General features: G+C 38.7%; 2 protein-coding genes across 2 annotated transcripts; both read right to left on the reverse strand.

Moving 5' to 3' along the window:
• Positions 1-66,967: 66,967 nt before the first annotated feature.
• On the reverse strand, positions 66,968-68,157 carry LOC110693941 (uncharacterized mitochondrial protein AtMg00860-like). The gene is made up of 2 exons (XM_021871123.1): positions 68,073-68,157; positions 66,968-67,263 (listed from the first exon to the last, which is right to left on the reverse strand). The coding sequence occupies exons 1-2, from the start codon at positions 68,155-68,157 to the stop codon at positions 66,968-66,970; spliced, it is 381 nt and encodes a 126-aa protein (XP_021726815.1).
• Positions 68,158-68,196: 39 nt separating this feature from the next.
• Positions 68,197-69,291, reverse strand: LOC110693942. The gene is made up of 2 exons (XM_021871124.1): positions 68,494-69,291; positions 68,197-68,373 (listed from the first exon to the last, which is right to left on the reverse strand). The coding sequence occupies exons 1-2, from the start codon at positions 69,289-69,291 to the stop codon at positions 68,197-68,199; spliced, it is 975 nt and encodes a 324-aa protein (XP_021726816.1).
• Positions 69,292-144,179: the final 74,888 nt, after the last annotated feature.

Genomic DNA, 144,179 nt, shown 5'->3' on the forward strand with positions numbered 1-144,179 from the left:
GGTTTCTCTTCGAACTTATAACTTCGTCGTTACCTTTCAACCAAATCCGCTCAAATCTTTTGTAAGTTAAAGCTCTTCATCTCTAATTTACTGATCTATGTAATTTTGCTCAAACTAATTAGAAGAATTTATGTGTCATATTCGCGGTTTATTTGAAAAAATTCGGGAATGTCCTCGCTTTCTGGGATGTACTTGCATTTATATTTTTGATTATAAGACTTTGCATGCTCATCTCTTTCTTTAAAGTTGACATAAGGCTTAGTGTTGCTTGACTCATTGACTTGACATGACTTAAGGTATAAACTTGACTTAATGATGAGTCACTTCGTGTGACTCGTGTGTGCATAGACTTGACTCAATGTAATAACATGACATGGCTCAATATGTACATGACTCGTGTGTGCATTGTAATGTGATCGTGCGACTCGAAAATGTAAAAAAGCAAAAAATTTCCGTCATTTTTGTTGAGGGTACCGACTTTCTCCAGAAAAAGAAAGACGCAAAAAAAGAAAGAAGTGAAGTTTTTTTAAAGTGCACGTTGAATGAGCTTAATCTTTTAACGTTATCTCTCATAGTACAAGGATTGTAACATCTTAGACTATCCTAGTTGACTTGATAATGAAAGTATTTAGGTGAAGGGATAAATCTAGGGGGAAAAAGGTGCATATGCTAGACTTAATGGGAAGGGATAAATAATGGAATTAGAAAAAAGGAGGTCAAGAAATCTTGTCGTTGAAGCTCGCCTCTTGTCTTATGTCATTTGCTTTATCATCACTCGCTCTTCTTGCTAGAAGGAGGTATGGGAAGCTTGTTATTATCGATCAAATGTTGGATAGCCTCTTTTAGCTTCCAAAAACTCTCAGTAGTATGACCACTGCCTTGATGGTATTTGCAATGTGCATCTGGATTCCAACTAGGCAATCTCTTTTCAGGTGCGGGACCTTGAATAGGTCCAATGGGAGTAATGAGTCCCTTAGTATGGAATCGATTGAAGGAAGTATCGTAGCTCATCCCAATGGGGGTGAAGTCTTTCCTTAGTTGCTTCTTAGACCCTTGGTTATCCATGGATAAAACTTCAGTGAGATCAAAGGTACTAACATTGTTACTAGAATGGGCATTTTCAGAAGAAGAAGGATTGTCGTTCTTCTTTCCTTTCCAGCCACTGTGGTTACTATAGTTAGTAGCTTTTTGCTTTGCGAGTTCATATTCCATCTCGATGCCTATGTCATAGACGGCCTTGAAAGTATTCAAGTGATGTTGTTATTTTAAGTGCTTTGAATACTTTTCTTGTAAATTTTTGATGAACATCCTCACAGATTCTTTTTCAGTAAGGACTTTGATCATGTTAGCGGAAGTTTCCCTCCACTTGTTGAAGAAGAAGGTGAACCTTTCGTTTCCTTTTTGTTTTAGCATCTCAAGTTGCCTATGATTGGTTTCAATTTGAATATTACACTTATATCTATCAATGAAAGCATTTTTTATTCCATCCCGGGTAGAGGTCTTCTCTTTATTAAGGGAGAAGAACCAATGTTGACAAATGGTTTTAAGAGATAGCGAGAATAAAGAGTGAAAAATATTCTTATTAATCCCTTAAATGTTCATTACAGTTTCAAAGGACCTTAAATGAAAGTAAGGATTGTCAGTTTGTTTAAACTTAGGGATGTCATTGGCATTGAACTTCTACGGAAGAAGCTCCTTGTCCACTGAGACCCCTTGTGAACTAATGCCCTAGAACCTGTAATCATTGGATATCTTACTCAAGCTCTCTTGCATGAGCTCCATTTGTTGTTGCTTCACAGGGTCAGTAATTTGGAGGGTTAAGGTCTTTAGCAACTCGATAACACCAGCCATTTGCTTCTTGAGTTCCTTGACTTCTTCTTGACTTGCCATTTTCTTCTTAGCTTTTCTTTTCCGACTCACTGGTTTATCAAAAAGTTAAACATGAATGAATGAAGGGATAAGTTTTGTTTTATTATTTATTTTGACTCAAGCTCTATTCAACATGGAAGAGAATGGGAATAGATTGGACCCCCCACTCAAATGACGGTGAAAAAGAAAATGTAAAGAATACCATTGGTTGAAAGGACTAAAAAAAAAACGTTGAACCTAAGACATGGTCATGGTGACATATACAAAGTGTGTTCTAAGACTAGTGGGTGTAGGTGACATGTTAAGACTCGCGTCATGACCATGTGGCTAGACTATGTGACTAGACTAAAACAAAGACTAAGTTAAGACTGCATGTATATGCATTAAACTGGACAGGCTGTGGTATATTAGTCATAAATTTTTATCTGTGACTTTGATTGGAACGAAACCAACGCCAAATTAAAGATAAAACTCGGCGCTACATATCCATAGGATGTACGACTCGTAGCTCTTCCTAGAACTCCGGATATGACAAAAACAAGTTAGCAATTGTGCAGTATACGGGAATAAAAATCCGGGTTGACTTAAAGAAACTATGACTCGGTTATGGACATATTTATTAGATCAAATTAATTAATCAATTAATTAAGCAAAGCCCTTTAGACATTGGTTAGTTTATTAAGACTCATTTACAAACACAAGTCAAACCAAATGGTTAGTTTATTAAGACTTATTTACAAACACAAGTCAAACCAAATGGTTAGTTTAGTCACATAATAGGTATGCACAAGTAGTCAAGTAGTCACAACATGATGCAATGAGTTTGCAACCTAACCATGGCTCTAGTTCTCTAAAGTTTGGGATATGGGTTAGTCAAAGAGGGTCCATGGTTGTGAGTCTAGATGCACCGCGCGGAAGCCTTACCTTTGGAAGGGTTGGCGCGAGTGGATGGGACCTCGCGAGTTAAACTCGCTTCCATGGTTTGGTGAATTCAACATTCTCGGATGTACCCTTTGTTGCTCAAAGCGTTCAATCAGGTAGATGGAGCATGAATTCTCAGAGGGTTATGTCCATATTTAGAACACATAAGGGTTTCAGAAAAGTGAGAAAAACTCAATCAGGAAGTAGAACCGAGCCAATAGTGCTATAACTGGTCGTAAAAAGAACTCATATTTCTGGTTCGATATTGCAAGAACGCAGCGCCAAGCAACAGGGACTGTTGCCGCGATATAACCCTGTCGCCTGGAGACAGAATTGTCGCTCGATGATAGAACCATATCTTCGGCGAAAGGCTCTATTTTCTAGACGCCAGTTCCTACATGCCTCAGTAGTTTCTGTATTCTTAAATTTTTCCAGTTTTTCGCGGCATTATTTCGATTCTAGTTGTGAAAGATATTTCTCAAATTTCCTACGTGTGAAAATCCTATGTTTTTGACTCATTACGGATGGTCTTTCCAATGAGAACCTTTTTTATGCATATTACAATAATGTTAATTAAAATTACGCACATGAAATACTTAGAAATTTTCGAGTCTCATCCACTCATTCTAAATCATTGCCGAAATAAATTTCAGGAATTAAAATAGAAATCCTCCCTAGCGGATTCGCCAAAAACTGTAGAGAATATTTCAAGCATTACCCCAAACTTGAACCCCACTGTGATCATACACTTAAGCATGGTGGCGTCCAAAGGAAAGGAAGCTAGAGCAAAAGAGTCGCCTACAAGTTTTAGGAGCTTGTAAACCGTTCACTGGGTGAAGGTTACACCCCTTAGCGATCCAGGAGATCGTTAACTTCAATAGGTATGGAACCAAGACTGGAAGTTCGGGGATGAAGATACAAATCCAACCTAAAAGAGATTGAACCTGCCCTAATTGTAGGCCTCTACTTTATTCTTCTCGTATGCATTTGCGCTTTCTGACTAACATGAATCAATAGATTAACCCTAAACCTATTTATATATATTGGTAGAATATTTAATGCACAAATAAAACTATTATTGGCGATCACTTTAATCATAATCAAATTAACCCAAAACAAGTTTATTAATTATCTTATTAAGCGTGATTACAAGTACAAATTCCCTTTAAACATGCATAAAAGGCCTGATCAAGCAATAAAAATAAATATATCAAGCAACATCAATCATAATAACAATAATTATAATAATAATCATAATTATAATCAATAATCATGTTAAAGCATAATAGCAAGATCCTAGGCATGATACTAACAAGCTTAATAACAAACCCTAGCATGTCACTAAACATCAAAGGCTATTTATAATGAAAATCAGCCGGATAGGATAAAAAAGAATTAGAGTTTCAAAAAGAATAAAACACGACGCTGTCGCCAAACATGCCATTGTCACCAAACGACAAAGCCTGTTGCCAAGCGACAAACGTGTCGCCGCGACGCCAGGCCTGTCGCCAGGCGACAGCCTGTAGTGCGGCGTTGTAGATAGTTTTTCCACGCGTTTTCTTATTTTGATAAAATTTAAGCGCACGAAGGGTAAAACTATTATTTCCTTAAAAACACTTCTTTTATTCTAAATTAAAACTCTTAAAACTTAAATATCAATGCTAATCACATTAGGATTCAAAAGAACCTTCTAGAAGATTCTAGAAGATTATAATCAATCCTAATTGGATTAGGAATGATAAATCATAATAGGCCCTCCTCTAGATCATTGGGCTGTATATAAAAATCAAACCGGGCCAAGTTTAGTAATTTAGCCATAACTTCCTCATTGGGCTTATAATATATCGTTGGAAAGCTCTTTCGAACCCAATCAAAATACACCATTATTGGACCCTTGCCATGGACCAAACTAAACTAGATTGGCTATTTTCATAAAATAGGTTTTAAAAAACAGAGAGAAAGAAAAGAATTAAAAACTAACCGCAACACTAGACTTTCCATAATTTCACTTCATTCGATTATGATTCGACGTGAAAGGCACTCATCACTGGGTTTAGTTTGGGGAGACACAAATGGTTGTCTACAGCACGGTTTGAGAGTATTATTGGTTGATTATAGGATAAAGCATGTTAAGGTAGTTGGTTAGAACTAGTGGGACCATGAAACCGGATTCCACTTGTTTGTGGCATGTTGGTAGTTGCTTCCTATAGTTAATTTGACACCAATAGTGAGTTTTTGCTACATCCATGTGAAGTTCATTATTTTTCAAGCCTTCAACATATATTTGCATGAGCGGCATGGATCCTTGACTATTGCGGACATAATCTAGAATCTTGAGTTATAATTCTCAAACTCGAGACCGAGCCATTTAGGGAGGACAAAGGCATCTTTCTGGGGTGGTAATTTTTCTTTTCTAGGTTAATTTTCCTCCTTTTATGTTCAATGGGTTTACATTTGCCTTCTTGCTAACCATTTGAGCCTTTTCCTTTCTTTTCAAGCAACATCTTTAGAATTGTGAGCCTTTCGTTTCTTTTTGTTCCATTTTTGGTTTTTGTGAAGCAATTGATCATTATTGTTGGAGTTTGTGGTGGAGGAGTTTGGATATTTGGTTCTCTTGAAAGCAAGTTTGTGTTGTGGTTTTTGTGTAAAATAATGGCAAATGAATAAATGAAAAAAAAAAAGCCGTCAAAAGTCAAAAGAGGCAAGGACATAATAAATGCAGAATTGAAAAAAGCCATCCAAAGTTATAATAGGCGTGGACATTTTCTTTGAATATATGACAAAAAACAAAGTGAAAATGAGAAAATTGAAAAATATTCTGATGTGATTCTTTTCCCCTTTTCAAGCATTGAGAACAATGCTTCCTTTAAGCTTGGGGGAGAAGTGTTTATGCTTTTTGTATATATGCTTGTGGTTATAGCTTTGAATAAGCTTGGGGGAGTTAGTTTGTTTTTGTTTGGCGATTGCTTGTTTATGAGGAGAAGGTTTGATCACCCTTTGCTTTACTAATTAGGAATACCGCCAAATTCTAAATTTTAAGCCTATCCTCACCCTTTTTGCCCTTACGTTAAAACCATTGGGAAAGACCTTTCAACCTAGAGGTTGAGTCATATGGCGAGGGAGGGCATTATGAATTAAAGCCTAAGGAGAGGGGATGCAATGTCAAGACGTCGAGTAGCCTAAAAATTATTTCTTTTTCCGGTTCCTTTGTGGAACTTTTGAGATGCTCACTGGGGGAAGATACGAGACTAGTAGCGAGAACGCGGTAAGACCGTTTGGGATGAAAGTGGATTGCATTTCTCTAGTTCCTATGCTAAGCATATTTATGTTTCAATCAACCTCGGGTATCTTGAAACATGCACTCCCTTACTTGTTTATAAAGATTTGCATTCATTTGTGCTTGTGCATTTGGAAATGTCGTCTCATGAACAAGTGTTTGCTCTTCTTTTCTTTTGATTTTGTTTTTTTGGTAAATAAGAAAGATTTTATTACCAAAAGGAAAAGTTACAACTAACAAGAGCTAAGTTATAACAAGAACCAAACCCCACAAGACCTGAAAAACAGGCCAAACCAACCACCAAAAAGTTCAAGCTCAATCTCCTGCCACCTTCTAGGAAGGGTTCAGGAGAAAGAGACAAGAACAACCTGAGCTGAAGCTTCCAGCCACCTTCTAGGAAGGGTTCTGGAAACCAAGCCCAGGAACACAAAAACAAACACAGAGCAGGACAAACTTGCAAACAAAACACACCAACCCTACAAACTGTATAATAGATAAAAACCCCCACCTAGACTCAGCTGCAAAAGCAACAGGACTAGCCAAAAAGAGGTAATACATCAACAGAATACAAACCAGAATAGCAAACTGGACTCAAGACTGGAAACACCTAGCTAAGCACCAAAAAAGACAAAACTGCCCAAGAAACAGAATTACAGGATCAGCAAATTCCTATCAGAACCAGAGCATCTACAGGCAACAACAAATAATATGTCTCTGATCACAGCTTCACCAGATTTGCAATTTCCTGTAAAAATCAAGGAGTTTCTCTATAACCAAATATGATACACAGATTCAGCAAAACACATTCCCAACAGTTTGTTTTTAGCTCTATCCTTCTTGCAGATTTTAGAAACCCACATAACTTCAGCATCAAAACTTGAAATAGACCTGTTGCACTCAAAAATAGCCAAAATTCTTTCCCAAATGACCTTTGTAAAACTGCATTCAAAGAATAGATGCTCAATTGACTCAGGATGAAAATTACACAGGAAACAACTAGGATCACAGTGCATATTCCATGGACTCGGTCTATCTTTTGTGAGTAATCTGTTCCTAGCAGCAAGCCAGAGAATGAATAAGATCTTAGGGGTGGCGAAATTATTGCAAAAGAATCTTCTCCATGGGACTTTGGGAGCTTGAGTCATAACCTTCAAATAAATATTCTTAATCTTGATTTTACCACCTTGTTTGACAGTATCCCAACCACCAATATTATCAATAACAATTTTACATTTCAAAATTCTACTAAGCACCCAAGAACATCTCTTGGGAGCAGGTTTATTCCACCAAGGTTTATCTTTGAAATAGTAAGTATGAACCCATTTCACCCATAAATTATAAGCTTTATGAGCAAGATCTCAGAGAAGTCTGGAGATAGCAGCAATATTCCACTCAGAAAGAGAAAAAAGGTTCCAGCCACCACTAACTTTTGGGAGACAAACTTGAGACCAAGAGACAAGGGGTTTCTTTGAGGGATTAGCTTTCCAGTCCAAATGAAAGCTCTAAATCTAGCTTCAATTTCTCTTAGGATCTTTTTAGGGAGAATGAATATTTGAGCCCAACAAGTTTGTATGCCAAACAGAACACTCTTGACTTATTGGAGCCTACCAGCATAGGAGAGGTTCCTAGCAGACCAACCATTAATCCTAACAGTCACTTAATCAACAAGGGGCTTGCATTGAGCAATGGACAACTTTTTAGAAGAAAGAGGAACCCCTAAGTACTTAAATGGGATAGTACCAGGAGTAACTCCAATCAAATCTCTCAGCTCATCCTACTTAGAATCAAGAAGCCCACCAAAATACACCTCACTTTTATCTAAGTTAGCTGATAAACCAGAGGCTTCAGAAAACTTAGAGAAAGCCTGAAAAAGCAAAGAAACAGACTGCGTATCTACTTTAGAGAGCATCAACAAATCATCAGCAAACATAAGATGGGTCAACCCTATCTTCTGACACCTAGGGTGATAGTTAAAATCAGGATTCAGCTGAAGCTCAGAAAGACATCTGGAGAGATACTCCATTCCAATGGCAAAGAGAAAGGGAGACATGGGATCACCTTGCCTAAGACCCTTCTTTGCAGGGAATGGATTAGAAGGGACACCATTTATAAAAATAGAGAAGGAGACAGAAGACAAACAAGCCATAATCCAGGCAATAAATTGGTTAGGAAAACCAATCTCAGACATAACAGTCTTTAGAAAGCCCCATTCAACAGGGTCATAAGCTTTTTTCAGATTAATGTTTAACATGCACCTAGGAGAAAGGAACTTATGCCCATATCCTTTAATAAGATCAGTGGCTAATAAGATATTGTCACCAATATGCTTCCCTGGGATAAACCCAGCTTGAGAGCCATCAATCACCTCATAAATCACATTTGCAAGCCTTGAAGTAATGATCTTAGAAATAAGCTTATAAAGAACAGAACAGCAAGCAATTGGCCTAAAATCTTTAACAAGGGAAGGATTCTGAACCTTAGGAACTAAGGTTACAGTTGTGTAGTTCCATTGTCTCAACATAACACCAGTATTGAAAAACTCCATAACACCAGCATAAACATCATTTTTCACAACATCCCAAGTTTTCTTGAAGAAGTGAAAGTTAAACCCATCAATTCCAGGAGCTTTGGAGCTATCAATATCTTTCAGGGCTAAGTCAATTTCCTCAATGGAAATAGGAGCAATAAGAGACTGCTGAGAATCACTAGAAAGCTGAGCACCTCTTCTCACAGTGCTAAGATCAACCCCAGGGAGAGAATCAACATTGGAACTAAGAAGTGCTTTATAAAAACCAGTGATTTCTTCTTCAATAGCAGCAGAGGTTTTCAGTAAAGTGCCATCACTAGTAAAAAGAGTATCAATCCTATTCCTGCCTTGTCTTTGTATCATAACAACAAAAAAATATTTGTTGTTACTATCACCAAGCTGAAGCCAATCCACTCTGGATTTCTGCCTGTAAATACTTTCCTGAACATTAATCCAGTATTTAATAGTTTGAATAGCTTCTAACTCCTTGGAGTGCAAATCAACATTGTTAACATCATTTATAATCTACTACTGAATATCAGTTAGAGCATTTTGAGTAGCTTCAACCTTCTTAGAAACATTACCAAATTTCTAAATGTTCATAGACTTAAGAGCAGTCTTAACTTGTTTAAGTTTAGACCAAACCTTATGCACTACATTACCAGGAACAGAACATTGCCAAGAAGACTCCATAATATCTAGAAAACTTTCATGATCAGCAAGACTGTTAAGGAACCTAAAAGGTCTCCCTTTGCCAGGCTGAGAATGAAAGATATCAAAGATAATAGGATTGTGATCAGAGAGAGAGTGGGGGCAGGTAAATAGCTTCAACATGCCCATAAATATCCATCTAGTCTTGATTAACAATGCCTCTATCAATTCTGGAATAAGTCCTAGGACCATTATGAGCTTTGTTACACCAAGAAAAGAAGGAACCCTTACTCTTAATTTCAGTCAAAGCCAAATCATCAATAAAGCTCTGAAAATCCCTGGTTTCATGATCAGTAACCAGAGCCCCATTAATTCTATCAACAAAAGATAGAATAGAGTTAAAATCACCAGCACATAACCAAGCTCCAGAGATACCAGTCAACTGCCTAAGACCAGCCCACAGAGGAAGCCTATCCTGAACAGTATGTAACCCATACACAAAAGTAATGAAAATACGAGTTTGCAGATCTTTTGTGGTGATCAAACAATGAAATAACTGCTCTTGTGAAGAAAGAACAGTTAGATTGAAAAGATCAGCTTTCCAACCTATCCAAATCCTACCCCTTAGAGAATTAGCATAGTTAGCAAACCAAGTCCAAGAAACCCCAAATTTCCTCTGAATCTTGACAAAACTATGTTGTTTTACTTTAGTTTCAATAAGGCAAAGAACATCACACTTCTGATCAGAAAGTAGCTTTCTAACAGCAGCCACCTTCCCAGGGTCGTTAAGACCCCTAATGTTCCATGAGAGAACTATCATGACCCTAGAAAGGGATTCCCATCACCCCCGTTAGGTTCATTAGCATTAGCTGCAATTTCAACACCATCAGTATCCAAAGTTAAAGGTTGATAAACATTAGAACTAGAGACATGGAAATTGATCTGTCTGTTGGCTTTTTTCTTGGATTTCTTGCCAGGAATTTGCCAATCATCATTGCTCTGAGTCTGAGGGGGTGGTGTAACTTCCTTAACAGGAGCGAGAACCTTAGTAACCTCAGCAGTCACCTTTGTAATCTTCTTAGGAACCCAGACTTTCTTAGCCTGAGTTTGAGTGGTCTTTGGATCACCTGTTTGCTTCTTTTTAATAGGTTGAGGATTGAAACAGTCATGCCCAACCTTATCACATATCTTACAAAAAGGAGGTGTCCACTCATAATGCACTGTGATCTCAATCAATTCACCAGCAGGACTCTCAACCCACACAGATCTAGGTAGAGCCTTAGTAACATCAATTTCAACAAGAAGCCTAGCAAACGACACCCTTAGCTGCCTAGAGGTACACTCATTAGCACAGACTAGAACACCAAGTAGGCTACCAATTCTGCTTAGGGTTTCAGCTCCCCAGCAGTTCAGTGGAAAATTAGGAAGCTTAATCCATAGAGGGACAGTTCTCAATATTTCAGCATGGAAATCAAATTTGTCAGATCATGCTTTAACAATGGCTGGCTTACCAAAGAACATGTGAGGACCATAACATAGAATAGCATTCTTATCATCATTAGATTTCAGATTCATTATAAAATAACACTCATCATGCCAAAATATGTCTGGTTTAGCAATGTTACTCCAATTAACAGCAATAAACTTATGAACTGCAGAAACAGTGGGAGAGTAACCAACAACATAAAAGATAAGAGCATTACCCCATTTTTTGGTGCCCTCACAAATATTAGCAGAGCTAAGCTTAACAATCGATTTTCCATCTCTGATTTCAGGGGCAATGAAAGACAGAGAGGTCCCTTTTGCATTGAGCTTCCCTTTGAATAAATCCTTCAACTTCAGCAGGAGCTTCAGGAACTTGATTCGAGCCACCAGCAACCCCAGAAGCTTCAGGAATAGCAGTAGAAGGAACTATCGGGGTCTGATTTTGCGTAGAAATCAATGGAACATTAACCGCAGAAACCCTAGTTACTATTCCATTGGTTCCAGCTTGAGATTGAGCAATCGAACTTCTATAAGACATTTCAAGCATTCTTACCTCACCTCTGGATATCATTCCACCAGATGGATTCACTAGATGTGGAGGAGGAGTGACCAGTTCATCTTCTTCAGCAATCGGTTCAGTTGAAGTGATTCCAGATTTTCTCAGATTATCCAGAGCCTTATCAAGAGGAGCATGATTAGTGTTTTGCGGGAGTGGAGTTGAAGATTTCTTCTTTCGATCCATGATGAAGAAGAAGCTAGATGAAGATCCCGACCTAGCAAGCTCAAATCACCATGGAAATCGCCTAGAGAGCCTTTTCTTTTGATTTCCTTCTCATGCTTTGCCTTTTTTGTATTATTATGAGAGTTACAGGTTAATCTCTTAGGAAACCTTTACGAGAGCATCACTCGTCCTCTAGGGCAATCTTGGGGTTTAAATGGCTTGTCTTTAGTTGCTAAAATTGATTGTGATTCCTACGAAAGTGAGTTAGTGTATATTCCCATCCTCTCTAGTTTTTTTGTTTCTTTCTTTACGTGAATAATGTCATCATTTTTCCTTTGGGTTGGATTTTGTTTTGCTCGAGGACGAGCAAAAGTTTAACTTGGGGAAATTTGATGAGGGTCATTTATGGCACACAAAAGAATGAGATTCAAGTCCTTTTTCTATATTTTCTTTCTATATTTTCATATAATTTTCTTAGTTTTCCTTGGTTTTCCATTTTAATAACTCATTTTGGGTTCTGATTAGTTTTTATTAATTTTTCATGATTTTAGTCCTTAATTCATAGTTTTAGTTTTATTTCTTTGATTTGTTTTATTTTTACTTTATTTATTTCCATTTTATTTATTTTATTTTATTTGTCTCTTATTTCTCCCTCATATTCGGTTGTTCGAGTAGGTGATTGTAAGCACAAGACTCGATTCAAATTGACATATTCGGAGTTCCGATATTCAGGCTTGATGTCAAAATCACTCCTTTAATTGCAATCACCACCAACAACAACAACTACTACCACTCAACAAGCTACACCACCACATCACCAATTCAACCCATTAGCCATGATTGTCGCGGATGCGGGTCTTCAAGCCGTTGGCGCGGGTTTTGTTGCACCAAAACACCAAAATCGACCAGGAACTCTCCACGGTCTTGCCACGGGCTCACCGCAGACGCGGCCCCAAACCCGCGGGAGCGGGCTCCAAAACCGCGGGCGCGGCCGTCGTGCCCCGCTCCACCGCAGCTCCCCTGTTCACGCACTTCCCCTTTTCCCGCAACATAAATCAGTCCCTGCTCTGCCACCAAAGCCACCTTTTCACCTGCAATCACCACCAATATCCCGCAAAATCAGCCACCAGTAGAAGCCGCACCCAGCCACCACAACTCACCAAATATTGCGCAACACTAGCCACAATAACCACCACCTTCGCACCACCTTCCAACCGCACCTTCAACCCGCAACAACTCGCCTCTAGTTTGCAGCCCCGTATTTAACTCCTAGCAGCCCCATTCGACCTCCAAGTGAGATGCGCAGCTGGTTTTGAATTGTCATCTTTGATTTTGATGAAGTGTGTTGATCGAATTATGATAATGCTGATTTGCGGTGTTGATGTGCGAAGTAGGGGATAATTCCCAAATTGATATTAGAGAATTCGAAGTCCACTGACTTCATTATTTTTGGGATTCTCTTTTAATTTTCTTTTATTTTTTTCTGTTTTAGCTTTTTTATTTCTGTTTACTTTTCTTTTCTTATTTTACTTTTCTTTTACTTTTATTTATATTTCATTTCTTTTTCTTTTATTTTCTTTTCTCTTTTATAATTTCTTTTAACCTTGTAATTATAAATACCCACTTTTGGGTTAGAGAGAGAAACAAAATTTTAGAATTAGAATTAGAATTAGACCACATATTTTTAGCTAAGTTGAGAGCTTCTCTCTCTAGATCTAGGGTTAGTTTTAGGAGTAGATTTTAGAAAGAGAAAGTGAGGAATTTCAATGGTTATTTGAGAGGTTGAAGATTCAAGATGACAATTGTATTGAAGATCTCTATTATCAATCAAAGAAAATTTGTCACTCTATCTCCTCTTTATTGCTTTTCAATTTCATGTTTGTTTGAATTTATTTTGATGTTTGATGCTTGATTAGTGTCGTTGTTCTCCATACTTTGTGAATTCTTGATTTCTTTAGTTGATTGATAGATGATGATATTTGAGTAGTTGTTAGCTAGGAATTGGGTGAAACTTGTACAATTGATTAATTGTGATTAGTTTGGGAATTGTGTTGATTGATTGTTGAGATTAAAGTGATTAGTGAAGGTTTGCATGTGTGTAATTCGATTAGGCCTTGAGAATTATGTTAGATTGCGTTGTAATTGCTAATGACATGAATAATTGATTTAGTAATTGCAATTATCGATTGGTTTTGATTGTGATTTTCTTAGTTTGTTATTCATAGTGAACCCTAGCTTAACAATTAGGAGATAGCTCTTTGATTCCAATTGATTGCTATTGTCATTAGTCTTCACAACCGTTGATTGGCATGATCTTTCCAAGTTGTTGCAATTACATGATTACTTGTTGATCCACCTTCATCTTCGACCTAGCTTAGGCGCATAATTGAAAGTGCTTGAACATTACCGTTCCTTTGGTTTCGACCCTTGACTTGCCTCTATAATCGTATTTAGGTTTGTTAAGTGTTATAAATTTAGTTTGACCGAGGGAATATTAGATAAAGACCTAGTTTTCCCCTCATCAATGGTCAAAAAAAGGAATGTCCAACAGAGAACGCCTAAAACCCTAAGATACTAGTGTTACAGTCAGACATTTGGGGCAAACACAGAGGCTTTATTGCCACATTTAAAGGCCTTTATGCCATAATCAATAGAGGCTTGACGCTAGATTCAAAGGCCTTGACGCTAGATTCAAAAGAGGCCTTGATGCCAGACTCTCTAGTGGCCTTAACGCAGAAATCCCTTAGTGAAAAAGAAAGCTTGTAAAAACTTAGACACCTTTTCACTTTGGCAGATTTTTCAAAACTTCTTATCAAAGTATAATTTCGTCTATTTTTGCTCTACCACATGAATGAAAACAAGAGTTTAAGTTACTTTGCATAAATATCACAGTCAAGTTTTTACTAACAAAGTGAAACAGGAAACGAAGAACGCAAATTGTGCAAATTACAAACGGCCATAAACAAGGTGTCTAAAAAGAAGCATAAGTTCATGGCTTAAAAAAGCAACATTCAAGCAAAACATCAAAAGAAAAAGACATAAGCAGTCAAGCATCTCGAATAGCTTCATCAGCATTCTGAACTAGAGCATCAGCATCGCCTAGTGCGTCGGACGCGTTCTTGACGTCAACTGGCCTCGACTCAGCTGTAGACCTGCCTTCTTCAGCGTCCCCTTCAGTTTCAGACTCAATGTCAGTTGTAGTGCCTTAGGAGTGAAGGAAGACGTCAATCTCTTTCTAGGAATCTTCCTTTGTCAAACGATCAGCTAGAATGCGGTTTAACACCTTAGCGTGACTCGTTAACTACTCCAAGCACTTGGAGTTTTTGGCATCCTCTTGGGCATCGACCAGCTGCGCCTCCATTTCAGACACGTTCTTGGTCAGGTCACCCAGACTCTTGTTCAATTCCTCAACGCTTTTGTTTAGACTTGCAATATCACTTTTTTGTCCTCAAGAACCTTCTATGCAGCGTCCAATGAGCGCTTAGCCTTGACTAACTCCTCATTTCTAGCATGAGCCTCCCCTCTAGCAGTAGTGAGCGCAAACTTGACATTGCGCAACTCCTTTTCATTTGAAATAAAATGGCTCTTAATGGCCAATAGATCTTGAAAAGCCAACAAGAAGAAGTATAAAGTAAGAAAATAAACACAAAGTACCCAACATTTTTCGGTAGAAAACAAAGAGAAAAAAAAAAAAAAGCAATGTCCTTACATTCAGTTGCAGATTGATGACTTTCCCCACTATCTCAAGGGGCTTAAATTGACTTAAACGTTATGATGAATGATGAGTTTCATTTATGACACTCATCTAGCTTCTTTTAGGATGATTTTTAATTACTTTTGCATCTATTTTATTTCCTTTTCTCTAGTTTTACATGTATTTTCTTCATTTTGCATTTTCTTCTTTACTTGTTTGCTGTTCTTTTATTTTATGAAGTTGGTGATGTTTGATAAACTCATTCTCATTCTCTCGGGGTATACAAGGCTAAAGATGCATCTCAATTCCCCTCTTGAAGCTCTAAATCAAAGGAGTGCAAGAGTCAAGTCTTCAAGGTCGCGGTCTCATGTCGTGTGGACATTAAAAGACAGTGTTGAACCCACCGTAAGGGATTTATGAAACTAATTCACCAACATGGATCATGTAGAGCTCACGGGGGCATATTCAAGCACACCCAAGGCATTTTCCTTTTTCCTAGGGCGCAGCCGCGCGTGATGGAGGAGCGGCCGCGCAGGTTGATGGCTCGGCCGCGCATCTCTCCTTTCCCTTTTTCCGTACCTATTTTGTTGCGGCCGCGCGTCTCTCCTTCCCCTATATCCATACCAATTTTTTTACTAAGGCACATCTCTCCTGCCCCTATTTTCATACCTATTTTGTTGCGGCCGCACTTAGGGGTGAGAGGCCGCGCCTGTTGAGGTCACTTTTGGACGTCTACGAAATTCTCCTTAGTTTTACTATATATAGATTTCCTTCAAATTTAGATAGAGAATCATCTTATAATTACATTAGAGTTAGAATTTGATTAGAATTCTAGAGAGAGAATCTCTTAATTTTGTGATATAGTACTTAGATTTTAGAGAGAGAAACTTGGTGTTTGATGATTGTGATATTGAAATCTTCATTCCCCTTTGATATTGATCAATGTTATGTAATAATTCTTTCCTTTTCAATGCAATTTTATGTTTGATTTTGATATATTGTTGAATTTCTATTGTTTACCTTGATTTGATTGTTGTTATTTGGATTACAATGTTGATGATGAGACTGATGATTACTTTTGTTATGATTTTCAATTTTATCATGAGTAGTGAGTGGTTCCTTTGCTGGGGATGTGGTGAAGCATGTATTAGTGATAATTTATAGGTAATTTGGTGTTTTTAATTAATTTTTAGATGTGATTAAATTGGTTGATGAAATTTGTGCACGTGTTTGATTTTAAGAAGGGTAGCTAACCTTGATGATCATTCTAGATTTCATAATAATATTCAAAGACACGAACAATTGATTTGAATGTTATTATTATCGATTGATCCTGATTTGCTATTTTCCCTTAAAGAAATTTGTAGAGACATTTAACTTGGCCCTAGGAAATAGCTTCTTGAGTGATGTTGATTGCAAATATCGTTTTCCCTCGCATTGCTTAATTGATCTAATTCCCGTCAAATTATCAAGTTTATCATTTGTGCACGTGGTCCTAAATTACATAGCGTTTTGATAATTGATTTTCATTTGTTAATTGTTTTGATTTCTATAGCATAGACCAACCCATCGTTTTAAGATTTGGGAATAGCTGAGCTTAGACCTTAACAATACAACCTTCCTTTAGATTTGACCTGGACGTACACTTATACCTAGGGTTGGGTTTGGTTTCACAAATTTTGTTTTGACCAGGAAATCTAGTTACCAACAAATGATGATTGGCATACACTACTAAAAATTAAGGTTTTTGCGACCGCCTCTAACGGACGCAAAAAATAGCAAAAACGGTCGCAATTCATTTTTGCGACCGTCAACGGTCGTAAAGGGGTGGTCGTTATTTCCTTGGTTGCAAAAAAAACAAAATTATTACGACCGTTTGACGGTCGTAGATTTATTGCGACCGTTTTTAATATTTTCAACGACCGCAAGGAAAACGGTCGCAAAAATTAAAATTTACGACCGTTTTTAAAAGCAGTCGTAATTTTAAGAACAACGGCTAAAGGCGGTCCCTATAAAGTTTAATAAAACAAAAAAAAAATGTAAAAAACCAACCCACATCCTGTACCCCGCAACCAGTTATCCCACCACCCAAACCAAATGTACCCAATGCTACTACCCACCACCATCAGTCCATCACTTCCCACCCAAACCACCACCACCACCCTAAAAAACACGGACCCACCATCGTCGCCCACCCAAACAGCTACCACCGCCACTTCACCTCAACTCGAAACACCCTCAACACACAACCAATTGCCTCTCACCCGAAACACCCTCAACCCACAACCACCAACTGCCTCTCACCCGAAACCACCTTTACCCACCAAACACTTTATCTGACCCAAAACCACCCTTACCCAGTACCCACCACCACCGGCAATAAAATTATCAAAAATTGAAAAAAAAAACCACAAAATCAGAAATAAAACAATCAAAATACAGAAAATTACCCATAAATTCGAAATTGAACAATTATACAAAATACAAAAGATTACCCATAAATTCGAAATGAAATAATAATGAAATTTTTTCAAAATTTATAAACAAAAATTACAATATAACATTTATACATAATCAGAAATAATTAGAAACAATAAAACTAGATCTACAATCTAACTAATTTAAATATCATATCTAGAAAACCTTGACTTGTTTTAGGTTCGTTCTTGTGATGGTGGAGGTCGTGACGGTGGCTCGAGTGTGCAGTCGTGACGAGCAGCCAGAGGTGATAGCAAACGTCGGCATCAACACCAAGCAAATTTATCAACTTCTGATTCTTCAATTCTTAGGAAAGAGATGGAGGATGAGGAAAGAGAAAGGAAGTAGAGGAAAGAGAAAGAAGAGAGGAAAGAAATCACAGATTTAGAGGAGAGAGGAAAGAAAATGGAAGAGAGGAGAGGAAAGAGAAAGAGGAGCGGTGTGAGAAATACAGAGTAGTAAATTAGGGTTGGGTGAGATGGTGTCATTTTATACCTGATTTTTTTTTATAAAAAAATAAGCTTTTTGCGACCGTCTTTGACGGTCGCAGATTATGATATTTACGACCGTCTCTATGACGGTCGCAGATTATGACATTTACGACCGTCACTGTGACAATCGCAGATTATGACATTTACGACCGTCTCTATGACGGTCGCAGATTATGAATTTTACGACCGTCTTTGACGGTCGGAGATTATGACATTTACGACCGTCTCTTTGACGGTCGCAGATTATGACATTTACGACCGTCTTTGACGGTCGCAAACGATTTATTTTAATTTAGAATTATTTTTAATTGTTCAAATGTCCTAGCGACCGTCTAAAAGGCTAAAAACGGTCACAAAACTGTCGCAAATTTGTGACCGTTGTCAAAGTAGTCGTAATATTGCAACCGCATTAAAAACGGTCGCAATATTCATATTTTGCGACCGTTTTTTTGACGGCCGTAAAAAAACGGTCGCAATTTAGCCGATTTTTAGTAGTGATATATGCCACGATTAAGAGTTCATTCTAACGAGTTTTTTCTATACTTGTAGCTTGTTTGTACCCCTTTTATTATCATTAGGTCTCCTTTCTTTTGTTCGTCATCTTTCCTATTTTTACCTCCTTTGTGTATTTTCTAGTTTGGCTTTCTTGTTTGTGTTTTGTAGGAACCATGGTGTTGTAAGAAGGAAGCTTTGAACCAAGTAATCAATGTTGCGCGTGAGCTGAAGAGGTCGCGCATTGACAATGCGCGGACGCTCGTAATTGTGAGAAGGCGTGCATAAGGAGGAATTCAAGGAGCTAAGCAGGCTATGTTGTGCGACTGCTGCGCGGCCACCTATAGGGAATATTTCAAGCCATCCCACACTTGAGCTCCACTGTGATCATACACTTAAGCATAGTGGTGTCTAAAGGGAAGGAAGCTAGAGTAACAGAGGCACCAACAAGTTTTAGGAACTTACAAACCGTTCACAGGGTGAAGGTTACACCCCTTAATGATCAAGAGATCGTTAACTCTTATAGGTATGGAACCATGACTGGAAGTTCGGGGATGAAGGTACAAATCCAAGCTAAAAGAGATTCAACTTGCTCTAAAAATAATCAGTGCCAGACGACGAAGGTCAGTGCCTGGTAACGAATCTGTCGTCTCGCGCTGGTTTAAAAATTAATGCGCTTTTACCTGCGTAATTAACTTTCAAACTGGTTGTAGGTACTTATGCGTCCAAGTAGTTTTAAAATCAGATTAAATATATTTTATTCAAAATAAAACACCTTTTAAGATATTATTATCAATCATAATTTTATTAGAATGAAAAAGAACCTTCTAGATATTCCAAGAAATATCAATCCTAATCACTTTAAGAATGATAATTAATAGGCCCTCATCTAGATCATTGGGCCACATTTGAGCCTAATTTAATTTAATCCACAACTTTCTCATTATTCATCGGAATCGGGCTTTTAATATATCATTGGAAAGCAGTTTTTGATCCCAATCCAACTACACTATTATTGGACCCTTATCATGGACCAAACCAAATTAGACTAGCTATTTTTCATAAATAAGGAAAGAAAAAAAAAATTTTGAAATAGAAAGCGAAATATTTTAATAAAAATATCCTCATCATTAGACATTCCACACTTTCACTTTGTTCGATAATCAAATGACGTGAAAGGTATTCATCACTGAGTGTGGTTTTGGGAAGATACATTTGGGTGTCTACACTACCGCACAAGCACGAATCACATACCATGCAGGCACGAAAAACTGTCGGAACCCGCGCAACGAAACTCAAGAAATAGAGCCAAACCAGAGAGTTTTGTGCGCCTGTTGTGCGACCTCTGCGCGAGCGCGCGACCTCCTGTGCGGTTGCACAGACTTGTAGTGCGGGCGTGCACCCATATGCTTCTTTTCTCCGTACCAAAAAAAATTTACGGGCGCGCATTATCCTGAGAGGGCGCGCATTATACCTGCGCCAGCGCGGGGAACTCGTGTGCGGGCGCGCATCGCTAGGTTTCATATTTTTCTCCGCCTTGTTGCCTAATTTCTTTCTTTTTAGAAGCACATATATATAGTCCGTACTCTCTTTGAGGGGGTAATTAGATTAGCTTAGTTTTAATCATCTAATTTTCCGCTTAATCTAGAGAGAGAAACACCATTAGTTTTGGCATTTGTTGAGCTTGGAGTTTAAGGAAGAAGCTTAATCAACCTCTTTGTAGAGTTTCAACTTCAATGAATGAGCATTTCCTTACACTTTTCTCTTTACTTTTCTATATGATTTTGTGTTAAATTTCTTTTATTTTTTTAATTACTCATTAATCATGCTTTTGCTTGTTAATATCATGATTAACTTGATGATTGCCATTGATAGTGAGTAGTTACTTAGCCAAGGGTACGGGGTTGATGTAGTTAGAGTTTGTTCATGATTATAGTGTTTGGATTTAAGTTGATGGTGATTTAAGTCTTTACATGCTTGATTGTTATTTGATCTTTTTGCAAAGTGCATGTTTTTAGTTGATTGAAGGTGAATCTTTGCTACATAAAACAGAAGTTGATTTAGCTATGTTCATTTCTATTGATTATTACTTGATTTTACCTCCCAATATATGGTTCTAATGTGAAGGCATAGAGGCTATGTTAGGAGAAGACAATTAACTCCTGAAGGTGGCTAGATTGGACTTTTTATATCGATATTCATGCATGTTTATATCATTATCGATTTGTTTCTATGCTATTTCATGTTCAAGTGAATCCTGCATGTACTCATTCCCCTTGGTGCTTTACATATATTGTCTTTAATTCAATTTTCTCTTCGTTTAAACTCTTAGATGATTCCACTCTTTGTTCCGAGATAGCTTACTTGATTAGTAGTGATTACGGTGTTTGACTTCTCCCTGCAGTTCAACCCTTTGCTTACCTTATACTTGTATTAGGTTTGTTTAGGTTTTATAAATTGTATTTGATTAAGGGATAGGAAATTTGACGACGTGTTTATTCCCTTATCAATGACCTAGGTTTATCCGCCGTGAAAAATGGCGTCATTGCCGGGGAATAGTTTGGTGATTGCTATTTTTTATTGAGTCTATTCCATTTTATTTGAAAAATACAAAAATATTTTATCTCTTTTAGGCTACATTTGTCGCCGTGCGATTGATATTTTGTTCTGAGTTTTTTTTTGCGTAGGGCACGAAATTGAAATTTGGTACCATTTGATCCGAAAATTGAGAGGACTTTAACAAGGATAAGGGTTGCCAATCGTTCTTGAAGTTTAAGTCCTCCAAGAGAGGAAATCCATCATGAAGAAGAAGATTAACGAGAAAGCATGGGCGCTATTCCGAGAGTATCATTGAAGGAGTTGGGAAATATGGGAGCTTATAGGTTTGAAAGAGGAATTGCTCCTCTTATGACACAGGCAAATGATTTTGAGATAACACAGGTGATGATTACTTTGATAGAGAGGTATTGCAACCATCTTAAAGAATTTGAGAAGTATTACAACATAATCAAGGTGAACGGGGTTTCTAAAGAGTTTATTCGACTTAAGCTTTTTCCTTTCTCTCTTATTGGACGTGCCTTAGTGTGGTTAGACAAGGAGATGAAGCCAAAATCTTTAAGAACATGGGATGAAGTGACTAAGGAGTTTCTATCTCGTTTTTATCCACAAAAGAAGACGACCGAAGCAAGAGCTCTCATTTAAATCTTCAAGCAAAATCCGAATGAAAGTCTTCATGAAGCATGGGATTGGAAAGGTATAAGGATTACCGATGAGAGTTCCCAAACCATGGGATTCCTACCTATCAAATCATCTAAATCTTCTATGGAGGTTTAAGCCCCCAAGGCAAGTCTTGCTTGATTTCCAGTGCCGGAGGCCCTGTGTAGGACTTAATTGAAGATGTGGTGAGATATCGCATGGATTGGAAAGAAGGTGATAGAGAGTCAGTCGACAATTAAAAGCGGTTCAACGGTTTATTCAATCGACCATCACAATGCCATCAATAATTTGTTCTCACAAATCTTAAACTTGGGAAAGGAGATGACCTCAATAAAGGCAAAGCTTGAGAGTGCTTCTTCATAATCACCAATTCTACCCTCCTACAATAAGGGGAAAGGTACATCTTCTAACTCTACTCCTTCTTCAACTTCGAGTAATATGCGAAATGGATGTGTGTTTTGTGATGTATGTGGGTCATATGACCATGATTTTTCTAATTTTCCACATGCATTTGAGAATTGTGATAATGTTGATAATAATGATTGTGAGCAAGTAAATTTTCTTTCAAATAACAACAATGGACAAAGATATGATAGACCAAGATACTTTGGGAATAGAATGTTCACCAACAAGGGAATTTTTATTATTATAACAATGGTGGTTATAAAAACCAAGGAAATAAAAATTTTCTAGGAAACTATAATAATCAAAACCAGGGCCAAGGGTATGGAAACCAAAGCCAAGGTCAAGGTAATGGTAACCAATACCAAAATAATGGTCAAAATTAAAAACTGGGGTAATTGGAGCAACTAGAATTGAGGGAATTTCGAAAACAAAAACAAAAGGGGACCCCCACCCAAATTTGCTCCAAGAACTCAAGGTAATGGTGATAATTCCTATGCTCAACCTTCATCTTCTAGAACTACCTTGGAAGAGATCATCGAGAACCAAACTAAAATTTTAAACACTTTTATGTCAGTAAGTGATAAAAATTTTAATGAGATGATGACACACAACAAGATGCTTGAAACTCAAATCACTCAGTAGGATAATACCTTGAAAGAGAGTGTTGATACTAGACCTTCTTCTTTACCCTCACAAGGAGTTGAACCTAAGAATCCTGTGTATTCTATCACCATAAGGAGTGGGAAAGTGCATGAAACGAGAGTTTCTAGGAAAAGTGAGGAAGATAAGAAGATGAGTGATTCAAGTGAGGAAAAAGGGATCAATGTGTCAAAAAAGGCGAGTAAAGAAGCCCAAGAGAAAGAGAAAAGTGACAAAAAAGTTCAAGAGGAGGTGATCAAGCCAAAATTTCCATATCCCCAAAATTTTTTAAGAAACAAAATTAATGAACAATTTTAGAATTTCTTAATATGCTTAGGGAAGTTCATCTTTCAATCCCACTTACTGAAGCCATGACTCAAAGCTCAAGATATTCTACGTTCCTTAAGGAAATCTTGAGTGGCCAGAGAGAGTGAAATGAGATTTATTCGGTAGAGGTTGGGAAATGTTATAGCGCTTTGATTCATAGTGATTTACCCAAGAAAATGAAAAATCCGAGTAACTTCTCTATCCCTTGCAAAATTAATAGAAAATTGTTCCAAAATACTCTATGTGATCTTAGTGGTATTGTGAGTATCATGTCTTATTCGGTCTTTAGGAACCTTAAGCTAGGCGATCTTCTTTAAACCAATATGACTTTGCAATTGGTCGATCGATCTATTAAGTTTCCTAAGGGAGGAGTTGAGGATGTTCCCCTCAAGATAGGAGAGTTTACAATTCCGGTTGATTTTATTGTTCTTGAGATAGCGAAAGATGATAAAATACCTATCATTTTAGGGAAAAATTTCTTAGCTACTTTGGGAGATTTGATAGATGTAAAAGGAGGTCTTATTACTTTGAGAGTTGGTAACAATAAGGCTAGTTTTGAGCTTAAACCGATGCATGAATTTTTGTCTCTTGTGAATGGAATTATGTGCATGATTTCTTCTTCTACTAACAAAGTTCTTGAGGTTTGTGTTGATGTGCCTTTGATTGTTGAACACAAGAAGATTAGTGAAGAAAACAAGGAGCCTTCAAAGCTCGTGGATGGGGAGGTGATTGATATTCCTCCATGGTCTGAGCTCTACCCTAAAGAAGATGAGGTTGACTCCAAGGGTATTGATGGTAAGAAGTCTTCCACTAGAAGGAGTAAGAAGACAAAGAAGGAAAAGAGAGATTTTGTGAAGAAGGAGGCAAAGTTGAAGTAAAATAAGCTTGTTTCGCAAGTATCAACAAATGAGAGTACATCAAGCAAAGGTGTGAAGTTGCTAAGGAATGAGAAAGAGTTTTTCCCCTTTAACACTTTGAAAAAAGTGGTGTTCTTTGACCCTCCATGATTTGGAGGAAGGGTCAAGCTAAAGACCTTAAGCAAGCGCTTCCCGGGAGGCAACCCGATTTTCTAACTTTTTCTTTTGTATCTATTTTTCTTAGTTTTCTTTCAATTTGTTTTCTTTTTTCACTCGTTTTGCATTTGGATTTATAGGTTGAATTCTTGGAAATTCGACTACCTTAACGAGCATGAGCATAATGGGAAGGTGTTTCATGGTATTTGGTGAAAGTATGCTCGATATTATTGAATTTTAAGTTGAACGGGTAAGGTAAGTTAGGTTAAGTTGTACTAAAATGTGAAGCAAATTTGTGCTTGGTGGGTTCACTATGGCGCTTTCATTAATTTGGGATGTTGAACCCATCGAAAAGGGGTTTAGAAACTGATGTGTTTAGTGGGTTCAATAATCTCGGGATGATAAAGATCATTAGGCTCACGTATGAACGCACCAAGCACAAGAAGCAAGCAAGATGATGGAGGAGCAGGAAGGGCGCGGGCACGCACCCCTGCTGCGCGGTCACGCGACAGCCTTGCCGAGCCTACTTCTTTTTCTTTCTGTTTTCTTTTTCTCATTTCTACCCAAACCCATACTCGTCTGCACCCTTTCTCACTCTAAACACGAAACCCTAACCCCCTAACAATAAAAAATCATCCCTCAAATCATCAAAAAATCTCACAAATTCAACAATTTCCTACTCAAAATTCATCATTTTCATCAAAAAATTATACTACCTTCCTCAATTTCTTCTTCTCCAATCTATCTCCTTCATCAAAGAGCAAATTGGGTTTTTTAGTGCGGTGGATTTTGGTGCCTAATTCTTGATCATTCTTGCTTTTATTATGGTATAATCATATTCTTGACCTCTATTTTCCATTTTTTTATCAAGTTGTAGCAAGAATTTGATGATTGTGAATAGTAGTAGTATCATTTTTGTTAAATATGTTGATTGATTGATTACTTGGGTTGATTATATGTGTTGTTGTTGCTTAATTATGCCTTACATTGTGCTATTGTTGACTGTGTAGCTCATTTGTGCAATTTGCTTGCAATTTGTGGAAGGTTGATTTTTGGTAGTATTGGTAGTAAGTGGTGATTGGTATATTTGGTTGGTTGAACCAAGTCTTGTGGTAGAGTTAAGTTTGTGCTGATTTGTGGAGTTGTGATTGTGAATTTGGTGAAACAAAAATGTGTAAGATCATGAAAGCCCTCACTTCCAAAGAGAGAAAGACAAACATAACCATTGAAGAACCTTCTCCATCAAAAACACCCTCTTCCCAAACACAAAATGAAGAGCCTCTTCCTCTACCAAAACCCGATTTGCCAATCCAAACCATAAGCCGCTTTGGGCTAATTTCAAGAAAATAGCCATAAAGCCCTCACGACATTACCATCAATCAAGCATGATCAAATTAGGCATTGATGATGACTTATGGGTTCTATTCGAAACCTTCAGGTTGGGTAGCTTTGTCAACAAGCGCTACCGTACCTACCTTGAACTAACTAGGGAGTTTTTGGTCTCTTTGACTACTACTTCTATTGGTATCAAGGACTTCCAAATCACCTTCCAGCTTTTTAATGTTGAGCATGTCATGTCCTTGGCCGAGTTCAATGTCGCCCTTGACTTCAACTCGGGGGCCGATATTCTCTTCTCCAAGCAAGACTACTTGGATAAGTATTCTCAAAATGCTTGTTGGCAAGCAATCTCGGGGAAGAATGAGTTATGTGCTCGCTATTCCCTTGCAAGCGACATTTTCCAGCCACATCTACAAGTGCTTCATCGGTTGTTGGGGTACTCGATGTTCCCTAAGCAAGATTTGGGCAAGATATCGCAAGATGAATTGCGAGTTGTATGAATGGAAACCAGGGAAGAGTTATGTGGGAGGTTGAACTTTGGGCACATATTTTTGAGGAATTTTTTGGACATGAGAGACAGTAGGTCGGGAGACATCCCTTATGGTAGCATGATCACTAGGTTGGCTACTAGCCTTGGGTATGGGAGGTATCTTCTTTCTTGCACTCCGGTAGGGGATCTCAACACCCTTTACCTCAACATCGTTCAACTCAAACAAGTATAATTCATAGCAAAGAGCGATGATGAGGAGGTGTTTGCTTGGCTTATGAGGAATTCTCATCGGTGCTATCTTCCGAACCCCTCCTTGACCTCCCTTCACTTGCATGCCCCAAATGTATGGTTTGTTCCCGAGAGAAACCGCATCCAAAATGAGGATGAAGATATGGAAGATGTGCTCAATGAAGAGAAACCCATTCAAATAAATCTACAACTACAACAACAAAAACAATAACAACACAACAACTAGAGAAACAAGTTCCTCAACCTCAACCTCGACAACATAAATTCGCTAACCACGACATGGAGGCTTTGAGTGCTCAAATGGCGGGCATGCAAGTCCGAATGGAGGGGATGTATGACCAATATTTCAAGGCCAACTAAATGAGAGGCATCACCGAAATGCAACATGGTATGTTTCTCCAACAACAACAACTATATGATGCAAATATTAACTATGGGAAGATCACTCCCCCGGCTAACTACCCATACTTTCCTCCTCAACTCGGTCCCGTACATTCTTGGGGAGATTATGGGAGGGCTACCTACCCATATTGGCAAGGAAAAGGGTCCGACACCGAGACTAGGTCATTTCCGGATGAGCACGGTAGCTATGATTACCATGTGCCCAGTGGGAACGACTATCGGGGTGATCCTAATTACCCCTATGTCAATCCCACCCATCCATTGCCTCTAGAGTTTCCCTTGAAATATATCCCTTGTCCCCATGGTAATAAGATAATTCTTGATGATGTATGATTGCTTGTCTTGATTCATACTTGATGTTGTTGAGTGTTGTAGTTGTTTCCATGATCATATCATGTTATTTTGATTGAATATTTTTAGTTGATTAGTTTTTGATGATGATGGGTTTTCCATGATGTGTTGGTGGTTTTTGCTCCCATAAATCTAAATCCCAAAACCCAAAATCCTTGAATCCAAATCCCTCTAATCCAAATGATTTTTTCTTAGGTGTTAGTTGTTTCTATTATTTAAGTGTATAATTGATTTAGTTAGTTAGTTTGGTTTGTTTTGATTTGATTTTGTAGATTAGTTTATTTTTGTTTCTATGTTTTTCGTTTTTGGTTTTGTTTTCTTATTTTGTTTTAAAGTTAATAATTGTTTTCTTTGTATATTGCTCATTTTCTCTTTTTCATTCTCACTCAGTTTTGCAAATTCTTGCTATGCTTTTTGGAGCTTCACGGAGGTGGTACTTTCTTTACCACACTTTTCTTTGCTTAGCTTGGATTCCCAGTGAGATCTTTCTTAATTCCCTTTTTTTTATTTTCTTTCATTTTTTGCATAGAATAGGATTAGTTTAGAAATAGTTGAACGGTTCGAGGATGTTTGCTTTGTAACACCAAGGGTGTTTGCGGTCATTGACGATGTTGTCGAATGACCACTTGTTTGTCGATTAGGATTTATATGACATGCATGCATCTTTGCACTTTTCTTTCTTTTTTTCCTTTCTTTTCCTTTTCTTCTATTTTCTGTTTTTCTTTTTCATTTCATTCTTTTCATAAATGCAAAAATCCAAAAATATGATTTTAAGGCTTTCTCTTAGTTTTCTTTTCATGCAATGCTTTTGTTACGGACATAATATCATCCAATCTTTTGCTTTTGAATGAATAGTTTCCTATGTGGTATGGGTATTCACAGTTTGAGAGTATCTTTGGTTGACTTTAGGATAGAGTATGCTAAGGTAGTGTGTTTAGAACTTTTGGGACTTTAAGCCGGATTCTAATTGTTTTTGAAATTTTCACATTGCTCCCTTTTTGGTGAATTCGAAACTAATAGTCAGTTTTTTCTACAACCATGTGAGGTTTCATCATTTTCAAGGCTTCTACATATTTTACATGAGCGGCACATGAATCCTTGACTATTGTATGATTTATCTAGAATTTGACTCTTTTCTCCCGAGATTGCGACCGAGCCATTTAGGTAGGACAAAGGCATCTTTTCGAGGTTGTGTTTTTTATTTTTCTAGGATAGTTTTATATTTCTTTATCTTTTCTAGAGGTTTCTTCTCAGCAGGTTTCTTATGTGGAACCTTGAAGTCAATAAGTTTGACGTCAAGGAGCACGCCGTCAGTAGCAAGAGTAACAAAAGCAGCAGGCGTCAGTTCTCTTTTCTTCTTAGCTTTGCCCTCTCTACCATCTCCTCCGTGGACATGGAGCTAACTCTAGTTTAAGAAGAATGAGCCGCATTTGAGAAAAACCAAGGCGTCAGAAAATCAGAGAAGGCAAAGAAATAAAAAAACACTAAATAAGTAAGGCGTCACCTGAAGTCATGTTAAGAGTGTCATTAATAATGCTCACGTCCTCCACTCAATCAGAGTCAAACCGTACTGAGTTCTCGACAACAGTGCAAGGGAACGTCCTATCCTATAAATGAAACTTCAAGAAAGCCTTCACCTTTTCATCACGTTTGTTCCCATAAACAACGGTGTCAACTTTGATCACTGTAAAAGGAATCACATAAGAAAGGTGTCAAACCACAAACGCTTAAGACAACACAAAGAAGACGAAAAGTACCTCCACTGCGCCATCCCGTCCTTAACCATTTGGTGTTTTCTCCCAGAGTTTCTGTAACACCTCCGATTTGCTGAGTAACCATCAATAAGAATTAAAGGAAAAATAAATGACCAATGAATAAAATTGCGGAAGCATACACTTAAATCAGAGGTATTACCGCCACACTCAACAACTTGTCAAGTGTTAAGGTTTACAAAATCCTAATAATTACTGTATAGGATAGCTCCCGCTGAACTATCGCCCAGCCCCCAGGGTGCGCACTCACTGCCGAGAAAGCAATTAAAGGAGGGCTCAGTAGCCCGGCAGAGTCAGCCCGCAGGGCTGACCTGGCTGAACTCTCCACGAAGGAGATGGTACGCCTATAAATAGAGGGTAAAGTACAGCGGAAAAGGGGTGAGACACTCAAGTCATTATACTTTCTACATCTTTCTAAGTACACTTTCTCTCTCTAAACACTCTCTAACTTAAGCTTCGGAGGGGGGTTCCTCGAGCCACCCCCTAGGGCAGTTTACGTGTGCTACCTGGTGTAGGTAGTTGACGGGACCCACTTCACCCAACAGAACCCTTGGATCCACACCCGGAACAATTGGCGCTAGAAGGAGGGGTAGGATCATCTAACCTGAGGTTCAACAACTGAGCTAGGGACTAGTTAACTAACCACCATGGCCGGAGAAGAAACTGTACGGACACCCATGTCTAAAACTAATGAGACCAGCCAAACACCATAAAAAACACCCCCAGTAACCATCGATCCAAAAGGATCCACCGGAAACCCTAAATCGACCATCTCGTAGAAATCCAACCCCATCGGATAGACATCATCTGCTGCTAAAGCGGCATTGAAACCAGTAGATCCGGTGGGATCTAGTTCCATTTTCAAATACGGGATGCCGTTAAAAGGCGCGAACAATGAGCTCATTGTTTCAGCACCTGTAACCTAGAAACTGCAGCCCGTAAATCTGCCAGCCATTCTGCAGAACCTCTTTAAGTGCAGTAAAGAGCAGCTGGCTGCAATGACGGCGGTCCTCACCAATATGGGTAAGGGGGAAAGTCCGTCACCGACAGTGGCAGCTGCGGAGCTCGTAGCAAAAAAGCGGTGTCCTCGACTTTCACCCCTGAGCAGAAAGAGCTCATTGAAGAAGGTATTGGAGCTGGAAGCTCGTAACCTGAATCGAGAATGGAGCGTGGAGGAAATAACCCCTGCTCGAATCAGCCTAGAGAAGCGGGTCCCCAGCAGCAGGTCACCAGCCTCAGAGCGGGAACCTAGCCTAGAGAGAGACAAATGAGTGCGAATCTAGGTTGTTCTAGATGATTCCCCATTTTGCCGGGAGATTCTGGAGGAACCAATGGAGAAAGTACAGATGCCAAGCTGCAGATACAATGGAACCACAACACCTAAAAGCCACATATCAGCTTTTGAGAATCATATGGTACTTTACACTATTACAGACTCAGTCTGGTATAAGGCTTTCCCGCCGACCCTAGAGGGGCTTGCAGCGGAGTGGTATGGAGTCATTCCCAAATGTTCGATATACTCGTACCACCAGTTATTTCATGGAGCATTTCATAACCCAGGTAGACCGAACCAAGATGACAACCGAGCTGATGTCGTTGGTTCAAGGGAAAGATGAGCCCTTGAGAGAGTTCATCACCAGATTCAACAAGGAGGCAACAACCATCCTAAATATGAGCCAGGAGGTAATGCTACTAGCAATGCTGAGTGGCTTACTACCAGGATCACCGTTCAGAGCGTATATGGGGCGTAAGAGCCTCAAAACACTTGCTGAAGCGTTTGGCAAAGCGCACGAGTTCATCAAAGAAGACGAGAATTACAGAGCAATGCTGGGTAGGAAAGCACCTGGTGACTCAGTTAAGCGGGCAGAGGTCACCCGGGCAGAGAACACACCCAGGGTGGACCAGCCGAGCAGGCTGAGCAAAACCGCAGAGAAGCGGACAAGGCAGTGGGACTAAGAAGGTCAGACCCAAATAGAGGGCCAAGGCTTGGGAGGTTTGACAAATATACCCCATTAACCCATTCTAGGTCTCATATATTCAGCGTGAATCAAGCTGATGACAAGTGGCAGAGACCTCCGAGGATGGTTAACAGGAATCGTGATACCAGCAAGTGGTGTGACTTCCATAGGGACCATGGTCACACCACTGAAGAATGCACACACTTGAAGGACAACATAAAAGACTTAGTCAGGAGAGGGTACTTGAATCAGTTTAAGCAGCGCGATGACCCTCCCAGAAGGAGGGATGAGGATAGAGCAGGCCGCCCTGACCGCAGAGGAGGTCATAGGGGCCCAGCCGGAGACAGAGACATAGAAGGCAAGCCAAAAGGCAGGGTGTATGTGATCAGCGGGGGTCCAGTACATGGGGGAACAGTTAACAGAGCGCGAGCTGACCTGCGGGCGATGATACATCAAATAAATGACAATCATAAACGTAGATGGCGACCTCTTCCCCCGCAGCCGCGAGCGATGTTTGACGAGTATGACCAGAAGGGCATAATTTACCCTCATGATGACCCGCTGGTGGTGACAATGAGAATCGCAAACTGCGAGGTAGATAGAATATTGATACACGGAGGCAGCTCAGCCAACATCATATACATCAGTGCGTTCAATGAGCTGAAGTTGGACAGAAAAGTTCTGAAGAGGGTGAGCTACGAAGTTACCGGGTTTAATGGGTCAGGGCTTACCCCAGAAGGCATAATCGAACTCTCAGTCCGAGTAGGGGAAAGATCAAGAAGGCGTGATGTCCAGGCAGAGTTCCTCGTGATAAACTCCCCTTCACCCGATAATGTGATCATGGGAAGACCGCTCATCCACAAGATAGGCGGGGTGGTATCCACCTATCACCTTGCCATGGCCTACACAACTAATGAGGGATGGTCAGCAAAGCTCAGGGGAAGTCAGAAGACAGCCCAGCAATGTTACATAACTTTCCTAAAGCAGCCCGTAAAAACCAGACAACAGCCTGGTTCTGAGAGAAGGCCCACTGAGCAACCTGAGAGGAAGTCGAGGAAAAGAAAGCGTGAAGAGTATCATAGGGAAAAGGATAAACTGAAGTTAGCAATGGAAAACTTCAAGCCTGTAAAAGAAGAAATGGCCAGGCCACTTCATAGTGGGGAGCATGTCACAGTCGAGCTCACAGAAGGTGACCCCTCGTGGACGGTGAAAATTGGGAAAGACATTGATCCAGGAGTAGGGGTACACCTCATAGAGCTGCTGAGGAAGAACAAAGAAATTTTTTTCATTTTCCGCAAATGAGATGCCCGAAATTGACCCAGCAATCATGGTACACAGGTTGAATGTAAAGGAGGATATTTAGCCAGTTAGGTAGAAAAACCGAAGCTTCTCCACGGAGAAAAACTAAGCAATCCAGGTTGAGGTGGAGAAGATCCCGGAGGCAGGATTCATTGAACCTTGTGACTACCCAGAGTGGTTAGCCAACGTGGTCATGGTAAAGAAAGAAAATGGCCAGTGGAGAATGTGTGTTGATTTCACAGATCTTAAAAAGACCTGCCCGAAATACTGTTACCCGCTGCCACGGATAGATCAGCTGTTAGACTCAACTAGCGGGCACGCCCTGCGAAGCTTCATGGACGCCTTCTCAGGGTACCATCAGATCAGCCTGCATGAGCCTAACAGGGAGAAAATTGCATTCATCACTAAAGGGGGAGTGTATAATTACATAGCTATGCCCTTCGGGCTGAAGAATGCTGGGGCAACTTTTCAAAAGGCAATGGATACAGTATTCCTTCATCAGAAGGGTAGAAATGTTGAAGTATACGTTGACGACTCAATTGTTAAGATCAGCGTCACGTAGCATGGACATATCATGGATTTGGAGGAAACATTTGCCACCCTGAACAAGTATAAAATCAAACTCAACCCGAAGAAATGTGTCTTTGGAGTAAGCTTGGGCAAGTTCTTGTGTTTTCTGATCAGCAAGAGAGGGATAAATGCCAATCCAAAAAAGGTCGAAGCAGTCCTCAGCCTGCCTGAGCCTAAGTGCATCAAGGATATCATGCGATTAACAGGAAGAATGGCCGCGCTGACCAGGTTCATCAGCAAGTCAGCGGATAAGGCCTTGCCGTTCTATCAGCTATTGAAGGGGAACAAAGAATTTAAGTGGGGGGCTAAAGAGAAAGAAGCCTTTGAGGGTATTAAGGAGCATCTGACTAAGCTCCCAACAATGATCAGCCCGGAGCTGAGGGAAAAGCTGAAGCTGTACATCTCTGCGTCAATACAGACAATCGCAACTGTTTTGCTGGTAAAAAGACAGAAGCAACAAAGGCCAATATACTTCGTGAGCCACGTGCTGACCGAGGCATAGAAAAGGTACCCATTGGTAGAGAAGCTAGCATTCGCAGTGGTCACAGCAGCAAGGAAACTAAAGCCATAATTAGACGCGCATGTAATAGACGTCCTCACAAACCACCCGCTGGATAAAGCATTACAAAAAATGGATGCATCAGGCAGACTCTTAAAATGGCAATTGAGCTTTCTGAGTACGAATTCGAGGTCAAACCTAGAGCAGCCATCAAGGCACAAGCTTTAGCAGATTTCATAGTGGAAGCTTCCTAAGAGGAGAAAGAAGATGATATTGGGGTCTGGAAGGTGGAAGTGGATGGGTCCTTAGCCCACACGGGGAGTGGAGCAGGAGTCATAATGACATCTCCAGAAGGAAACGTATTTGAGTATGCCATAAAGTTCAACTTCAAAGCATCGAATAACGAAGCTGAGTACGAAGCGGCGCTGGCAGGCCTGCGTATGAGCCTCGTAGCCGGAGCCCGCAAAGTACACCTGCAAACTGATTCTTAGCTCGTTGCAAGCCAGCTGCAGGGGGCGTATGAGATAAGGGAAGCCACCATGCTGAAGTACGTAACAAGGTAAAGGAACTAGCAGCCTAGCTAGTCCACTTCCAGATAGACTTGGTCCCCATAGCAGGAAACTCTCAGGCCGACACCTTGTCCAAGTTAGCCAACTCCACCTTACAAAGCCTCACAAGGACAATGATGGTTGAAGTGCTAGAAGAAAGCAACATTGCCGAAAAAGAGCAGGTAAACTGCATTGGAAGGCGGAGAGACTGGTTCTCAGACATCTTAGCATACAAAGTCAACGGCTCACTGCCCGATGATGAAGTATAGGCTAAGAAGGTGAAGAAAGATGCCAACTGGTATGTAGTGATGAACAGGGAACTCAACAAAAAAGGCTTCTCAAAACCACTGCTGAGGTGTATTCTAGAGTGGGAGCATGAGGGCATTATGGAAGAAGCCCACTCCGGAATATGCGCCAACCACATTGGTGGAAAAGCATTGGGAGTAGAGGTCCTCAAAAGGGGGGCATATTGGCCAACTCTCACACAAGACACACTAGCATATGTGAAAAAATGCGGCAAGTGTCAAAAGTATTCACCAGTCATAAATCAGCCAGCAAACGATCTAACTCCAATCCTCAGCCCGATCCCGTTTGCTCAGTGGGGAATGGACATATTGGGACCTTTCACCACTAGGTCAGCGGGCAGGAAGTATCTCATTGTGGCGATATATTACTTTACAAAGTGGATATAAGCCGAACCCACTAAGTACATAAAGGCAGCCCAAGTCAGGACATTCATATGGAAAAACATCATCACAAGATTCGGGGTGCCACATTGCATAGTCATTGATCATAGGTGTCAATTTGGTTGTGACACAATAAAGGACTACCTGGGGGACATGGGCACCAAGTATGCAAGTGCCTCAGTCTACCACCCATAGAGCAGAAGCAACTGGAGGTCTTGTGGGCAAACAGGACCACTAAGAAGCTGGAGGAGTACAAAGGCCTGTGGGCAGACCTAGTCCCAGAGGTCTTGTGGGCAAACAAGACCACTAAGAAGGAGTAAACCGATAAGAGCCCCTTCATCCTGGCCTACGGGGCTGACGCAGTTGTCCTAGTGAAAGTACAAATCCCTAGCCTGAGGATACAACACTATGAGCAGCAAGGAAATGAAAAGCGTATGTTGGAAGAGCTAGACTTCCTGCCAGAAGTAAGGCTGAAAGCAGCTCTCAAGTTAGCAGCCCAGAAGAGTAGGATTTCAAAAGCTTTCAACAAGAGGGTCAAGCATAGGGAGCTCCTGCCCGGAGACTTGGTCCTTAGAAGGACAGCAGATGTGGGAAAAGGAAATCAGCATGGAAAGCTATCAGCAAACTAGGAAGGCCCTTTTATCATTCACGAGCAAGTTGGACCAGGAACGTTTCACCTTGCAGATCAAGAAGGTCAGGTCTTGAGAAACAGTTTCAATGATGATGTGTTAAAGAAGTATTTTGTTTAAACAGTCTGAAAAAACAAACATAGTTGTTTCAAGTATGATAAAATTTTATTCAGTCCATGTTGTTAATTAAGGCATTTGAGCCATTTTTATTAAATGAAATACAAGCCTCTACGTGAGGAGTATGTTGCGTAAATTTGTTTAATATTTTATTCCCAAGCATCATATGCTACCATGCAGAAGTCAAATAAAGACAATGACAAAGTGTTAGAGGAGAGATGCACTCTAGCGCAAAGTGGCAAAGTAAACACATCCCTCCCTAAAACCTCACCTCACCTGCTCACAGAAAACAAGGCACCACCTCGGGGACGCCTGAGGGGGAAGCCTGGCACGTTTAGCTTGAGCAGGAGAGAAAAGGGGAAAAGAAGAAGATGAGCTATGTGGGCAACACTAAGGCTCTCTTAGTCCCACTTAGCCCATCTCTTTGAGGGGGAGAGGAAAGAAGAAGACAACCAGACAATAAGCCCTTACGAAAAGAAGTAAGTAGGAACAAAATGAAAAAGTCGCATCATAAACAAGCCGAACGACATAAATAAGTCACAGCAAAACAAGCTGAATGACAACTCACAAAATGACAAGTCGCAGCATAAGTAAGCTGAACGACACGAATAAGTCACAGCTAAACAAGCTGAATGACATAAAAGGAATAGGCAAAAAGCTGATCGACACAAATAAGTCTCAGCATGGGTAGATTAAACAATGCGCAATCGAATAAACCAGCTAGCACACAGGCAAAACCTCTGGTCAGAGCCAAGTAGAGTGTGCAATGCATAAGAACTTAAAGCAAATAGAGCAGGAAGGATAAAATGCGACAAAGTTCCTGCTAAAGTACAACAGAGTACAAAGAAGCAGGAAAGCGCTAAGCAGCTAAATCAAGAAGACAGGGAGGCCCAACTTACGAGGCCCCACCAAATGCAATAATGATGCTACAGCGCTAAAAGATCTGGATACTGCTAAGAAATGCATAGTTCCATGCAAATGTGTAAACAATAAAATAAACAGCAGGCAAAGCAGCAGAAGAAGATCATAAAGAGCATATATTATAAAGCTGAACCCCTGCCCTTTAGGGCAGAGTAAACATTCAGCAAGTCAGTCGCGGGACAAATAAAGCCGAGCCCTCGTCCACCAGGACAAGGAAACACTCAGAAAGTAAAGTTAGGAGAACACAAATTCAAGTTAAGTTGGTCAGACCCAGCAACAAAAGACAAAGTATTCAGGAATTACACACAGAAACATAATCTTTGGCAGCTATAAACCCCAAAGATAGTAACAAAAACTACCAAGTTACAACAGATCTGGGTGACGGAAACTTAGAGGAACCACTAGAGTAGGAGGGTGACAGCCGCCATAACCTTTATTGATCACCAGTCAAGGACTCCACTCCAATAGCTGCAGCAACGTCAGGGCAGAGAGACACCTCCAAGTTCAGCACAGCCTGGTTGGGAATCTTGCAGCCAGCAGCACGAGGATGATCAGCAGGGAGGTAAAACAAACCAGTTTCACCTGCAGCTTCAACCTTAGCCAAAAAGCGTTGAAGCGAGCCTGCTGATCCTCACCTTCACCATATAAGCTGCTAACGCACCGAGCCACATCTTCCCATCCACCATCATAGCGATCAGCCAACAGCTTAGCAAAAGTAGGAGATAGAGCAAAATATCTGAGAGCCTCTTTCCTAGCAGCTTCCAGCTCAACAGTATGAGCAGCCCGCAGATCTGCCATTTCCGCCTTCAACGTCTTCACCCTGGCCTGAGAGGCCCCCAACTGTTCCTCGCAGCTCTTCAACTTGGTCTAAGTGAGCTGAAATTATCCCAACTGCAGCTGCAGGGCGTCCGCCCTCTCCCTTAGCGGAGTCACCTCACTAGCCATGGCATCCCTCCCAGCCTGAGCTCGCTGGACCTCCAAATTCCTCTGAGAGAGAATTATGCCCTGATTCTGATACTCCTTCTCCACTGACAGCAGAGCGTTGGAAAAATCTCCCACATACATAACAAGTTGCAAGAAAAGCAAAGGAAGAAAAGGGTGAGCCAAAGCGGGAGTTAACAAAAGATATTAACAAAAAATAAAAGTAAAATAGAACAGTTGCAACAAAATAAGCAGAGAAGTAAAGAAAGGCTGAAACGAGAAAAAGAAAGACCGAAAGCAGAAACTAACCTTCTGCAGGTCATGGCAGGCCGTAGCAGCTAGGAGGCTGACTGAGCTACGCGTAGAATCCGCAGGAAGACGAACCCCTGAGTCAAACGGTACCCTAAGGTACCACCCTTCTGAGGGTCATCCACAAACAAAGATTTTTCATCCCTCACATTTATTAAGGGCCGAAAGGGAGCGTTCTTAGCTCCAACATGACAGAGTATTGGGCGGAGATGAACATCAATAGGAACCTCATCAAACTCAATAGCCCCACTGGGGCGGAAAGTCCCTCCATCAGAGAGTGAGGTCGTAGACAAAGGATTCTCAAAGGCATCACTCAAGAACTAGTGAACACAGCGGTTAAGTTCACTAGAATTCTGAGTGTCTTCCCCACCAGCGTTCCCACCTGGAAGACCAGTGTTGGCAGATGTGGAAGAAAGAGGGTCTGGACCATAAGAAGTACGAGCCTTTTTCGCTTCTGGCTCATCTAGAGCAGGGGTAGAAGACATCGAATCGTCCTCCAAATCAATCACTGGACGATCTTGCAGGTGAGAACCGCCTGCTCGGGAGAGCCAACCCCGTGAAGCGCTTCGGAGCCGCCCTCTCAGCCCGTAGGGACGCGGCGGAATTCTTGAAATCTCCATGATAAACTCATCAGGAAGCTGAACATCAGTGGCTGCAGCAGAAGGAGCAGTAGTGTCCTTCGCAGCGGTAGTATCATCAACAGAACTGTCAGCAAAGTCATCGGCAGTAGCCTTTGGGTTCATCAAAAGCTTGATCACGTTGCCTTTTGGCAACAGAGGTCTGTGGTGCCACCCGGCCGGAAGCCGCGACAGACTGCTTCTTACGAGAAGCAGTAGGCGCCACTAACGCCTCAGTATCTGAGGCCACCTTTCGAGGAGCAGGGAGAGTCTCACGCCTACTCCCCACAGTAGAAGACGAAGGCTCAAGCTCAGCACGGCTTGACCTAGCGCGCTCACCAATAGCTGTTGTGCCAGCAACAGCCCCAGCTTAGTAGGAGCCAGGCGCACCTCACCCTTTACAGAGCCAGCAAACACCTCCAGCGTATCAAAAAACTGAGGGATTCTCAAGAGTTGCGGTCAAAGGGTCCTTCCAATTATCAGCCAGCCCGAGCATACGTTTGTCCAACTTGTCATATCTTGAAAAACAAAACGGCAGAAAAGTCAAATAAGACGAGGAAGGAAAAGAAAAGGCCGAAAGCTGAAAAACTTACTAGACTCATGCGTACGGCACAAGCGCATGGCTGAAAGCTGTTCATTGCCCACAATGTAGATGGAGTTGGGCAGCCAGACCTTGGGAAACTTGGAGTCACCAGTCCCCGCTCCCTACAGAGCCTCAAAAGCTTATGTCTCACGGTTTGGCTCAGAGGGGGAAACTGTGACCCCGACCATCTTGGTACGAATCTTTCTAAAGTTGCACAGGGCAGCAAAGTTGGAAGACACCCTCACCTAGAAGAACTTGCTAGTCCAGTCCCTGAAACGTCCAAGTTTTGGGTAGGACAAGACCCTACTCTCCTTGGGAGCAACATAGTACCACCCCGACTCAGTCCTAGAAGCAGATCTCTTCAGGCTCATGAGAGACTTGAACAAGTGCAGGGACTCAGGATACCTTCGAAACCTTAGAAACCACAATAGGCAAATCAGGATGTGAAGGGAAGCAGGGTGCACCAGAGATATACAGATATTGAAAGCACGAAGCAACTTCTCTAAGGTGGGGTCCAAAGGAAACCTCAAACCCAAATCTAGCTGCGAGGCAAACACAACAATATGACCTGCAGGAGGAGCAGATAACTTCGCACCATCAACGGGGAGAACCAACTTGTAACCCTCCCCAACACCATAGAACTTCTGCCCAACAGCAGCTAGACCCAACCTTTCAGCATCCTTGCGCCAACTGGACTCCAACACACAGTTCTTAGGCCCATAACATTTGTCGTCCAGAAAAAATTCAGTTTTGCCCTCCTCTACGGGCTCCACAACATAAGTTGGCTGACAATCGTAATATGAGCGGTCACCAGGAGACTCAGCCATCCTGCTTGATTGAACTCCTGGGGAAGGAGATGGTGATGGAGTCATAGCATTTCCACCTCGCACTACATAATGATCAAATCGATGCATGTCAGCCATGTCATCAAGCCTAGCAAAACTGTTTAAAGGCTGAACATGGGGAATGGGGCTAACAAGAGACACGTCAGGGGGATTAGCCTTGACAGCATCAGCTAACATTTAATGGCGCATTGCACGCAGCCTCAAGCGAGTAAGATGGGATAAGGGAATCCTATCCAGCGTGAGCACTCACTTGCAATAAGGATCAAAGAAATCAGGGCGGGACCTGCTGACAAGCGCACATTAGGGCGCGCTTTAAGGCATATAAATGGGTGATTTTGGATGTATTTAGGCCCGTTTTGGTCGTTTATTGCCTTGTTACACTCGTTTCCTTCATATTACGTGCTTCACGGGTTTCGGTCTGTTTTGGGTGTGATAACAGGTATAGTTGACCAAGTTATGTCGAGTCCCGAACCATTGGTGCATAATCAGGCTATTATCGATCCTAGTCCACCAAGCTAAGGCTTTGCTGCGGTTCTCAAGGCCTTGAAAGGCAAGTTAAGTAGCAGGCAAGGCAGAACAGTTCACAAATATGACACCTGTTCACTATTTTGCTCACAACGTTCGGTATAAAAATGATAATGGAGTGATTCCAATTGCATTGGAAAGTAGACTTGAAGAGCTTTCCAACGATATATTGCACGCCTTAAACGGAGCTCTGGATAAGAAGTTGTGACTGTTTTAAGAAGACCAAAGTGCCTGCAACCTTCCTGCCTATGCTGCACGGCCGTGCCAGATTCAGCACGGCCATGCCAGGCATTAGCACGGCCATGCCAGATTCAGCACGGCCGTGCCAGGCATTAGCACGGCCGTGCCAAGCCAATTTCCATGCCCGTGCCAGTGCCAGATTCAGCACGGCCGTGCCAGATTCAGCATGGCCGTGCCAGGCATTAGCACGGCCGTGCCAAATTCAGCACGGCCGTGCCAGGAAGCTGCACGGCCGTGCCATATATAGCACGGCTGTGCCAATTTGAAGAAGAAACCCGGTTTACTTACTGACAAGCTAGCACGGCCGTGCCAAATACAGCACGGTCGTGCTGATCCAGGGTTAACTGCGCGCTTGACTTCTCCGAATTAGAAGACGTATATAAGGCCCAACTTTAAGAGGATTCCAGAGAGAGTTTTAGAGATAGTTTGGAGAGCCTTTGTAGAGAGTTATTGGAGAACGTTCTTAGTATTAGAGATTCATTAGTTTTCTTAGAGAATTTCCTAGAGATTTTAGTTTTCTTGGATTGATTTGAAGCAAGATTTGCGAAGGTTCTTTGTATTATTCATTGACGACGGATATCAAAGTTCTGAACTTTTCCATTGATTCGCATCAATACAATTGGTATTATTCATTCTTGTTTATTAATCAAGCTTTATTATTCCTTAATCAGAATTCATGTTTATATCTATTATGCTTTTGGAATTCATTATTGCTTTGATTATGAATATGTGTGAGTAGTCTCCTAGCTAGGGTTTCGGGATGAAACCCGGCCTAGGTAATCTATGTAATTGAGGATTGATTTTGATAAACGGATTGTGATTAAATTGATTATATGCGATTGCATGTTAATTCATTATAATAGGAGTAGCTAACCTAGAATCTTGAATTTGATTGCATGATATCCTTGATTTGAACAAGAGATTGTGAATTGAGTATTTCATTATTGAATGTGGTTTGATTATGTATCGAGTAATGTTAAGTGCATGAGAAATCCAAGCTTAGTATTGCCCGTTGTCTTCCTATCACATGATATTGATCAGACTTATAGTCTTTGCATATCCTGTTTGTCTCTGTGATTCCTTGTTACGTAGTTACCGATGGTTTGGTGAATTCCCGTTCTCCCTAGTGTCTTAGTTTATTGATTTATTCCATCTTATTAGTATTATTTTAGAACACCATTTTCCATTGATTTCGAACTAGCTTAGGTTTAAGATTGATTTGCAATTACTCTCGTTCCTCGTGGACCGAACCTTTATTTGCCATTGTACTTGGTTATAGGGTGTTCGTATAAGTATTGTTTGATTGAGAGTTAGATTGTAGCGACCAATTTAACCCTTGTCAAAATGGCGCCGTTGCCGGGGAACGGTGTTTGTTAATTGCTTTTTGATTTCTTGAGTCTAGTTCATCATAAAAAAAAAGCACAAAAAGATTTTTCCCTTTTGGCTACACTTGTAGCCCTGCTATTTTATTGGTTTGGTTAGTGTGTATGCGCAGGTCTAAACATAGAGAATTAATACCCTTCGATCCAGAAATCGAAAGAACTTTGAAGAGCAATCGTAAATCTCGATTGACATCATCAAACTCTCAAGGAAAGGAACACAACACACAACAGGTTCCAATGGCAGATATACCGCGCCAACCCAATCGGCCAGCACCACGACCCCTTAAGGAGTTGGGAACTCCTGGGGCGTATAGAGCTTCAAGTGGGATTGCTCCACCCACTACTGAGGCCAATGATTTCGAGATCTGGCCGGCTATGATCACCCTCATTGAGAGAAGGCAGTTTAGTGGTGCCAAGCATGAGAGCCCTTTGGCTCATTTGAACGAATTTGAGAAGTACTGCAATACCATCAAGGTTAATGGGGTGAATCAAGAGTTCGTGAGATTGAAGCTTTTCCCCTTTTCACTTATTGGGAGAGCTCTCAAATGGTTAGAGAAGGAGGTGAAGCCGAACTCTCTACACACTTGGGATGATGTCACGACAACATTTTTGGGAAGATTCTATTCTCAAAAGAAGACGGCCGATGCTAGAGCCTTGATTCAAGGGTTTCGGCAAAGGAGTTGGCAGTCGATCTATGAAGCATGGGAAAGGTACAAGGAGTACCAAAGAGAGTGCCCACACCACGGAATCCCAACATATCAAGTTTTACAGATTTTCTATGGAGGATTGAGTCCTCAAGGGAAGACCAGTTTGGATGCGGGAGCAGGTGGCCCAATAATGAACAAAACTGAAGAGCAAGTCATAGACATTATCAAAGATGTGGTACGACACCACATGGATTGGCAAGACGGCGAGCGAGATGCTGTGAACAAGAGTGGAGGAGCGGTCTATTCAGTGGACCACCTCAATGCCGTTAGCAACCTGACATCACAAATTACGAACCTCGGGAAGGAGATTTCAGTGATTAAAGCCAAGCTCGATTCCGTGCCATTGCAAGATCTTCCCTCCCAATCTAAGGGGAGAGGTATAAATCCTAATCCTTCCGTTTCTAATATGCCTGTAGGATGTATTTTCTGTGAAAACTGTGGGTCTTATGATCATTATACTAATGCTTGTAATTTTGATCCCTCATATGATCCTAATAATAATGATGGTAATAGATATAATAATGAACAGGTCAATGCTATGTCTTATGATAACGGACCTAAGAATGACAATAATAGATATCTGCCACCTAATCAAAGAGGGAACAATTATAATCAGGGAGGTAATGATTTTGATTATCAAAACCAGTGGGGAAATAGGGGCCAAAGGGACCAAAATTCCCAAGGACCCTATAATCAACATGGTGGTTTTGGAAATCAAAACCAATACCAACAGGGTAATCAAATGAATCATAATTCCCAAGGGCAATTCAATCAAGGGGGAAACGGCATTAATAACAGGGGAAACTGGAATAATAATAAGGGGTACTCTAATCAAAATCCCCAACAATCTAATGTGCATGGTTCCCGAGCTACAAATGATAATTATTATGCTCATGGACCACCACAGAGATCTAGCTTGGAGGAAATGATGGAGTCCCAGGCCAAAATGTTCAACACTTTTATGTCCACCACTGATAAAAAGTTTAGTGAAGTGATGACACATAATAAGATGCTTGAAACCCAGATTTCTCAGTTGGCTAGTGCTATAAATGATGGGGTTGGAGTTTCAAAACTACCGCCTCAAGGTATTGACCCTAAAAACTCTGTAAATGCTATCACCACTAGGAGTGGAAAGACATTGAGGGGGAGCGATGAAGTAGTACCCCCTAAGAGTCAACCTGTGACTCCACCTATCACTGATAATGTTGTAGGAAGTGAGCATGAGAGGACCAGAGGAAAAGATAAAATTAATGAGGTCCCAAAGGAACAGGTGGGAGCACAAACCAATGAACCCGACCTATTACATAGACTCCCCTACCCCCAAAAATATGTGAGACATAAGCTAGATGCCCAATTCGGGAAGTTTTTAGAGACCTTGAGAGAAGTCCACCTTTCTATACCATTCACTGATGCTATCAAGCAAATGCCTAACTATGCTAGGTTTTTAAAAGATATATTGAGTGGTAGAAAAACTGTGAAGGGGTAGAAACTGTTAACCTCAATGAACACTGTAGTGCTATAATAATGAACAAAATGCCTCCTAAGTTAGGAGATCCGGGTAGCTTTTCAATCCCTTGTGCTATAAACAAAATGAATATTGATAATGCTTTGTGTGATCTTGGAGCTAGTGTTAGTCTCATGCCATATTCTGTTTATCAACGATTAAATATAGGAGAACTTCTTCCCACTAACTTATCCCTTCAATTAGCCGATCGATCGATCAAATTTCCAAAGGGTAAAGTGGAAGATGTTCCCCTAAGGGTGGGGAAGTTTGTCATACCTGTTGACTTTGTGGTCCTAGATATGGATGAGGATGTTCATATACCTATAATTCTAGGACTTCTTTCCTAGCTACTTCGGGGGCCCTTATTGATGTAAAGGGTGCCAAGATTTCATTGAAAGTAGGAAAGGAGGTTTTAGATTTTGATTTAAATAAAACTATGAAATATCCTTGTTCTAATTCTGATAATTGCATGATGGTTGACACTGTTGATTCCATTGTCTCTGATATGCGTAACGAATTATTCTATACTAATCATGATTTTGAGTTGAATGAGAACAAGGAAAACAGGGACATGGAGGAGCAATTTCTAGATGCATTAGATGTGGCCACTGCAAAGGAGGCTAATGAAGCAACAAAGGTAAAGCTTAAACCCCTTCCAACACATCAAGGAAGGGTTTCCCCTGTGTTTGTAGTACCTAAGAAAGGGGCGGTGACTATTGTCAAGAATAAGAATGGTGAGCTTATCTCCACTGCAATGGCAAGTATTGATTATGGGTAACCTGTAATCCATGTGTTGCGTCAAGCTAATGACGTTAAAGAAGCGCTTCCGGGAGGCAACCCGAGACCCAGTCAATGAGGTACTTTTCTCTTTCCCTTTTTGCCTTCTAGGTAGTCTCTCGATGCCTGACATTGAGGACAATGTCTATACTAGCTTGGGGGGGGGGGGGGGGTGAATGGTTTCCTTGTTGATTTTCCCTTGTTTTTCTTCATATTCCTATAAAAAATAAGAAAAAAACGAGTTTCTTTTGGTTTCTTTTTGGTTTGTTTCTATCTAACCTGTGCAGATATGAAGACTCATGGAGGTAGCATTAGGATCTTCGCCGCATCTCATGTTGTCTTAGTGTGTTTTCAAGAAGCATTTGGTGAAATCTTTCCCTTTTTCCTTTAGTTTTTTTTTTCGTTTTTGTGTGCAATATAGGAAAAGCTTCTGTTATGAGAATGTGTAGTCTAGTTTATATGATTTGCCTCATAGTCTTTTCCTATATTTTTGGATCGTGATAAACTTGTCTAATTGCATAAACTTTTGGAATAATGCTCATATTTGGATTCGAAACGTGAATGAATGTGTGTGGAATATCTATTTCTACTTAAGCCAGTGATGAATACACAGTTTGAGTCTATTGTTGATCAATGTAGACGAGTCTAGGCGAAGGTAGTTGGTTAGAACACTTTTGTCATGTGAAACTCTATGCCTTTGGGCTGTGGTAAGATGGAGTCGCTTCCCATTTGTGGATTTGATCCCCTTAATTGGTAGTTGCTTTGTTTTTGAATCCCGTGAGGTTTTATTGTTCTAGCCTTCATCATTCTTCTTGAGTGGCATATTTGGATCCTTGATTACGCATGTTTCGATCTTTGTGTTGACTTGTAGCTCCCAAGATCGACTTGACACTTTTAAGGGAGGAAGAGGGCACCTTTTTCATTTTTCTTATTCTTGTTCCTTTTGTTTTGTTACAAATTAATTTTCTTTTTACATCATCTTACTTGCTAACCATGTTGAGCCTTTAATTCCATTCTTGGTTACCCATGTTACAAACCCGATGGCCGATGTTTTACCAACCCTTAGTTGTGAAGCGTTTACCTCGCAAGGTTTGTTTGAGCTTATTGTGTATAAATCAAGAATAATGATCGATAGTTGGTTTGAGCAAGTTTGAAAGTGAGCTTAATTGTAAAGATGTAATATGAAAATTTGTTTTTGAAAAAAAAAAAGAAAAAAAAATAAAAGAAAATCAAAAAAAAAAAAAAAAGGGAGAAAAGCCGTCCGAATTGTGAAAAAGGCGAGGACATATGAATAAAATCTTTGAAGTTTGAAAAAGGTGATTTGAGTGTGTATAACATAGAGAGTTTGGGATGTGTAAAAGTGTGATCTTTTGAACTATTGTGAATTGCATCTTTTGAACTATTGTTTTTGAGAATTGTGATTCTTGCGCTTCATTTAGGAATTAACCCCATTTTTTAAATTGTTTTCACCTACCTTACCCATTTCCAATACATTACAACCCTTTAAGACCCTTAGACTTTAGAGGTGTTCGGTTCTCAAACGGTTGAGGGAGATACCTTTCAACCCTATGGAAAGATTATGCGTAATCGAGATGTCGGGATACCTTTGTTATTTCCTCAAAATATCACTTTTTCTGGTTCCTTCGAGGAATCACGAGGGGCCAATTAGGGTGGTGATTTGAAGCAAAAGGGGAGGACGTGGCCGGTTTGGTTGGGTTTAGAGGGAAGCATGACTTCTTTGTTCTCTATGCTGGGTTTAGGTTTTGTTTGCATTTTGATCAACGATACCTTGGATTGTGTGTCTCGTTGCTTGTTTGAGTGAGTTTTCATTCCGTGCATGGTTGTTCTAAGTAGGATCCATTGACTTCATTCCGTGCTAAATTGGATTTATATGTAATGGCAATAGTTTATTTGATCATGTGTGTGTGTGTATCCCTTAGTTTTGCTCGAGGACTAGCAAAAGTGTAGCTTGGGGGATTTTGACAAGCGAACATTAGGGCGCGCTTTAAGGCATATAAATGGGTGATTTTGGATGTATTTAGGCCCGTTTTGGTCGTTTATTGCCTTGTTACACTCGTTTCCTTCATATTGGTGCGTAATCAAGCTATTATCGATCCTAGTCCACCAAGCTAAGGCTTTGCTGCGGTTCTCAAGGCCTTGAAAGGCAAGTTAAGTAGCAGGCAAGGCAGAACAGTTCACAAATATGACACCTGTTCACTATTTTGCTCACAACTTTCGGTATACAAATGATAATGGAGTGATTCTAATTGAATTGGAAAGTAGACTTGAAGAGCTTTCCAACGATATATTGCACGCCTTAAACGGAGCTCTGGATAAGAAGTTGTGACTGTTTTAAGAAGACCAAAGTGCCTGCAACCTTCCTGCCTATGCTGCACGGCCGTGCCAGATTCAGCACGGCCGTGCCAGGCATTAGCACGGCCGTGCCAGATTCAGCACGGCCGTGCCAGGCATTAGCACGGCCGTGCCAGATTCAGCACGGCCGTGCCAGGCATTAGCACGGCCGTGCCAGGCATTAGCACGGCCGTGCCAAGCCAATTTCCATGCCCGTTCCAGTGCCAGATTCAGCACGGCCGTACCAGGCATTAGCACGGTCGTGCCAAATTCAGCACGGCCGTGCCAGGAAGCTGCACGGCCGTGCCAATTTGAGGAAAAAACCCGGTTTACTTACTGACAAGCTAGCACGGCCGTGCCAAATACAGCACGGCCGTGCTGATCCAGGGTTAACTGCGCGCTTGACTTCTCCGAATTAGAAGACGTATATAAGGCCCAACTTTAAGAGGATTCCAGAGAGAGTTTTAGAGATAGTTTGGAGAGCCTTTGTGGAGAGTTATTGGAGAACGTTCTTAGTATTAGAGATTCATTAGTTTTCTTAGAGAATTTCCTAGAGATTTTAGTTTTCTTGGATTGATTTGAAGCAAGATTTGCGAAGGTTCTTTGTATTATTCATTGACGACGGATATCAAAGTTCTGAACTTTTCCATTGATTCGCATCAATACAATTGGTATTATTCATTCTTGTTTATTAATCAAGCTTTATTATTCCTTAATCAGAATTCATGTTTATATCTATTATGCTTTTGGAATTCATTATTGCTTTGATTATGAATATGTGTGAGTAGTCTCCTAGCTAGGGTTTCGGGATGAAACCCGGCCTAGGTAATCTATGTAATTGAGGATTGGTTTTGATAAACGGATTGTGATTAAATTGATTATATGCGATTGCATGTTAATTCATTATAATAGGAGTAGCTAACCTAGAATCTTGAATTTGATTGCATGATATCCTTGATTTGAACAAGAGATTGTGAATTGAGTATTTCATTATTGAATGTGGTTTGATTATGTATCGAGTAATGTTAAGTGCATGAGAAATCCAAGCTTAGTATTGCCCGTTGTCTTCCTATCACATGATATTGATCAGACTTATAGTCTTTGCATATCCCGTTTGTCTCTGTGATTCCTTGTTGCGTAGTTACCGATGGTTTGGTGAATTCCCGTTCTCCCTAGTGTCTTAGTTTATTGATTTATTTCCATCTTATTAGTATTATTTTAGAACACCATTTTCCATTGATTTCGAACTAGCTTAGGTTTAAGATTGATTTGCAATTACTCTCGTTCCTCGTGGACCGAACCTTTATTTGCCATTGTACTTGGTTATAGGGTGTTCGTATAAGTATTGTTTGATTGAGAGTTAGATTGTAGCGACCGATTTAACCCTTGTCACCTGCGCTGGAAAGGGCGAAATGCACTACCCTCAGCGGGACGACTACTACCCGACCTAGACGCAGCAGCAAGAGTCGCAGCAGTACCCATCCTGCTCGCAGTGGGGGGAAAGTCAGGAGGCATAACAGTTTTTATAGGGGTAGGAGAAGAAGAAGGAGAAATAGGAGAAGTGTGCACAAGGCGCTCACCTGAAAGAGAAGATTGTGAAGAGGAATCCGATAAAGTGGTTGTTTGAGGCTCACTCATGTTCTGACTATCAGAAGCGTCAGACATTATGATATCTACAAGGAAATACAGGCCCGCAAAGGAAAGAAAAAGCAATGGGGCACCAGAAAATTAAAGAATCAGTTTAGGAACAATGAAGGAATAAGAAGAAAAAAGCCAAGAATGCAAATACAACAACAAAGAGAAGAAATGGGAACAACGACAATGGAGAAGATTCAAAAGGCACAATCTAGCGAAGAAAAAAACAAAAAGAAGCAAAATTGGGAAAGTACAAACAACAAAAGGTACAAACTTTAAGGAAAAAAGTTGTAGAAGCAACATAGTACAACAACAATGGCGAAAATAAAAGCCCAGCAAGACGAAAGTTCGAACCTGCAATTTAGAAGAACAAAGAAGAAACAAGTCAGTGAAGGAGTAAGAATTAAGGAGGGAAAAGCAAATAAAGTGAAAATTAAGACAAACACAAAGACGAAGAAACAAGAACTTACCACAACAATGGAAGATCACGAACGCTTGAAAGAGGAAAAGCAAAGAGTGAAAGTTTGAAATGACAGAATAATGAAGAGGGAAGATGAAAAAGTAAGAGGAATAAAAGAAATAAGTGAAAAGAGGGGATAGTGAAATGAATGCGAAGTAAATGGGAAGTTAGACACAAGGCAAAGCAAAACCGCCATGTCACTTCAGTAAATTCAAACTGACAGCCCGGATCGTCAACACGTGTCCCACTCATGCAAATACGATTCCCGCCCCCACAAAAAAAAAAAAAAAAAAAAAAAAAAAGAGAAGAGAGCACTTCAGCGGGAGTGATCGAAAATCCTCTCTTCAAGATCGTCATTTTTAGACTTCAGCGGGAGTGATCGAAACTCTTCTCTTCAAGATCGTCATTTCTCAGACTTAAGCGGGAGTGATCGAAAATCCTCTCTACAAGATCGTCATTTCTCAGACTTCAGCGGGAGTGATCGAAAATCCTCTCTTCAAGATCGTCATTTCTTAGACTTCAGCAGGAGTGATCGAAAATCCTCTCTGCAAGATCGTCATTTCTCAGAATTCAGCGGGATTGATCGAAAATCCTCTCTGCAAGCTCGTCATTTCTCAGACTTCAGCGGGAGTGATTGAAATTCCTCCCCGCGAGCTCGTCATTTCTTAAGACTAGAACCAACGTCACCATACAAACAATACGACAACAAACTCAACAATAACAGCACCTGACCCCCAAGTCTCCAGGGCGCATCAACACCCTAGAGACTTGAGGGGCTAGGAGTGTGCAGGTTAATTTAGCCAGACGACCCGATGATTCATGGCCGATAAGGCTACACACTCAGAACAGCTGGCATGAAAAGAACCTCACGCCATCTCTTGAGGGGTTAGTTGTAGGGGATAGCTCCTGCTGAGCTATTCCTTCCAGCTGGGCTCAGTTAAGAAGAATGATCCTACAAGAAAAGAGTCGGCATGAGTGACCTCATACTACCTCTTGAGGGGCTAGTTGTATAGGATATCTCCCGATGAACTATCGCCCAGCCCCCAAGGTGCGCACTCAATGTCGAGAAAGCAATTAAAGCAGGGATCACTAGCCCGGCAGAGTCAGCCCGCAAGGCTGACCAAGATGAACTCTCCACGAAGGAGATGGTACATCTATAAATAGAGGGTAAAGTATAACGGAAAAGGGGTGAGACACTCAAGTCATTATACTTTATACATCTTTCTAAGTACACTTTCTCTCTCTAAACACTCTCTAACTTAAGCTTCGCAGGGGGGTTCCTCGAGCCACCCCCGAGGGCAGTTTACGTGTGCTGCCTTGTGTAGGTAGTTGACGGGACCTACTTCACCAAGCAGAACCCTTGGATCCACACCCAGAACAATTACAACCAAATAATCTAAGAAAGCTATTTTTACAACTTTATAAACCATGATAACAAACTAATCGAAACACTTGAGCTCCTCATTTGTTAAACCTGCTTAGAAAATCTTGACTGCTCATCATTAAGGACAAATTCCAAAATAGATCGTTGCAGGCCACCATAAGAAAAAGACATGGCCGCAAACACAAATAGCATAACAAACAAACACACATGTCAGGAAAAGCTAAGTAGTCACTTCATATCAGAGTACAAAGAATAATAGGATAATCAATATTACTATCTCCATTAAATAATATCGTTTAAAACTACATTACACATTGTACTATGGAAACCAACCTTTATCAAATCGAACCTTAAATAATGATACAATCCTGCACTCAATTAACTCATAACCAATAAGTGTGCCACACTCTTTGTTTTAAACCTAACCTTGGACATGGGTAATTCGAATAACGAACCAACAAGTATAAAAACTGAATACTCTCAATAATCAGAAAAAAACCTTGAACCAAACCACATACGTGTCAAATCCCACAGTAGGGGAACATAGAAAAATGTAAATAAAGATTGTTCCTCATTCTTAACTCATGATCATTATCTCATTACCAACATGCCAAGGACTAAGGTCTATAACATCGAGCCTCAAACCAATAACCAAATAATAATGTTCACACTTTTGATCTCATAATTTGATCAAATAACCATTCACCAACTAATAATTTATATCTCAACAATGTCACATGTACCCAAATAACATAACCATTTAATATTGATTTCATCATAGTATATCTTTACTCTTATACGACAATTAAACTAATATCCAAATATAATTAACTCACAACCTAAAAATTATAGTCTCTATTATTAACCCTAAAACCTCAAGAACAATACTCCCTAGAGCAACAACATTAATAACCCTAGCATAGATAACACAATTAATCAATACGACAATAATAACAAGACAATTTAATCAGATCATATCATAAAATTATGTACATCAATCATATATATAAACTTAAGCATATAAATATCAAATCATACAATAATAATGTAAAGCAATAATTATACAAACAATTTCAAAGTAAATCCGTGTGATTACATATAATAATAAAAAAAAATCACAAACATCTCCAAATTTATATAATGTGATTACGTATAAGAGTCTGCAAACAACTCCAAGACAACGAGTGTGACTACCTTGTGAGATGTGGTTACGATCCGCGCATAGAACTCCGCATTACTTAGCAATTATCAAAAAATTGATCACCATAATAATAATTAATAATTAATGTGCGCATAATATGAGTGGTGGAGGTGTTGATAAATGATTATGAAAGAAATCTATATATAATTTGTACAAAGATCATTGAACGAACATCATGACGACATAAAAAAATAGATACGAAGGTTTACATAATAAAAGTTTGATGGAGAATCATGATAATAGTAAAAGGGCTAAAAGGCTTATTGAGAGAATTATGTTGCTTACATGATAATAGGGCTTAAGGTTTGCTTGTTCCAACGCAGAGGAACAAAAGAGAAAAAGGGATGAAAAGTAATGAAGCAATAGAACATTTATAATAGTTAGGGTTTAAAAATATATTAGGTATAAAAATAAACAATAATGATTATTAATATAATTAGTAACTAGAAATATAAATTGTTTATTTAAAAGTTATATTTTATAAAATCAGAAAATATTCGGGTATTACAGTTTTCTTGTCAACGAAGACGTAGCGTGCCTTCCACCCACGATCGTTGCCATTCACTTTTCCAACTACGGCAGAGCGGCCACGTTGTACGTGAAGAGTGCATCTATTGTAAGCTTTGACATGGATCTTGTATACTTGAGCCAAATCAAAAGGATCGAAGGGATCTTCCCAGCCTTTAGTAACTTTTTCAATTACCTGGGCAACCCGCCAGACTCAGGGCATCACTTGCCCTGGGCTCAAGTCAAGCAACACCATGAAAGAGCGCCTCACCGCATTAAACCTAAAATTGAAACCCATCTTGAAAGGATACTCATAAAAGACAATGTGTCCATCAGGACAGTCTTTAAGATGCATGTCCTTGGATGGAATTACCATTAGAGCACTGTTAGGAAAGCTCGCCATGGAAGCAAAGGACAGAAGATCTTCCTCAGTATTTGCGCTCGCCGGATTTTCATACGTCGCCATAGTTTGAACAGCTTAATCCCTAGTTTTCTGTAAAATTCTAAGTGAAAACCTAGATCTAGAACTACTCCATTTCATTTCAAAAGACAAAAAAAGGAAAATGAAAAATAAGAAAATTAAAAGAAGTTAAAGTATGAGTAATTACCTGGTAAAGAAGCAAGTACTTGAAATTCGCCTAGAATAAAGCTCTCAAATAAGCTTCGAAATTCTCCGAATTTGAAGTTGAAAATGTTATGAAGTAAATTAGAAGATTAATTTCTTAAGCACTAGACATTTATAGAGAGTAATTGGGAAGTATTTCTTCTAAAGAGAGTGGGGAGACGTGAGCAACATGGAAGTTGAACAAATTAGACTAGCTCAAAGTAACGGTCATAAAATTTAGGGATTCATGCGCTGAGTTAGTAGTTTTAGATTGTCACTTGGAATCTCGAGGAATCCAAAGCAAAAATCAGGGACAAGTTGTTAGTAGTATATGTGTTACTCTCGCGCCCGGCCGGGCGCGAACTCATCTTCCCCGCCCGGCCAGCCGCGCCTTCACGCGGTAGCTTACTTGGCCTGGCCGAACACTTGGGCTAGCTTGGACTCTTTAATTGGGCTTCGGTTCTTCTTTCCAATCCAGATTTCCTCTTCGGGTATTGAATACTTGGTCCAAATGCCTCGGAATCTCAAATGCTAATCCCTTAATCACCGGTTCGATGACTCTAACCGACCCTGGGCTATAAAAATTGGTCGTGCTCCTCCAATGCTCGTAGTCACTCCATAATATCTCAAGAAAATGCTCCCAAAGTGCAAATCCCTACAAAAGTCAACCAGAACTTCGAAAACACTAGAAAAACCAATTAGTAATAAAAGTGGCTCTAAAGAGCCAAAAACACTACTAATTATGACCAAGGGATGGGGTAAAACACTATATGAAATGGACATATCAAACACCCCCAAGCCAAAACTTTGCTTGTCCCTAAACAAAGATCTCATCGATAAATAAATAAATACATGCCTCACCCCCAAAAGTAAAAATCAAGCACAAACAATTCAAGGAAAATTTAATAAACATGTTTCAACATCAACCAATCTCATCCATCCAATCACTAATCCTCCTTAACAATTGTCAAATAGAGAAAACCACAAGAACATCTAGAATTCAAGACTAGTGCTCACATAATCAACTCTTATTTATGTGGCGAATAAAAGATGTACTCGATCGGTCTCCATCCCAACCCCTTTATGTGAACAATGCCCTCCCAAACTCATAACTCTCGTGTGTTTAAAAAGACAAGCACTCAACCTACTAGTCGACTCGAAATATTTCAAATTTTAACTTGCATTGATAAACAAAACTTTCACATCCATACAACTCGATGCACAAGGTCAGAAGGTTTTTAAATCTTTTAATGTAAGGCCAGGGTAAAGGGTAGGAAATATTTAGGCAAAAGTGAGAGTAAAGCCATGCTTAAGGAAGCAAATCCTAATAAAACCAAGGTCAAAAATAAATAATGACCAATCATCACTAACATACTCAACTCCAACAAAAGTTCACCAAATACAACTCCAAACATAAACACCAATCCTAACACTTACAAATTTCACTTAAAAAGATATAATAATGTAACACTTGAGCGAATAACAAACTTTAACTCTTCAAACTTGATTTTTTTTTTCATTGAAACTCAATTTTTTTTTCTTTCTTTCTTTTGATCAACCTTCACCTAGAACACTTGAACATTAAACTTTTTTTTTTTTTTGTTCTATTGAAGTTCACTTATCTTTTTCACTTTTTTTTTTCTTGAACTTCTTTTTTTTTTCCCCTAACATCATACTTTATTTTTTCTCAAGAGGATTAAATAATCAAGCTCATTAAAAATAAACTACGATCAAGAACAAAATACCTTCTCAAAACCTATCCAAATTTTGCAAATAATAAGCACACTACAAACTCCCTCATCTCACTCACTAATAGCTCCCCCAAGCCAAGCTTGGGACTAGTAACCAATGGGGCCAAATAAGCTTGTAATGTGGCTAATAAACAACAAAAAGTCAAGGCAACAACATGAGTAGCAAGAAGGGAACAAATGTATCTAAACCATCTAAAGGCTACCTAGAAGAATGAACGTCTTCGTCCTCTTAAATGTGCATAATAGTGAGCCATACCAACATTACTCATAGTTGCAAACCAATACTCAAATTCATTAATATAACAGGAACTACCACACATTCCTAACCAAATCAACTAGTCAAGCACTATATTCACAAGCAGTTAGGCAAAATTAATGCATGCTAAGGCATCTAAGCAATCAAACTTCAAATCATGATCAACAATTCCACAATGCTTATCATCATACACCAAGAATCAAAACAATAATTTTCAAGTATGGGGCACAGGGAAGCATGATTTACATTTCATTGGAACGTATTTTTGGATTTTTATATTTTTTAATGTTTTTGTATTTTTTCATATAAGAAAGCAATAAAACAATACTAGAAAACAATAATCTAATTTGAGAAAACACACCAAAAATAAAATAAAAGGAAAAAAGAAAGATACCAAATCCAAAATCTCCCCTAAGCCAGAATCAGACAATGTCCTCATTGGCTCGAGAACTAGCCCGACTGGCTAATCCTCATCATCCTCATCCATGGAGCCGAATCCTCCACCGCTACCACCTGCAACACCTGCACCAGAAGAGCTACCACAAAAATAAATAGGCTGAAAACAACCCCCTAAGCCGGTCCCCCAAAAGCTATGTCCTGGCCGTACCCGTGAAAAGATGAATAGTCAGTATAAATACCATGGGCGGTGGGAACTCTATCGTATCCCTGGGGTAGGGGCTGAAACAAATCAAGGTAAATAGCATCATCGGGAATATTGCCCCGATGAGCATAATAATCATACATAAGATATAAGGCTCTACCCTGGTTCCTCTCAAGGTACCCTAATCGCTGGTCAAGGGATCTTACCATCCTCCTAAGGTCGCTGTGTGAATACTCTATGCGCCTTATGGTTTGACCTATAATCTGAAGATCCCAGACTGTCTCAGAGTGGCTATGGGGAGGAGGTGCGGCTGTATGAGACATGCAAGGTGGTGAAAGCACTACCTCGGACTCAGGCTGGGGTGGTGAAATTGGTGGTGGAACTGGTGGTTCTTGCCCCCTAGCGTTGGAAACTAATAGGTCATATGTGTAAGACTCTTGCCTAGGGGGAAAAGATGTCAACTCGAGAATAAGCAGGGGAAAGATAGGCAATGGTTGTTCCGACCCTGTCCTAATGCACCAAGGGGGGACTCTCTGGCTATCCAAACGTACCCTACCCAAGTCTTCTAGGTACCTAGCAATCATATAAGTTTCTGGTCTATAGTTAGTGAGACAGTGAGTTCCACTCTCTAGAAACCCGACCTTCTTAACTGATATCCTAGGGATGAGGCCTCCTAGACGAATCAGGGTGGTAACATGGTCACTAGCCGAGGCATGTCTACTGAGGTGAAAGATAACGTATCTAGAAATGTTTAGCTTACTGTACCCAAACATATAGTGTCCAATTACAGCTAATTCAATGGTTTGGGCATTGTGCGGCTCATTCCTACCTAAAAAACAAACACCTGCAAATCTTTGCCAGATTTTAGGTACAAGGTGATGGATGGGTCTAGCACTAGCATGTTGGGCGTTAGGCGCCGGTAAACAAGTCAAAACATGATAAATATCTTTCATTTTATAATTCTCATTCCATTGGTTGGGTAATTAAGAATTTAAATAAAAAATCTTACAAAAATCAACAAAGGTTAAAACAATATTTCTATTAATTATTTAACCTAAACATTAATCTCGGACCATTTTTTCTATTTACAACAGACAAAAAAGACAGGAATTCACATGTTAATTCAAGATAAGTAAGGTAGTGCATATCTACGAATTTTCTCATCCCTATATTGTTCAAAAAACGTTTAACATAATCATATAAACCAAACGATTTAAGAGTAGGGCGGTGTAACCACCGTGAAGGGATTACCTCACGCCCGGAGAGTTGCTCAAGCCGTTCTCTTTGCTCCGGGGTAGCAATTTTGATGGACAGCCATTGCTGAAGTTGCATTTCCGGATCGTATTGTTGACTTGAGCTAGAACTCTTCCCTAGAATTTTCCTCGACCTCTTTGATGCCATATTTCAAAAATGGGTAAAAAACTTTTCTGATTGGAATTTGGGGATTTTGGTGTGGGAATATAGAGGATTAAGATAGGGTTAAAAATATTTTAAAATTATTGAATTTAGATGAGAAATGGAGAAGAGATCTTAGAGAGAAGTTAGAGAGTTTAAGGTTTTAGAGAGAGAAAAAAATCGTAGAAAAAGAAAGAAGTGAGAAAAGAACGAAGGAAGAAGAAAATACGGGTGGAGGTATCCGCGCCCGGTTGGGCGGGCGATCTAAATTCTAGAAACTAAACTCCTCTCACGCCCGGTCGGACGCCGTTCGCTAAGTAAATTCGCTCGATTTTTTTTCGACTCTCGCGCCTGGTTGGGGGCCCTTCGCCCAATAGAGCCATCCAAATCTCCGTATTTCTTCAATTTTCGTGCCCGGTTGGGCGCCCTTCACCCGGTCGGGCGAAAATTCTTCAATAATTGCCCTTAGTCTCGCGCCCGGTCAGGCAGTGCTTTGCACGACCGGGCCTGAGACAACATTAGTACGGGGGTATTTTTTTCTTCTTTTCTTCAAATTTTAACCAACTCTTTTCCTTAAAACCTGTACAAAAACTCAATAAACTCATTAAACTCCCTCATCTCTCCTCTCACAAGAAAAACAAAGAAAAACTAGTCTAAAAAGCAAGAAAATACGGGTTGCCTCCTACAAAGCGCTGGTTTATCTAGGACTCGCACGACCCTCTTACCAAGTATAAAAACTAGGACCCTTGGCCTACCTCTTGGTCGGGTGGTTTCTCACCCGGTCGAGCGGTGTTTAGACCACGACGCAGCTTCCTGACATATCCTGTGGGATGCCAATTCACCTAGAGACCCCTTTTCGACCGATGGTTGCTTAAAATTATCACTAGATTGAGCAATTGCAACTCGATTTCCACAACTTGCTTGTTTATTTCCACCTTCTCATCTTCAAAGCCAAGACTGACAGTGTAGAGGGCTCTTTCTATTGCATCAACTTCCTTTTGCCATTTGTTTATTTCATTTGTAGAAGATGCAACACAAGATATCGCCTCCAAGGGATCTTTTACAAGAGCTTGGGGCTTATTAGAACAATTATGAACCACATTAACACTAAAACACTACTCCTCCGTCATGGGGCTTTTAGGGGTATTATTCAAATTGAAAGTAATTTTATCATCCCCTACTGATAGGGTCAATTTGACACATTTCACATCTATAATTGCTCCTGTAGTGTTAAGGAATGGTCTACCAAAAATAATTGGGGTTCGCTTATCCTTAGGCATATCAAGAACAACAAAATCAACAGGTATATAAAATTTACCTACTCTAATAGGAACATCCTCTAAAACACCTAAGGGGTATTTAAAAGAACGGTCGGCCATTTGTAGAGTAATATTATTAGCTTTTAATTCACCCATATTTAACTTGGAACACACAAACAATGGCATGACACTAACGCTAGCACCCAAATCACATAATGCATTATCAATCATTAGATTGCCAATACGACAAGGGATAGAAAAACTACCAGGATTTTACAGTTTAGGTGGAGATTTATTTGAAGTACGGCTGATCACGGGTTAAATAGGTGGTTAAGCTACTACCCTAATCAAATTAATCATTTATAATACCTAAACTTACACCAAACTAATTAGTGGCAAGTAAAGGGTCAAACCTCTAGGGAAGCACACTAATTCAACATCAATGATCACTAATGTAAGAGTGAAAAGAGGATTGTTATTGTTGGTTTTGTTGAGCAAGAACACTAAAACTACAAATAAGCAAGAAAATGATGATTAAAATAAAGGGAAAATGACGCTAGGGATACGGGGGTGTCAAATATGATTAAAGAGAGGGGAATTATAATGATTATCATGAAACACATGCCAAAGAACACAATATTCTACCTAAACTATTCATTCTCATGCAATAGTCTAGGAAAATCAATGAAACAGGTCTACACTAATAAGGATCATTCTCATGCATGCTATTAGTTACAATCAATTAAATAGAATAAAGAAACACAATCCATAAAAACTCCAATTTAATAACTCATTCTCATGCAATCATTAAAATAGAGATGATCTTAATCTAGTTTAAATCACTTTCATGCATTTAATATAGAAAACATCAAATAGAGTGCAAAAATAATCTCTAGCTATCAAAAATCATGTCTTTCATCAATTTATGGCATGATTTCAATCCAACCATCATCATTCATCCAATATCAACTCATTTTTTTCACCCCCTTCCCCTAGCTAAAAGATTAGCCTAAATAAGGAAGATTAAACATAATATCAAAACTAGAGACAAACTCAAGAAACTCATAACAAAACATGATTAAAAACAATGAAATTAATAACAACTAGATGAACAAATAAGATTGACAAAAATAAGCAACAATAAAGCAAATAAATAAAGCTAAAGGAAAGGATTAGAGATTACTAAAGACAGCATTAATGAAAGATAAAAACTTGAAGTCTTGCTTAATTGAAGATTAAACTTGAGCAAAGTTGAATACAATAAGGAAAGTTGAGTAACAATCTACTTTCTCTCTCTAGATTAGGCTAATATTCTATGGAATTAGAACTAAGTAAAACTCATTACATTCAAAGGTTCTAAAACGGGACTTATATAGTCCGTACACATCTGGCTGAAGTCGGCAAAAGGTTCGACCGAACCATGGGTAAGTTCGGTCGAACATCAGGGTAGGTTCGGCCGGACCATGTGTAGGTTCGGTCGAACCTCTCTGCTCCTGGTTTGGTCAAACTTATGGGGTTCGAGCGCTTCTGCAAAATACTGAAATTTGAAAATTTCCTACCTCCAAAGTTCGGTCGAACCTTGTGCAGGTTTGGTCACACCTAAGGTTCGACCGAACCTTTCATGAGTTCGACCATACCTCCTCTAGAACTTGCTTTCCTCGGCTCCAATTCGACTTAAGCTTTCTCCTCTTTGAAGACCCCGGTTCCTACAAAACACGAGCATGGAAATCAAAGTAAAGAGTAGGCAAAAATCTAGGAAAAAGGAAGATAAAAGAGAAGGGAAAGGAGAAAACAAAACTAAGGTAAAAATGCTTAGAAAAGGGCCAAACAAGTGCAAATGAGGGGAGAATTCTTAGAGAAAAAAGGATAAAAGAGTGGCATAGATGCCACTCATCAAAATCCCCCACACTTTCCTCTTCCTTGTCCTCAAGCAAGGAAAACTAGAACAAAGAGACAAACACAACAAACATAACATGACAAGGTTTTAGAGAAACCAATCAAGCCTCAAGGAAGGAAATGCTCCACTTGGACTCACACGAAAATAGATGCACCAAAGAATATTACCTTTCTTAATTCAAAGGGGGAAAACACGTTCTAAGATGCTCAAGGCTGAAAAAGACAAACCTTAGCTAAGCATAGAGAACTAATGATTTCATTCTCCGCCCAAGCCCCAACCTAGACAGTCCGCGTTCTCTCCACTAGCTTCCATTCATCCCTTTGTTAGCTCTTCATGATTCCTCAGGGAACCGGAAAAAGAAATTTTATGTGAAATCATAATGTTATCCCGACATCTCAATTATGCATACTCTCTCCATAGGGTTCATACCTATCTCTCTCCATCAGTCTTTGACCTCGCTCCTCCAAAGTCCAAGGGACTTAACTAGGGTTGTAATGTCATGGCTAAGTGTTAAGGTTGGGAATCAATTTGAAAATTTTTGTGGCAAATCCTAAGTGAAGCAAAAGAGTGGCCATCCCTCATGAACAACCTAAGAATTGAACCTAAACTAAAACTACAACCTTCAATACAATCCTCACTACATTACTTCATCGCTTTTCATCATTTATTAATTTTTTTTATTTGTTTTTTTTTTTTTTGAAAACTTCACTTGGTCTTCTTGAATTTCATCTTTCTTCTCAAGCTTATTTGCATATTCTTTTCATGTTCAACTTTCAAAACTATACTTGAACCAATTTACATATTTTTCTTGCTCATATCCAACAATCTCAAAACTCAAACCTCACAAGTCAATGCTTCACTAACTAAAAGGATCAGTAAGACATAGGCCGATAGGGTTTGTAATATAGTTAAGTCAAGAAATGGAAGTAAGGCACAAATTGGTTAGCAAGTAAGTTGATGCAAAAATGAAAACCAAATTTGTAACAAAACACAAGGAAAACAAAGAAAAATGAAAAACGCCCTTTTCCTCCTCTAGAGTTGCTTGGTCACGATCTCGGGAGATAGAGGCCAACACAAGGATTAAGATACGCATAGTCAAGGATCCTAAACTCCGCTCAAAAAGAATGATGAAGGCTTGAAAAATATTAGACCTCACAAGGGGTGGGAAGTAAGAAAATGCCAACTAAAGGGAATCCTATCCACTATAGAGAGCAACACCATCTTACCACTTTCCCGTGAGCTAGGGGTTCAAACATCCACAAAAGTTCTTAACCGTGCTACCTTAGCCTAAAATGTGTCTAACTCAACCCTAAGCATTCTCAAACCGTGTAAACCCTCATCAACTAGGAAGATAAGCATTCAAAGACACAACATCATTAGAGGCAAACCAATCCAAATGAATGAGCAAATTCCAAATCAAAAATCATTTCAACTTTTCATAGTCATGTTTTTAACACAAAAAGGGGAAAACAAAAAAAAAAGGAGGAAGAAATCAAAAAGGTTCACAAACAAGGCATATGATCCAAATAAATCCCAAACGTCATACAAGTGATCGTTCGATAACAACATCAACGATCCCAGGTTTCATAGAACCAAAAGCAAACATCCTCGGACCATTCAAATTCTTCCTAAGCTAAACCTAAACTAAACACCCAAAGAAAAAGAAAATATAAGAGAGGAAAGGTCTCACCAAACGCCGCTTGGAATGGAAGACAAGATAAATCATACAATCTCACCAAGGGAGCTCGAGTTGCCTCTTAACTTCCTTCATCTCCATTTTAAAGATTTAAAAGCGAGCCAAAACAAAAGAAACTACTAAGATAAAACAAGAATAAAAGAAAAAAGTTAATAAACAAAGGAGACTTATGTTATAAACAAAAGGAAGAAATAAATAAATAAATAAAAGGGCTATCTACAAAGTTTGGATTAAGGGAGTTTGGATTGTCGGGAATTTGGATTTTTTCATTGGGAGCATCTCCATCTACACAAAAACTCATCAAATAAACAATAAAAATCATCATAAAAACATCATCATCAACAACAAAAAATATCATCATCATCATCAACAAATCATCATAATCATCATCAATTACAACAAACCATTATCCTCAATGGTCCTCCTCAAGTACAAGCTACTATCTTAACACACTACCCTCTTATGCACACTTCAACCAACCAAAAGGAACATCCTCCCCCACACTACTCTTTTGCACGTCCCGAGCTAAAATTAAAAACGAGAAATTCCGGGGTGGGGGGGGGGGGAGATAGGGGAACCCTCATCTCGGGTTCCTAGTTCCTTGCTCCCTAGGGGGGTTATCAAAATCAAACCAGAGAGTATCCATGAATGGGTGGAAAGGTTGGTTGAAATTCTCATAGGGCCACCCCTTGTCACCCCAACCGCCATCAAAAGGGGTTTGGGTGGATGTAGATGTCGGGTCATAGGCCAGATTACATCCACCCAAGCGATATGGATCGTAAGGTGGGGTGCCAATACGTTGGGAAGGGTCGATGGGACCTTCCTAATAGGGGTAGATATTGGGGGTAAGGTTGTTGGGGTTATAGGGGTCCCAATGAGGAACCAGACCCTCTTGAGGTTGGTGGTAAGGATAGTTAACATAGGGCGCTTAAACGCCCGCTTGCACAAGATTGTCATAATTCATCCTTCCGTAGTACCCCTATTGTTCAATGGAAGTTTGGTTATCACGGCGGATATCCTCGAGGGTACTACGGAGGGCATCCATATCAAAAGGAGGTAGGGAAGAAAAAGAAGATGCCTCACCTCCCCCACTGAAGGGGGAGACGGATTGCTCCGGGTGGTGGACCGGTTGAGGATGTGGAATAACACCTCGGGTCCAGTTCCTCCACAACTCGTCCGGTATGAACCTCCGGGTGATCCTCCATCATAGAGGATCGGAATGGTCCATCGAAATGAGATCGAGATCTGGTAGGACACACCATTCTTCTTCTTTATTCACCAAGAGGATAAACTTGCGTTTGTTGGTTGTGTAGTTAATTAAGCGTTGTTGACTGAGAGCAATGATGGAAAGAGCATAAGGAGGACACCCTTCAGCTGCTTCCTATCTGTTTTGGAGCACGTAGGGGAGCAAATTGATTTAGTCCTTGTAGGCCTCATCCTTCAAGGAAAGGGCAATAAGAGTGATCATGCCCCCCATGTGAATGTCGTCACTTAGACGGTTATCACGAGTGTCCAAAAGCCGTTGGATGAAAGTGGAGGAGCGTTGGAACTTTGTGCACTGAGGGTTGTCGGCCAAAAAGAGGCAAGCCACCTCATCTTTTACCATAGAGCCGAGATGTTCCTTGAAGAATACGACATATTGAAGAAGCCGAGCGAAGTATCTCATGGCAATATGGATGATGTTGTTGACTTTGGCAGTGTTGGTGCGGAAATTGGCCTTGGTGGATATGCTCCTCCACCACTCTTGCTCGTTATATGGGATGCAATGAGTTGAGGTCATCTTATATGGGTGATCAAGCCCAGTTGCATGCCAATGGAAGATTTTATTTAGATCACTCTGAGTTAGAGAATGATCCTCATTGAACATGCGGAAATGAATGACAAGCTGAGGTTCATTTCCATCATCATCCTCTTCTATTACTTCCTTGCGGAGAGAAGCAAGGAACTGTAATGTAACTCGCTCATCAGTATGAGGGCAAAGGCTGATGAAGTCAACCCACCCAAAGTTTTTGGCAAGCCGGACCACTTCGTCCAAGATGCCGAGTTTTCTTAAGGTTGTAGCACAGAAAAACCATTTTGATCTAATTGGACAAGAGATGAGTGATTGGTAGACACTCCATTAATGCTAATTAGGAGCAATGATGCCGTGATCGTTGATTCCCGGCGGAGGAGGGAAAGAGGGTGTTGAAGGCTCACCCGCCCTCTTCCTCTTGGATTTGCTTTTGCCCTTGCCAAACATAATGACTCTAAAAAAATAATCAAGAATATCATTAGGAAGATGCAAGCCAATAGGCGCCATAAAAAAGGCTTTCCAAGTAATAGCCATGAATTGTTAAATTGATGTAGAGGATAAAAACAATACAATTCAAGGCATTAATAAACACTTATGAACCAAGGCAAGAATAAAAAGATCATTGGCATTCATATGCAAATCCTAAGAAATTCTAGGTGAAATTCGGCATGATGTCCCCTAAATTCATTATAATCACTCACAAACCATCAACTTCAAACAAAGAAAAATGAATAACAATCTCAAAACTACATCCACCTCATGAATTTCTCAATCAACAAGTAGTAGCATGAACAACCTAATGTGAAATTAACATATTCAAGTAAATACATTGAAACCAAATAAAATCAAGGTATACATGAATAATCATCGTAAAACAAGTTCTGCTATCGATAACCAATCAATTGCACAAGGAAATCCCTTGAACCACAAACATCAAACAAGTCATTACTAACAATCTCAATATTACCACAATTCATACTTAAACATATAAAACATGGTAAAACTATAAGAAATTGACATAATGAACTTGCAAAAGCTAGAAAAAACATACCCCAATTGATTGGAATCAAGTAGAAACCCAAAAATAACAACTAACTCAAACCCTAGAAATTAGGGAAAATTGAAAAGGTGGGGTTTTGTGAGGAATTTTGGGTGTAGATTGTAGAAATTGAGTGAAGGATGAAAAATAAGTGAGAAATAGAGGACATTGGAGTGATTTGCATGGAGGTTTGAGGTTGAAATTGGGTGTGGCATTAGAGTTTTAGAGTAAGAAGGAGAGGAGGATAGAGAGAGTGGGTTGAATGAGGGTAAGATAGAAGTAGATGATGTGCGGCCCTTTCCCTCATTTTACAAAAATAACCCCGAAAAAAGTTCGGTCGAACCCTGGGTAGGTTTGGTCGAACTTTACCAAGAGTTCAGTCGAACTTGCTCAAGGTTCGGTCGAACCTGCTCTCTAATGCTGAAATCACAAAATGGGCAGAAAGTTTCCAGTTTTTTTAATCTAGAGGAGGTGTGACCATACTCATGTATGTTCGGTCGAACCCCCCATGTGTTTGGTCGAACCTACTCTGAATCCTTAATTTCTGCAATTCTGGCAGAAAGTTTTTAGATTTAGCTTCCAGAGTAGGTGCGACCGAACTCAAAAATGTTCGGTCAAACCTTTCACAAATTTCGACCAAACCTTCAGGGAGTTCAGTCGAACCACCTAATTTTTCAAAGATGCTCATTTTGCAGCAAAAAATACACAAAAACCCCTCTTCAAAACACACTAAAACACCATACAATCGTGCTAAAGGCAAGGCATACCAACGATTGCAACTCAACCAAATCCTAAAAACACGTAAATCCATCAATCCAAAATTGTAGATAGAAAAATTAAAGCATTAAGAAAAAAGAAAAGAGTAGAAAAGGGTTAGACATTCGAGTTCCCTCCCGAGAAGGGCTTCTTTATGAGGTCACTAGCTTTACCATGAGAAAAATTCATCAAGGGGGAGGCTTAGGATCCAAAGTATCAAGCATTAGACATTTAATGAGACCAACTTCTTCCTTGCAAAAGTAGTGCTTCAAACGATGACCATTGACCATAAACTTGATACCATCCGCATCTAATTCAAAAGAACCATAAGGAGTAGTCTTCCATATGACAAAAGAACCCGACCACTTGGACTTGAGTTTTTCCGGAAACAAACGAAGCCTAGAGTTGAAAAGCAAAACCTTATCTCCAACCTTAAAGCTCTTGTTTTGTATATGTTAGTCATGCCACTTTTTGGTCTTCTCCTTATATAATCTTGTGCTCTCATAAGCATCATCTCTAAGCTCTTCAAGTTCATTAAGCTTAAGCAATCTCTTCTCACCGGCCAAAGATAAATTCATATTGAGCTCCTTGATGGCCCACCAAGCCTTGTATTCTAACTCAACCGGCAAGTGACAAGCCTTTCCGTATACCAACCTATAGGGGGGTCGTGTCGATCGGAGTCTTGTACGCCGTCCTAAGAGCCCATAGTGTGTCATCGAGGTTGAGAGACCAATCTTTCCTTGATTTGTTCATCATCCTTTCAAGTAGATTCTTGATTTCACGATTCGAGACCTCCACCTGTCCTTGAGTTTGAGGGTGGAAAGGTAATCAAACCTTGTGATGAATGCCATATCTCTTGAGAAGAGCTTCAAATTGCTTTTTGGCGAAATGGGAGCCTCCATCACTAATTAACACCCTCGGAACCCCAAACCTAGGAAAAATGATCTTCTTAAGAAGCTTAAGCACAACCTTGTGATCATTGGTAGGTGAGGGTATGGCTTCAATCCATTTTGTCACATAATCAACCGCTACCAATATATATAGATTTCCACAAGAAGAAATGAAAGGCCCCATAAAGTCCACCCCGCAAATATCAAAGGGCTCAACTTCTAAGACATTTTGTTGAGGCATTTCATCTCTTTTGGTTATGCCACCACTCCTTTGACACCTATCACATTATGAAACAAACTTGTGGGCATCCTTATGCATAGTTGGCCACCATAATAAATATTGAGAGATTTTTGCCACCGTCTTATCAACAACCCCATGTCCTCCACATGGTAGTGAATGACAATGCTCAAGAACTCCTTCGATTTCATGATCCGGAAAACATTTTCGAAAAAGGCCATCTCCGCATTGTTTAAACAAGTATGGGTCATTCTAAAAGTACCTCCTCACTTCCTTGAAAACCTCTTCTTTTGTTGAGTACAAAACTCCGGGGGAATGACTCCACAAGCAAGATAATTAGCAATGTCCGCATACCAAGGGCTAGATGTTGAAGCCATAGCCAAGAGAGTTTCAAATCCTATCTCATTATTGATTGGTACATCACTTTTGTTCTCAAAAGATAGCCTAGACAAATGATCCGCAATGTAGTTCTCTACTCCCTTTTTGTCCCTCATTTCCATGTGAAAATCTTGAAGAGAGATAACCCAATGGATTAGCTGAGGCTTTGCTTCCTTCTTAGTCATGAGATATCGCACCGCAATATGATCCGTGTACACAATCACCTTAGAGAAAATAAGATAGGACCTAAACTTATCAAAGGCAAAAACAACCGCTAGCATTTCCTTCTCAGTTGTTGTATAGTTCTTTTGAGCTTCATCAAGAGTCCTACTTGCATAGTTGATGACACATGATTTTCCTTCTTTCTTTTGTCCAAGCACGGCACCCATTGCAAAATCACTCGCATCGCACATTAGCTCAAAAGGCAAGCTTCAATCCGAAGCTTGCACAACGGGAGAGGAGATGAGAGCTTCCTTGAGCTTACGAAATGCCTCAAGGCAAGCCTCATTGAACTTAAAAGCAACATCCTTTTTGTGTAATTCGGTCAAAGGTTTGGCGATTGACGAAAAATCTTTGATAAATCTCCGGTAGAAACCGGCATGCCCAAGAAAAGCATGTACTCCCGTGATAGAAGTAGGAGGGGGCAATTTCTCAATCACCGAAACTTTGGACGGATCAACCTCAATGCCATTTTTTGAAACTTTATGGCCGAGGAAAATGCCCTCCTCTGAAGTAGCATTTTTCCCAATTCAAAACCAAAATCGTCTCTTGACACCTATTCAAAACTTTTTCAAGGTTAAAAAGACAAGTGTCAAAAGACGAGCCACCAACACTAAAATCATCCACGAAAACTTCAATTTCTTTTTCAAGCATCTAGGAGAAAATAGAGGTCATGCATATTTGAAAGGTAGAAGGAGGATTGCATAAACCGAATGACATTCTTCGGTATGCAAATGTCCCATATGGACATGTGAAAGTAGTTTTCTCTTGATCGCTTGGATGGATACGATATTTGGAAGAATACAGATTACCCATCCAAGAAACAAAAGAAAGCATGGTGAGAGAGCCTCTCAAGCATTTGGTCCATGAATGGGAGAGGGAAATGATCTTTCTTGGTGTTTTTGTTCAACCTCCTATAATCAATACACATCCTTTTTTGGAACTACATGAACCGGGCTAACCCACTTGCTATCGAAGATAACATAGATGATGCCCGCCTCACGTAGTTTCAAAATTTTTTCTTGACAACCTCTTGAAGGTTGGGGTTCAACCTTCTTTGAGGTTCAATGGAGGTGGAATGATCATCTTCAAGATGAATACGATGCATGCATAATGAAGGGCTAATACCTTTGATATCATCAATGCTACACCCTATCACATCCTTATATTTTCTCAAAACATCAAGTAGTTTTTCCAAATTAAGACCATCTAGGGTAGCATTGACAATAATAGGGTATTTTCCCTCTTTATCAAGATAAGCATATTTTAAAGAAGGGGGAAGGGGCTTGAGTTCTACCTTGGGAGGAGGATTAGAACTCTCCTCCAATTTCTCCTCCTTGGACTCAAGCTCGTTCTCAACTTGTTGTTCAACCTCTTCCTTTGAGGATTCCTTCATTGCCATGACAAACTCTTTTGCCTCTTGAGAGTGGAACTCTTCTTTTCATGTTAGAGCTTCTATCATTGGATCTTGAGGCCTCATCACGACCCTCCCCAAGCGATCTAGCTCCTCATTAACAACATCAACTATATAGAATTTTTCAACCATGGGGGTCTTAAGCAACTTAGAAAACTCAAAGACAATCTTCTCATCAGCCACCTCACATGTGATGGTTTTGTTCTTGCAATTGATGACCGACCCCAAAGTTTTAAGAACTTCACGTCCCAAAATCAAAGGAGTGTTAACATCTTCCTCCATATCCATCACTAAAAAGTCACAAGGCACGTAGATGTGTCCCACTTGAATTGGAACATCCTCAAGCTCTCCACAAGGTAATTTCACCGACCGATCGGCCAATTGAATTGTCTTCCTTGTAGAGATCATCTCCATATTAAGTTTTTGAGCAATGGATAGAGGGATTACACTTACACTTGCTCCAAGATCGGCTAACGCGCCCCTAACTTCCATGTTCCCAATTTTCACCGACAAAGTGAAACTTCCCGGGTCTTTTTCCTTCTTAGGCATCTTATGTTGGCCAAGAGCACTCACTTGATGATGAAGGGTGATAAGATCATAATTGAGCTTCCTCTTGTTGGTGAGAATATCTTTGAGGAACTTGGAGTAAGATGGCTTTTGTGTCACAACTTCAAGGAAAGGGAGGCTGATGTGCAAATTCTTCATGACACTAAGGAATTTTGCAAACTTGTCATTCAACTTCCTCTCCGCAAGCCGACCGGGAAAAGGAACCGGTCCATCAAGATTCCTAGCCTCACTAGGAATTGAAGTTGTCTTCTCATTGTCAAGCTTCTTCTTCTCTGAACCTCCTTCTATCTCATCAACTTTTTCTTTCTCACCTCCCTTGTTTTCATTTACACTCTCCTCTCCTCCATTCTTTTCCTCACTATCCCCCTCATTTAGTCCTTCATAGGAAGTTCCCGACCTCAATGTTATCGCGTTGCATGTATCGGGTTTAGAGTTGTGAGAAGGGTTAGGTTGTGGTTGTCCAGGTAGAGTAGATGGTGAATTGAAAGGAGTTCTCTTAGCCAATTGAGCTAGTTGTGAATCAACCATCTTGTTGTGAGCTCTTATCTCTTGCATTTTTTCCCAAAATTTTGCATTTGCGCATGCATGGCTTGAAGGAGTTGAGTTTGTGTTAGCTCTGCTTGAGGTGCTTATTCTTGATTTCTTTGAGGTGCTTGGGTTTGATTGTTGTATTGGTTGTTCCTTGGATAGCTTCCTATTGGGTTTTGGGGTTGAGATGGAGGTGGATTTTGATCTTGAGGGTTCCAGTTGTAGGTAGGTTGAGCTTGTTGGTTCCATTGTTCAGGTTAAGGTGCAAACCTGGGTGGTGGTTGTCTCTAAGCTACTCCACCGCCGCTTCCTCTAAATCCCTCTTGCCTTATGTTGTATGCCGCTACATGCTCGGGGCTCAAACCTCCACAATAAGATGTATCATGGTTCGTTCCTCCACAATTTTGACAAGAGAAAGAATTAACTTGAGAGGAGCTTGCTCCACCACTTGAACTTGCACTCACACTCATGTTCAACTTGGAAAGCCCGTTTGTTAGTTGATCAATTTGATGTTGTAATTTATTAACTTTCTCTAATTCGTAAATACCACCTTTCTTTGGAGCATTTCTTCCTCACCCCCCCCCCCTGAGGAGTAATTCTTTTCTACCTCTTCTATTGTGGCTTCAACTTGATTTTGAGGGATTTTGATTAATTGACCACCTGCCCTCACATCCAAATTAGCCTTGACATGGGCTCCAATCTTTCGTAGAAAAACCGCATGAGCAACCCTTGAGTGTAATCATGGTAGGGCCACTCTTGCACCAACTCTTTGAATCTCTCCCAAGCTTCACCAATACTTTCATCGGCTTCTTGCTCAAATGATGCAATTTTCCTTATCATTTCGGAGGTCTTCTCATCGGAGATAAATCGCTTTAAGAACGCCTTTACCACCACCCTCCATGTTTTGAGAGTGTTAGGCTTTACATGCTTTAGCCATTTCTTTGCTCGTCTAGTGTGAGATTACCGAAAAAGGTGCATACGAATGAAGTCTTGACTCACTTCATTGGTTTGCATCATCGCACACAACTCTAGGAATCGGTCCAAATGTTCAATAGGGTCCTCACTTTCACTTTCGGAAAATTGCTCCGATTGTACCATTCTAGTATATTGAGGATGGATTGAGAAGTTGGTTTCCGTGATGGGTAGCAAGATCCCTCCCGTGAGCTCATAATCCTTCGGATTTCCAAACTCACAAAACAAAACATCATCTTCTTGTCCCGCCATTGATCCTCTTTGTGAAATTGAAGAGTAAGAATCACTCTCACTATCAATTATATCACCAAAACCTCTTCCCTCGTCTTGATAAAGCCTACGGACCTGTCTTAAGGTTCGGTTGATCTCGTGGTCAATTTGATATGAGGGTGCTCCTTGAAACCCCCTAATAAGCATTCAGAAAATCTAAGAAAACAATTATCAATGACAAGGATGATAAAACAAACAAAACAAAAAGAAAAGCAAGTAAAATGACTCTAACAAAAGCAATAGTAGACGCTAATCAAGCCGCTTCCCCGGCAACGGCGCCAAAATTTGATCACGGGTTAAATAGGTCGTTAAGCTACTACCCTAATCAAATTAATCATTTATAATACCTAAACTAACACCAAACTAGTTAGTGGCAAGTAAAGGGTAAAACCACTAAGGAAGCACACTAACTCAACATCAATGATCACTAATGCAAGAGAGAAAAGGGGATTATTTTTGTTGGTTTTGTTGAACAAGAACACTAAAACTACAAATAAGAAAGAAAATGATGATTAAAATCAAGGGAAAATATGATTAGAAAGAGGGGAATAATAACGATTATCATGAAACACTCGCCAAAGAACACAAGATTCTACCTAAACAATTCATTCTCATGCAATAGTCTACGCAAATCAATTTCTACACTAATAATGCTGGTTCGATCGAACCTTTCTTGAGTTCAACCACACCTCCTCTAGAACTTGCTTTCCTCATCTCCAATTCGACTTAAACTTTCTCCACTTTGAAGACCTAGGTTCATACAAAACACGGGCATGGAAATCAAAGTAAAGAGTAGGCAAAAATATAGGAAAAAGGAAGATAAAAGAGAAGGGAAAGAAGAAAACTAAACTGAGGTAAAAATTCTTAGAAAAGGGCCAAACAAGTGCAGATGAGGGGAAAGAGAAAAAAGGATAAAAGAGTGGCATAAATGCCACTCATCAACGGCACTACGTTTTGCAGTAAAAGTGATTGTCTCTACCTCACTAATAGACCTCGTTCTAGTCAATATTTCCTTCATCAATTTTGCATATGCAGGAATTTGTGTAATTAATCCAGTGAAGGGAACTGTTACCTGCAAATCTTTAACCATCTCCAGAAACTTACCAAACTACTTATCCAAATTTATTTTTAAGTGACAATTGGGGAATGGAAGTTTGATAACTGGCTTTGGAGCATTACTGCTCTTATCTAGAGCTGCTACCTTCCCTGGAGTCTTACCCTCCAATGTATTATCAAAAATATTAGTACTACTCTTTAGCCCTACAAGGCTATTAGCTACATTGTCAGGTTTAATAGAATCAATATTAGCATTATTCATTAAAACAGGTTCATCATCTCTAGGCAGAGGGGGGCCTTCATACTGTGAACCACTCCTTAGAGTAATTGCAAAAGCTTGATCCATAGGCCTAATTGGCTGTGCTGGCAGGGCTCCCTGTTCACAGGCTTGTAGAGTAGCAGAAATCTGCGCAACTTGAGTATCTACATTTTTTTATGTGCTATGATCGAATCAATTTGGGCATATCTACTCTTCATGTGCTTCTGCATACTAGCCAGCAACGCTATAATTTCTGCCAAAGCAAGAACGGAAGATGAGGGGGGTTGTTGTGGTTGGTTCTTCTGGCCAGCATTGGGGTGGTAATATTTCTTTTGTGGTTTTTGTGGCGCCTGTGATTATTGTGGAGGTGGCGGATTTTGAACATTGGTGCTCCGGTAGGAAATATATGGATGATTCCGGAACCCAGGATTGTAGGTGTTGGAGTATGGTCATTCTGCCTACAAGCTTGAAAGGCATTGACTTGCTCCACAGAACTCCTGCAATCCTGCTCCCAATGACCTACAATTCCACAATTTTCACAGAAAGCTTTATTAGCATTATTATTAATTGCAGAAACATTAGCTATATTTGCAGTATTAAGATTATCTAATTTTTGGCAAATAGAGGTTAATTGAGCTTGTAAAAATGATACAAAGTCGACACTATGTTTCCCTTTGTTAGTAAAGCCTCTGGAATTCCCATATTGGGAATTATGTATTGACATATCTTCAATAAGTTGACCTGCATCATCAACATTAAGGTTAATAAAACTCCCACTAGCTGTAGAATCCAATATTATTCTAGATGAATTTCCAATCCCACTGTAAAAGGCTTGGATTAACTGCCATTGTGCCAGATTATGGTGGGGGCATTCTCTTTGTAGATCCTTGAACCTCTCCCAAGCCTCATATAGAGTTTCATTTGGCTCTTGGGCAAAGTTCTGAAGGGCACTCCTTAGTACTGCTATTCTCTCTGTAGGGTAATATTTTATATAAGAATTTAAAACCAGAGTCTTCTAGTCAGTTATACCAAGTGCAGTTCTATTTAATCCATTATACCATAATTTGGCTTTTCCACATAAAGAGAAAGGAATGATAATCTCCCAAATTAGGTCCTGTGTGACCCTAGCTTGCATGATGGTATTACAATACTGACAGTAGTCTGTAATATGAAGATTTGGGTCTTCACCCTTAGTTCCACTAAATTGCTTCCTTTCTATCATCGTGATAAATTGGGTTTAATCTCAAATTATACCCCATCAAGAGCCGGAGTGGGAGTAAGGAGTGAAAAAGCTGTAAGCTTTTGCTGCGAATAATCACTAAGCTTCTTATGTACCACCATCTCTGATTCTGGATCTGAAGAAACCACTGAATCTCTAGAATTAGTTGGAGGGTCTCATCGATTATTGTTATCACCAGAACCCACCAGGATTTGCCTGTAAAGATTCTTTTGTCTATGGAAAGATCAGTCGATCTCAGGATCGAATGGGATATAACCTGATCTGGAACACCTGGGCATAAACTAAGAACTAAAAATCAAATATGAGACTTGCCTTAAAGAACTAACGTTCTCTGAGACAAGAAGAAATAACTAGACTACAGAAAACAATCAAAAATAAAAATAAAACCGTTTCCCCGGCAAGGTGCCAAATTTTGACAGGCTGAAGTCGTATCACCGAATCAAAAGTAATTTCTAAGTCCTCTAACTAATGCAGATAAGGAAGTAGGGTTGAATCCACAAGGAAACTGTTCTTTCTATTCCTAATTAATTAAAGCAATCTAAATTATTACGTAACTAATTTGTTATTAAAAACTAGAAGTAAACTACTAGGAGTAAAAGTGGGAAGGAATAAAAGTAGGAAGAAAATCAAGGGATAAAAGACCTAGGGTTTAGGTTCACCAATAAGTAATATTCCAGGGTAAAACATAACAATCAATCATCAATGCATCAATTAATCAAATCATAAAGGGCTCTTTCTACTTATTACAATCACGAATTAATTTACCATATTAAATCTCATCTCTCGAATCTCGACTTAACCATTTATAAATTAACCTGCCTATTGAAACTAGACCTAAACATCAATTCTCATCTCTCGAATCTCGAATCAATATTGTCAAACTCATGCATAAAAGATTAGGCCTAATCTAGTCACAGAGCATTAAATCAATCAATAGGAAACTAATTTAGCATTGATAATCAACAACAATAAATTACCCCTTCATATTATATATGGATCCCCAAAAACCGTAGGAATAAAACTACTCACACATAATTGAACATAAACTAAACAAAGAAATTAAAGGAGACATGATAAACGAAATAAAGTAAATAAATGAGATTAAAGTAGAAGAAATCGTTACCAAAATAATCAGAATTAAGGAGTTGAATTAAGAACAAAGTTGTAGAGAGAGAAACTAATCTAAAGCTAAGTAGAGGGAGAAATTATAAGATAAGAGATACTAATCAAAATCATTAAAGTCTTATTTATATCTAAAACAAATACTCCTAATTAAAACAAAAATAAATCGCCGAATCAACACTCTACAATTCTCGCGCCCAATCGGGCCCGCCTTTTCTCCTTTATCTGCTTCTCTCGCACGGGCGCGGGCGCAAACTCATCTTCCCCGCCCAGTCGGGCGCGCCTTCGGGCGATAGCTTACTTGGTCGGGCTTGGACACTTGGGCTAGCTTGGACTTATTGATTAGGCTCCGATTCTTCGGCCCAATCCGGATTTCCTCTTCGGGTCTTGAATACTCGGTCCAAATGCCTCGGAATCTCAAATGCTAAGCTCTTAATCACCTGTTCGATTACTGTAATAGTCCATGGGCTATAAAATCTAGTCGTGCTCCTCCAATGCTCGTAGTCACTCCTAATATCTCGGGAAAATGCTCCAAAAGTGCAAATCCCTACAAAAGTCAACCAAAAATACGAAAACACTAGAAAAATCAATTAGTAATAAAAGTGGCTCTAAAGAGCAAAAAAAAACTACTAATTATGACTAAGGGACGGGGGTAAAACACTACATAAAATGGACATATCAAAGGGTGAAAGACCCATCGATTGCAAATAAGTTTTGAAGGAGAAAACTAATAAATGTGGAAATGTATATGCATAAATAGCTAGATTGGTTGAAAATGATATAATTAAATTCACGGAGTTGATTTTAATTAAAAACTACTCACCAATCGGAATGTTCAAGTCTTTTCGTGATTGTTCTATCAAAATTACACATATGAACTATGGCAAAATAGATACAAAAACCGCCTTCCTAAAATAGGATTTTGGAAGTGACTTTAAAATGGTCTAAGGGTTTTGAAAATCTAAAGTAATGCTAGATTTGAAAGCAAGCTCAAGGAATCCATTATGGGATTAATGGAAGCATTGCATATAGGAATTCGAACATGTGTTCTCATGAAGTTAATAAGAGGATTGAATTATGGAAAAACATAGAAATTCTTATGAATAAGAAGTTTAGTGGGAGCAAAATTAATTATATAAAGGTCCAACGAAAAGTTTATGAACTCTATTGTGAAATAACTATCAAATGCTAAATGCTTAGATTTAAAAGTATTTTCGACAATGGACCAAGAAAAAGACGATACTTAGTACATATTGGTATTAATATATATTGTATAGACTTAATAAAATGTTTGAACATGTAAAGGATTTTACCGTGTTAAACATTAATTGAAGTACTCTAATAGAGAATTTCAACCATATCACATAGCAAACAGTTTAGCAAGACTCAGTGAAACTGAATAAGCTAAAATGTCACATGGATGGAATAAGATTGAGAACTACTCTGCAATTTAATCCATCATGTACGCTGTGATATGGAATCGTCGCACGACTTACTTGCTTAGATCATGTGAAGTATGTATGTAGTACCAACCAACCAGAATCTATGTAGTAGATCGTTAGATTATGGCCAAAAACATCCAAAGTACTTGGATAAGTAACAGGATGAGTTCTTGACTTGTGGAAAAATACAATTTGAGAATTGATGTTGCAAGCACAAACCTTAACAAGGATTAGATCATTAACAAGGATGTCGTTTACAAGCACAAGCTAACAATTAGTCGTGGCTTGAGAATGGTAACATGGACGTGCATCCATGTGTAATGTTTAGGAATTTAAGGAAAATTTCCATGATCACAAGTGATTAGGGTATCCCAAATCATTGTGAGCCGTTTAGAGTGAAACCCAAGCAAAGCATCATCAGGAAGTCTACTAATATATATGTTGAGAATATTGTTGCCTTAATGGCGATACTAAAGAAGATATTCTATGGAAAGTTCGTTGTTGAACGTTAATGATTGTAGGTTGTTAAGTTAAAGGTCTCAATCATGAAAATGAGTGGGAGCCATCACTTGGACATTAAATCCTAAATCACATATAATCCATGACACTCTCAAATTTTATCATCTTATTATAAAAGTAATCGGTAATGAAGATGCTAAGATTAGCAAAGTAGTTATAACAAAACCTATGCAATAAGTGAACGACAACATTCAGAATTGCATGAAAGAAATCAAGCATATTAGATATGGGTGTGATTTCTATAGATTTTTTATACAAAGTAATACTCTTAAAACATTCGGAAAAACCATTTATCATAAGATGAACCATTCAGGTTTTGGAGTAATTTAAAATTTCATGCAATTTTTCTAACTTTGTTTGCTATTTAATTGTGGTTTAGAATTAAATAATGAGTCCATTCGATTTTTGGAATATTCAAAATAGGATATCAAGACCAATCTTGGTAAGGAAACACCTATTAGGTGAACGTTGAATATTATAATCGAAAATTATCCCGAATTGAGGTCATTTAAACGATGGACAACTAATGACCAGTTGAGATTAGTGTGTAGTTTGATTTATAGCACCGTTTCATGTGCTACAAGGACATGATTGTCATGAATCATTTGCACAGATATTGGTTTAGAACCATACTAGATCAACTTATGAGAATACTTTAAGATATTAAAAATCATCATAAGTATATTTCTCGTTATTGCTATCGAAACCTTTTTTTCTTGACAATGAGTATTGTGAGTTTTCTTGTTTGAGTACTAGTCCGCTTTGATGATTGTCAAACGTCTTCCGTAACAGGGGATTATAACGGCATCACTCAGGAGGCTAGGTCCTCTTAGTAAGAGAAGCTACATTACAAGACTGGGAATGTCTCCCTATTAACAATAGGGAGCATGTCTTGTTGTTTACAAGGCCTCTCGAAGAGCGAGACTGTGAAAATGCATGGTCGTGCTCAGATGGATATTAGAAATCATCTGCTTATTGACAGTCAAACTCGGATTTTGACAAAATACTTCTGGGCGTAATAGGGATGACGAATAATCTTACTCTATTGTTTATGAAGAGACATAAAGAGACATAGGAAAGGGGCTATACACTGAAAGCTCACTTGTTCGGAAGCACAAGTAGGAGATTGAAAGGAATGGTGTCCTTTAAACAAGTGTATTATTCTTATAGTGGGTTCAGAATTATTAGAAAGCTAATATATTCATTAGGATCAAATGATCCGAATGCCTAGGTGGAGGTCGCTTTCGATTAGTAATATTAATGTATAATTAATATTACAGCTTAATCTTGACTGAACCCTTCTTTTCAGGGATGTTCCTTAATCACCCCTATGTAATATAAATCTTGTCTCTTTAATTTAAAAAAAAAATTGTTTACTACATCCTACATCATCCTTTGTTCCTATTGTTATTATAGTCAATTTCAACATCCTAGATTGCGAAGCATATTCAAGTATGCTGAAGTAGATGCACTTCATACGCCACCTACAACAAGCTTGGCGGAGGAAAGGTGGGTAGGTTAAGGTATTGTTGCTCTGACGTCTTGTTTTGGCAGCCTTAAGAAGAGTGAGAGCATGGTGGTCTCTAGATTTTGCAAAAGAAAATATTATTGTGATGGAAGTCAAGCTTGTGAAGAAGTATGGATTCAAGAATGTCATACTTTAATCTGATTGTCATATTCTAATCAATCGATGACAATCTAAGGCCGCAATCTAATTCTCTAACTTGAATGGTGTAATTGAGGATATTTTGTTTTTGAGTAGTGCTTTTAATTTCTTTTCTTGGTCTCATTTTAAGATAGATGACAGCTCCATTGCCATGTTTGTAAATCTTTAAAGCTACTATCAACTTTTAGGCTTTATTTGGTTCAATATTAATAAAGGAAGAGAAAGGAAGGGAAGAGAAGGGAAAATAAGGGAAAGGAAGGTGTTTTTATTTCCCAATACATTTTGGTTAATTAAAGGAAAAGAAGGGAATAGAAAGAAATTCTTTCAATAAAAAATAGAGGAATAAAAAGAAATTTATACGTATAACTTATATCTTCCCTTTCCAGTCGAATTCCTCCAATTTTGGAAGGAAAGAAAAGCTAAAAATTTGTAAAGGAATTTTCCTTCCACTTCCTTTCCTTTCCTTTAAATTCTCCATTTCATTCTTCAATCAAACATGGGTACATGATTAAAACCCTTTGCTTTCTTTTCTTTTTCAATCAAAAAGGGACTTTGAAAGATAGAGATGTATTTTTACTTTACAAATATAACTATAAAACAATAATTAACTCAGAAACAATAGATCGATATAATATAAATATCATTTTATACGTAGATGTACAATAAATACACCATATATATATATACTATTAAAAGGTGTTCCTAAAAGCATCTATGTGTCACCTAAAACCCTTTTAATCATGCCACATCACCTACTAAACCTCTCATTACGCCACATCACCACTAAATCAACCATAATAATTATGTCACGTCACCCAATCAACCAACATTACTCCGTATAAAAATATAAATAATGTTATATGTAGATCTTAGGACTATGAATAAGAAATAAAAACCTTTCTTTAATTATTTGGTACTAATTTAGGAATGCATGAATCATGCGTACGACATTTTAATTAATGCTACATTTTCATTATTATTTTTTTCATTTTAGCTCTTAATATATAGCCTAAAGAGCAACGTATAGCATTTTCCTAAAAATATAAGGATATAATTATTCAAACACCCAATCCCTTATAAGAAAGAAAGTTAATTAATTGTTTAAGTCAATCATTAATCATATTATGAACATTAAAATAAACATATATAATTGCTAACATTAAGGTTTTAATTAAAACAATAAAAACCATTAGCATATATATATATATATATTGATTAAATTTCCGCCATTAATATTTATACATAAAATATATAAATATTCATTCAAAAAGTCAGACGACATCTACAACAATAATCAAATTTAACAAATACATAATTTGAATTGAATAAAAATTTCCTTCATAGAAACTATGATCGTTAAACAGATCTTACAATGTGGAACATTTTTCGCTCATATCGCTAGAAAATACAACCTTAATGGAGAGACAATTTAATGATCCCATGTAGTCGTGAGGATGATTTCAATTCGTTGATTGTATTCGAAACATTGATAACCTTTGAAACCACACACAATTTTTCACCAACGAAACAATTTCACCGCAATCCATCACATATATTATCCTTGATTTTAACTTAAAGAAAATCCTCCTTGAAAAGAGGAGTAAAAACCCTATCTTCGAAGGAGATAAAAAAACCTCGTCTTTTGAAGGAGATCGAAAAAACTTTATCTTTTTAATGAGACCAAAAACCCTTTTTTCAAGGGATAAATCATAATTATAAACCTTAAAATGTACAAGGAAATAAAGGTTGGGGATTTTCACTAATAAAATTGATGATAACCCTTCAAAAATAAACAATAGAGGCTACGGTTTTTTTAAGAGAGCATATAGGAAAGAGAGGAAAGTTTTCAATTTAGCTATACTACGCATTTTATAAACATAGTTCTGAAAACAAAAAGTGAAAAATATACTAATCACAAGGTTTTATTAAATTAGTAACCCGATGTAACGTCCGGGCTATACACTAGGTTTTTTTTTTTTTTTGTATACAGTGTATTTTCATTATTGATTATATTCCTACATAAATCAATGATATCAAATGTTTGAAAATTTTACATCAAAAGGTTAAGCCACTTAAATATGATTTGTATAAATGATATGCATTAAGATTCACATGGGCACGGGCACAAAACTAGTTTATCCTTGGGTGACTGAAAAAAGTGTTTTTTTTTTCTATAGCATAAGGAGATGTTAAGAGTAAGGTTGACTGAAAAAAGTGTTTTTTTTTTCTTTTATCTCCTAAACCTAACTAAAAAGATGTGAGAATTGTATTGGGTGTTTTCTGGTCACTCAGGAGAGTTAAATCACCAAGACTAGTCTGGTGCGGTCTGTACGAGAAAAACATGAAGACTCTGGTTGGTAGGAGCTCCGCCTCAGACGATCAAGTTAGTATTGGTCGTAGAAGATGAAAAGGTGTGGAAAAGGCAAAAATGAGATCTTCTCGGATTTTGAGATCTGGTGTTTTCTTTGATGTAAGAAAATGTAGGCATGTTGTAATAAATGAACTTGTCCTAAACATGGGAGAAATCTCCCTACTTATAGGGTGATTGGAAAAAGTGCCCTTTCTTAAGTCATTCTTACCTAAGTTTGGTGGGTTGCGCCGTATTACTGCTTTTTGGGATTTGGGCTAGGAAGGCAGCCTTTTCTCCCAATTGTTTGGAGAGACACGTGTCATGAAGTAATTGATCCATTTGGTCCTTTCATGGGCTGACTCATATCACCTTCTGATAGGGCCACGCGTCTTAGGTAATTTTACCCAAAACATTTGCCCCTTACAGATGTGACATGGCGTGCCACGGGGCATCTATGACATTTATCACTCATGCATTAGGGTATCAGTTTTACTGTTCACCCATCTAGGAAAACTACGGGATTGCCCCAAAATTTACCCTCTATAAATATAACTTTGCTCCTCATATTTGGCAGGTTCAAGAAAAACTTTGAGAGAATCTTTGAGAATCTTTGATTTTTCTAAGAGAATTTGTCATTTGTCTTTTGCTTTCTGTAGAGACCTTATTGTGTCTCCCCAAAAGCCAAACCCAGTGATGAATATCTTTCACATCATTGATTATCGAACAAAGTAAAATGTGAAAGAGTCTCGTAAATTGCTCTATTTTTAATAAAAAAAATACATCTTTCTGCTTTTGAAAATCTTTCTTCTCGTACCCTGTTTATGAAAAACATCTAGTCTTATTTGGTTGTTTCCATAATATGGGTCCAATAATTGTGTAGTTGGATGGGGCTTGAAAAGATCTTTCCAACGATATATTCCAATTCAGATGAATGATGAGGAAGTTATGGCCTAAATACTAAACTAAGCTTAAACCGGAATTTACTTACGGCCCAATGATCATGTGGAGTTTCCAAAGGTTTAATCCCATTCTTGAACCAATTAGGATTAATTAGAAGCTTCCATAATTTCTAAAAGATCTTAATTATCCTTTTTTGAAAGATAAAGATCAAAGAGTTTTAATTGAATAAAACTTTCCTTTTTTAAGTCCTTATTCTATTCGAATTTAAAGATATTCAAAGACATTCAGATATTATTTTCGTGCCTAAATTTTTTTATACTAATTTTATATGGTTAGATAGATCTTTAAATTATCTTTCCAATTATATATTATAATATAAATATTGAGTTATAATAAAAAAAGATATGGAAGAAATACGAAACTCTATCCAAAACTTATACCATCCCACTATTTCGACCATATCTTTTATTCTAAAAAGATTTTAATCTGATTCTAATTGGTTTGGAAAGTACACTTCAAGATCTTTCCAACGAAATATTATATGCCTTTTTTGGACATCTGGATCAAAAGTTATGATAAAAACAAAATCCGCCAAAAAAATTGTTTTTATCGCGCCATAATAGTCCTATCGCGACACGATAGTCCTTATCTTGTCGCATCAAAAGGAATTCTATTCCGATTTGAATTCTAACTCTTTTTTAATCGTTTACGGTCTTTTTTCTCTATAAGTAGGGTCGTATTTCCCCGTTTTCAATCACCAACGATCATCAACAATCATCTAATTCTATTCTCTTCTCTCTTCAAGCTAGAAGCTTATTTTTTTCCCTCTTTCTAAGCCATGCCTTATCAAATGCAATATTCCTCCTTCACGAGACTTAGACACATATAACCAAGCTCGAAGTTGCCTTCGCCCTTGTAGACACTCAAATGTGTCTCCTCAAAACCAAACCCATTGATGAATACCTTTCATGTCATTTGGTTATCGAACGAGGCAAAAGTGTGAAAAGTCTAGTGGTGAGGATGTTTTTATTAAAATATCTCTTCTTTCTGTTTTTGAAAATATTTCTTTTCTTACCCTATTTATGAATTAAATGAATTCCATTTTATTATGATCCATGATATAGTTCCAATAATAGTGTAGTTGTATTGGGCTCGAAAAGAGCTTCCCAACAATATATTATAAGCTCAATTCCGATGAATAATGAGGAAGTTATGGCCAAATTACTAAACTGGGCCCGGTTTGGTTTTTATATTGACAGGGTAAAGTCGTATCCCCTAATCAAAAGTAATTACCTAAGTCCTCTAACTAAAGTAGATAGGGAAGTAGGGTCGAATTCCACAGGGAAACAAGTCTTTCTACTCCTAATTAATTATTATAATCTAAATTATCGAGGTAACCAATATTGTTGTAAATAAAGTCTATACTATGAAGATTAAGATCGATTGAAATAAAGTAGGGAGAAATTGAATATTAAAAGACCTAGGGCATAGGTTCATTGATAAACAATAATCCAGGGCAAAACATAATAAGCAATCATCAAGCATTGATCAATCAGATTATAAAGGGCTTTCGCTACGTATTATAATCACAGAGTTAATTTACCGGTATTAAATTTCATCTGTCGAATCTCGACTTAACCATTTATAAATTAGTCCGCCTATTGAAAATAAGCCTTAACATCAATTCTCATCTCTCGAATCTCGAATTAATATTGCTAAACTCATACAATTAAATCTGGCCAAACCTAATTCCATAGCATTAAATCAATCAATAGGAAATTAACCATGCATTGATATTCAACAATCACAAATTTACCCCTTCATAATATTTATTAGATCCTCATAAACCCTAGAAATAAAACTACTCATGCATCAACATATCTAAATTAATCAAATAAATAAAGCAAGACATAATCAACAAAGTAAATAAAATAACTGAAATAAAAAGAGAAGAAATTGTCAGCAAAAGAAATCTGGATTAATGAAAGTAATTAAGAACAAAGTTGAGAGAGAATTTAAGAGAGAGAAAATATCCTAAGTAAAGATAGAAAATCTAAAAGAGAAGGTTATTAAAAATTACGTACATAATTCATACTTAAACACTCCTAAAACAAAATCTAAAACTAAACTAATCAGCTACTTAGAAAAACACGCGCCTGATCGGGCCTGCCTTTTTACTATGCCCTTTTCTGGTATGCTGCGTCCGATCGAGCCTATGCTCACCCGATCGGGCGCGACTCCTTCCTTGGGGCTGCATTGCGCGCACTCGCCCGATCGGGCGTATTCTTGCCCGATTGGGCCCGGCTTCTTCTTTGAGGCTTTGATTTCGATTGGGCCCGGTTCCTCGGCCCAATCCGGATTTCCTCATCGGGTCTTGATTACATGATCCAATAGCCCCGGTATCACATATCGAGCCCTTAATCACCAGCTCTCACCGATTATGGGCTTCAAGAATGGTTGTGTCCTTCTAGCTTCCGTAGTTGATCCATGAAAACCCGGGAAAAATGCTCTGAAAGTGCAATTTCCTGTAAAACTCAACTAAAACTACGAAAACACTAGAAAACACAAATTAGTAATAAAAATGGCCCTAAAGAGCCAAAAACACTACTAATTATGACCACGGGACAAGGGGTAAAACACTATATAAATTGGACATATCAAACTCCCCCAAGCCAAACCTTTGCTTGTCCCTGAGCAAAGAGCTCATCAATGAACATATAAAAGATGCCTCATCCCAATAAACAAAATCAAGCACAAACGATTCAAGATAAATCTAATGAACATGCTTCAATGTCAATCAATCTCATTCATCTAATCATCCTTCATCCCAAACATTTGTCATGTAAAGCAAACCACATGAACATATAGAATTCAAGACTAGTGCTAACGCACTCAACTCTCATTTATGTGGCGAGTATATGATGTACTCGATCGCTCTCCAACCAACCCCTTTATTTGTGAACAATGCCCTCCCATCTCACACTCTCGTGTGTTTAAAACAATGAACGCTCAACCTACTAGTCGACTCAAAATATGTCAAATCATAACTTGCATTGATAAACAACACTTTCACATTCATACAACTCTATGCACAAAGGTCGGAAGGTCTTTAAAGCTTGTAATGTAAGGCTAGGGTAAAGGGTAAGATAAATTTAGGAAAATGTGAGTGTAAAGCCATGCTTAAAGGAGCCATATCCTAATAAAACTCAAGGTCACAACAAGTGATGACCTAAACATCTCCAATCACAACTCAACTCCACAAAAGTTCACCAAACAATCATATATACAACACAATCCTAACACTTACATATTCACTCACAAAATACGATAATATGAAATAGAGTGAATTAAAACAAACTTTGAACCACTTATTCTTTTTTTCTTTCTTTTTTTTTTCTTTTGAATTTTTTTTTTACCTTGAACAACCTTCAAATAGAACATTTGAACATATGAAACAACTTTTTTCTTCTTTGCTCTTTTTTTCCTTTTTTTACCTCTTATTGGAAATTTTCAACTTTGTAACACAAAACATCAATATTTTCCAATCATAATATCAAAGAACAATCATTCTTCTTTTATTCCCACATTGTGCAAATGATATGCACACCACAACTCCCTCACCTCACCAACTAATAGCTCCCCCTAGCCAAGCTTGGGACTAGTAACCAATAGGGCTCATATAGGCTTGTAATGTGGCTAAATAAACAATAAAAGGGCACAAGCAACAACATGGGTAACAAGAAGGGAAAAAATGTATCTAATATCGTCTGAAGGCTTCCAAAAAGAACAAATGCCTTCGTCCTCCCCAATGTGCATAATATTGAGCTATATAAACATTACTAATAGTTGCAAACCAATACTCAAATTCATTGACATACCAGGAACTAACACACATTCCTAACCAAATCATTTAGTCAAGCACTATATTCACAAATAGTTGGAAAAATTGACGCATGTTTAGGAATCCAAACAATTAGACTTCAAATCATGATCAACAAATTAACAAAGCTCATTATCATATACCGAGAATCAAAACAATAATTTCTAAGTATGGGACACAGGGAAGCATGATTTACAATTCATAAGAACGTATTTTTTGAATTTTTTTTTTGTTTTTTCAATTTTTTTTTTGTAATTTTTCATAAAGGAAAGCAATAAAAACTACACTAGGAAAGCAATAAATAAAGAAGAGATAAAGAGAGTTACCATATATACAAGAAATCTCCCCCCAAGCCAAATGAATCAATGCCTTTATTGACTTGGGAAGGTAGCTAGGAGAAGCTACTCCTCATCATCATCCATCCTCTTATACCCTCCTCCATGGCTCGAGCCGGAACCACCCTGGCTCGTTCCAGCACCACCATAACCCAAACCACCTGCAAGTACTTAGGGTTCACATTTCCCCTCATACCCCCAAAAGGAGCATCACTTCTATATCCATGGACTGAAGAGTAGTCCACATAAGTACCAAATGCTCCGGGGGTGGAATACCCTCCTTAGGGGTATTGGAACCCTTCGGGAACTAATGCCTCGGAAGGAATATCCCCTCGGCGTGCATAGTCATTGTACATGTGGTATAGACCCCACCCAAGGTTCCTCTCTATATAACCCACTCGACAATCCAAGGTGCTTAACCTAGAATCTAGGTTTTGCACCATGCCCTCTACTCTCCCTTGTCCCATCTCTATACGATCCAGTTGGCTCATAAAAGCCGAAAAGTCATAAAGGGCATTAGGGTCAACGTTATAATCGACCGAGGAGGTGTGTATGCCATAGGTGAAGGGTGGAGGTGGGGGGTAGTGTGGTGAATGGTGTTGGGGGGAATGGTCTTGGGGTTGTGGTGAAAGGTGAGGTTCTTTAACCTCACCTTGACCGTTTATCTCAAATGTGTAAGAAGGCTCCCCCTTCTCAAATTTGGTCAGGGGGGTTGGGTAGGGTAAAGGATTGGTCTCTCCTACCCGATTGCCGGTGGACTATCCACCAAGTCTCACCTCCCATTAGTTGCACCCAGTTTAGGCTCCCTAAATAAGCTAGGTCCATGAGGGTTGAGCCCACTACTTTCCTATGCCCATCTGGTTTCCAACCTAGGTGTTTGATGGCAATATGGGTCACTAACCCCCCAAAATAGATAAGTGCCCTAGACCTACCCGTTTCGGCCGCATTGGCCGCCCTTTGAAAGTGATTGGCAATCCTATGGGATATGTTTAATTTTTCAACATTAGGGATTACATCCCTCCTCACGTTTGCCGGTTCATGCCTCCCAAAAATCGTGAGGCAGGCAAACCTTTGCCAAAACTTTGGGACGGGAAGTTGAATCCAAGTCCCTTTGGCGTGTTGGAGGTTAGCCAAACCCTCCCCAGTGAGTCTCTTGTAGACTACGGCAATGTGGTCTTGGGAGGGTTCGATAGGTTTATCTGATTTTAATTCAAACAACTTCCCAAATTCTTTTAGAGTTAATCGCACATCGTTGTTTAATAATCAGAATTGCACAAGAGTGATTATAGCATTCATTTTAATAACATTTAAACTAGAGATAAATTCTAATGTTAAATATTCATAAGTATCATGATGCATTTGGAAGAAACCACTCATGCCTATACCCTTAAATAATTTTTCTACATATTTATCAAGACCTAATCTAGATAATGTAGGATGATGAACAAAACGGTTGAGATTACCTGCCTCTCGATGAGATTGAGCATCCCTGCCCGTTGTTCCGCCGAGGTGATAACAACCTCCTCCCATCCCGGTACTTGAAGCTCCAGGTCGACCATTGGTTGTTGTTGCCTCGAACTTTCGCCCCTTTGTTGTCTAGAACATTTGGAAGCCATATGTAGGTGGAAAATTGGGTTAGAAGAAATTATGAGAGAAAGTGGGCGGAAAATGTAGAGGAAGGCGTGAGGATTAAGAATATGTAAAAATTTTAAGGTTTTGATGGGTGAATTTGAGGAGATCTTGGAAAGAAAGTGAAGTTGAAGGTTTGAAAATGGAGGTTTTAGAGAGAGAAAGTGTGAAAGAGAAAGAAGAAGTGAGTAAGAAAAAGAAAAGAGAAAGGGAGAAGGAGGATTAAATCCTCCGGATAAATAGGCGCGCCCGATCAGGCAAGCCTCGCCCGATCGGGCGAAGGTGGTTCTTGCTGAAATGTAAAGTGTGCGCCCGATCAGGCGACCTCCACCCGATCGGGCGCGAACACGAACTTGAAAATCGTCAATTTGCTCGCCCGATATATCTATTTGTGGCACTCGATTTTTCAAATATTCCGCCCGATCGGGCGAAGATTCTCTTGATTTTCTTCCTCACTTGCGCTCCCGATCGGGACACCTTGCCTGATCGGGCGAAATATTGCTCCGATAAAAATATTCTTCAGTTATGACCCTTAGGTGGGCGTCCGTACCCAATCCTTTAGCTTCTCTTTTCTTCGCCTTTTTCTCTTGAAACCTTCGTACTTTGTGATCGAAAACCTATACAAAACACTCATGAAAGGTAAAATTTCACTCTCCTCACCTCTGTAAAAAGAAATAAAAATAAAAATAACGAAAAAATTAGTTTAGAAAGAAAGAAATACGGGTTGACTCCCGCAAAGCGCTGGTTTATCTAGGTCCTGCACGACTATCTTACCACATTGAAGCTCAAAGTGAATCGGAACCGCTTAGGTGAAGTAATTAAACTGCACTAATCGTAGCCCCCTCATGATATAGCTTGAGTCTTTGGCCATTAACCTTGAACTCTTTACCATGTTCATCAAAAACCTCCACAAAACCGAATTTATTGGCCCTTTTTACAATAAAAGGACCCGACCACCTTTACCTTAACTTTTCTGAGAATAGTTTAAGTCGAGAGTTGAACAGTAATACTTTATCACCCTCTTTGAATTCTCTCGGAAGGATCATCTTGTCGTGCCACCTCTTTGTCTTCTCCTTGTAAACTCGAGCACTATCATAGACCGTCAACCTAAACTCATCGAGTTGGTTAAGTTGAAGTAACCTTTTTTCTCCCGCTAGTTTAGCATCCAAATTGATCTCCTTAATAGCCTAATATGCCTCATATTCCAATTCGACCGGGAGATGACATGCTTTACCGTACACGAGCCTATACGGAGTAGTACCTATAGGGGTCTTGAATGCAGTTTTGTACGCTCAAAGGGTGTCATCCAACTTGTCGCTCCAATCTTTCCTTGACTTTGCCACCACCTTCTCTAGAATGGCCTTGATCTCACGGTTAGAAAATTCAACTTGGCCACTACTTTGGGGGTGGTAGGCTAAACCTGTCCTATGGTAAATACCATACTTTTTGAGGAGGGTGTCTAACTTTCTCTCATGAAAGTGAGAACCTCCATCACTTATTATTGCTCTAGGCATGCCAAATCTTGGAAAGATGATCTTCTTGAAAAGTCTGTGTACCACCTTGGCATCATTGGTAGGAGTAGCGATGGCCTCAACCCACTTGGATACATAGTCGACGGCGACATGAATATAGCGGTTCCCTTTTGAAGAAGGGAACGGTCCCATGTAATCAACACCCCAAACATCAAAAATTTCGACTTCTAAACTTTCGGTTTGAGGCATCTCATGCCGCCGGGAGATGTTGCCAGTCCTCTGGCAAGAGTCACAAGACTGGACAAAATTTTTAGCATCCTTAAACATTGCAGGCCAATAAAAACCCGACTCATTAATCTTGGCCACCATTTTAGTGGGGCCATGATGTCCTCCATATGGTGAGGTGTGGCAACTAGTGAGCACACCGTGGACTTCCCATTCAGGAATACACCTACGAAATAATCCATCTGCACACTCACGAAACAAAAAAGGGTCATCCCAAAAATAATGTTTAACATCAGAAAGGAATTTCTTTTTTTTGTTTTTAGGACAAGTCAGGGGGTAGAGTACCACCCACTAAATAATTATTAAAATCTGCATACCATGGGTGTTGCTCTACAACTGCATATAAGTTGTTATCAGGGAAAGAGTCATCTATAGGAATAGAATCCTTACCCTCATCATACCTGATACGTGACAAGTGGTTTGCCACTAAGTTCTCTGCTCCCTTCTTAGCTTTTATTTATATATTGAAATCTTAGAGCAAGAGAACCCATCGGAGTAGCCTTGTCTTTGATTCCGCCTTAGCTATCAAGTACTTCAACGCTGCATGGTCAGTAAAAATAATGACTTTAGAACCAACAAGATATGATCTAAATTTTTCTAAAGCATATATAACATCAAGAAACTCCTTCTCCGTAGTGGTGTAGTTGACTTGGGCCTCATCCAAAGTTTTGCTTGCATAATAAATAGCATGCAAGACCTTGTTCTTCTTTGTCCGAGCACAGCTCCTAGCGCAAAGTCACTTGCATCACACATGATCTCGAAAGGAAGATTCCAATCGGGGGCACATATGATGGGTGCCGATATCAAAGCCTGCTTAATCCTGTTGAAAGCCTCAAGACACTCGTCAGTAAAAATAAAAGGAGCATCCTTGAGCAAAAGCTGAGTCAGTGGTTTGTGTACTTGTGACACATGATCTCGAAAGAAAAATCTTTGATAAAGCGACGATAAAACCCCGCGTGACCCAATAAACTTCTAACTCCCTTAACATTAACTGGGGGAGGTAATTGCTCAATCACTGAAATCTTAGCTTTGTGTACTTGTATGCCCTTATCAGATACAATGTGACCTAGAACTACTCCCTTTTTCACCATAAAGTGACATTTCTCCCAATTTAGAACTAAATTGCATTCTTCACATTGTTTTAGAATTTTAGCGAGATTAATTAGACATGAATCAAATGAAGACCCATACACGCTAAAATCATCCATAAAGACTTCCATAATAGACTCTATGAAATCAGAAAAGATGCTCATCATACAACGTTGAAAGGTAGCGGGTGCATTACATAAACCGAAAGGCATTCTACGATAAGAAAAAGTGCCATAAGGGCATGTAAAAGATGTATTTTCCTGATCTTCAGGGTGAATCAGAATTTGGAAAAATCCCGAATACCCATCCAAATAGTAAAATAACTTATGGTTGGCTAACCATCAAGCATTTGATCTATAAAGGGAAGAGGGAAGTGGTCCTTTTTAGTGGCGATATTTAGTCTACGATAATCAATACACATACGCCACCCTGTTACAGTTCTAGTGGGAATTAATTCATTTTTTTCATTAGTGATCACAGTCATCCCACCTTTTTTAGGCACTACCTGCACATGACTTACCCATTTGGAGTAAGAAATAGGATAGATATTTCATAACCTCTTTCTTGACTACTTCCTGCATGTTGGGATTTAATCTTCTTTGGGGTTGAATGTAGGGCTTATAGTTGTCCTCTAGATGTATCTTGTGCATACAAAAAGCAGGGCTAATACCCTTGAGATCATCAATACTGTACCCAATAGATTTCTTATTGGTTTGAAGAACCCTTAGAAGTTGGGAAGTTTGTAGGTCATTAAGTGCAGTACTGATGATCACGGGGTATAGTTCCTGTTCATCTAGAAAAATATATTTTAAATGAGAAGGGAGAGGTTTTAGTTCAGGTTTCTTGACCTCTACAGGTTTCGATTCTTGAACTAAATTTACTACCTTCCTGGTTTCCTTGGGGCTTAAAACTTTTAAGGAAAGAGCTCTTTCAATATCTTGTACCTTATTACCCCAAACGCTTGCATTGTATTTAGATAAATTCCCGTAGAGAACTTCCTCTAGGGGATCCCTTGCAAGAACATGTGGCAAGCTAACATCACAAATAACATCCATTATATCAATTATATCAATATAACAATTTTCCTCTAGCATAGGCCCTTTCAAAACTTTCCCTAAATTAAAAGTAACATTATCGTCACCTACATAAAGGGTTAGTTTGCCATTTTTCACATTAATATGGCTCCTGCAGTATGGAGAAAAGGCCTACCTAATATAATGGGTATTTGCGTATCGTCTGCCATGTCTAACACAACAAAATCAACAGGAATAAAAAATTTACCAACTCTGACAGGGACGTCTAAAATACCTAAGGGGTATTTTCCAAAACAATCTGTCATTTGCAAAGTTATATTAGTAACTTTTAATTCTCCCATATTAAGTTTAGCACAGACAGACGATGACATAACACTGACACTAGCACCCAAATCACACAAAGCTTTATCAATAAAAACATTCCCTATATGACAAGGGATAGAAAAACTACCGGGATCCTTTAATTTAGGAGGGGATTTGTTTTGCAATAAAGCGCTACACTCCTCTGTGAAAGCTACAGTTTCTACTTCATTAAAGGCCCTTTTCCTAGTCAGAATGTCTTTCATAAATTTAGCATAAGCAGGAACTTGAGTGATTAAATTATTGAAATGAACTGTTACCTGCAGGTTTTTCACAACCTCTAAGAACTTACCAAATTGTTTATCAAACTTACTCTTCAGTTGTCTATTAGGGAATGGAAGTTTGATAACCGGGCTCTGCACATCTCCTCCCTTATCTTAAGATTTACCCTGCACAGAAACATTAGTAGAGTTAGTATCTATTTGTAGCCCTGCAGGGTTAGCAGGATTAGCATTTGGTATAGAGGAATCTAGATCAGCAACTGGTCCATCTTCCTTTGGCATAGGAGGTCCATCATAATGTGAACCACTCCTTAGAGTGATTGCATTGGCATGATCTGTAGGATGGATACACTAGTAGAAAAAAAAAAGCATTAGGCACCCCCCATAGGGCACCGATTCAGGCTAAACCGGTGGCCAAAACCGGTCTAGAAATGGGCAGGATTTTGCCAAAAGAGAAAAGGCACCGGTTTGGCCTGAAATGGTGCTAAAAATTAAAAAGGCACCGGTTTGAACCGGTGCCATTTGAACCAATGCCAAATCAAAAAAAAAAAAAACCGCGGCTTTCCTTTTTTCTTCCTTTCTTTCTCTTTCATTCCCTTCATTCGTTCTATCCCTTAGCTTCACTAGAGCGAACTGAAGTGCCTCCCTCATTTCCCTCCACCACAGTCGCCACCTTCACCGGCCACCAGAGGTGTCGAAAACCACCGCCCCTCTCTGTCATTCCTCCCCTACCCTTATGTTTTCCCATTCTTTCTTTTTCAATCCCTTCATTGCATTGTTCGAAACTCAACACCCATTGCTGCTTGTTCCACCACCGTGCACCGCCTCCACCACTCCACCGCAGTGTTGCCTCCACCATTGCGCACCACCGCTGCTTCCTCCACTACTAGGATCGTCCTCCTAGCTGCTTCCCTCCTTGTCTCCTCCTAGCTGCTGCCCTCCTTGTCTCCTTCCATTCAAGGTTTCTTTTTAATTTTTTTTTACATTATTTTCCAATTATATAATTATATATATTAATTTGTTTTGCATTTTGAACCATTGTTAGTAAATAAAAATATAGGTTTGAATATTATTTTTCTCAATTTTAGGTTTGAATATAATCGGGAAATTGTGAAAATATTAGAGATTAGTAACCTTGTTACTCAATTAGTTGGATTTTATTATGTTTTAATGGTTAATTTTATGTGTTTTGGTGGATAATTTTGAAATAATTATAGAATATATATTAACCTTGGTACTTAAATAGGTGAAATTTGGTATTTTACTTTTAATGGTTAATTTGAATTTATTTTGATGGATTATTTTGAATAAGTTAGAGATTAGTTAAATTTGTTATTAAATTATTTGAATTTTGGAATGTTTAAATAGTTAATATTAAGTTGTTTTGATGGGTATATTTGAATTAATTTGAGATTAGTAACCTTGCTTGTTACTAAAGTAGATGAATTTTGGAATGGGTGAATGGTAACTTTTAAGTTGTTTTGATGGGTAATTTTGAAAAAAAATTGATATTAGTAACCTTGTTAGTTTAGCAATTGGCAGTTCAATGAATGATGTGTTTTAGCTTATAAATAAATTAGTGTATTGACATGTTATGAAAAAGAAATAGTACATACCTTATATTTAACCTAATTTTTGTTTATTGTTTTTTTAATAGATTTGTGAATTGAAGCACGAGTTTAATTAGCTTGAGGACTACATATTGAGCTCAAGTGGGTAGTTGCTATATTGGTATGACTTATAAACTTTACTTAGCTATATTTCTTTCTATTTATCCATTTAATAAAAGTTTATTCATGAAATTGCAATTTGTGTATTGTTTAATTGCAAATACATACAACAATATATAGAATACTTGCATCATCATATGCATAGATACCCGTTCAAGGCTTTCTAATTAGGAGAAAGTCTTGAATAGTCCCCGGTTGGGACTGTTCTTGAATGTGTACTCTCACTTAGGTGGTGAATGTATGTTTTCTTTTCGATTTTAAGGAACATCTTGGCTTACCATTTCCTCACTATGTTCTCTGGGTACATATGTGGGTAATTAATTATCTACATCGTGTACTTGGAGAACTAGGGGGAAATGCTGCCAGATTTTCCTTAAAATTGGAAAGTTGACATACATTCACTAGTGAGAGTAGACATTCAAGGATGGGTTAGGTTGGAGTGATAAGGACCCTTTGGAAACATGCATTTTTTCACTATATGAATGGTATATTCACGTTTTGTACTTGAATTTGATTTACATAAAATATGTAGCACTTACACATTATAAATTATATGTTGCTATATATTTTTAGAAACAATTTACTAAATGGAGAAGGATCATGGTTGGATGTATGGTAGACGCGATACATTGGAATTTTGGAATGGGGTTCAAGAGTTTTTCGAGAGGGCTTTAGCTTATCAACGCAAACTGGGTGGCAAAGGCCTTTATTGTCCTTGTGTTGATTGTAATAATGTGAATGTGGTTGATAGTGTTGAAATCATTAGAGATCATGTATTATGTCGTGGGTTTAGGAAATTATACCATGTGTGGATTTAGCACGGAGAAAGTGGAGAGTACAGTGGGGATCTTGATCGGAATGATGTGCGTGTTAGAAGCAATGAGATTCATGTGGACGAGGAATACGAGAATGATGAATATATTGTTGATAATGGTGAGGATGGAGCCGATAATGATCAGGCGGATGAGGTTGAGGATGAACAAGTGGATGAGATGTTGCATGGTGTTGAAGGTGAAGTGTTTAAGTTATTATTGGAGGCTTCCAAAAAGCCTTTGTATCCCGGGTGCAAAAAATACTCCAAACTATCGGTCGTGCTAACACTTTTCAACATTAAGTCGAACCATGGGTGGATGTACATCATTTTTACTTCTTTGTTGACCGCATTAAGTGATATGTTGCCTAATGGGAATGAAATTCCTAAGTCTTACTATTACGCAAAGAAGCTCATGTGTCCCTTTGGTTTGGAGTATAAGAAGATACATGCATGCCCTAATGACTGTATTTTGTATCGAAATGAGTATGAACAACTGCAGGAGTGTCCACGATGCAAGTGGTTGCGGTACAAGCGCATGAGTTGCAATCCTGGCACAGAGGGACCTCCTGCTAAGGTGTTGTGGTATCTTCCCATTATTCCAAGGTTTAAGCGTCTGTTCTCAATACCAAAAGAAGCTAAAAACTTGAGGTGGCATGCAGAGGGAAGAAAGAAAAATAGAATGCTGAAGCATCCAGTTGACTCTCCACAGTGGAAGAACATTGATTTGAAGTTTGAGGAATTTGGTAATGAAGTCAGAAATTTAAGGCTTGGGTTGTGTACGGACGGGATGAATCCATTTGGCACTCTTAGTACCCAACACAGCACATGGCCGGTACTTTTAGTGATTTATAATTTGCCTCCTTGGTTGTGCATGAAACGTAAGTATGTAATGCTTTCATTACTAATAATTGGTCCTAAGCAACCTGGAAATGACATAGATGTTTACCTTGCGCCGCTTATTCACGACTTGAGAAAGATGTGGGACGAAGGGTTTTCCATTTTCGATGCTATCAAAACGAGATGTTCACATTGCGTGCAGCCTTTATGTGGACCATGAATGACTTCCCTGCATATGGCAACTTGTGTGGGTACAAGGTCAAAGGGAAAAAAGCATGCCCCATATGTATTCATGACACATCAAGCGTATACCTGACTCATTCTCACAAAGATGTCTACCTACGGACTCAAAGGTTCCTTAGGCGTGATCACCCGTACCGTAGGCAGAAAAAGGCTTTCGATGGAACCATGGAAGAGGATACTGCACCTAGACCATTGACTGGTGCTAAGATTAGTGCTCGGGTGAAAGGGATACGAACGATGTTTGGAAAATCAGAAAAAATTATGGTCTCAGCTGCTCAGTTTAAGAAAGAATCAATCTTTTGGAAGCTTCCGTACTGGAGAGAACATGAAATTAGGCATTATCTTGATGTGATGCATATAGAGAAGAATGTGTGTGATGCTCTTTTGGGGACGCTTATGAATATCCCAGGCAAAACAAAGGACGGAAAGGGTGCATGGTTAGATTTGAAAGAGATGGGGATTCGTCCAGAATTGTAGCCTTAAGAAAAGGTTAGAAAGGGGAAGGAGTCGAGAATAGAAGATGAAAATGTTTCGAAAAAAGAAAAGGAGAATAGCAAGGGAAAGGGAAAGGTTAAAGATGCGTCAAAAAAGAAAGTTAAGGGTGAAGGGAAGGATGAAAAGAATTATTTACCCCCGGCTTGCTATACATTGTCAAGGGTAGAGAAACGTATGTTTTGTGCATGTTTGTACGGCATTAAGGTTCCATCAGGGTACTCATCTAACATGAAAAGATTTGTAACCTTAAATGGAGAATTGAAGCTGACAAGTATGAAATCCCATGATTGTCATATTATGATGCAAGTATTCCTACCGATTGCAATCCGTGGTATTCTACCAAAACACGTGAGGGAAGCGATTACAAGCCTTTGTTCGTTTTTCAATACAATTTGTAGAATAGTTCTTGATCCTTGTACACTAGATGCTTTGCAAGCAGATGTGGTTGTGACTTTGTGCAAATATGAGATGTATTTCCCACCCTTGTTTTTTGACGTAATGGTTCATCTGGTTCTTCATTTGGTGCGTGAGATTAAGTTATGCGGTCCATTGTTCATGAGGTGGTGCTATGATGAGTGACATTTATGTTACCCTTAGGGGTAGTGTATTGGTCTCTTTTCTCCTGTTTTTCTTAGGTTTTTCTACCTCTTTTCTCCTCTTATGGCTTCCTTTTTTTTATGGATGAAAAGTATGCTTATTTGCGCTTGTTTTGATAATCTTTATGCATAATTTTATCATCCTCATGCTCTCGTGATCTTTGCTATCTTTTGCAGGTTCCATGGCGGTCCTAAGCACGGTAGGAGGCCCCTTGGCCAAGTATGGAGGCATGGACAAAGACAAGAGGAGCAAAAGGGAAGGAGAGGAAGCAAGAAGAGGAAGTTCAAGAGGAGGTGTGGCCGAACCTCTAAGAGGTTCGGTCGAACCAAGGTGTGGTCAAACTTTTGAAAAGCTGACTTTTTGCGGAGCTTCCTAAGCAATTTTGTAAGGGGTATAAATAGATTTTTTTTGCTCATTAAAGAAAAAGATTTTTTTCAGTTTAGAATAGATTTTAGGTTAGTTTTAGGTTTTAGAGAGAGAAACTCTCAAAATTTTAGAGAGAGAAAGTGAGGAGCACAATGGTTTTCATGGATTTTGGATAATCAAATGAGGAATTTGAAGATCTCCATCTTATATCAATGAGAACTTCTTACTTTCTCTTCTCTTATTGCTTTATTTAGTTGCTTTCATTATGCTTGAGTAGTTTCCCTTCTACTAGGTGTTGAGTGAGGCTTTGTAATGATTATTTGACTTATTTGAGAAATATTTGATGATAATTGTGTGATTAAATTAATTGAATTGATGTTGGCATGTTGTTTGTTTTAGATTGGATTGATCTCCCATGATAGCACACTTAATTGCATATTGGTTTTAGTTTGACAAGGGATTGTGAATTAGAATTGATATATTTGATTCCATTTTGGGTAATTTTCTTCTATGCACCTAGTCAATGAGGGATCTAGGCTAGGAATTTGAGAGATTACTTTTGAGTGTAGTTAATTCTCATTATAATTCTTTCTTTGCATGATTGATTATCAAATGGATTCTCATTAGCTTATTAATTGTTCTAAGTGGATCTTTTCCCCTAGTAGACTTTATCATACCTTGTTCTTTATATGTGTTTTAGTGTAGTTGTAATGTCCTTTATCCGTAAATCGACTTCGGCATAGCTTAGGCATTAGATTAAGAACAATCTAGCATTACCGTTCCTTGTGGTTCGACTCCGAACTTACCACTAGACTTGTTTAGGGGTTAGTTTTAGGATTTATAAATTTATTTTATTGAGTGTGGAATGTGCGACCGTTCTAACACCCATCAAAATGGCGCCGTTGCCGGGGAACGATGTCAATGCTTGATTGTTTTTGATTGCTTGAGTCTAGGTCTTTGTGTACACTTTTTTTTATTTGTTTATTTATTTTTTTGTTTGTTTGATTGTTTTCGTTAAAAAAAATTAAAAAAATGGCATGTTTCTCATTTCCTCAATATGATAATGAGCCTTTTTGTGATTATTTCAATAGACTTTAGGGACTTGTAGATCGTAATTGTTATAGTCTTTGGGAGGCTTCTGAGATTTGTTATTTTGGTTTGAATAAGCAAACTAGGGATATTGTTGAAAGCATGTATAATGGTGAATTTAAAGCATTATCAACTGATGATGCTTGGGATTTTTATGTATGGTTTGCTAGGGATGTTTACAATAAGGGTAATCATGTTTCTAATATTGATGTGCAATGTGTCGATTCTTCTAATGTTAGCATGCATTCCCATGATTTGTCACATGATCTCATTAGTGAACCTAGAACAAATGATTTCAACTCTATTTCCCCTATTGTTCATGATGATGAGGTGCATTCCAATGTTGATGAGCATGGTGTGTTTCATTATTCTTCATTATTTAGCATGCCTTCTTGTGATGTACCTTTTTCTCCCAATAATGAATCTTATATGCTTGATTGTGCCCCCTCTCCCCGTGATGATGATTATACTCATCCTTCTAAAGTTGATGCTTACAATCTTGGTTGTGATCCTTCTCCCCTTGTTAACCCTCAATTTTCTTCATCCTGTGAGTGTCCGATTGATTATTTAGAATCCCTTATTAGGTGTGTTGAGCTTGATTCTACTTTTGGGCCAAGTAAGGAGTTGTTTTTAAATTCTATGAGAAGTCAATTGGAGATGATGAATAGGAGTGAAGAGCGTATTGAGGAGGTAATAAGGAGAAAGGAAGAGCTAGAAAGCCAATTGTCATCTTTGTTGCATGATCTTGAATCTTTCAAATCCCATGTGTGTATTGAAGATGATGATGATGATGTTTTTGTGCAGTCAAAAGATTGCGAGGAAGACAACAATGAGCTTTTGAGTGAAGGAAAGAGAGTTGAGAGTGAATTAAATGATGATTTTATGAATCAAAACCCTCTTTCTTATTTTGACCAAGTGCATGTTTGTGATTCCTCTATTCATGAGTATTTGGACTCATTTGAGATTATGTCCCATTTATTTTGTGAGGTTCAAATTAAAAATAATGACATTTTGAGTGAGTTCATTGAGAATGCTTCATGGGAAAGAGATGAATTTGAGATGAATTTGCATCCATTCATGCATGGTTTTGAGATCTTACGCTTTCAGATTTCTAAGGGAAATGTTGTTTATCGTCGTGATAGGGAATTGGAAGATGAGGTTGTTTCTCTTGGAGATTGGTTGTTTGAGGGAGATGTAGATCACGAGTGTTCTTCTTTTGAGAATTCAATGATTAATTTTCATTCCCTTATTAGTGATGAGAGGCAAGGTGGTGAAAATGAGATCATTTGTGAGACCATTTCTCCTATCCCCCCCACGTCATCATATTCCATTTTCAAGAAAATTTGATCATGTTCCCTCCTATCCCATGTCACTCCCTTCTTTTCTCAAAGAGCCTATTGGGGACCCTCTTTCTATTTGTGATCTTCAAGCTCCCCACTCATCGATTATTGAGGAAAAGGGTGATTTTGCCACAAAAAAACATTTTAAGGAGAGTTTGCCTTCCTTTTCGTTTTCTTCTTCTTCTTCTTTTGTTGAATTTTCTTTTGATTCTTCTTCTTCTTTTTCTTGGCATCTCTCTCCTCATTTGCGTGCACTATCCTTGTTGCACGTTATCTTCCCGTCATTTTCCTACCTTCTTTCTTATGAAATGTGTAGTAGTGCATTTGATAAGCTCTTACGATCCTTGCAATATTATTTACTAGAGCGGTCAAGCTTGGACCTTAAGCAAGCCTTTCTCGGGAAGTAACCCGTGTTTATTGCTTTCATTTTTTTTATTTTTAGAATAGTTTTCGGCCTCATGGAAATGTTTGTGTGCTTGGTGCTAGGTACATAACTTAATATACTCTTATGCATTGGTTTGGATCAAGAATCAAGGAAGTTTGACTCCACTTTTGCTAGCACATGGAAAACAAGATTCAATTTTAGAGGTAGTCGGCTTCAAGAAGGTTTAATTGGGTCATTTGCGGGTACTATACCCACCTAATATCCGGTAATATCCTTCCTTGCTCTTCCTCTAATGATTTGTGACTTGTTGGACATATGTTGGTTGGTTGGATGACTTTCTTTCTTTTCTCCTCCCATGGATTCTTTGGTTTAAAGTTTGAGCATGTTGCCTCATTCAAGCTTGGGGGAGGGTATTCTATCATGTTTGGTGGAATTTTGATTCATATATGCCATGCACATTTGTATATGCATTTCCATTTTCTTTATTTTGAAAATTCCAAAAAGATTTTGTTTTTATCAAGGCAAATTTGCAATGTGTTTTGTTTTGTTCTTACTTTTGACATAATAGATTTTGTTTCTATCAAGGCAAATTTCCCGTTTCAGCTGACTTTTTGCGGAGCTTCCTAAGCAATTTTGTAAGGGGTATAAATAGATTTTTTTTGCTCATTAAAGAAAAAGATTTTTTTTCAGTTTAGAATAGATTTTAGGTTAGTTTTAGGTTTTAGAGAGAGAAACTCTCAAAATTTTAGAGAGAGAAAGTGAGGAGCACAATGGTTTTCATGGATTTTGGATAATTAAATGAGGAATTTGAAGATTTCCATCTTATATCAATGAGCATTTCTTACTTTCTCTTCTCTTATTGCTTTATTTAGTTGCTTTCATTATGCTTGAGTAGTTTCCCTTCTACTAGGTGTTGAGTGAGGCTTTGTAATGATTATTTGAGTTATTTGAGATAAATTTGATGATAATTGTGTGATTAAATTGATTGAATTGATGTTGGCATGTTGTTTGTTATAGATTGGATTGATCTCCCATGATAGCACACTTAATTGCATATTGGTTTTAGTTTGACAAGGGATTGTGAATTAGAATTGATATATTTGATTGCATTTTGGATAATTTTCTTCTATGCACCTAGTCAATGAGGGATCTAGGGTAGGAATTTGAGAGATTACTTTTGAGTGTAGTTAATTCTCATTATAATTCTTTCTTTGCATGATTGATTATCAAATGGATTCTCATTAGCTTATTAATTGTTCTAAGTGGATCTTTTCCCCTAGTAGACTTTATCATACCTTGTTCTTTATATGTGTTTTAGTGTAGTTGTAGTGTCCTTTATCCGTAAATCGACTTCGGCATAGCTTAGGCATTAGATTAAGAACAATCTAGCATTACCGTTCCTTGTGGTTCGACTCCGAACTTACCACTAGACTTGTTTAGGGGTTAGTTTTAGGATTTATAAATTTATTTTATTGAGTGTGGAATGTGCGACCGTTCTAACGCCCATCATGCTACCCTTTTGAAAGACACATGGGTACATTACAAGATAAAGTACGGAACCGGGCTCACCCTGAAGGAAGTATGATGCAAGGGACCGTGGGTGAGGATATTGGTAACTTTGTGGCGGACTACATAGCCCTTGTTCAACCTATTGGTCTTCCTACTTCTCGACATGAAGATAGACCTGATGGTCATGGCACAATTGGGTCGAAACGAATGTCACCAGACCGAGATCAGTTCTTACAAGCACACCTTTATGTGTTGCACCATGTTTCAGATGTGCACCCATATTTAGACGAGCACATGGCTAGTTTGCCTGACGAATTTCCATCCAAAGGTGAAAGGGCAATTATGCAGTTGCATAATAAGAGGTTTGTTGATTGGTTTTGTGATAGAGTAATGAGTGGATTGAATGATACTAATGTGACCGATACAGTACGGTGGCTTGCGTACGGTCCTAGGGATGATGTCCGTTCATTTGAGGGATATGACATCAATGGGTACACTTTTTGGACCGAGGGTCGTGATTTGAAATCTTCCTCCACCCAAAACAGTGGTGTAACTATTGTGGCATCGTCAAGGGAGTTTTCAAGTTCTAAGGATAAATCATCTGTCGATGCAGAGTTGTCATACTATGGTCGAATTCAAGAAATATGGAGCTTGATTATTGTGACTTCACGGTTGCTCTTTTCAAGTGTAAGTGGGTTGATAATATCAAGCATAACGTCAAATATGAGGACTTTACTCTTGTAGATCTTGGCCACTTGAATGATAGTGCGGAACCATTTATCCTTGCATCTCAAGCTAAGCAAGTGTTCTACGTAACTGGCCCAATGGATTCAAAATGGTCTATAGTGCTAGCTGGAAAAAGAAGAATCCTAGGCATTGGAGATGTTGAGGATGAGGAAGAATATGATGTGTTTGATGATTCATCACCTCTCACTGTTCCTAGATCTTTTGTATTAAATGACATAGACAACGAAGCAGGTTATATGCGATCAGACCACAACGAAGGAATTTCAGATTGAGGTAGTTTGATTAAAAGTTAGTAATGGTTTCATTGCAAATATAGTTTAGTTATCATGTATATAGGAGCATAAGTAGGCGAAAATGACATATTTGTAGTTTGAAATTGCCCAAGTGTACTCATTATCATGAATATACAAGGTTATAGGACCATTAGTAGGTGAAAATGGCTTAAATAGCTTCTACTTAACCCAATTCTTTTGTTTTGTGTATGAACTAACATTTATTCATTCTAACAACCTATATTCAATATATTAAACATGTTTGTAGTTTGAAATTGCCTAAGTGTACTCATTATCATGCATATACAAGGTTATAGGACCATAAGTAGGTCAAAATGGCTTAAATAGCTTCTACTTAACCCAACTCCTTTGTTTTGTGTATGAACTGACATTTATTCATTCTAACAACCTATAATCATTATATTTAAAATGTTTGTAGTTTGAAATTGTCATTTTGTACTTATTATTATGCATATACAAGGTTATAGGACCATAATAAGTAGGTGAAAATGGCTTAAATAGCTTCTACTTAACCATAATAACTATCATGCATATACTTTACTATACACTAATATTATTTTATGATTGCTTTGACAGGTGCTTATATCTCATGGTGGATGATCATGATCCTCATTGTGTAGAGGACATTGACGATGATGAGTATGAGGACGAGTACGAGGATGAGGACAAGGACGATGATGATGAGCCTTATGATGTGAATAAGGAGGATGACTTGGGTGAGCCAGAGGATCAGGCTCAAGATGAGTTCGAGCGTAGGCTTGACGATTTTGAAATTTCAGCTGAACGTGCACCGCCTATTGTAAATACAGCACGTGAGATTGTTGGTGAGAACCCGACTCCTGAAAGTCATGGCCAAGGACAAGATGAAAACAACACAGGTGGTGGAGGGGGGGGGGGAAAGGCACCAGCTCAAAGAAAAAGAAGGGGTCCGACGAGAAGCTTTAAGAAACCGGACGGTCCCATGGTCTTGGAGTATGACAATAACGGCCAGCCCGCGCCCAAATGGCGTCGACAATATGCTAATCAAGTTGGCATATGTGCATGATAGAGGAATAAACTAGTCATTAATTGCCTATCCCAAAATCAAACACTATTTATAAAATCCTAAACCAACCTAAAACAAGTATAGGTAAGTATAGGATCGAACCCAAAGGAGTAAGTTGGTGTTATCTTTAGCCTAAATCAAGCTATTTCGGAGATTAAAGTGAGAAAATGTTGGTGTTATGATAGAAAAATTAGACAAATCAAGTAATTCAATAAGCTAAATGCTAGGGATATTGGTTCCACATGCTAATTCAATAATCGTGCTAATCGACAATTTCTTTGTTTGATTCAAGCATTGCAAAGGACAAACAATAGTAGCAATCAAGAGAGTTCAAGAACTATCTCCTAGAGGCCAAACTACGGGTCACTATGAATGGCTAATCAAGGAAATTTACAATCAAACTCAATCAATTAAAGCAATTCTCAAATTAATTGTTCATGTCATTAAGAAATGCAATGCAATCTAGATTAATCTTATAGGTTGATCATTCCTAATCTAATTAATCACATGCAAAACTATGTCAACCAATTTAATTGCAACAATTCAATCAATCAAAGATCATCAACTAGCACAAATTATCAATCAATCATGCTTCCCCTTCTCCCTAGCAACTAATCTACTCACTAATCATGGTGTAACTCAAGTAAATATCACTAGACTTAGCGTTGATCATCATTCTAAATCAAAATCAAGAGAAAGCAATATCAACTACAATATCCAATTCAAATCCAAGCAATACAAACAATCAAATATGAAACTAAATCAATCAAGTAAGAGATTAACTAGAAGAAGAAAATCTAACTAACATTAATGATTGAAAATGAAGAAATCCAAGCACAATTGATCCAATGTTGAAATACAAATCCAATACCAAGAACTTCTCTCTAATTTCTCTCTCTAGAATTAAGCTAATGAAAATTATCTAAAATTTATCTTCAAAAAAGGAATTACAAGTTTATTTATAGGCAAAGAAGAAAAACGGGATTCCCGCGCCCTCTCCAATAAACCCCGCGCCCGCGGAAAAATGGGTACGGAACCCATTCAAAATTCCGCGGGCTTCCAAGGCAACACCCGCGCCCGCGGGTCTTCTAGCCCGCGCCCGCGGCAAAAGCACCCGCGCCCGCGGCAAAAGTGGGCGAATCCCCTGCTCCGAAAGGGAGATCAGAGGGTCGCGGTCTCTCTGGTACGAGCGGGCTCTCCAATCTACCTGCGCCCGCGGCAAGCCCGCGGCCAGACCGCGGAGAGTTCCTGGTCGAAATCTGCGACTTTTGTGCATATGAGCCCGCGCCCACGGCCTTCATACCCGCGCCCGCGACAGACTGGCAGGGCTTGATGCCCTCTCCATGCCCTCTCTGAGCCCTCTCCGAGCCGTTTATTTCCTCCTTGCTTAGTCAATATAGCCCATCTTGATTCCCTTGCAGAGACAAATCCTATGTACCTACACAAACAAAGAACGAAAAGGAATAAAAGAGAAAAAGAACTAAATAAAAGGGAAACACGAGGAAAACACGAAAAACACAAGGAAAGAAAGAAAGAAAGGGATTACAGGAAAAAGGACCAAAAATAAGATAATAAAGCATAAAGAGGAAGATTAAATCATCCTAAAAGACTACCCTATGAGTGCCATAAATGACACTCATTAGTGCGCGGAAAATCCCTATTACACTTGTAATGCGGCAAGTACCTCCGGGTTTGATTCAAACATTTTGGGATGATACAAGGGTAAGTGTGTTTTTGGCACATTTAGACAATTTAATATACCTTAATCTTATGGTTGTTACTAAATAGAAACTAATAATCGGTTTTAATTTGTGCTTTTAGAGGTTGTTTTCTATTCCCAATGATCCCGAGAAGAGAAGGGTGTTTGAATCTTTATTAGCGGAAAGATTCAAAGGCTTTAAGACTAAGTTGACTAATGGGTGGATCTACAAGAATAAGAAGAAATCAAAGAAGAAGAATGATGATGAGGATGACCGTCTCCCGTGGCAAATATGGTCGACCGTATCAAAAGATGGTTGGGAAAAGTTCGTTATAATGAAGATTCAAAAGAAAGCCATTGTAAGTTTGTGTAAATCTGATCTCAATTGAATAATAGCTTGACACTTTTTCTAGCAATGATACTAACATTTTTAGTTTTGTAGGCTTCGAGAGCAAAATAAAAAGAATGCAAAAAAGAAGGAATACATCCATCGTATGGGTCCTAAGACTTTTGGTGAAAAGAAACCTGTGTGGGTCGATTCGGGTTTATACCCTAAATCGCTTCTAGTGGCATCGAAGGAACCCTCTAGTTCCACGATCACTACATTGGTGAGTCGTGTCGGTGATTTCTTTTGTTCTCTCCATACGTTTGATAAGGAAACCGGAAAATGGGTCATCAAGGGTCCGGAAGCCAAAAAAATTGGTAGATAAGCTTGTAAGTTACCTATGAATTGTTGAATTTAAGTCACTTTTGCATCTAAATTACTGTACAAACCATTAACTGTTTTACTGACCTCATTTTTCCTTATGTTGTAGCTTGAGCACACTCAAGAGATGGTGGAGGGAAAATTTGAACCAAGTGTGGAGAATGACCGTTTTACCATGGCTTTGGGAAGGCCATACCATCAAGGACGAGTAGTAGGTTCGGGAGGGTCATTGCTTGGATGGAAAAAGGTGATGGGTCCCGAATACACAAAATCGGGTAGATCTCGAGCTAGTGTTAACTCACCGGGGGAGTTGGATGCCAAGGTTGCATTAATTAAGGAACAAGTAAGCAACGAGTTAGTTGGTGAATTGAATGCTTGGGAAAAGCTGATGAACTTACCGACTTTGCCGTTCCTCACGAGTACCCCGGTCGACTCATGTTTTGAACCAAAAGGACAAGGAGAAGGTGATAAACATGGAGGAGATGAGAAACGTGGTGAAGATATGCCACCAATTTGGTTATTAAAAGTTTTTTTATACTTAGTTAATTAAGATTTGAGGTGCAATGATTGATGTACTTTTGCAGGTTCCTACTCCTACACATGCGGACTTGAGGGAGCTTGAAAATCCAACACCGCATGAATTTCCAGAGTTACAGGTGATTTGTAACCCTCTACCTTAATGAATTTTGTTATATATATTATCTATGCTGTTGTAAAAGTCCTATTTAACTATCTTCTTTTTATATATATACTTGTGTAGGAAGACACCCGGTGTGCACTTCTAGCCCCGAGGCATGCAAATAGTACGGCGTTGAGTTGGGTGGCGTATGGTAGTGCCCAACCGACGACGGGTGCTACGGCAGGGCCACATCATTACTCGGTTGGGATCGATTCAGTTGTTGCGGGGTTCGAAGACATCCCACTACCCGTACCGATAAGGAGGTTGAGATAACAAAGCTTTGGCAAGCTGTAGGTAGCTTCGTTGATTGGCCACGTGCATGGGTGAAGTTCATTAATAAGGAGGTAAATTATTTATTTCTCAATTTTTGTAACTGTTAAACCGTTAGGCACTCTAAAAAATAAAGCCGCCAAATATTTTTTTTTTACAATATGCAAGGTCTGCCAAGTTGATTAAAAATTGTTCAAATATTTTTTTTCCAATATGCAAGGTCCGCCAAACCGGGACACTAGAAGGAGCCGCCCCCGCTGCCAGAACATCGAAGGCAGCCCGCGCCGAGGCCACAGCAGCCCTAGCAGCCGCATGCCAAGGCTTTAGCAGCCACGGTAGGTGGCAACCATGTCTGCTGCAGCCTCGGCAGCAGCCTGCCTGGGCTGCTGCTGCCTCGACAGGCAGCTGCCATGGCTGCTGCAGCCTCGGCAGCACCTGCCTGGGCTGCTACAGCATGGCAGCCGCCTATCGAGGCTGCAACAGCCCAGGCAGGCTGCTGCCAATGCTGCAGCAGACATGGCAGCCACCTGCCGTGGTTGTTACAGCCTTGGCATGCGGCTGTCGGGGCTGCTGTAGCCTCGGCGCGGGCTGCCTTCGCTGTTCTGGAAGCGTGGGCGGCTCCCTCGGGTGTTCCGGTTTGGCAAAACTTGCATATTTTTTAAAAAAAAAAATTGAGCAATTTTATCACATATTTATAAGTGGTTGTCATTTGAAATTACATAAAAATCGCCAAGTTATAAGGTTTTGGGTCCAATTCATCAAAATAAAGCCATTTTGAGCCGAAATGGCTACTCACTTGCCTATTTTCTTCATTTCTCAACTAATAAACTTATACATTCTCAAACCATATCATAATTACATATTTATAAGTGATTGTGAGTTGAAATTGCATAAAAGAAGCAAAGTTCTAAGTTTTTTGGCGCATTTCATCAAAATAAAGCCATTTTGAGCCGAAATGGCTACTCACTTGCCTATTTTCTTCATTTCTCAACTTATAAATTCCTTGCATCTCAAAAAAACTCATGATCACATATTTATAAGTGGTTTTCATTTGAAATTACATAAAAATTGCCAAGTTCTAAGGTTCTGGGTACAATTCATCAAAATAAAGCCATTTTGAGCCGAAATGCCTACTCACTTGCCTATTTTCTTCATTTCACAACTAATAAACTTAATCATTCTCAAAACATATCATAATTACATATGTATAAGTTATTGTGAGTTGAATTTGCATAAAATAAGCAAAGTTCTAAGTTTTTTGGCGCATTTCATCAAAATAAAGCCATTTTGAGCCAAAATGGCTACTCACTTGCCTATTTTCTTCATTTCTCAACTTATAAACTCCTTGCATCTCAAAACAACTCATAATTACATATTTATAAGTTGTTTTCATTTTAAATTACATAAAATTTTCCAAGTTCTAAGGTTTTGGGTCGAATTCATCAAAATAAAGCCATTTTGAGCCGAAATGGCTACTCACTTGCCTATTTTCTTTATTTCTCAACTAATAAACTTATACATTCTCAAACCATATCATAATTACACACGTATAAGTGATTATGTGTTGAAATTGCATAAAAGAAGCAAAGTTCTAAGTTTTTTGGCGCATTTCATCAAAATAAAGCCATTTTGAGCGAAATGGCTACTCACTTGCCTATTTTCTTCATTTCTCAACTAATAAACTTATAGATTGTCAAATCATATCATAATTACATATTTATTAGTGATTGTGTGTTAAAATTACATAAAAATCGCCAAGTTCTAAGGTTTTGGGTCCAATTCATCAAAATAAAGCCATTTTGAGCCGAAATGGCTTCTCACTTGCCTATTTTCTTCATTTTTCAACTTGCAAACTTATTTATTCTCAAACCATATCATAATTACATATGTATAAGTGATTGTGAGTTGAAATTGCATAAAAGAAGCAAAGTTCTATGTTTTTTTGCGCATTTCATCAAAATAAAGCCATTTTGAGCCGAAATGGCTACTCACTTGCCTATTTACTTCATTTCTCAACTAATAAAATTATTCTTCCTCAAACTATTTCAGATTTCTCATGGAAGCAAAACTTCAAAGAGAAAGAGGGTGGAGAAGCCTAAAAGAATTGATTAACCTAAGAAGAAGCTAAGTGAACAACAGTCCAAGAGTGAACAAGCGTCGAAGTTGCACTCTTCGAAAGGTTCACCCATGCCACCTACTCCACTTGTTGAAGACATTTTTCTTCAATCGCTCTCTTCTGACATGACCTTTCTTCACAACCGTGCTTGTTATTTGGTCGATCCCATGGAAGTTGCACTTCCTAAGGCAATGTTCCACTATGATGAGGATGCAGTTGCATGGATCAGCAAAGAAGATGTGAAGGAATTTCTACGTGGTGAAAAGCTTAAAATTTACCTCATTCAAACATTCATGAGGTACTTCACTGCCCACATAATCTATACTTTTTTCAAGTTATTCAAATTGATGGTGATTATCCTACATCTAATTAATTATTCAATGTTCATGCACACTGAGCACTACAAGAGCACTTAACTGACACTGATTCTCCTTGTAAAGTTGGGTGGTTATGCCCCGAGCAGTTATCCACTACTAGAATCATAGGCAACCCTCATGATGTGTTGTACTATGCTGAACGGAGTATCAGGGAATCAGTGCGTGCGGGAGTCAAGTTCATATTCGCCCCATGTTATAGAGAGTAAGTCTAACCATGTCAAATTCAATCGATTTGGCCTCATTATATGTTGACTCCTAAATATTAATTTTCTTGTCTATTGTGAACTTATGTAGGAGCATTGGAGCCTCATGGTGATTTGTAATTCCACTAACATAATTTATCACCTTGATTCAGCTCGATCATCGGAGAAGTGGCTCGTGAAGTCTATATTGCAAAAGTAAATAAATATAGAAACCTAGTGATGATTATTTCTAATAATAACTAATTTATTCATCATACGACTAATCAAATTTGAATGTAATTTTTTTTTACTACAGTGTTATGAAGAAACTACATTGTCGTGCTCCAAAGGGTCCAACATGGAAGTCACCGTTGGTAATTTACATGATATTGTGATTATCTTGAAAATCTATGTTAGTAAATATTTGCTCATTTCCTTTGCATGTTTCACTGATAATGTGATTTTTTTGTCATATGCTAGTGCGCACAACAAGAGAATGGACTTGATTGTGCTTTGTATGTGATGAGATTCATGCTTGACATTGTGACTCATTGTACGGACACTCAACAGCTTGATGAGGTAAGTCCTAAAACTTATTGAAATGCTATATTGATGTGATTTCTAGCTTTAGACACCTAATATTACCCAACAATGGCATGTTATGAGAAACAAAAAGGCCATTTCACAAGAAAGGTAGAAAATTAGCTGAATAGAAGTCATATGGGCCATATTTGGGCCATTTTGTGTTAATATGCTCTTTTGATGTGATTTCTTTCCTTATACACCTATAACTAGATAATATTGACATTTTATGAGATAATTAAAGTTCATTTAATAAGAAATGTAGGAAATGGGCAAAGTAAAGTCATATAGGCCATTTTCGGGCCATTTTTAGTAAAAAGCGTCATAAACCTTAATAAAATGCTCTCCTATACAATTTTAGGGCTTACACACATACAAATACGCAACATTGACATGTTATGATAAAGAAATAGTTCATTTGATAAGTAATGTAGGAAATGGGCTACATAGAAGTCATATAGGCCCTATTTGGGCCATGTTGAGTAAAATGCGTTGTTAAACTTATTGAAATGCTATATTGATGTGATTTGTAGCCTTAGAAACCTAATATTACCCAACAATGACATGTTATAAGAAACAAAAAGGCCATTTCACAAGAAAGGTAGAAAATTGGGTGAATAGAAGTCATATGGGCCATATTAGGGTCATTTTGTGTTAATATGCTCTTTTGATGTGATTTCTTTCCTTATACACCTATAACTAGATAATATTGACATGTTATGAGATAAATAAAGTTCATTTAATAAGAAATGTAGGAAATGGGCAAAGTAAAGTCATATAGGCCATATTCGGGCCATTTTGAGTAAAAGCGTCATAAACCTTAATAAAATGCTCTCCTATACAATTTTAGGGCTTACACAAATACAACTACCCAACATTGACATGTTATGAGAAAGAAATAGTTCATTTGATAAGTAATGTAGGAAATGGGCTACATAGAATTCATATAGGTAATATTTGATAAAATACATATTGTTTTGCCTAATTAATTAATTTTAACATAATGTTTTTGTATTTCAAGTTTTGCAAGGTCCAAAAGGATGGTCCGTTGACAATTAAGGAGCTTAATGAAGTTCGTGACATGTTGGCGTCTTTTATCACCTTCAACATGTAAATGGCATTGTAATTGTAAATTATTTATGTTAACTTTTGAACTATATAACTTATTGTTCATTATATATTTACTTACTATTATTTGTATGTGTAAGCAACTTTTTTTTTGTATTGCGTTTGGGAATATTTATAACTATATATATAATTGAATTCTTGTTTTTAATATTATTTTTGTATCTTATTGTAATAATTAATAATATTATTATTATTATTATTATTATTAGTTATTATAATAATAATATTATTAATTATTATATTTAATATAATTGCTGGAATTACAGGTTTTTATTATTGCTGGAAACAAGTTTTTTTTTTAAATATTATTGCACGAAAATTGGAAAAAAAAAAATTATTTGGTGAATAGGCACCGGTTAGGCACCAAAAAAAAATGGTGGGAGAGCAGTTAAAGGCACCGGTTAACCAGTGCCTACTTGGGCATATGGCACCGGTTAACCGGTGCCTAATTGGGTATACGGCACCAGTTTTGAACCGGTGCTAAAAAGTGAGTTTTTGGCACCCCCACATAGGCAGCGGTTCAAACCGGTGCCTTAGACCGGGTTTGAACCGCTGCCAAAGCCCTTTTTTCACCTAGTGATAGGTTGTGAGGGTAGAGCTCCCTGCTGACGGGATTGTAGGGTAGATGAAAGTTGTGCAATTTGATTATCCATGATTTTATTGTGGGCTAAAATAGAATCAATTTGCGCATCCCTACTCTCCATATGCTTCTGCATATTGGCAAGCATTGCTCTAATTTCTGTCATGGCAAGGTCGGAAGATGATGAGGGTGATGCTTAGCTTTTCTGGCCGGAATTTGGGTGGTAATATTTTTGCTGGGGGTGGGGGTTGTTGTTGTGGTTGTTGTGGAGGTGGAGGGTTTTGTACATAGTACTCCGGTATGAAAGATATGGATGGTTCCGGTAACCGGCATTGTAAGAGTTGGAATATGGGTTATTCTGCCTATAGGTTTGAAAGGCATTAACTTGTTCCATGGAGCTCCTACAATCTTGTTCCCAATGCCCTTTAATTCCACAATTTTCACAAAAAGATTCATTGTTAGCAACAGCAAAAACATAAGCTACAGAGTTAGGAGTAGTAGTAAGATTATCTAATTTTTGACAAATAGACGTTAATTGAGCTTGCAAAAAGGATACGGAATCGACATTATGTTTTCCTTTATTTGCAAACCCTCTCGGATACCCGTATTGGGAATTGTGTATTGCCATGTCTTCGATAACCTGTCCTGCATCGTCCACAAATAAACTCATGAACCTCCCACTGGCTGCAGAATCTAGAACTGATCTAGAAGAACTTCCAAGTCCATTGTAGAAAGCTTGGATCAATTCCCATTATGCTAGATTGTGGTGGGGGCATTCTCTCTGTAGATCCTTGAACCTCTCCCAAGCCTCATATAGCGTTTCGTCGGCCTCTTGAGTGAAGTTCTGAATAACACTCCTAAATACCGTTGTTCTCTCTGTAGGATAATATTTATTATAGAAATTCAAAGCAAGAGTTTCCCAGTCAGTAATACCAAGCGCAGTTCTATTCAAACCATTATACCATAATTTAGCTTTGCCACATAATGAAAAGGGAAAAAGAATCACCCTGATTTGGTCCTGCGTGACCCCGGCTTATCTAATGGTGTTACAATACTGGCAGAAATATGTGATGTGAAGATTAGGATCTTCACCCTTAGCTCCACTGAATTGCTTCCTCTCTATCATAGTGATAAATTGGGGCTTGATTTCAAACTGAACTCCATCTAGCGCCGGAGTGGGAGTAAGGTGTGGGAAATCTGTGAGCTTCGACTGCAAGTAGTCACTGAGTTTCTTCTGGGCCGTCATCTCTGATTCTAAATCTGAAGGAATTTCTGTGTCACTAGAACCAGAGGGAGGATATCTTCGACTGTTGTCCTCCTCGGAACCCGCCAGAATTTGTCTATAGATTTTCCTTTGCCTATGAAACAAGCGCTCGATCTCAGGATCGAATGGGATGTAACATGATCTGGAACACCTGGGCATAAACAAGGAACTAAAAGACAAATATGAGAATTGCCTCAAAGAACTAACGTTCTCTTAGACAAAAGGGGATAATCTAAACTACAAAAAATAATCAGAAAATAAAAATAAAACCGTTTCCTCGGCAACGGGGCCAAATTTTGACAGGGTAAAGTCGTATCCCCTAATCAAAAGTAATTACCTAAGTCCTCTAACTAAAGTAGATAGGGAAGTAGGGTCGAATTCCACAGGGAAACAAGTCTTTCTACTCCTAATTAATTATTATAATCTAAATTATCGAAGTAACCAATATTATTGTAAACAAAGTCTATACTATGAGGAATAAGATCGAAGGAAATAAAGTAGGGAGAAATTAAATATTAAAAGACCTAGGGAATAGGTTCACTAATAAACAATAATCCATGGCAAATCATAATGAGCAATCATCAAGCATTGATCAATCAGATTATAAAGGGCTTTCGCTACGTATTATAATCACAGAGTTAATTTACCGGCATTAAATCTCATCTGTCGAATCTCGACTTACCATTTATAAATTAGTCCGCCTATTGAAACTAAGCCTAAACATCAATTCTCATCTCTCGAATCTTGAATTAATATTGCTAAACTCATACAATTAAATCTGGCCAAACCTAATTGCATAGCATAAAATCAATCAATAGGAAATTAACCAAGCATTGATAATCAACAATCACAAATTTACCCCTTCATAATATTTATTAGATCCCCATAAACCCTAGAAATAAAACTACTCAAGCATCAACATATCTAAACTAATCAAATAAATAAAGCAAGACATAATTAAAGAAGTAAATAAAATAACTGAAATTAAAAGAGAAGAAATTGTTAGTAAAAGAAATCTGGATTAATCAAAGTAATTAAGAAAAAAGTTGAGAGAGAATTTAAGAGAGAGAAAATATCCTAAGTAGAGAGAGAAAATCTAAAAGAGAAGGTAAACAAAAATTACGTACATAATTCGTACTTAAACACTGCTAAAACAAAAACTAAAACAAAACTAATGAGCTACTTAGAAAAACACGCGCCTGATCGGGCCCACCTTTTTACTATGCCTTTTTCTGGTATGCTGCGTCCGATTGAGCCTATGCTCACCCGATCGGGCGCGGCTCCTTCCTTGAGGATGCATTGCGCGCACTCGTCTGATCGGGCGTATGCTTGCCCGATCGGGCCCGGCTTCTTCTTCGAGGCTTGGATTTCGATTGGGCCCGATTCCTCGGCCAAATCCGGATTTCCTCATCGGGTCTTGATTACTTGATCCAATAGCCCCGATATCACATACCGAGCCCTTAATCACCGGCTCTCACCGATCCTGGGCTTCATGAATGGTCGTGTCCTTCTAGCTTCCGTAGTTGATCCATGAAAACCCGGGAAAATGCTCCGAAAGTGCAATTTCCTGTAAAACTCAATAAAACTACGAATACACTAGAAAACACAAATTAGTAATAAAAATAACCCTAAAGAGCCAAAAACACTCCCAATTATGACCACGTGACGGGGGTAAAACACTATATAAATTGGACATATCATATATACGGCCCAATGATCTAGAGGAGGGCCTATTATGAATTATCATTCCTAATGCAATTAGGATTGATTATTGTCTTCCCGAATTTTCTAGAAGGTTCTTTTGAATCCTAATAGGTTTAGGATTGATAATTATGTTTTATGGGTTTTATTTGGAATAAAAGAAGTGTTTTATGTGAAATTACGATTTTACCCTTCGTACGGACTTTAACGACTTTGATTTTATCAAAAAATAGAAAACGCGTGGAAAAACCTTCAGCAGCGCCAAACGTCAGAATGTCGCCCAGAGACAGACCCTGTCGCGCGGCGACAGGTGCTGTTGTTGGCGACAGAGGCGTGTTTTATTCTTTTTCGAACTCTGATTCTTTTTATCAATTCCGGACTATTTCATTACAAATAGCGTTTTTAGACCTCCGTTTTTAACCAGAATTCTCTAATTCTCTTCTCTCTCTCTAAGATAAAGCTTATTCTCTCTCTCCCTCTTTCTAGCATAACCTTTTACAAACTCAATTTCTCATACATTAGCACTAGACACACCTATTCAAGTTCAAAGTATCCTTCGCCCTAGACGTGCAAGGTTTGATATTTCTGAGGGTTTGGTCCCAAATCCCTATTTCAATTATTTAATTTAATTGTTTGCTTTTATAATTTCCTTGAACTTACTAACGTGTGTATTTTGTTATTAGAAAGAGGTACGAGGCATCCAAGTAAGTTCTTTAATTGTTCAATTGATATTATGATGTAGAAATCATGTTTAGGTTGTTATTTGGATTCCTAGTATCATGATAGGATGCTTTAGTATGATGTTTAAGGTAAAAATAAGTTCCTTATATCAATTATGATTTATGTGATGCTTCCTATTTTCTTTCTTAATATCATGTTAGTATCATATTAGGGCTAAAGCTTTGATTTTTATATATTTAGTGACATGCTAGGGTTTGTTATTAATCTTGTTAGTATCATGCCTAGGATCTTGCTATTATTATGCTTTACCATGATTATGATTATTTTTATGATTTATGATTATGACTGTTATAATTATTGTTATGATGATTATTTTAATTATGAATGTTATTTTAATTATTATGATGATTATTATGTTGCTTGGTGATATTTATTGTTATCGCTTGATCACGCCTTTTATGCATATCTAAAGGGAATTTGTACTTGTAATCACGCTTAATAAGATAATTTATAATCTTTTTTAAGATTAATTTGATTATAATTTAAGTGATCACAAATAATAGATTTATTTGTGCATTAATATTCAACTAACATAGATTAAACAGGTTTAGGGTTAACCTAATGATGGCATGTTAGTCAGAAAGCGCACATGAATATGAGAAGAATAAAGTAGAGACCTATTATTAGGGAAGATTCTTTCTCTTTTAGATTGGATATGTACCTTCATCCCCGAACTTCTAGTCTTGGTTCCTGACCTATTGGAGGTAAGGGGTGTAACCTTCACCCTGTGAATGGTTTACAAGTTCCTATAACTTGTTGGCGACTCTTTTGCTCTATCTTCCTTCCCTGTGGACGCCACCATGCTTAAGTGTATGATCACAGTGGGGTTCAAGTTTTGGGTAATGCTTGAAATATTCCCTACAGCCCCTAGACGTGAAAGGTTTATAATTTTTGAGGGTTTGGTCCCGAATCCTTATTTCAATTCTTCAAATTAATTGTTTGATTTAATTTTTTCATTGAGGTTACTAACGTGTGTATTGTTTTGATATAAAGATATATGAAGCAACAAAGTAAGTTGTTTTATTATTATATTTAGTAGACATCATGCTTAGATTATTTTGATTCTAAGTATAATGTTAGAATGTTATTTATTGCTTTCTAGTATCATGTTTAGGTTGCTTCCTATTTCTTCTATCTTGTTAGTAGCATATAAGGATTAAAGATTTGATTTTATTTGTTTAGTGATATGCTACGATTTGTTATTAAACTTGTTAGTATCATGCATAGGATCTTGCTAATATCATTATGCTTTATTGAGGATATTTTGATGATGATGATTTGTTGTATTAATAATTTTATGTTGCTTGATATATTGTTGTTATTGCTTGATCACGCCCTCTCTTGCAGGTTTAAAGGGAATTTGTACTATGGAGTTAGCGATCTCATGAATCGTGAAGGGGTGTATCCTTCACTTTGTGAACGATTTACAAGTTCCTCAAACTTGTTAGCGACTCTTTAGATACCACCATATTATTGTTCTATAGATATTATTGTCCTTTAGATACCACCATACTTAAGTGTATGATCACAGTGGGGCTCAAGTATGGGATGCTTGAAATATTCCCTGCACTTTCATTCTGTCTACTACAACCGGCCCAACAAGTATTCAATAGTACCTTCACATAAGGTAACCATTTGTTCTTTTTCTATCTTTACATTTTGTTTTCCGCCTGATTTACATAAACGTTTCACAAACACACAACACGACCTAGGATAGCTGTCAGCCGTCACCTAGGACGACTGAATATGGGATTAGGGGTGCTGCCTTCCCCTTTCTCCACACGTCCCCTAATCCGAGCGTCTCTATGTCTGTGCAAGACACTATAGCCAGAACTAAAAGGACAACCCTGAAGTCTAGTGATGAGGAGGATGATGGTCCAATTAGGGTGCCCCTAAACAAAGTCTATGACTATCCACCTGGCACCCAAAAAACACCGGTTACTCTATATTAGACGAATTAGAGGAGAGCTCTGATGATAGTGCGTTCGAATCTGAGCAAGGGTTATCCTAGACAAACGCTTCCTAAGATAACTTGAATGATGAAGAGAGCCGTCTGAGACGATTGAGGAATCTAGGGGTCAAGATTCTCCAATCAACTTTGAAGGAGAGACCTCCTCTACCAAAAGGGGTCAAGAAGATCGAGACATCCTCCTCCCTACAAGAAAAGTTCACACCCTACTTCACCCATATCTCCGCAGCTATGCAAAGGAACATGCGGAAGAAGTTAGAAGACTTCCGGTCCACCTACGTCATGGGGGCGACTATGAAGTACATAGTCGTCTGCCCGCCTAGCTAGAGTTATGGGGACTCAGGCTTCGGATCTTATGAGGCAGCCATACATGCAAGCCTGAGGTTCCCTTTAGATCTTACAGTTGAAAGGATCTTGGATAGGTATCGCTTGGGGTGTAACAACTATCCCCCAACTCTTGGGTGGACATATTGGGGTATGTGGCCACCTGTAGGTTGTAAAGGGGTTGGACCTGGCTTTGAGGCGTTTACCTCCATGCATTATTTAAGCAAAGCTTCTAAGTCAGTCGCTCTCGGTTGGTATACTCTAACAAGCAAAAGGGATTCATGATGACTCTTGGAAAAGAGTCTAATTGGAAAGATTGGAGGAATAAACTCTATATCGTCTCTTCTCCGGACACCTTCCGGAACAATAAGTTCAATTCTTGGAATCAGGATCCATATCTTCTAGGCTAAAAAGGCAGTCCTCTCGCATGTGCCTGATAAAGGCTGGGATCAAATTCTAACGCCTGACCTTTTCAAAGTGGAAATTAAGTCTGTGGAAGGAGGGACTGATGAGTCTATTTTATACATATTTTTATTCCCCGTCCCATGGTCATATTTGAGCTTATTTGAGCTCTACGAAAATATTTTTATTACTTATATACGTTTTCTAGTGTTTTGTAGAGTTGGTATTATTTTGTAGAAATTTGCAGAATTATGATAATTATCGAGTTTATTAAGCCACTACAAAAATATTAGAGACAGATCGTATTTTATGGCCGAGTATTTTATGTCTAAGATCGAGTTAAGAAATTTAGTTCGGTGGTTAAGGGCTTAATTGGTCCCATTTATAAGCTACTATTATAGACTAGGTAATGGGCCCACAAAACATAAGACAAACAACAAAGGTCCAAGAGTAAACAAAAAGGCTCAAGAAAGGAGCCAAGTTGGCTGCCAATTACATGGCCTGGTCGGGAGGTAGATGGCCCGGTCGGGCGAGTCTGTTGCCGCAAAATCATTCACGATCCACCTGTTATTCTGCTTCGTCAATGGGCTTGTTGATTAAGCCCATTAGATCTTTTGCAAAGGGCTAAAGGCGGTGGATTAGATTATTTAAGGAGGGAGTAGTACGTAGGATGAGTAGGTTAGATTATTACTTTTCTTTATTCTTAGTTTAGATTTCCGTAACTTTGCTTCAGCTAGGATTTTTGTGGAATCTTTTATGCTTTTTAGTTTTCTAAGTTGACTTTAGTTTTTAGTTTCTTTAATCCTTGAGTTTTTATTTACAGTACTTTTAGACTTCATTAGTATACCTTTTGTTTTCGTACTAATTCGTCACTTTGCAGTTTCTTCAGATATAGTGTTCTTGTAAGTATCCGACAACTCGGTTCCAAAGTCCGAAGCTCGAGTATGTAACCTGTTAAGCTCCTATCGGCCAGACGAGAACCTACACAAAGAGAAGAGATTAGCTTATCCCGGGGTGATCCGAGGATAACCACTCCGATGACAAAGTCAGAAAGTGTTTAACAAAGAGAAGTTAGAGAAATAAAAGAGAGAAAGAGAAAGAGAAAGAGAGAGAGAGAGAGTAATAAATGCTACCCTCATTAATGAAGCTTAACCTACTATTTATACTAATCCTCATGACAGGTGGCTGCATGGCATGCAGACCTCCTTGCGCCAAGTGTCAAATTACAGATGACACGTGCTAGTCGCTAACAAGCCGATATGTATGCCGATTTCACAATTACTGATATGTCCGAGAGTAGCTGATAATCCGAACCCGGCTCAGAAACCGGCCCATAACTCTTTGTCGGCCTAATATCAGTATTTCCCCATACAACTAGTCCCCCAAGTGAGGACGTTGAATGTAATATTGACATTCTCACTTTGAGGTACACAATGTTATATTTTTACACGTTTCTTGCACTCTGTCGAGCATTTTTCTTCTAGTTTAGAAATTAATAATTAGGATGACTTTTTGCACATTGTATTGTGTACTTAAGTTGTTATTCATGGGCATGTATGGCGAAAAAACTCCGTTCTCCCCCCAAGTGACCTTATGTGCCGACAGAACACAAGGTCTACTTAACCAATGAATTGGGAGCGAAAAAACTCCGTTTTCCCTTCAAGTGCCTTGTGTGCCGACAGAACACAAGGTCTACATAACAAATGAACTGGGAGAAAAAAAACCCCGTTTTCCCCCCAAGTGACCTTGTGTGAACACAAGATCTACTTTTAAAACGCAGTCTTTTATAAGACGAATCGTTTATTAGGTTTTAATTAAAAGAGCAGAAAATATGCATTGGGGTGAGACACGTGTTGCCAATCTAATGGTTTTATATTTTAATTTTTAAAATTACCCTAGCCGTTGGATTTTTGAAACAATTGTCACATCAATCGTCACTTTTTGTAAATCCTTTCCCCTTCATTTTTATTTTTCATTTTCATTTGCAAACAAAAGAATAAACGGTTTAAAAGAGAGCATTTTCAAGGAAAGGGTTTCGTCTACACTTCCGTCACTGTTGTCTCAGAGCAATTTCCGGTCTTTCAGTGTTTGTTCCTAAAGCACATTCGAGTTGTTGATGTTCTGCACTGTTGGCGAATAGCTTTAAGGTATTTATAAATTTTATTTTTAAATTTGTATGTTTTGCACTTCGCTTTTTCTTTATTTTTTTTTAACTTTCTAGGTTAAGATATTAGATGTCCAATAGTAGTACTGAGGAAGAACAACCTACCCTAAGCACTGCTAGGCGCCGTCTTATTAGACAATCTTTAAGGAAGGATCTTGGCCAAACTGGAGGGACTGCCTCTTCCCTTTCTGACAATATTGACGATCCATTTCAGCCGTTATCTTCAGAAGAACAAAAGAAATTAAAGCTTTTTATCGCCATAAATTACTAGCCGATTGCGAGATGGTTGTCCGTCCTTGTAACCACCCAAATGTGTCTCCCCAAAACCAAACCCAGTGATGAATACCTTTCATGTCATTTGATTATCGAACAAAGCGAAAGTGTGAAAAGTCTAGTGATGAGGATGTTTTTATTAAAATATATCTTCTTTCTGTTTTTGAAAATATTTCTTTTCTTACCTTATTTATGAAAAACGTGCATTCCATTTTACTTTGGTCCATGATAAGGGTCCAATAATGGTGTAGTTGGGTAGGGTTTGAAAAGAGCTTTCCAACGATATATTATAAGCCCAATTCCGATAAATAAAGAGGAAGTTATGACAAAATTACTAAACAGGACCCGGTTTGATATTTATACGCGGCTCAATGATCTAGAGGAGGGCCTAATATTGATTTATCATTCCTAATGCAATTAGAATTGGTTTTAGTTTCTTAGATTCTTTTAGATGGTTCTTTTCATACCTAATTTAATTAGCATTGATAAATTGACATTAGTTGACTTTTTAGAGTTTTAATCAGAATAAAAGAAGTGTTTTTAAGGAGAACACAATTTTGCCCTCCTGTACGGCTAAATTTTATCAAAATTAAGAAAACGCGTGGAATTGTTTTCTAGCGCCTGACGACAGGATTAGCGCTTGGCGCTAATGCTTGTCATCTTGCGCTAGCCTTAGCTCTTGGCGCTAATGTCTGGCGTCTGGAGCTAATGCTTGGCGTCTGGCGCAATCCTTAGCGCCTGGCACTAAGTCGTTTTATTCTCTTCAAAACTCTGATTCGTTTTTCTACCCATCCGGCTGATTTTCTCTATAAATAGCCTCCTAAAACCTTCGTTTTCAATCAACAACTCTCTAATTCTAAATCTCTCTCATCAAGAAATTCTTGATTCTCTCTCTCTTTCTAAGCCTAGCTTTTTACAAACACAATTCATGTACATTAGCACTAGAAACACCTAGCCAAGTTCGAAGTTGCCTTCGTCCTAGACGTGACAGGTTTGATATTTCTGAGGGTTTGGTCCCAAATCTCTATTTCAATTATTTAATTTAATTATTTATTTTATTATTTTCCTTGAAATTACTAACGCGTGTATTTTGTTATTAGACAGAGATACGAGGCATCCAAGTATGTGCTTTAATTGATTTTATTGATATTATGTTATAGAAATCTTGTCTAGGTTGTTATTATGATTCCTAGTATCATGTTAGGATGCTTGATGTTTTGAATGCCAACAATGATTTCTAAAATTATTTTTAGGGAAAAGGTTATAATAACAAATATGCTTATTATGATTCCTGTGATGCTTCCTATTTTCTTTCCTAATATTCATGTTAGTATCATGCCTAGGATCTTGCTTATTAATATTATGCTTTAACCTGATTATGATAATTATGATTATTATTATGGTTATAATTTATTATTTGATTATTATTATGTTGCTTGATGTTATTTATTTTTATTGCTTGATCACGCCTTTTATGCATGTTTAAAGGGAATTGGCACTTGTAATCACGCTTATTAAGATAATTAATAATCTTGTTTAGGGTTAATTTGATTATAATTTAAGTGATCGCCAATAATAGATATATTTGTGCATTAAATATTCAACCAACATAGATAAACATGTTTAGGGTTAATCCTATTAATTTCATGTTAGTCAGAAAGCGCACATGAATACGATCAGAATAAAGTAGAGTCCTATTATTAGGGTAGGTTCAATCTCTTTTAGGTTGGATTTGTACCTTCATCCCTGAACTACCAGTCATGGTTCCAGACCTATTGGAGTTAACGATCTCCTGGATCGTTAAGGGGTGTAACCTTCACCTTGTGAACGGTTTACAAGTTCCTTAAACTTGTTGGCGACTCTTTTGCTCTAGCTTCCTTCCCTTTGGACGCCACCTTAGTTGTATGATCATAGTGGGATTCAAGCTAGGGGTAATGCTGGAAATATTCCCCACAGTTTTTGGCGACTTCACTGGGGAGGATTTCTATTTCATTTCCTAAAATTAATTTTGGCAATTATTTAGAATGAGTGGATGAGACTCGAAAAGTTCTAAGTATTTCATGTGCGTAATTTTGATTAACATTATTTTCATATGCATAAAAATGATCTCATTGGAAATACCATCGTAAGGAGTTAAAACATAAGATTTTTACACGTGGGAAATTTGAGAAATATATTTCACAATTAGGATCAAAATAATGTTGCGCGAAACTGGAAAATTTTATCGAGCACAGAAAGCTGCTGAGGCATGTAGGAATTGGCGTCTAGAAAACATAGTCTAGCGCCGATGATTTGACTCTGGCGCTGGGCGACAGCTTCCGTCGCCAGGCGCCAAAGCCAAATCGTGGCGCCGACCTCTATTTGCTTGCGCCAAGTTTTTCCAATACCGAGCCAAAAATATGTGTTCTAATTTTGACTAGTTTTTAGCAATGTTTGCTCGATCCTACTTCCTGATTGATTTTTTCTCACTTTTTTGAAACCCATATGTGTTCTACATATGGACATAACCCTATGGGAATTCATGCTCCATCTACCTGATTGAACACTCTGTGCAACAAAGGGTACATCCGAGAATGTTGAATTAACCAAACCATGGAAGTGAGTTTTTAACTCGCAGTGTCCCATCCACTCGCGCCAACCCTTCAAAAGGTAAGGCTTCCGCGCAGTGCATCTGCACAAGTAACCATGAACCCTCTTTAAATATCCCATATCATGAACTTTAGAGAACTAGAGCCATGGTTAGGTTGCAAACTCATTGCATCATATTGTGCCTACTTGACTAATTGTGCATTATTTGTTGTGCATACTCTATGTGTTTTTCCTTACCGTTTGCTTGACTTGTGTTTAAGATTAAATAAATTGCTTAATGGCTAAAAGGACTTTTCTTAATTAATTAATTAATTAATTTTGAGTAATTAAAGTCTAATAATTTAATCAGAAATTACCTAGTACGACTTTAGGCATACCCTGTAGAGTAATAATACCGAAAGCAGTCCTAGATCAATGTTCCAGCAAAGGCGCCAAGGTTTGGACTGCAGCACCACTTTACTCCTGGCGATAGTTATGTCTTTTGGCGCTAAACTCCACAATACAGCGCCAGTCCTGTTGTTTTGACGACAGTTCGGTATGTTGCTCGAGTCATCATTTTGTGTCTAATTGAACAGTCTGCTAATCAATTCGATTATTCTTATTAATAATAATACCTCGTTAAATCTTTAATCGAGTCTAGTCACATAGTCTAGCCACATGGTCTTACACAAGAGTCTTAATATGTCACCTACACTTACTAAACTCACTAGTCTTAGAACACACTTTGAGTATATGTCACCATGACCATGTCTTAGGTTCATGCATGAGTCGGTTTTTTCCGTTATTTGAGTTGGGGGTACATTCTATTCCTAATTTTTTCACATCTCTCCACCTACATTACCTTTCCAATTTCTACATGATCCCTTCATATCAAAACCTTCATTCTTCTTGCCTTCTTCCATCTATGCATGTTGAATAAAGTTGAGTCAAATAATTAACAATGAATATCCCTAATTTCCACAGTACTTGGTCAAGAAAAGAAGGGCGATTAATCAAGGATAACATATTTGTTCAAGTTCTACTTTTTGATAAACCAGTGATTTGGAAAAGAAAAGCTAAGAAGATAATGGCAAGTCAAGAAGAAGTCAATGAACTCAAGAAGCAGTTGGCTGACGTGACTGAGACATTGAAGGTTTTAACCCTCAAAATCAATGACCCTGTGAAGCAACAACAAATGGACCTTGTGCAAGAAAGCTTGAGCAAGCTATCTAGTGATTACAAGTTTTAGGGCATTAGTTCAAAAGGGGTCTCGGTGGACAAGGAGCTTCTTCCGCGGAAGTTCAATGCCAACGACATCCCAAAATTCAAGGCAACAGATAACCCTTACTTTCATCTAAGAGTTTTTGAAACTATAATGAACATTAAGGGGATTGATAAGAAAGTCTTTCATTCCTTGTTTTCCTTGTCTCTTGAAACCGTTTGCCAACAATGGTTCTTTTCCCTTGACAAAGAGAAAACCTCTACCTGGGAGTCGATAACAAACGCTTTCATAGATAGATATAAGTGTGACATTCAAGACGAAACAGACCACAGACAACTTGAGATGTTAAAACAAAAAGAAACGAAGGATTCACTTCTTTCTTCAACAAATGGAGGGAAACTTCAGCTAATATGGTAAAGGTTCCTACCGAAAAAGATTCTGTAAGGATGTTCGTAAAAAACCTTCAAGAAAAATATGCAAATCACTTAAAATACCAACATAACTTGAATACTTTCAAGGCTGTGTATAATATAGGCATTGACATTAAAGATGACCTTCTAAAAGATAATAGTGCGAGAGGAAAGAAGAACAACCATCCTTCTTCTTCCTCTCTCATTAAAGAAGTACGTGCTACGATCACCCCCAAACCACGAATCCAAAGGTCGAAAAGAGTGTTCACTCCACTTGGCATCAGTTATGAAATAGCTTTTGAAAAGCTACACCACAAAGGACTAGTCATGCCCATAGGAACTATCATGGATCTAGTTCTAGAAGCCAGGCCACACAAGTGGGATCCTAATAAGCACTGCAAATATCACCAAGGAAAGGGTCACAACACTAAGGAATGTTGGAAATTGAAAGAAGCTATTAAGATCTGATTGATGACAATAAAACTTCCGAGATTCTAGCCATTGCAGAAGATCAATCATCCTTCGATCCTTCACTCCTTATCACACCTGTAGGTGATCCCATGATCGAGACAACTTATATAACCTCTGTTGATGAAGTGGCTATGATTGAGGAGGATGAAAGTCTTTTCTTAGATAATACCAGGGAAAACTTATCAAGTCTAAAAGAAGACGTTCGAAAACTACAAGATGTCATTGCCATGCTCTTGAATATGGTAGAAGGATTAGCAAATCGGGTGATGGTTATTGAACAAAATTCTCACCAAGGATTTAATTAAAAACTCAATGCTCCTAAGCCACGGGTAAAACGGACCATTGAAGAATACACACCAATAAGAATGACTTACAATGAAGCTTTTGTCTTTCTTCACGATCAAGGTCTCATTCACCCCATTGGTCCCAGTCAAGACCCTTCGCCTGAAGAACGGTATCCCTATTGAGACCCAAAATCTTATTGCCGATACCATAGAGTTCGTGGTCACACCACCGAAGTATGTCTCTCTCTCAAAGATCGTGTTCAAGACCTCATTGATTTAAGTCTCCTCCATGTTCCTCCAAGCAACAAAAAGGCTAGGATTAGTAATGTAGACACCCATTTGTGTCTCCCCAAAACCAAACCTAGTGATGAATACCTTTCGTGTCGAATCATAATCGAATGAAGCTAAAGTGTAGAAAGTTTAGTGTTGCGGACAATTTTAATTTCTTTTCTCTTCTCTCTATTTTTGAAAACTTATTTTAAGAAAAAAGCCAATCCAGTTTGGTTGGTCCATGATATAGGTCCAATAATAGTGTAGTTGGATGGGGCTTGACAAGAGCTTTCCAACGATATATTATAAGTCCAATTCTAATGAATATTGAGGAAGTTATGGCCAATTTACTAAACCGGGCCCGGTTTGAGCCTTATGTGCGGTCCAATGATCTAGGGGAGGGCCTAATAAGTTTTATCATTTTTAATGCAATTAGGAATAGTTTTAGTCTTCTAGATTCTTCTAGAAGGTTATTTTCGTTCCTAATTCAATTAGCATTGATAAATTGACTTTTGTTGACTTTTCAGAGTTTTAATTAAAATCAAAGAGCATTTTCGAGGAAAATATAAGATTTTATCCTCCAGTGCAGCAAATTCATCTGATTTTCAAAACCGCGTCAAAAACAGGCCTGGCGCCTGACTCCAGGCATTGGCGCCTGGAACCAGGCTTGGCGCCTGGAACCAGGCTTGGCGCCTGGCGTCAGTTAGCCAGGGTTGGCGCCATCTCTATTTTTCGTGCGTCGATGCTTTGTTTTGTTAATTTTATCTTTTTGGCTGATTTTATCTATAAATAACGTATTAAAAACTCCGTTTTCATTCACCAATTCTCATCAACAACCAGTTTTCAATAATAATCACCTACAATCAGTTTTCATTCGCTAATTCTCATCAAGTTTTCCTTGATTACTCTCTCTCTCTTTTTCTAAACTTGCTTTTAAATACAAAATTCCACATTCACAATATCTAGAAACACCTAGCCATATTCGAAGTTGCCTTCGCCCTAGACGTGAAAGGTTTAATTTCTGAGGGTTTGGTCCCAAATCTCTCTTTCAATTATTTAATTTAATTGTTTTTAATTATTATTTCCCTTGAAGTTACTAACGTGTGTATTTTGTTATTAGAAAAAGGTACGAGTCGTCAAAGTAAGTGATTTAATTGATTAATTGATGTTATGATGTAGAGATCATGTTTAAATGGTTGTTATGATATTCCTAGTATCATGTCTAGGGTAACTTTAATATTAAATATGATTGTTACGATGCTTCCTATTCTCTTCCTAATATTTATGATTGTTAGTATCATGTTAGGGCTAAAGATTTGATTTTTTATTGCTTAGTGACATGCTAGGGTTTGTTATTAATCTTGTTAGTATCATGCCTAAGATCTTGCTATTATTATGTTTTAACATGATTATTATGATTATGATTATTATAATTGTTATCATGATAATTATTGTTTTGATGATTATTGTTATGATGATTATTTTTAATTGTGATTGTTATGATTATAATTACGATGACTATTATTATGTTGCTTGATATTATTTATTTTTATTGCTTGATCACGCCTTTTATGCATGTTTAAAGGGAATTGGTACTTGTAATCACGCTTAATAAGATAATTAATAATCTTGTTAGGGTTAATGTGATTATAATTTCAAGAGATCGCCAATAATAGTTTATTTGTGCATTAATATTCGACCAAGATAGATAAACAGGTTCAAGGTTAATCCTATTGATTGCATGTTATTTAAAAAGCGCACATGAATACGATCAGAATAAAGTAGAGGCCTATTATTAGAGCAGGTTCAATCTCTGTTAGGTTGGATTTGTACCTTCATCCCCAAACCCTTATTTGGTTCTAGATCTTATGGAGTTGACGATCTCTTGGAACGTTAAGGGGTGTAACCTTCACCCTGTGAACGGTTTACAAGTTCCTAAAATGTGTTGGCGACTCTTTTGCTCTATCTTCTTCCCTTTTGGACGCCACCGTACTTTAGTGTTTGATCACAGTGGGGTTAAAGCTAGGGGGTTAACGCTTGAAATTTATTCCCTACAGTTTTTTGGCGACTCCGCTGGGGAGGATTTCTATTTTAATTCCTAAATTTGTTTCGGCAATGATTTAGAATGAGTGGATGAGACTCGTAACGTTCTAAGTATTTCATGTGTGTAATTTTGATTAACATTATTGTCATATGCATAAAATAGATCTCATTGGAAAGGCCATCCGTATTGAGTTAAAAACATAGGATTTAACACGTAGGAAATTTCAGGAATATCTTTCACAACAAGGACCGAAATAACACCGCGCGAAAACTGGAAAATTTTATCGAGCACAGAAAGCTGCTGAGGCATGTGGGAAGTAGCGCTAGGGGCCAGAGTATTGGCGCCAGACTTTTAGCCGTAGCGCCAGACGCCAGCATTGGCGCCAGGCACTACAGTTAAAAACTGGCGCCAGGCTCTGATTGCTGGCGCCAATTTCCCCCAATACCGAGCCAGAAATATGCGTTCTAATTTCGACCGATTTTCGTATTGTTTGCTTTATCCTACTTCCTGATTGAAATTTTTCTCACTTTTTTGAAACCCATATGTGTTCTACATATGGACATAACCCTGTTTGAATTCATGCTCCATCTACCCGATTGAACGCTCCGTGCAACAAAGGGTACATCCGAGATGTTGAATTCACCAAACCATGGAAGCGAGTTTTTTCTAAAGCTCGCGGTGTCCCATCCACTCGCGCCAACCCTTCACAATTAGGCTTCCGCGCGGTGCAGCTGGACAATTAACCATGGACCCTTTATTGACTAAACCATATCCTGAAGTTTAGAGAACTAGAGCCATGGTTAGGTTGCAAACTCATTGCATCATATTGTGCCTACTTGACTAATTGTGCATTATTTGTTGTGCGTATATTCTATGTTTTCTTAACCGTTTGTTTGATATGTGTTGAGATTAAATAAATTAATGACCTAAAGAACTTTTCCTAATTAATTAATTAATTAATTAATTTGAGTCAATAAAGTCTAATATTTTAATCGGAATTGACTTAGTACGACTTTAGGCATACCCCAATTGGCTAATAACACCGAAAACATTCCCAGATCGAAGCTCCAATATTGGCGCCAGGGTCTGAGCTGTAGCGCCACGCTGTGGAGTGTAGCGCCTGGTGACAGCTCTGTCGTCTGGCGCCAAGCTCCACAGTGCGACGCCAGTCCTGTCGTTTAGCTGACAGTTCGGATTATTGGTCGAGTCGTCACCTAGTGCATAATTAATCAGTTTGCTAATTAATTCGGTTAAGTCTTGGTGTCAATAGTACATGTTTGAGTCGGTAATCAAGTTTAGACACTAAGTCCCATGGTCTTACACAAGAGTCCAAGCATGTCACTTACACTCAACGCACACACCAATACACATACTTTGACCATGTCTAAGAGGGTCTTGTGTGCGCGTTTTTTTCGTCATTTTTTTAGGGGGGTAAGTCGGATATTAATCCTCCAATTTAAAAAACTATACTTAGTTCCCTAAAAATATGTACATTATTTTTGAAATATGCACCCAATTTTTTATTTTTTATTTATTCTTTCCATAAAATAAACCGTAAAGTCAAGTTGATTCGAGTCAACTAATTAAAACGCAAAATGGTTTAAATTACAGCGCGTGATCAAGAAAGGACGGACGGTTAATCAAGGACAACCTCTTCGTACAAACCCATAGCTCGTAAGAGGAAAGCTAAGACTATAATGACAACACAGGAAGAAGTCAACGAGCTTAGGAACCAACTGGTTACCGTGACCGAGACATTGAAGCTCCTAGCACTCAAGATCGATGATCCCGTGAAGCAACAATAGATGGACCTCAAGTAAGAGAGTCTAAGCAAGCTGTCTAGCGACTACAAGTTTCAAGGGCTTACATCACAAGGGGTCTCGGTGGACAAAGATCTTCTTCTGCAGAAGTTCAGTGCCAATGACATCCTAAAATTCAGAGCACCTGATAACCCTTATTTTCATTTAAGAGAATTCGAAACAATAATAATGAGTATTAAGGGTATCGATAAGAAGGTTTTCCCTTCTCTATTCTCACTATCTTTCGAGACCGTTTGCCAACAATGGTTCTTTTCTCTTGAGAAAGAAAAGACCTCAACTTGGTTGTCCATAGCAAACGCTTTCGTCGATAGGTACAAGTGCAACATTCAAGTTGAGACTGACCATAGGGAACTTGAAATCCTCAAACAGAAACAAAATGAAGGCTTCACCTCTTTCTTTAACAAATGGAGAGAAACCTCAGCTAAGATGATTGAGATGCCAAGTGAAAAAGAGTCTGTGAGGTTGTTCATCAAGAACCTTCAAGAAAAATATTCCAAGCATCTCAAGTATCAAAATAATCTCCATACCTTCAAGGCCGTCTATGATATTGGGATCAATATTGAAGACGACCTGGCTAAGTTAAAAGTTGCCAACAATAACTCCAACATTGGTTGGAAAGGAAAGAAGAACGACAATCCTTCTTCTTCCAAAACCATCAACTCAAACCATGTTATCACTTTTAATTTAGGTGAAGTCCTTGCTATGAACAATCAAGGACAAAAGAAACCATTTAGAAGAAACTTTACTCCTAATTGCATGAGTTATGACACCGCATTTGATCGATTAAATGAAAAAGGTCTTATAACTCCTATTGGACCATTCGGGGACCCACTAGTCGAAAAGAGGTCGGCTAATTGGAACCTCAATGCACACTGCAAGTATCACCAAGGTAGGGGCCATCTAACCGAAAACTGTTGGAAGCTTAAGGAAGCTATCCAAGACTTGATTGACAATAACAAGCTGCCATTGCCCCCTGCCAGTAAGAAGCCAAGCATCGATAATGCACCTCTCGCTCATACCCTGGCTATCTCTGATGAGGAAAATGAGGTTGATCCCTCATCTCTCATTAGACCTGTCAAAGAAATCTATGCCACAGAAAAGGAGGAGGAAACCTTCTTTGATGTCAAGGATAACCTTCCAGAACGGGCAAGTAAGGAAGATATACAATTCCTCACACTGTCTATGATGGAGGTATCGCATTTACTACGTGAAGCTCTCAAGGCTATAAAAGAACCCCAAAAGAAATATGACGAGGTTCCACTTCTGAAAGGTAAACCTAAAAGAGAATTCACACCCATAGGAAAGACCTATGATGCTACTTTTGATCATCTCTATGATCAAGGACTAATCAAACTCATCGGTCCAACAGAGGATCCAACACCAGAAAAGCGATCTCTAAGGTGGGATCCCAAATCCTAGTGCAAGTACCATCAAGGAAACGGTCATATAACAAATGAATGCTACAGGTTTCAAAACCTCATCCAAGATCTTGTGGAAGCCAACAAGATCTCTTTACCTCTAGCTAGCAAGGGAACGACTTATGAAGAAAAGCATTTTCCTTTACAAGTCACTAAAAGACCCAAAAAGAGTAATATAATCTACACTCCAATTGGGATCCCATATGCACAAATGTTCGAAATGCTCTCCGAGAGTGGCGAGATCAAACCTCTCGAACCAAGACCATTCGAATCATTAAAAAGGATAGATAGGTATTACTGTCAGTATCATCAATCAGGAGGTCATACCATAGAAAACTATTTCAAATTCAAGGATTTGGTTCAGAAAATGATTGATGAAAAGAAACTAGTCCAAGTGCAACAAGAAGATGATGGAACCATCAATGGAGTTTGGGACAGTGATGAAGAAGATGTCTATCTAAAAGACATAATAGGATCTCCACCTTTTGTATCGTACACCACAGAAGACGTTTGGGATGAAGAAGACTCGTCGATAGACGTCCTCACAAGATCCGGGAGAATGCAACCTCCCGTTTCAACACAACCTATGCCAACCACACAACAAGTTCCCATACCTATCAATGAAGACAATGATATTGTTAAGAAGTTTATGAAGGCAAAAGTTGAGATGAATGTATGGGAACTCTTGGCAACATCTCGAGAATATAGGTTGGCTCTAATGAATGCCTTAGATAAAATTGGGATAGATTCTGACATTACCCCTGAGGGATTAGCCAACTTCCTCACAAGTGATCTTCCTAGTCCAATTAATTTGATCACCTTTTCTGACAAGGATTGACCCCCTAGAAGGTGACAAACAATACAAGGCATTAAACCTCACGGTAGTTTGCAAAAGGATGAATGATCTTATGACTCATGTAGACAATGGATCGTCCATCAACGTTTGTCCAATTAGAACTGCGAGGATGCTAGGCATAAGGGACGAAGATTTAACTCCGTCTACACAAGGAATAAGGGCCTATGACAACACTCGTCGTCAAGCTCTTGGCAAAATTACCCTGAATGTAATGGCAGGAGCAATAGAGCATGCTACTACTTTCCAAGTAGTAGACATTAAGGCTTTGTTCAATTTGCTGTTGGGACGCCCTTGGCTTCATGACCTAAAGGCCGTCCCCTCATCTCTCCACCAACAAGTAAAAGCTATAGTTGGCGGAATTCCTATCACCATCGATGCTTCGCCTATGAGGATCAAATCTATACAGAATCCAATCATTAATGTGGAGCACGACGAGGATGATAAAGATTTTAGGGCTTTAACGAAGAAGTCTCTTAAATCCATGAGGATGAAAGGACCCCTCTTTTCCACGACTCCCATTCCAACATGATCGTAAATGCTATGTTGAAGAAACAAGGACATTTTCCTGGGATGACCATAGGAAAGAAGAAAGGAACGGAAAAACCGCTGGAGTCACCTGGCCTCCCTAAGTTAGACACTTTCGGACTTGGTTTCGAACCGACTCGGAGAGATCTCAAGCAAGCCTAGGAAAAGTCAAAGGCACGTAGGGACGCTCGCATTCAAAAGAAAGCAATCCCAATGGAACAGTACCCTATTACTCTTAATGGTCAGTTTATAAAAGAAGGAGAGGACTATCCATGCCATGAATTTCCCGAGCCATTTGTTGTAAACGACATAAGACAACCGGGATTCGAGATTTTCTTGGATTGCTACTTCACTGATGAAATCCCAACTCCTGTCCATAAGGAGAAAGCACCCCCATGCTTTGACTTTAACGTCATGGGATTACTGTTTGGGCGAGAAAAGAATGAGCCAACTTACAGAGAAGATAACTCCTCGCTTATTCAAACAGTCCTACAAAGCGAAAGCTTCGATCCCTCGAAGATAATCACTCCAGCTGAAGGATCACTACAAGGGTGGCGCAAGACTATCAAAGTGACTACTCCAAGTGAAGGAAGATATCCATCACGACAGGGCAAGGGCCGATGTTTGAAGAGTCGTCTAAGTCAGAGTCTTTCCTCCTAGAGTCTTCTAAGTCTTTAGTAGTAGCACCTTCCCCTCCTATTTCTTCTCCTAGAATAGTTAGTGATCAAGTCCCTGAGGACATATCACTCTTTGATGTAATGATCTCAGAGTATAATAATATTTCTCCTTCTCCTTATTTCTCGTGTTCTTCTCTAACCCAAGATAACGAGCATTGCTTAACTAACAATGTAAAAGACAAAGAAATTATTAAAGCAATGGAAACACTCGAAAAGAAAACACCGGTAATTGAAGAAACTGAAACGGTTGATATCTCAAATGATTCCACCCATAAAAGAGAAGTTAAAATCGAATTAACAATGAATAAACAAGAAAGAACCGATTTAATTAACTTACTTCAAGAATTTATCGATGTATTCGCTTGGTCATACGAAGATATGCCTGACATTAATAGAGAAATAGCTCAACACACTGTACCACTAATTCCAGGAATGAAACCCGTAAAACAAAAGTTACGTCGAATGAAACCCGACGTAGCTCTTAAAATAAAAGAAGAAGTTCAAAAATAAATAACTGCAGGTTTCATCAAGGTATCGAAATACCCCGAATGGGTCGCCAATGTCGTCCCAGTTCCGAAGAAAGACGGAAGGGTAAGAATGTGTGTCGATATCGAGATCTAAATAAGGCAAGTCCAAAGGACGACTTCCCTTTGCCACACATTGATATTCTGGTAGATAACACGGCAAATCACGCGCTCCTCTCGTTCATGGATGGGTACGCAGGTTACAACCAGATTCTCATGGTAGAAGAAGACATGGAGATAACAACTTTTATAACGACATGGGGCACTTACTGCTACATAGTAATGCCATTCGGGTTGAAAAACGTGGGTGCTACTTACCAACGTGAAGAAACTGCCTTAATCCATGACATGATGTATAAAGAAGTCGAGGTATATGTCAACGACATGATTGTAAAGTCAAAAGACCGTCCAGGCCATCAAGTAGCCTTAAGGAAATTTTTCGAAAGGCTAAGGAAATACAATATGAGGTTAAATCCATCTAAGTGTGCTTTTGGAGTCACCTCAGGCAAGCTTTTGGGTTACGTCATAAGCGCTAGAGGAAAAGAGGTAGACCCAACCAAGATCAAAGCAATCATGTCAATGCCACCGCCCAAGACTTAGAAACAAATTCGAGGATTTATTGGCCGGTTGCAATACATAAGTAGGTTCATATCAAAATTGACGACAATATGTGAACCAATCTTCAAAAAGCTTAAAAAGAATGTACCAGTAATATGGGATGACGAATGTCAAAAAGCCTTTGAAAAGATCAAATCCTATCTCGCAAATCCTCCCGTATTAGCACCAGCACTTCCCGGAATACCTCTTAGGTTATATTTGACGGTTACCAAAGAGACAATGGGAGCTATGCTAGCACAAGAAGTAGAAGGCAAAGAAAATGCAATCGACTACCTAAGCAAGAAGATGCTGGAGTACGAAGCACGCTATACACCACTCGAGAAGTTGTGCCTCGCCTTGGTGTGGGCCACAACCAAATTAAGACATTACATGCTAGTGCATACCGTCTTCGTAGTCTCCCGATTAGATCCACTCAAGTATCTATTTGAGAAATCTACACTCAATGGACGCATATCAAGATAGATAGTCAATCTAGCCCAGTTTGATGTAAGGTTCATGCCACAAAAAGCTATCAAAGGATCCGTGGTATCAGACTTTCTAGCAGACTTCCTAATAGAAGACTCAACGCCAATACAAGATAATGAATTTCCAGATGAAGACTTAATGGTCACTGAATATGATACTTGGACCTTATACTTTGATGGAGCCTCAAACCAAAAGGGATGTGGCGTTGGAGTATTACTAGTATCACCTAAAGAAGAGCATGTTCCAATCTCCATAAAGCTCAATTTCGACGTTACCAACAATGCTGCTGAATATGAAGCATGTGTGGTAGGCCTTGAAACAGCTTTGGCATTGGGAGTAAAAAAGTTAAGGATATTCGGAGAGTCTTCTTTGATCATCAATCAGATATCTAAAAGGTGGAAAGTAAGGAGCGAAAGTCTAGCCCCTTACCAAACCTATCTGGAAACTCTTACCGATCAATTAGAGAAGGTAGAATACACATATCTACCTAGGGAAGAAAATCAATTTGCTCATGCCTTGGCAAGACTAGCCTCAATGGTTAGGATTCCCACAGAAATCGAGCAAATGCCTCTAACCATAGAAAAAAGGCACAAACCAGCATACATCCAGGCTATAGAAGACAACGAAGTAGTCCAAGGCGAAGAAGAAGAGGAAGAAGAACCGTGGTATATGGATATACTCAATTATGTCACCAAAGGAGAATACCCTCCCCATGCTGACAAAAGAGCAAAACGAGCGTTAAGGCTTTTGGCTTCCCAATATGTACTCATAGACAACGAGCTACATAAAAGGGTACCTAAGGGTCGAGCACTCTTATGTGTAGGAAAGAAGGATGCACAAAGAGTAATAAGAATAGTCCACGAAGGAATCTGTGGCACTCATATAAACGGCTCTAGTCAAAAAAATAATGCGAGAAGGATATTATTGGACTACAATGAATAGGGATTTCCATCAGTATGTGAAAAGATGCCCCAAGTGCCAAATTTATGCTAATTTGCAACATGTTCCTCCATCCTTGCTCTACACCTACACATCGCCATGGCCATTCTCTACATGGGGAATCGACATCATCGGCAAAATCATTCCCCCATGAACAGAAGGCCACGAATATAACTTAGTAGCGATTGATTACTTCACAAAGTGGGTCGAAGCGCAATCATACGCTAAACTCACTGCAAAACATGTAGCACTCTTTATCGAAAGAAATGTTATTTGTCGATACGGAGTCCCACGTGAAATGATAAGTGACAATGGAACTCACTTTCAAGCCAAATGTGAAGAATTGCTACAAAAATACGGCATTCAACATCATCATTCTTCCCCTTATAGGCCTCAAGCAAATGGAGCAGTCGAGGCAGCTAACAAAAATTTAAAGACTATCATCGAGAAAATGACAGAAAATTACAAGGATTGTCGTGACAAACTTCACTTCGCATTGTGGGGTTACCGCACGTCAATTCGCACATCAAAAGGAAATACGCCATTTTCCTTGGTATATGGAATGGATGTCGTACAACCTGTTGAACTAGAAATACCATCTCTACGCATTGCGTTAGAGAGTAAACTCGATGAAGTTGAATGGACTAGGGCAAGATATGAAGAATTAATTCTCCTCAGTGAGAAACGACTAGATGCTCTGCATCACACTCAGTGTTATCAAACTCGTATGGCTAGGCGTTTTAATAAGAAGGTCAAGACAAGAAACATCAAAGTAGGAGACTTGGTGTTAAAAGCACCAAGGAAAAATGTTTTAGATCCAAGGGGAAAATCTAGACCTAATTGGTTTGGACCCTACATTGTCAAAACAATCCTGTCAGGAGGTGCAGCAAAACTAACTGACATGGATGGCAATGAGTTCTCAAACATGACAAATCTTGACCAACTTAAGAAATACTACCCATAATTACTTGAGTAGGATACTCAAGAGAGCTACGTTTTGCCTGATTCCATAAGATAGGATACGTAGGCAACCCTTTACGGGTGCGACCACTTTATTTTTCGACATTCTCGCGTCCCAGAGTTAATTAAAAACTCGACAAAAGATCGGCGAAATATCGGCGTCGTAGAGAAGAATCTGGCGCCAGCCAACAACCATCAGGGCCAGCCGATGGAATTAACGCCTGGCGCCAGACTTTCCTGGCAGGCGCCAATAACAAATAAGCGGCGCCAATTTGCAGATAAATTCTGGGAAAATTTCGGTGTTTTTCGGAAAAATTTTGACTTCCGTACTCGAATAATTTCTGGAAAATTAATTTTTTTCGGTTTTCATTGCTTTAATAAAATAAAATTAAAGTAAATAATTTAATTAAAAGCTGAAATTTCATTAATAAAATAAAATTACATTATTGATGGAATTTAAATAAAGCTGAAATAAATTAACTTTAAATGAAAAATATAAACTAAGTCTAATAATTTGAAGTTAAGCATTGCTCCTAATCTTTCTTTTCTTTCCTAGCCCTTTTCCAATTTTTGTCTGCTTCTTCCTCGTCATCCATAACCTTAGCTAGTAGGCATCCTTTAGAGGACCTACATTCAATCTTAGAGTAGATAGTCTCCCCTTCAGCTAGGACACCATGCTTCTTTTCTACCCAAGCTTTTTTCTCTGTGGTGTCAACTTTCCTTTTTCCTTTATCTTTGGTAGTACTTTTCTTCCTAGGCATTGCAGGTGTGTTGAATTCAACTCTTGCACCTAAGCGTTCCTTGGCAAGAATCACCCTGTCACCCAGACGACTCTTCACATCAGTTTTACCCTGATCTTTCTTCGAATCCTTCGAAGGTTTCTTCAGCAACAACTGCTTCACATCATTGGGCAAATAAGGAGGAACCTTTTGGGTAATTACTTCCCATAAAGGTCTGGCACTCCAATAAGCATCAAATCTGTCTACTTCCTGTGAGACAGGGTACTCATAGGGAGGACGAAGATCCCTGGAAGGAATATTCTGAAGCAAGTCGTATCGTCTTTTTACCCTACAGGGATAGTAATAACTCATACGAGACAAACTTGGAAGACGACAGAAAGGTTGCTTGTTCACACCAACCATCCTTTCTATTTTCCACCATGGGACGACCCACTTGATAGCAAAATTGCGAGATTCAAAGACCTTTCTCCACCCATGGCGCCCAATTTTAGGGAACCGTTTCTTCCTTCTCACGAAGCAATTGGGAGTATACTTCTCAATATTTTCCAGAGGGCTAATTAGTTCTAGCCTTTCAATTAGCCACATCTGTAAAAAAAAAAATTGCAATGCAAATAAATTATTATTACAATACAAAAATATATTTTTCTACCTGTAATAGAATTGGAGAGCCGCGAAAAGGTGCTTTTGGGTTCCTTTTTAATTCATCAAGACTAATTATAGTCTCTCCAACTATCAATGGCATTGGATTTCTCCCTGATTCAATTTGTTCTAGTACGGTGGTTATAATTGATTGATCTTCATTATTTTTACCACTACTAAGAAAAAATTGATTAAGCATGCAAAATAAGAAAGCCCTTCTTCTATATATATGAAAAGATTCAGAAAGAGGTTTATCAAAATAATGGCGTGCAAATTCTTTCAGATTAACTATATTGCCATCTACTATTTTTGATAAATCCCTTTCTTTTAAATTAAAGAAGCGCTCAAAATCCATATAATAATATGCATCTACTCTAGGGATTACTTTGAGGTCTATTGCAGGGAAGCCTAAAATAACACCAAATTCTTCTGGCAAAGGGCTAATCTCATCATACCCTATTCTAAAGCAATGAGTATCAACATTCCAAAATTCTGGAGCGGTATGAATGAAATCTAAGTCAAGATCTACCCCTTTTATGCCATAAATTCCCCCAAGTGAAATAAATCTAATTCTTTTCTGTCTCTAGCATTAAGAGATCGACACCATTCATGGGTGTATTGAGTGAAAGTTTTGGTGACTAGAGACATGATATTATTTTTCTAAGATCAAGAATTATTTTATTCGCTGGAATTATGAAAATTCGGCTGAGGCAGGGGCTATTTATGCACGATTTACGAGCAATTTTAATCAGGATGAAATACGGAATCAGCGTCAATTGGGGCCAGACTCCGCAATTGGTGCCAGACGCTAAGGCTTGGCGCCACACGCTAAGTGTAGCGCCTGGCGCTACACCCAATTGTGTGGCGCCAACTGGCGCCAACCTGCCATGTCATCCGCGCTTTCTTAAATTGCGTTTTTATCCTAAATTCGAGTCGACTAATGACTTTACGGCCCCGATTATCTTTTCTAAATATCTTTTTTTACTTCTTTTTAATTAATATAACTATTATATTAATTATATTATTCTTTTTGGATTTTTAGCTTAATTTCCAAGATTTTATAAACCCATCATTTTATTTGCCTTTTCCTTTTTTTCATTTTTTCTTTTAGGGGAGAGAGTCGGATACCCTCCATCAATAATAAAAATGACGGAATTTCTGCGCAAAAATTGTTTGTTACACTTTTCTTACACAAACACAAACATGCACATAATAATAGCAAACATAAATAAACTCATAATAAGTATGTATGTACAAAATATGTCTAAAAATGAGTTTTAACTGAAAGGCAAAGTTCTATACAAAGTCAAATAAAAAGCACAGGTACAAACCACCCCGCGCGAGAGCAGACAAAGAAATAAGTCAGTAAACATGTGGAAAAATTTTGCAAATAAACGAAGATTACTCATGTCTGGTTGCAAGGAATCGACCACTTTACAAATCACGACTGGAGGAATCATCTCCTCAATCAACCCGTATGGACGAACTCAACAGTATCGCAAAACCAAGTATGTGAAGCGTTACTTGGAGGCTACTTAAAGATAAGAGTTGAAAAATCATACCGCCACATCCTCAGCAGGTACAGGAAGTGGAGCTAACAACGGCAGTAGCTCCTCTGCATAGCATCGCCCAGGGATCGTGCAAGATCACCAAGGGGGACAAGTTCCCTCTGACATGCTCAAACAACCTCGCGGCACCTGGATACTCAGCCACTCGGTGAAGTTGTTCTACCTTGTTGCAACATATTGTGGGTTCCTTGGTACGCCAGTTAGCCCCTCTAAGCAATTTGACATGATTTTTAGTAATCGGTTTGGTTACGTAAAGTGATCAACCTGATGAAAGATCGTCTCACTTAGTTTAAAGCGCCTAAGCATTGGCTCATTAACAAAAGGCACCGACATACTAGTTCATTCACAAAAGGCACCGACATACTGGTTCATTCGCAAAAGGCACCAACATATAGGTTCATTCGCAAAAAGGCATCGACGTACAGGTTCAAAGCAACAGAAGCGTCGATGTACAGGCATAGCGGAAGCAAAGTTCAGGCGAGATTTTAAAAGATTGGCGAGCGGAGATCTTCGGTAACTTCCTTTGGGAAATTATCGCATCAAATAAGGATGGCTGCAAGCGAGGATATCTTTGACGACATTCCCTAGCTTGCAGAGAGTTGTCACAAACAACTTAAGGTAATTTCAGGCGAAGTTGTCTTCGATCGTATTCCCTTAGACGTGGAAAATGGTCATAATGCGAAAGGAGATTGTTTCAAGAGAAATAATCTTCGATAGTATTCCCTTGGACGTGGAATATTATCAATGCGGATGAGGATTGTTTCAAGAGAAATAATCTTCGGTAGTATTCCCTTGGACGTGGAATATTATCAATGCGGAGTAGGATCGTTTCAGGCGAAGCAATCATCTAATTTAGAAGCAGTTACAGGCGTAGCGGTTTTCAAGCGGTATGGCATTCTCTAGCTTGCAGGAGGTCATCAAAACAACAGGATACAGAAAATCGGTTACTTTCAGAGACGTGTGCTCGACGGTGCAAGATACCCGTTTCTTAACTCTCTTATATGTTTAACTAACGCTAGTTTTGCAGGTATCGGCGTTGCAAGAGTGATTTAGGATCGCAGAACGTTCTGAATCATTCTCCGTCCCTATCGCTACTTTGACTTTTGTTTTTGAAACTTGCGTTTCTCCAAACTCAGTCAAAGTGGGGGCTTCTGTAGACACCCATTTGTGTCTCCCAAAAACCAAACCCAGTGATGAGTACCTTTCGCGTCGAATCATAATCGAATGAAGCGAAAGTGTGGAAAGTTTAGTGTTGCGGACAATTTCAATTTCTTTCATCTTCTCTCTGTTTTTGTAAAATTATTTTAAGAAAACAGCCAATACAGTTTAGTTGGTCCATGACATGGGTCCATTAATAGTGTAGTTGGATGGGGCTTGACAAGAGCTTTCCAACGATATATTATAAGCCTAATTCCGATGAATATTGAGGAAGTTATGGCCAATTTACTAAACTGGGCCCGGATTGAGCCTTATGTGCGGACCAATGATCTAGGGGAGGGCCTAATATGATTTATCATTCCTAATACAATTAGGAATGGTTTTACTCTTCTAGATTCTTCTAAAAGATTCTTTTCGTTCCTAATCCAATTAGCATTGATAAATTGACTTTTGTTGACTTTTCAGAGTTTTAATTAAAATCAAAGAGCATTTTCGAGGAAAATATACGATTTTATCCTCCAGTGCTGCAAATTTATCTGATTTTCAATAACGCGTCAAAAACAGGCCTGGCGCCTGCCTCCAGACATTGGCGCGTGGAACCAGGCTTGGCGCCTGGCGCCAGCTCTGTTTTTCGTGCGCTAATGCTCTGTTTTGTTAATTTTATCTTTTTGGCTGATTTTCTCTATAAATAATGCATTAAAAACTCTGTTTTCATTCACCAATTCTCATCAACAACCAGTTTTCAATAATAATCACCTACATTCAGTTACCATTCGCTAATTCTCATCAAGTTTTCCTTGATTACTCTATCTCTCTCTCTCTCTCTCTCTCTTTTTCTAAAATTGCTTTTACATACAAAATTCCGCATTAACAATATCTAGAAACACCTAGCCATATTCGAAGTAGCCTTCAACCTAGAAGTGAAAGGTTTAATTTCTAAGGGTTTGGTCCCAAATCTCTCTTTCAATTATTTAATTTAATTGTTTTTTATTATTATTTCTCTTAAAGTTACTAACGTGTGTATTTTGTTATTAGAAAGAGGTATGAGGCATCAAAGTAAGTGCTTTAATTGATTTATTGATGTTATGATGTAGAGATCATGTTTAAATTGTTGTTATGATATTCCTAGTATCATGTCTTGGGTAATTTTAATATTAAATATGATTGTTACGATGCCTCTTATTCTCTTCCTAATATTTATGATTGTTAGTATCATGTTAGGGCTAAAGATTTGATTTTTATTGCTTAGTGACATGCTAGGGTTTGTTATTAATCTTGTTAGTATCATGCCTAGAGGTGGCCAGTGGGCCGGGTTGGACCCAGCCCACCCTAACTCGCACGGCTGGTGGGTCACGTGGGTCCGACCCGGTTTCAATCCGGCACAGCCCGGCACAGCTCGGATTTAATCCGGGTTGTGTCGTGGGTCCAAAATTTTCGACACAACCCATTTCAACCCAGCTCAGTTTAACCCGTTTGATTCGACCCAAATCGCACAACCCGTTTTGGCTCATTTAATTCGACACACCTAGCCCGTGAACCCACCTAACCCGACCCACCTGGCACAACCCAGCCCGCACGGCCCACCCGCACGAATGACCCACCCAACCCGCACGAGCCAACCCACCTAACCCGCACGCATGACCCACCCAACCCGCACGCATGACCCACCCAACCCGCACGGCCGGCACAACCCGCACGGCCCGCACAACCCGCACGGCCCGCACAGCCCGCACAATTCGCACGACCCGCACGGCCCGCACGGCCTAACATCCATTTTAAAAAAAAACGGCTAGTTTTTTGTATCTAACGGCTAGTTTTTTGTATCTAACGGCTAGTTTTTTAAGTGTATGATCATCCATTCTATTTTTCCTATAAATACCAATTCCATTTCACTCAAATTTCCACACAAATTCAAGCTTTCTTTCTCTCTTACTTAAAAATTCTTATTGTTCTCAAATTCTCAAGTGTTATATAGAGTTATATTTTTGTTAAAAAAATCTCCTTAATATTATTATTAGTATTCTTAAGATTCTAAAAAAAAAAAGTTCTTCTCCATATTATAATTAGTAATCATACAAAAAAAAAATGAGCTCAAGAGGAGGAATGGGAAGGAGTCAAAGTGGTGGTCGAAGTGGTAGCCAAAGGAGTGGTGGTGCAAATTTTTCGTATGAAATTAATACGGAAAATTTAAACCAATTTGTCAATGAATATGGAGATTATGGTTTAGGAGATAGGCAAAATATTCAAACGTCTCCACCACAACATTTCTCCCACGAGTCCCACCAATCATCAAGTTCAACTATGCCACCTCCATCGCAACCAACATCTCAACCTTCATCTCAAGGTAATTTCTAATTAAATTTTTATTGTTATGAATATTTAAAAAAACTATTATTAATGATTATAAAGTTAGTTTAGTTTCCAATTTTCTATGATTTACAATTAGTTAATTACCATGAAAAATGCGTTTGAATAATTATAATTAAAATATTTAAAATTTAAAAGCTTATTTTCATGAATAGCATTTAAAAATTAATTTTAATAATTTGATTTATGAAAGGTGTGGCGGTGAAAGTAGAGGTCGAGCACATTTTTCTTGGGTGTGGAAACATTTTGAACGAGTTGAGGTCACACCCCCGGGATGGCAACCTGGTCAACCAAAGAGGTTCACGTGTACATGCCTAGTTTGCAAGGCGCTAGGTGCAAATGTCAAGTCATATAATTGGAAAACGGGAGATGGAACCGGAACCTTGAGTCGGCATTTGCAAAATAAACACGACTTGTTCGAAAATGGCCCCCGTCCTTCGGGGGGTGGCGTCCAAACACAATTGGGTGGATACATGAACCAACCCAGCGGAGGTACACCTTTCATTTATAATAAAGATAGAATGATTGATGAAATGAGTACTTTAGTTATTGCTAATGAATACCCTTTTAGTTACGGTGAAAATGCAAACGTTGAGCATTTTAATAAAGTTGCATTACAACCTGCATTTACTCGTGTCCCCCGAAATACCCTAAGACGTTATACACAAACTTCTTATTATAAGTATAGGAGTGGTTTGATTGAATTATTTCGTACTTTTGATGGTCGTGTTAGTTTTACAAGTGATACATGGACTTCTAGTTTTGGCGAACCTTTTCTTTGCATTACTGCTCATTGGGTGGATGATGATTGGTTTATTAAAAAACGTATACTATGTTTTCAAGCTATGGAAGAAAGGCATACCGGTTTTAACATCAAAGTTCGTATTTTGGATTGTTTAAAAGAATTTCACTTGAATAATAAAGTTTTTTCTTTGTCTCTTGATAATGCAACTGCAAACACAAAGTGTATTGACTATTTGAAAAATGACTCCGAGTTGAATTTGTTGTTGGGTGGTAGTCTCTTGCATGTTAGATGTTGTGCTCATATTTTGAATTTGTCTGTTCAAGAGGGTCTCGCTGAGTTGCAACCATTGCTAAACCCAATTAGAACAGTTATAAAATGGATTAGGATTACTCAGTCAGTTAGAAGAAAGTACATAGCTATGTGTAAAGAGAGAGGTCTTAAGAAAAGACAATGGTCTATTGATACCCCTACCCGTTGGAATTCTACTTTCAAGTTGTTGAGTGATGCTATAAAGTATCGTGATATTTTGACCCAACTTTACAATGAGACTCGTGTTGATCCTACTGAGTTAATAACCGAAAGTCATTGGACTAATGCTTCTTTTGTTTGTGATGTTTTAAATGCTTTTGATAGTGCAACTCATATTTTCTCTTATATTTATGAGCCTAACGTTCATTTAGTCATAATTGAGTGTGTTAAAGTTGTTCACACCATCGAAGAGCATATGAAGATTGATGGACTTCGTCCCGTTCTTGATAGCATGAAACGTAAGTGGCATACTTATTTTAGTGAATTTCCAATCATTTATGGAATTGCTGCTATTCTTGACCCCAGTGTCAAAGCTGAAGGTTTGGAAAATCTTTTAGAATTTTATTATAC

This window comes from Chenopodium quinoa, unplaced genomic scaffold (assembly GCF_001683475.1).
Source record: "Chenopodium quinoa cultivar QQ74 unplaced genomic scaffold, ASM168347v1, whole genome shotgun sequence".
Classification (NCBI taxonomy): Eukaryota; Viridiplantae; Streptophyta; class Magnoliopsida; order Caryophyllales; family Amaranthaceae; genus Chenopodium; species Chenopodium quinoa.

What these genes read in the sequence shown, in the direction of transcription:
- LOC110693941 (XM_021871123.1), bottom strand. Translation starts at nt 68,157, where the DNA reads ATGGCAATGAAGGAATCCTCAAAGGAAGAGGTTGAACAACAAGTTGAG. An exon ending in GGAGGAGAAATTGGAGGAGA is followed by an intron (nt 67,264 to 68,072) that starts GTTCTAATCCTC and finishes ATGCTACTTCAG; the next exon opens with AGGAGGGCATTTTCCTCGGC.
- LOC110693942 (XM_021871124.1), bottom strand. Translation starts at nt 69,291, where the DNA reads ATGCAAGAGATAAGAGCTCACAACAAGATGGTTGATTCACAACTAGCT. An exon ending in TTGAGGATGTTCCAATTCAA is followed by an intron (nt 68,374 to 68,493) that starts GTGGGACACATC and finishes ATCAATTGCAAG; the next exon opens with AACAAAACCATCACATGTGA.